This window comes from Pseudophryne corroboree, chromosome 11, assembly GCF_028390025.1.
Source record: "Pseudophryne corroboree isolate aPseCor3 chromosome 11, aPseCor3.hap2, whole genome shotgun sequence".
In the NCBI taxonomy this organism is placed as follows: Eukaryota; Metazoa; Chordata; class Amphibia; order Anura; family Myobatrachidae; genus Pseudophryne; species Pseudophryne corroboree.
Window position 1 is genome coordinate 29,929,583 of NC_086454.1, and position 144,179 is coordinate 30,073,761.

The following is a 144,179-nucleotide window of genomic DNA, read 5'->3' on the forward strand; positions in this document are numbered from 1 at the left end:
AAATAATAACTGCCCGAAGGCGTGACCACGACAACTTGGATAAAAGTCAATGATGTTTATTATGACAACTCCGCAACACAGCAGCAGTAAAAGAAAACGTAAAAGTCAGCAAAGAATAAATACAGTTCCTGGGTACTACAGGATGGCAGGAGCCACAGGGCACTGGTAGTGTGAGATAGTTCTTATGATCTTCTAGATGGAAAGTCCTTACCAGGCCCGACTGTAGCAATGGAGATAACCCAGGATTGTGCCAGCTGGTGTTCCAGGAAAAGCTGGGTTGCTGAAGATAAAACAGCTGCTGTGGATACTGGCTGGAACCAGACTGTTGTTAGCACGGAGTGGATACTGGCTGGAACCAGTTAAATAATAAATGAACTTGGGAGCGATGAAATATGAACTGAAATGTAGAACTTGAGAGCGGAGAAATAATAATACCGGTGGAGAGTGGTAAAGTGTAGAAAGGACACCGGCCCTTTAAGGGAAGCTGTACTCTGCTGGAAGCTGAGCTGGAAGCAGGTAATGTTGTAGCTGGAAACAGATGAATCCACAATGGATTGGAGAGTCAGGCTACACCGCAGGTGGAATGCTGGTGCGGGTCTCTATGGTGGAAGTCTTGAGACAGGAGCTGGAACCTGGAAGACAATCACAGGAGAGAGACAAACAGGAACTAGGTTTGACAACCAAAGCACTGACGCCTTCCTTGCTCAGGCACAGTGTATTTATACCTGCAGCAAGGAAGGGATTGGCTAGGCAATTATGCAGATTATCAATACTGAGAACAGATTGGTGGAAATGATCAGCTGACAGAATCCAAGATGGCTGCGCCCATGCAGACACTTGGAGGGAAGTTTGGTTTGTAATCCATGTGGTAATGAAAACAGTAATGGCGGCGCCGGCCACCGGAGACAGGAGGCGCCAGGCTGACAGATGCACATCCAACCACGCGGACACAGCGGAGGCCGCGGCTGACGTAATCGCCACTCAGACACTCTGCATGCAGAAGTTCAGGGACGGCGGCGGAGGCCGCGGGAGACGCCATGCCAGGTGTAATATGGCGTTTACTGCGACAGCGTCCCAGAGTGACAGGAGAGGATACAGGAATGTACACATCAGGATAACAGATGGAATCCGGTCCTGGAGCGCTGAGCCAGCCTTAGGAGGCATCTGATGGGTAAGAAATGGCGTCCAGATACCCGGATCGTGACAGCACCCCCCCCTTTAGGAGTGGCCCCAGGACACTTCTTTGGCTTTTGAGGAAACTTGGAATGGAATCTCCGGACCAAGGCAGGAGCATGGACATCAGAAGCATTGGTCCATGAACGTTCCTCAGGACCATAACCTTTCCAGTCAATAAGATATTGTAGTTGACCGTAACGGTGACGTGAGTCCAGGATCTTGGCCACTTCATACTCAACGCCTCGTTGAGTTTGGACTTTCGGAGTTGGAGGAAGTGAGGAATGAAACCGATTCAAGATCAGCGGTTTCAACAGGGAAACATGGAATGTCCTGGGTATTTTTAAGAAGGGAGGCAACTGGAGTCTGTAAGCAACAGGATTGATGACTTGTTCAATCTTGAAAGGACCGATATAGCGAGGTGCAAACTTCATACTGGGAACTCTTAACCTCAAATTCTTCGTGGATAACCATACCCGATCACCCACCTTGAGAGCAGGAACTGCTCGACGCTTCTTATCCGCAAACTTCTTGTACCTGAACGATGCCTTGAGCAGAGCTGATCGTACGCTCTTCCAGATATTGGCAAACTGATGCAAGGTGATATCCACTGCGGGAACAGAAGTTGCTGGAAGCGGTTGGAACTCAGGGACTTTAGGGTGGAATCCAAAGTTAGTGAAGAATGGTGTTGAAGCAGATGAAGAATGATACTGGTTGTTATGACAGAACTCGGCCCAGGGAAGTAATTGAACCCAGTCATCTTGAGAGGAGGACACATAGATGCGGAGGAAGGCCTCCAAGTCCTGATTCACCCTCTCGGTTTGACCATTGGTCTGAGGATGGTAAGCCGTGGAAAACTTTAGCTTGACTTGGAGGACTTGACATAAACTTCGCCAGAATTTGGCTGTGAATTGAACTCCTCGATCTGAGATAATTTCTTCAGGAAGACCGTGGAGTCGGAAGATCTCTTGTATGAATACTTGAGCCAACTTGGAAGCTGACGGAAGACCGGTGAGAGGAATGAAGTGTGCCATCTTGGTGAACCGGTCAACTACCACCCAGATGGTATTGAACTTGTTGCACATGGGTAAGTCTGTAATGAAATCCATCGACAAGTGGGTCCATGGTCGACGGGGAACGGATAGTGGAACCAGTTGCCCCGCAGGCGACTGGCGGGATACTTTATGTTGGGCACACTTTGGGCAAGATGCAATAAACTCCAAGACGTCCTTTTTCAGAGTTGGCCACCAATAGGACCTAGAGATAAACTCCAGGGTTTTTTGGATACCTGTATGTCCGGCAAAACGGGAAGCATGGGCCCAATGCATGAGCTTCTTCCTTAGCATCGGCTTCACAAAACTTTTCCCTGATGGGGGCGTAGAGTCCATCCCTACCGTGGAGAATGCCAACGGATTTATAATAGGATGCTTGTCTGAAGACTCTGACTCATTTTCTTGCTCCCATGAGCGGGAAAGGGCATCGGCCTTGCGATTCTGAGAGCCCGGACAGAACTGGAGTTTAAAGTCGAACCTGGAAAAGAAAAGTGCCCATCTGGCCTGACGAGGGTTGAGACATTGTGCGCCCTTCAGGTATAAAAGGTTCTTGTGGTCTGTAAGTATGGTGATTGAATGAGAAGCTCCCTCCAACAGATACCTCCACTCTTCTAGAGCGAGCTTGATGGCTAGCAACTCCTGGTCGCCAATGGCATAGTTGCGCTCAGCTGGGGAGAACTTCCGGGAGAAGAAACTGCAAGGGTGTAAATGGCCATCTTTAGCCCTCTGAGATAACACCGCTCCTACTCCAACGGAGGAGGCATCCACCTCTAAGATGAAAGGAGAGTCGATGTCAGGCTGTTTCAGAACAGGCGCAGAGATGAACCTTTGTTTTAAAAGATGAAATGCTTGCATGGCTTCTTCAGACCACTTGGACGGGTTAGCACCCTTCTTAGTGAAAGCAGTAATAGGCGCCACAATGGTGGAAAAGTCTCGTATAAACTTTCGGTAATAGTTGGCGAACCCTAAGAACCTCTGGACCCCTTTGAGGGTTAAGGGTACCGGCCAATTTTGGATTGCTTGTAGTTTCTCAGGATCCATCTCTAGTCCGGAACCGGACACAATGTACCCTAGAAACGGAATGGACTTGACTTCAAAGACGCATTTTTCTAATTTGCAATAGAGATGATTGACACGGAGACGGGACAGAACCTCTTTAACCCAAAAACGATGTTCCTCTAAATCGTTGGCAAAAATGAGGATATCGTCTAGATAGACCACGACATGACGGTATAGAATGTCTCTGAAGATCTCATTGACAAAATGCTGGAAGACAGCTGGAGCATTGCTCAATCCGAAGGGCATGACGAGGTACTCATAATGTCCGTCACGGGTGTTAAAGGCGGTCTTCCACTCGTCACCCTCACGGATCCGGATGAGATTGTATGCACCTCGCAAGTCCAGCTTTGTAAAGATGGTAGCTCCGCTAACTCTGTCAAAGAGCTCAGTAATCAGGGGTAAAGGATAACGGTTCTTGATGGTAATGTCGTTCAAACCTCTGTAGTCGATGCACGGCCGCAGACCACCATCTTTCTTTTTTACAAAAAAGAAGCCTGCGCCGGCTGGAGAAGAAGAAGGTCGAATGAACCCCTTTGCTAGGTTCTCTTTAATATATTCCTCCATAGAATGCGTCTCAGGCAGAGACAACGGATAAGTTCGGCCTCGAGGTGGAACCTTCCCTGGAACGAGATCAATCGGACAGTCCCATTCTCTATGAGGAGGAAGGATATCAGCAGAAGCTTTACTGAACACATCCGTGAAATCTTGATATGGAGGAGGTGGAACATCAGACGACCTGGGGGAGGAAGAACAGACAGGCAATACTTTAAACAAACATGTCTCAGCACAGGAGGAACCCCATGCCAGGATTTGCGTAGTCGTCCAATCAATTGTAGGATTGTGAAGACGGAGCCATGGAAGGCCCAGGACCACAGGATGTGTGGCTCTTGGAATCACTAAAAAAGAAATAAGTTCGGAATGAAGAACTCCCACTCTCAGACGAACTGGTAGAGTCCTTAAAGAAATAACTGCATCAAAAATTTTGCTGCCATCCACGGCAGTTAAAGAAATGGACGAAGGAAGTCTCTCGGTGGGTAGGGACCACCGTTTAACATAGGCTTCGGTAATAAAGTTCCCAGCCGCTCCGGAATCAAGGAGGGCAATGACGTTCCGATAACGTTGAGCAACTTGAAGCGAGACTGGGAGATTACAATCTTGAGGAGATGGAGAGGAGATCATTACTCCTAGCCGGCCCTCTCCTTGGCGAGCTAGGATTTGGAGTTTCCCGGCCGTTTGGGACAGGCATTAATGGTGTGAGACGGAGCTGCACAATAGAGACAGAGAAACTCGGAGAGACGTCTTCGGCGCTCAGCAGGAGTTAAACGGGAACGGCCAAGTTGCATGGGCTCATCTTTAGATGGTGACAGTTGACGAGGAGGAGGAGCAGAAGATTTTGGAGCAGATGATCTTCCACGCTCAGTTGCTCTCTCTCTGAAACGTAAATCAACTTTCGTGCAGAGTGAGATTAGCTCATCTAACTTAGAAGGTAAGTCTCTGGTAGCTAACTCATCTTTAATACGCTCAGATAAGCCATGCCAGAATGCAGCATACAGGGCCTCGTCGTTCCATGCCAGTTCGGATGCCAGGATCTGGAACTGTATCAGATATTGTCCTACAGTACGTGACCCCTGGCGTAAACGGAGAATCTCGGATGAAGCTGAGGTTACCCGGCCTGGCTCGTCGAAGATGCGCCTGAATGTTGACACGAAGGCAGTGTAGGAAGATAGCAGGGTGTCGGACCTCTCCCATAACGGTGATGCCCAATCAAGGGCTGAGCCACTGAGAAGAGAAATAATGTAGGCAATTTTTGTACGGTCACTGGGAAAATTGCCAGGTTGTAGCTCAAACTGAATCTCACACTGGTTGAGAAATCCCCTGCAGAATCTTGGAGATCCGTCAAATTTTGCTGGCGTTGGAAGATGAAGACGTGGAGCAGAAATGGGTAAGGTGGGTGGGGTTATAGCTGGAGTCACTGTGGTTGACGCACCAGACGCGCCTGATCCACGGAGAGTTGTCTGAATCCCATCCAGCCGAGTAGAGAGATCCTGGAGACAGCGGATGATGTGGCCCTGTGCAGCCTCCTGATGTTCTAGTCGGGCTGCCAGTTCTTGCATCGGCCTGGCCGCTTGATCCTGGTCTCCGGCTGGATTCATTAGGTCAGTGCTTACTGTCACAACTGAGGGCCTGAGCTGACGGGAGGCAGCCTCAGTTGTAGGGGCTGAGATGTACCGGAACCTGGGAGGTTGTATCAGACCCCTGGACATGTAAGTAACATGAATAATAACTGCCCGAAGGCGTGACCACGACAACTTGGATAAAAGTCAATGATGTTTATTATGACAACTCCGCAACACAGCAGCAGTAAAAGAAAACGTAAAAGTCAGCAAAGAATAAATACAGTTCCTGGGTACTACAGGATGGCAGGAGCCACAGGGCACTGGTAGTGTGAGATAGTTCTTATGATCTTCTAGATGGAAAGTCCTTACCAGGCCCGACTGTAGCAATGGAGATAACCCAGGATTGTGCCAGCTGGTGTTCCAGGAAAAGCCGGGTTGCTGAAGATAAAACAGCTGCTGTGGATACTGGCTGGAACCCAGGGACGTGCAGTCAGGGGAGGCAGGGGAGGCAGTGCCTCCCCTGTCATTATGATTAAAATAATAGAAAGAAGATACATAAGACACATATTCTGTGTCATATGTATTGTACCCTCTTTATATTAATTTAATCATTTTAGCCCATCTAATACGTTTGGGAGGCACTGACAGCTAGTGCCTCCGGTAGCTAGTGATAACGGGACAAGGCGGGGGGGGGGGGGGGGGGGGGGGGCATGCGCTGGGCTGGAAAAGCCCATTACAAAAAGTCTAGAATGCGGCACTTATACAAGTGCCTCGCTGGCAGGGAAAGCACGCCCCTGCTAGCGAGGCACCTGTGATTGGACAGCGGATCCAGTGCTGGATCCGCTGGTCCAATCACATAGACGCGGCCGGGAGAAGCGGCGCCGGGACCATTCATACTGCTCCAGCTGCGGCGGCGCCGGGATGCTCAGGAGTCCATGCGGGGCTGACTTCATTAAGAGCAGCTCCCCCTCCCTGCCTCCTTACTCACAGTGTCCTTGCTGTTGCTGCCGCTGCTGGTCCGGCGCCTGTCACACACAGGCAGAGCCTGAAGGCAGTGAGTGCAGCAGCAGCGGTACAGGGAGGAGGGGGAGAGCGGAACGGAAGATCTTCCTACTGTAATCTAGGTAAAGTGTTTTCCGTGTCCCCCCCTCCCCCTACAAGCTAATGTGTGTGTTCCATGTCCCCCCCTCCCCCTACTAGCTAATGTGTGTGTGCCATGTCCCCTCTCCCCCTACTAGCTAATGTGTGTGTTCCATGTCCCCCCCTCCCCCTACTAGCTAATGTGTGTGTGCCATGTCCCCTCTCCCCCTACTAGCTAATGTGTGTGTTCCATGTCCCCCCCTCCCCCTACTAGCTAATGTGTGTGTGGCATGTCCCCCCCCCCTCCCCCTACTAGCTAATGTGTGTGTGCCATGTCCCCCCTCCCCCTACTAGCTAATGTGTGTGTGCCATGTCCCCCCTCCCCCTACTAGCTAATGTGTGTGTGCCATGTCCCCCCTCCCCCTACTAGCTAATGTGTGTGTTCCATGTCCCCCCCTCCCCCTACTAGCTAATGTGTGTGTGCCATGTCTCCCCTCCTCCTACTAGCTAATGTGTGTGTTCCATGTCCCCCCCTCCCCCTACTAGCTAATGTGTGTGTGGCATGTCCCCCCCCTCCCCCTACTAGCTAATGTGTGTGTGCCATGTCCCCCCCCCTCCCCCTACTAGCTAATGTGTGTGTGCCATGTCCCCCCTCCCCCTACTAGCTAATGTGTGTGTGCCATGTCCCCCCTCCCCCTACTAGCTAATGTGTGTGTTCCATGTCCCCCCCTACTAGCTAATGTGTGTGTGCCATGTACCCCCCTCCCCCTACTAGCTAAAGAGTGTTCCATGTCCACCGCTGGCCCAAACGCTGGCTAATGTGCACGGCGACAGCGGCGGGAAGCCACAGACCCAGCGTGAATTGAGCGGCGCCCGGTGCTCTCCTCCTCCGCCCTCTCTCAGACAGAAGCCCCTGCTTGACGGCCGGCGGCTGTGTAGAGCGCACAGCCGTTCACCGCCGCTAGCCGCCCACCGCCGCCAGCCACTCACCGCCACCAGCCGCAACAAATGAGTCAGGTAATGTTCACCTGCTGTCACCCTCTTTCCCTGTCGTTTCTGTCCCTGTCCCTACTGTCACACTTTCTCTCCCTGTCGTCAATCTCTCTCCCTGCTGTCACTATTGTCACTCTCTCTCTCTCCCTGCTGTCACTGTCGTCTCTCTCCCTGCTGTCACTATCGTCACTCTCTCTCTCCCTGCTGTCACTCTCTCTCCCTGCTGTCACTGTCGTCACTCTCTCTCCCTGCTGTCACTATCGTCACTCTCTCTCCCTGCTGTCACTCTCTCTACCTGCTGTCACTGTCGTCACTCTCTCTCCCTGTCGTCACTCTGGCTTTCCCTGCTATCACAATTTCAGCTCATTCAATGTGCTACAATGTGAATTTTGGCTCATTCAGTGTGCTACAATGTGAATTTTGGCACATTCAGTGTGCTACAATGTGAATTTCGGCTCATTCAGTGTGCTACAATGTGACTTTCGGCTCATTCAGTGTGCTACAATGTGACTTTCGGCTCATTCAGTGTGCTACAATGTGAATTTCGGCTCATTCAGTGTGCTATAATGTGAATGTCGGCTCATTCAGTGTGCTACAGTGTGAATTTGGGCTCATTCAGTGTGCTACAATGTGAATTTCGGCTCATTCAGTGTGCTACAATGTGAATTTTGGCTCATTCAGTGTGCTACAATGTGAATTTCGGCTCATTCAGTGTGCTACAATGTGACTTTCGGCTCATTCAGTGTGCTACAATGTGACTTTCGGCTCATTCAGTGTGCTACAATGTGAATTTCGGCTCATTCAGTGTGCTACAATGTGAATTTCGGCTCATTCAGTGTGCTACAATGTGAATGTCGGCTCATTCAGTGTGCTACAATGTGAATTTCGTCTCATTCAGTGTGCTACAGTGTGAATGTCGGCTCATTCAGTGTGCTACAATGTGACTTTCGGCTCATTCAGTGTGCTACAATGTGACTTTCGGCTCATTCAGTGTGCTACAGTGTGAATGTCGGCTCATTCAGTGTGTTACAATGTGAATTTCGGCTCATTCAGTGTGCTATAATGTGAATGTCGGCTCATTCAGTGTGCTACAGTGTGAATTTGGGCTCATTCAGTGTGCTACAGTGTGAATGTCGGCTCATTCAGTGTGTTACAATGTGAATTTCGGCTCATTCAGTGTGCTATAATGTGAATGTCGGCTCATTCAGTGTGCTACAGTGTGAATTTGGGCTCATTCAGTGTGCTACAATGTGAATTTCGGCTCATTCAGTGTGCTACAATGTGAATTTTGGCTCATTCAGTGTGCTACAATGTGAATTTTGGCTCATTTAGTGTGCTACAATGTGAATTTCGGCTCTGATAAAGCTGAATATTTATCGTATATAAAACACTTTAAGAGGTCTAAGAACACTGTACGCTATCTACGTTAGAAGTACCGTAAGGGTACGCAAGTTGTGTAGCGATCGCTCAACCGTAGTCGAGACGCTCAAGCGTCACGTTCGCTTACGGCCCAGTGATCACAGGCAGGCACGCTATTGGCTGCCGACTAACGTAATGATTCGCTATAGCGTAGCGTACGCTCGGGACCACGAGGAGATCACCAGCGGTGCAGACGCTTACAACGTTGAAACCTTTATCTCTATACCTTTAACAATGAGATACACAGTATACCTTAGTGTAGAGACAGAGTGTAAGTGCAACCTGGTGTAACCTGATTAACTACAAAGCTGCTTGAGCGTCACCGACGCTCAGAGAATACTTAACCCTATAAAGAATACACAGATACCTGGGCTTAGGGTCCAAAACCTATTATATGTATTATAACTATTATACTTGCAAAAAGGAATCACAGTACAAATGATACACTACAATATAACATAAACCAACTAACCAGATAACTACACGGGAAATACAATATAATTAAATTAAAGGAAAATACGAGAGAAAGAGTAGGGAGAGAGAGAGAGAGAAATGGCTCACAGTAAGACAATATGATTACGGAGAAAACTTACGCACAAAGGGAAACGATCGCATGCGCCTCGATATCCAGCTCCCGATTATCAGCAATGAGAACCGTTGAAGAGAGTGAAGTTGGATATGGTCGGCTCGCCTATTTATGCCCCACACACAATACAATTCAATGGTCCCTACAATCTCATTGTTCATTGGACACAGGAATTCGGCTTCGCATTATAACAAAAGGTCATAGGTTGATTCATACAGGTGGGCTGTGACTATTTCCAACAGCTCAGGTGGGAGGGAAACTGGGTTTCCCGCCGCATGGGTAATAAAGTGCAAATAAAGTAAATGTTCATAAACTTCTTATGACCATAACTATTCGCACGAGCGATTGATCTGCTTCAAACCAACACCGGAATATTTCTAATTAAATATTCTTCCGATGGATACTAAACACCACTGTATTACTCCTGTCTGACCCTTCGTATCAAACAAAGAGGGATTTCTCTGTTCATGAACATTCTATATTAACCAAACTTCCAGAATCTATCAAAGGGACCATGATCTATAAAATACATTATTACTGAAAATATGTTACGATTGAGTCGCACGCTACAACCACATAAACTCTACCGTAAATACGCATACCGTGCGCCTGCGGGTGCCCGCGACTGTGAGTATGCGCACGTACGGGAGAGCGTACGCATGCGCAGCACGGACCTGTGTGAGGTGCAAATATGGTAGTGTGCATAGAGATTTTTTCTGACTTTGACAGTCCACCCTTTGGCAGTCAATAATAACTGCCACCTTAAAACATTTCAAAAGGAGAAAAATATATGTCAGGGGTTAATTCATTTCCATGGTTGGGTAAGGGAGGAGAGAGGAGTAGGTGTGAAGAGGGTATGACCTAGTGAGATAGCAGAAGCATGTGTGTATGAATCCGTGTTTGGGGGGTCATGTATCATCGTGCCGTACGTGTTGTAAATTAAGCTTCGAGGTATTGCGAAGTATACATTTGAATTCCTTCTTATCCCGTGGTACGGGTCTGTGGATGGGCTGTCAAACTTTACCGAGCTCTTTTCGGGTTTTGAACAAAATGGGGAGCACATTTTAGTTGATGATACATGAATGGGGGAATATGTGATTGCTGATATCTGTGCCTGTATTCCCTATACTATGTGTGTCATTACCTGAGGGTTGTAGAAATGAAGAAAAGACATAATTACGGTAAATGCGGTGGTATTCTATGTCAGGTTAATGTACATCTGTCGGTTGAAGTTTTGTTCGGTATCAGTTGAAAGTCGTCTTCTTTGCGCTGTGTTGCCCATTAGGTGTGAGCAAAAAGCTTTGTCAATGCCATTAGATTTACAAAAAATGTTGGGCTAGCGTAAGTTTAAGAATTCTAGGGAAACTGGGGATCCATGGCAAAGTTCATCAAATGTCCGTATCTCAAGTGGTCAAAACTTCTTCTTTGGTCTATCCGTTGTCTGTATAGCGTCTCGTCAACTTCCTCGTCCAAGTGGGTCTTTTTATCTTGGAGAAAAACCAGAAAAACAGGTGAAAGAAACGGACCGTATAATCGCATTTTCATTACATCATTATTTCTATCATTGGGTCATAAATCAAATCCAGGTTAATTACAGTTTCTTCACTCCTCAAACTCATTACCCTGGTACGATGTTTGCACTTCATTAAAGCCTGACCGCATCTAAATATCAAGCCAATTGATATGACAACACCTAAGATACATAGGAGAAACTTCCCAACATCCATTATGACTCCTTGAGCCCAGTCTCCCAAACCGGAGAACCAATTTCGCGGGTTCAACCATGACACCTAACCAGTCAGCTCATTACCTACAGCAGCAAGAGTGAGATTGTGTTTTCGGCGAAATTCCCACTTCAATTGGAGAATATCGTCCATCTTTTGGTCTATGACCTCGACCGGATCCTCGGTGCTATTCGTGATATACGTGCAACACTTCACGCCGTACTGTGTTGCCAATGTAACACAATATCCGCCTGTCACTGCTGTGAGGTAATTAAGAACCATTCTATGCTGCACCAGTTCTGTTTTATAAGCTTGAAGTTCCCTTCCAGTATATCTAAACGTGTCATCATACATTTCAGTGATATTATCTAACAAATTTGCGAGCGCCGATATGTATTTATAATTTAGCACTCCTCTAGCGGTGCGGGTGAAATCTAACGCGATTAAGAATTGAATCCCGGTGGATTCACTTATCAGATCAAAGGCCGGATGCTCTGTCTTCTCTATCAGGTGCCTTTTAACAACGTGCTCGTAATGGGTGTGAGTATAAGGAGCTTGGGCACCACTATGTATGTCTTTCATTTTATCATGTGTTACAGTCATTACTTCAGGCAATACTTTTCCAATATAACACAATCCTTCAGAGTTTGGGGCAAGCCACTTGTACGCCTTTCTCCCGCATATGAAATATGCATCATCGGGGAGAACATATGGGACGGAGAAGGACATAACCATATTACACACCTTCCAGGTGAAATCTCCTAACCCTAATTCTTCCGTCTGCTTAATACACGTATCAGGTTGTACGATATGTGCACAGTATCCTGGTGATACTTCTCCAACTCTCGTAATCCTATTTCCTAAGGTGTACCTATACCGGAAAGATTTTCCTCTACTGGCTATGTGGCGTACAAGCTCTGTATCTGTGGGCATTCTATCTGCTCTATGCGAAAAGGTCATGGTGTGGTTACTCCATGACACTTCCCAATTTCCCGGTTTTCTGGGATTGGAGATGTTGAAACATAATAGGGACCTATCCACATGGTATTGGTGGAGCTTCAAACTAGGAGGGCTGGAGATATTAAACCTCCTGTCCACCGGTCTCCCACCATTTAACTCAAGTACCTCCCCTATCGTTAAAGGAAATGGTACTAGCCCTGATTTGCTATGACCTTGAGGTACTTGAGAGCATACCCAACAATCTGTTTTGTTTAACACATTACCCACTAAGGAGTGATAGTCACTCAATGGATGCCGGTCCATATGGATATTAAAACTGGATTGGCATTTCTTAATGCACCCATCTTCAATGACATTGTTACAGAGCCTACAGATACAGTTTTCCTCAGCTAACAATCCGTCACAATTCCTTCTATGGTCAATGCTATCGGATCGTTTTCTGATACTCGCCTTTGCTTGTTGGTTAAGTTGTTCTTGGAAAACTACGCCTCCATCTTTATCATCAGAACCCATTCCAGAACCTCTATCGACCTCCATGGTACTCTCGCCGGAACAGACTGCTCTGGTCAACATCATGGTCAACAGGAAAATCCGGATCACAGTCTCTTGGGGCAAGTCCATCTTATAGGAGGAAACGGAGAAGAATGAGAAGGAGGAAAAAGAAATTTGAGGGAGAGGGGATGGGAAGTGGAGGAAAACAATAAAAGGGAGTGGGGAGTCGACAACAGCTCTCGGTCTTCAAGGCTCAGGTGCCGCCTCAGTCCTCCTGGAACAGACACTCCAGTGATACAACCTCTACCGTCTGTTCCTTATCACGGGACTTCCCTGGATCAGCAACCTTCTTGCAGTGGGATGAATGGACCCAAGTCTCTCTCTCAGCAACCTTCAATGCTGTAGTGCTAGTCAATAAGACCTGGTATGGTCCTTCCCATCTGTCAATAAGGCAACCTGAGCGTAGAAAATTCCGTATCATTACATAATCCCCAGGTTCAATGTCATGACAATTACTATCAGGTAGATCAGGAATCACCAACTTCAGATTATCATTTTGATTCCTTAACTGTTTACTCATGTTAATCAAGTACTTTACAGTTACTTCATTGTTACATTTCAAATCATCCTGAGGGTTAATCATGACATGCGGTTGTCGACCAAACAAGATTTCAAAGGGAGACAGATTAAGAGGGGACCTGGGAGTGGTTCTGATACTGTACAATACAATGGGTAAAGCTTCTGGCCATGTCAATCCTGTCTCTGCCATCACTTTACTCAATTTATTTTTAATAGTGCTGTTCACTCTTTCGACCTTCGCACTCGCCTGTGGACGGTACGGAGTGTGCAGCTTGCTATCAATTCCCATCAACTTACACATTCCTTGAAAGACATCACCTGTAAAATGGGTACCCCTATCACTTTCGATTATTCTAGGGATACCATATCTACATACAAATTCCTGCACAATTTTCTTAGCAGTAAACATAGCGGTATTTGTAGCCGCAGGAAATGCTTCGACCCAATTTGAGAAAACATCTATACAAACAAGTACATATTTCAAATTCCGACAAGGGGGTAATTGTATAAAGTCAATTTGTATTACCTGGAAAGGGCCGCCGGCAGGTGGGATATGGGATGGTTCTGTAGGTATTGCCTTTCCAATATTCTTTCTCAAACAGGTAAGGCATGACATTGCTCTTTTACTCGCATGAGAGGAGAATCCTGGGGCGCACCAATATGCTCTCACCAATTTGCACATCCCTTCCTTGCCTAGATGAGTCAGCCCGTGAGCTGCTTCAGCCAGACATGGAAGATATGCTCTGGGGGCCACTGGTTTACCATGTCCATCCGTCCAGAGTCCTGAGGACTCCTGGCCATATCCCTTTGCCTTCCAGACTGCCTTCTCCTGTGTGGAACACAAATTCTGCATTTCACACAACTTCTGTGTGTTGATGGTATTAAATACCATCAATTGTGTGGTGTCTGTCTGTATGGGGGTAGCAGCTGCTAACTTAGCAGCTTCGTCTGCTCGGCTGTTACCAAGTGATACCGGGTCTTGGCTATATGTATGTGCTTTACATTTGATAACAGCCACTTTGTCGGGTTCCTGTATCGCTGTTAGAAGCCTTTTTATGTGAGCTGCATGCGCTACCAGTGTACCAGCTGCCGTCATGAAATTTCGGAGGCGCCATAGGGCTCCGAAATCATGGACTACCCCGAATGCGTATCTAGAATCGGTGTAGATATTGGCTGATTTGCCCTTAGCCAATTCACATGCTCTGGTTAGGGCGACCAGTTCAGCAACCTGGGCTGAGTGAGGTGGGCCTAGCGGTTCCGCTTCTATGGTGTCTTGGTCATCTACGACTGCGTATCCAGTACACAAGTCTCCCGAGTCTGACTGTCTATGACAACTACCGTCCGTGTAGAACGTAAGTTCTGCATCTTCCAGTGGGTTGTCACTGATGTCAGGCCTTGCGGTAAAATTTTGGGTCAAATATTCCATACAATCATGTGTATCTTCCTTTGTATTAAATCCTCCTTCCCCATCACTCTCACCTTCCACCCTTTGTGCCTGACCAGGCACACCTGGGAGATACGTTGCAGGATTTAATGCACTGCATCTCCTTATGGTGATGTTTACGGGGGCCATTAGTGCCAATTCCCATCTTGTAAACCTCGCTGATGAGACGTGTCTGGTTTGGGCAGAATTCAATAAGGCTGATACTGCATGTGGCGTATGGATTGTGAGGTTGTGGCCTAGCACGACGTCTTCGCTTTTTGTCACTAGCAATGCTATCGCAGCAACGCTTCGCAAGCATGTGGGGAGGGATCGCGCTACCGTGTCTAGTTGAGCGCTGTAGTATGCAACTGGCCTGCTGGCATCACCGTGTTTTTGGGTTAGTACACCTGCCGCGCAACCAGCACTTTCTGTTCCGTATAGTTCAAAGGGTTTCCCATAGTCTGGCATACCTAGTGCTGGTGCCTGCGTTAGGCACTGTTTGAGTCTCTCAAATGCTGTTTCGGACTCGTCTGTATGCGAAATCCTATCAGGTTTGTTTGAGGAGACCATTTCCTGCAAAGGTAACGCCAAAATGGAAAACCCTGGGATCCAATTACGGCAATACCCACACATTCCTAAAAACGTTCTGATCTGTTGCTGGGTTTGTGGCAGAGTCATGTCTCTAATTGCTTGGATTCTATCAGTGGTCAGGTGTCTCAGTCCTTGTGTTAGACAGTGTCCCAAATATTTTACCTTAGTTTGGCATAATTGTAACTTGTCTTTGGACACCTTGTGTCCAGTGTCTGAAAGATGAAACAGGAGCTGTTTCGTATCCTTCAGAGATGCTTCCAGTGAATCTGAACACAGTAGTAAATCGTCCACATACTGTATCAATACTGATCCACTGTCTGGTTGGAAAGACTGTAAACAATCATGCAAAGCCTGAGAAAATATACTTGGACTATCTATGAAACCTTGGGGTAATCGAGTCCACGTGTATTGGACTCCTCTGTATGTAAATGCAAACAAATATTGGCTGTCAGGGTGCAGAGGTACCGAAAAGAAAGCGGAGCAGAGGTCAATAACAGTGAAAAATTTGGCAGTGGGAGGGATTTGCATTAGGATGACAGCTGGATTTGGCACTACGGGGAACTGACTCTCAACTATTTTGTTAATCCCCCTTAGATCCTGCACTAGTCTGTAACCCCTCCCCCCACTCTTTTTAACAGGGAAGATGGGACTATTGGCAGTGCTGGACGTTCTTACCAGAATGCCCTGTTGTAGCAAGCGCTCTATTACTGGGTAAACTCCTAACTCCACCTCTGGCTTCAGAGGGTACTGTGGGATTTTTGGAGCTATCCTACCATCTTTTACTTGTACAACTACTGGAGCTACGTTTGCCATTAATCCAGTGTCTTGTCCGTCTTTTGTCCAAAGTGACTCTGGTATCTGAGATGTCATCTCTTCTATTTGGGATGGATTCCTATTTGTCATAATGGTATGTGACATTAATTTTGATGGGGAGTCTAACATGTCTCGCACTTCCTGAGCGTGTTTCTCAGGTATGTCCAAGAATACACCTTCAGGAGTACAATAAATGACGCACCCCATTTTACACAGTAAGTCTCTTCCCAGGAGATTGGTTGGTGCCGATGCAGCCAGCAAAAAGGAATGCTTGGTATGCAAAGGCCCTATTGTAATCTCGGCTGGTTTGCTAACAGGGTAGTGCTGGACTACTCCTGTTACTCCCATGGCTGGAATTGTCCTTCCAGTGGTTCTCATGCCCACTGTCGAATTTATCACTGACTTGGCCGCCCCTGTGTCTACAAGAAAGTTTAAAGTTTTACCAGCTACATTAATTGCGATCTCGGGTTCACTTCCAAGGTTGGCAATTAATTTTACTGGCTGCAGATTACAGGTATGGCCACACCCCTATTGGGTATGGTGACCTTCCTGAATCCCGCTGGCAGCAACTACTTGTGAGGGAGTTAGCTGGGAACTACCAGAGGCATGCCAGTCTCTGTTCGGGGGATATCTTTTTGTTTCCCCTGTATGTGGCTCATAACTCCGTTTCTGTGGACCCCGATCCCAATGTCGTGTGTCGTGTCGTTGTCTAGGGGGTTGGTATGAGTTTCGTGGATTCTTTACTCTACAATCTCGTGCCATGTGTCCCTGTTTGTGACAAGAATAACAGTAACCATACTTGACTTACCCACAGGATTTGGTGATACAAACAAAGGCTGCCTTGTGGTCAGAGCCTGTATACTTACTGACATTAATTTATCACCTTGTTGTTCCCTGTGTCTGGTGATGTTTCTATCGTGATCAATAGCAGCCTCTCTCAAAGTAGCCACAGACAGACCTCGCCAACATGGTTGTGTGGTCTGTACCCTAGTCTTCAATGACTCTTTTAAACCATCCATCAGTACCGATACTGCTACTTCCCGATGGTTTGTGTCTGTTTTAATGTCCTCTATGCCTGTGTATTTTGCCATTTCTAATAATGCTCTGTGAAAATACTCTGCAGCTGTCTCTGACTCCTTCTGTTTAATGGAGAATATCTTATTCCATTTAGCTACTGCTGGGAAATACTCTTTTAACTGCAAGTTTATTCTTTTCACATTATCTTGGTTGTACACATCTGTAAGAGGTACATCATGATCTAGTCCGCAATCAGCTAAAAATTGAGTTGCGTCGACATTTGAGGGTAAACATGCTCTCAGCAATATCTGCCAGTCTTTATTGTTGGGCTCTACAGTGTTACCTAAGTCTCTGATGTATTTTTGACTGGCAACTAAGTCTTTTCTAGGGTCAGGAAATTCAGACACTATGGTCCTTAGTTCCATTCGGGAAAATGGGGTGTACATGGCAATGTTCCTAATGGGAGTGGCTCCTGATGTGTCTGTTTTCCCATTTGGCACTGCTATTACTCTAACAGGTGTAATTCTAACAACCTCATTCTGTGTAGATTCTACAGGCTGTGGTGAAATAGTTTCAGCATAATGCATGGTGCCGTACTTACCAGTTGATACGACCTCACCTATCCCTCCGCTAGGGGCCTTTACTAATCTCGTGGGTGGAGCTGTGCCTACTGTGGTCTCTGCTATGGTGGCTGCTAGAGAGAGCGCTGAAATCGTTGCCGATTCGTCCTCTTGATCATACTCCTGAGGAAAGTTCAAAACAGGGTACAACTTGCACGGGTTAATACTTGCATGGGTTAATGGTTTAACATTATCATTAACATTTACACAGTTACTAAGTGATTTTGTGTTACACCTTAGTGCGTCTTTCTCCGCAATCAACTTCTCTCCTGATATATATGGTGGCGGTGGGGCCGTGGCAATCAGTTTTCTGTTAGAGCCAGATCCCGCCGCCTGAGCCAAACCTCTCTGTATCTCACCTTCCTGTTGCCACAACTGTAAATAATCATAATGCTGGATTCGTCTCTTTGTTGATTTTATGAGACATATCCTCCTCCTTAAATTTTGTAACACTTCTGAGCTGAAGCTCCCTACTCTTGGGAATTTCTCCCCGTCATGTACAGTCATTCTCTCCCATTCATCACATAAAGTTTCTGTGTGACTTCCATATTTCTCACACATTATATACCTGGCCGACCCAATTGGTCGGACCACTGAATCAACCCGAACCGAGGTTGATCGCCCCCTACCTGAACAAGTGGCCCCCATAGTTCGAAAGTGTTGCTTTATTTAGCCAACCCTTACGCAAAACCAAATGTCCAAAATAGGCTGACGGTGGCGGTTTACCGAGTACCCCACTCACTCGCCCACGCCGACCAATACGACCTGATCACACCGATATGGTGCTGGCGTACTCGACCTAGGGCCCCTGCGACCTGAACCTCTATTTACTGGAACCTGCGAGGGTTATCCGAAGAACACTTACTCTTTCCAGTAACTATTGGTTGCTGGATAGTTCCTGAGTGAGCAGCAAACTTCCCTTAAAATAAAAAAATTACACAAATCACGTTAGAGTGTACAAATAGCGTTTGTGACCCCTTTACTCTAATGGTATTAGGTCAGATTACTAACTACTGCACACACTTACGTGCGGTCCAGTCGTTCAGTACACAAACAACTAAGCTTATGTACGGAAAGACCAATGGAATCGAAACTTACGACTGCGAATTCCTTCAGCCAGAGCTTATATGGCCTATATGGGTGTTGCACCAACCCTTTTCGGTGTTGTGCCTGTGAACTGTATAGCGGACTTCCTTGTCGGCTGTACCTGGACCTCCTGGTCTGTTATGACCTCCTGGTCTTGTTACAGTATGACCTCCTGGTCTTGTTACAGTATGACCTCCTGGTCTGCTATACTCTAATGCTCAAAATTGTATATTTAACCAGAGATGCCTCCCTAGCCACCGTGCACGTCACTTACACGCATGTACCTCACGAGTACTCGACTTTTCTTGTGGTTCAACCTTTAAAATTGTAAAGACACTCACTCATCACATGTACACTTTTGTTTCTATTTCTATTTCTGCGCAGAAATTTTTCTTTAGATCAGGTGTGTTACCAATTAGGAGAAGGATCTGTTAATTAAATTTCGGACACCCAAAAATAGACTTGCGTTATTTCTCGCCTCGCGTTATTTATCGCTTTGCGTTATTTATCGCTTTGCGTTATTTATCAACTTATCGTGACTTGAGCTACGTGGGCGTAACCGGACGCTCCATTGCGTAACGTACGCTGCGTGCATCGGCCTTTGGATTGCGTACGCAAGTCTTTGTTAGAGACACGTATACGCAAAGCAAAGATCCACCGTAACACAATTTATACTTTTATCAATGTAGATGATCCTTGATCATCTACCACACAACACACTGACTTCGCCTTATCTCCCAGGCAAAACTGTGTGTTTGTCTATCTTTTAACTATATTACCTTTACTCTTAAACTATGAAATAACGGCAAATCTCTTTTAGCACTTCTATCAACTATAAAACTGGCAGACAGGAGAGTGATATACGAAAATGAAAAAGAAAAAAGAAATGCAGATATATATATGTGTGCGTGCGTGTGTACGCAAAACAGAAAAATAAACAGTTTTAAAAGGCACTAGCGTTTTGTTCTTACCTCCGGTTCCCGGATTCCTTCAGCACTCTTTACCTAAGCGAAGCAGACGCTTATCCTGTCAGCACTACGAGGGATACAACCTCCCGCCCTTTGCTGAGGGATAATGTCTGCTGATCTACCTAGTGCAGATATGTGAAGGACGGGCGAGCCGCCAATTGATAAAGCTGAATATTTATCGTATATAAAACACTTTAAGAGGTCTAAGAACACTGTACGCTATCTACGTTAGAAGTACCGTAAGGGTACGCAAGTTGTGTAGCGATCGCTCAACCGTAGTCGAGACGCTCAAGCGTCACGTTCGCTTACGGCCCAGTGATCACAGGCAGGCACGCTATTGGCTGCCGACTAACGTAATGATTCGCTATAGCGTAGCGTACGCTCGGGACCACGAGGAGATCACCAGCGGTGCAGACGCTTACAACGTTGAAACCTTTATCTCTATACCTTTAACAATGAGATACACAGTATACCTTAGTGTAGAGACAGAGTGTAAGTGCAACCTGGTGTAACCTGATTAACTACAAAGCTGCTTGAGCGTCACCGACGCTCAGAGAATACTTAACCCTATAAAGAATACACAGATACCTGGGCTTAGGGTCCAAAACCTATTATATGTATTATAACTATTATACTTGCAAAAAGGAATCACAGTACAAATGATACACTACAATATAACATAAACCAACTAACCAGATAACTACACGGGAAATACAATACAATTAAATTAAAGGAAAATACGAGAGAAAGAGTAGGGAGAGAGAGAGAGAGAAATGGCTCACAGTAAGACAATATGATTACGGAGAAAACTTACGCACAAAGGGAAACGATCGCATGCGCCTCGATATCCAGCTCCCGATTATCAGCAATGAGAACCGTTGAAGAGAGTGAAGTTGGATATGGTCGGCTCGCCTATTTATGCCCCACACACAATACAATTCAATGGTCCCTACAATCTCATTGTTCATTGGACACAGGAATTCGGCTTCGCATTATAACAAAAGGTCATAGGTTGATTCATACAGGTGGGCTGTGACTATTTCCAACAGCTCAGGTGGGAGGGAAACTGGGTTTCCCGCCGCATGGGTAATAAAGTGCAAATAAAGTAAATGTCCATAAACTTCTTATGACCATAACTATTCGCACGAGCGATTGATCTGCTTCAAACCAACACCGGAATATTTCTAATTAAATATTCTTCCGATGGATACTAAACACCACTGTATTACTCCTGTCTGACCCTTCGTATCAAACAAAGAGGGATTTCTCTGTTCATGAACATTCTATATTAACCAAACTTCCAGAATCTATCAAAGGGACCATGATCTATAAAATACATTATTACTGAAAATATGTTACGATTGAGTCGCACGCTACAACCACATAAACTCTACCGTAAATACGCATACCGTGCGCCTGCGGGTGCCCGCGACTGTGAGTATGCGCACGTACGGGAGAGCGTACGCATGCGCAGCACGGACCTGTGTGAGGTGCAAATATGGTAGTGTGCATAGAGATATTTTTCTGACTTTGACAGCTCATTCAGTGTGCTACAATGTGACTTTCGGCTCATTCAGTGTGCTACAATGTGACTTTCGGCTCATTCAGTGTGCTACAATGTGAATTTCGGCTCATTCAGTGTGCTACAATGTGAATGTCGGCTCATTCAGTGTGCTACAATGTGACTTTCGGCTCATTCAGTGTGCTACAATGTGACTTTCGGCTCATTCAGTGTGCTACAATGTGAATTTCGGCTCATTCAGTGTGCTATAATGTGAATTTCAGCTCATTCAGTGTGCTACAATGTGAATGTCGGCTCATTCAGTGTGCTACAATGTGAATTTCGGCTCGTACCATGTGCTATAATGTGAATTTCGGCTCCTACCGTGTGCTACAAGGTAAAAGGGGCACCAGTACTAGATAGTATAAGGGGTTCTACTACACTGGACACGCCACCTATTGGGTGACCACGCCCCCTTTTCTGGAGCGTGCGCGCCTTTGGCGCGCACATACTTGCATCCTTAACTGTTGCATACCCCCACTTCAAAATTTCCACTTCAAACACTATATATATATATATAAAAATAGCAGTGCCTCCCCAGCCAATGACCTCACCGCACGTCACTGCTGGAACCAGACTGTTGTTAGCACGGAGTGGATACTGGCTGGAACCAGTTAAATAATAAATGAACTTGGGAGCGATGAAATATGAACTGAAATGTAGAACTTGAGAGCGGAGAAATAATAATACCGGTGGAGAGTGGTAAAGTGTAGAAAGGACACCGGCCCTTTAAGGGAAGCTGTACTCTGCTGGAAGCTGAGCTGGAAGCAGGTAATGTTGTAGCTGGAAACAGATGAATCCACAATGGATTGGAGAGTCAGGCTACACCGCAGGTGGAATGCTGGTGCGGGTCTCTATGGTGGAAGTCTTGAGACAGGAGCTGGAACCTGGAAGACAATCACAGGAGAGAGACAAACAGGAACTAGGTTTGACAACCAAAGCACTGACGCCTTCCTTGCTCAGGCACAGTGTATTTATACCTGCAGCAAGGAAGGGATTGGCTAGGCAATTATGCAGATTATCAATACTGAGAACAGATTGGTGGAAATGATCAGCTGACAGAATCCAAGATGGCTGCGCCCATGCAGACACTTGGAGGGAAGTTTGGTTTGTAATCCATGTGGTAATGAAAACAGTAATGGCGGCGCCGGCCACCGGAGACAGGAGGCGCCAGGCTGACAGATGCACATCCAACCACGCGGACACAGCGGAGGCCGCGGCTGACGTAATCGCCACTCAGACACTCTGCATGCAGAAGTTCAGGGACGGCGGCGGAGGCCGCGGGAGACGCCATGCCAGGTGTAATATGGCGTTTACTGTGACAGCGTCCCAGAGTGACAGGAGAGGATACAGGAATGTACACATCAGGATAACAGATGGAATCCGGTCCTGGAGCGCTGAGCCAGCCTTAGGAGGCATCTGATGGGTAAGAAATGGCGTCCAGATACCCGGATCGTGACAGTGGCACTGTACAACATGACTAAAAACGGGGTTATGACACAAGGTCATACTCCTACAAATGTCATACCGAAAAGGTGCGCACACAAAAATGGGGTTTGGCTTTGTGAAAACTAGGCCACGCCCCCATTTTTGCGCGCGCATGATAGTGGCTCTTTCCCTTTACTAGGAATCTTTTCTGGCTCTTTGCCTCTGACTGGTTGGCCACCCCAGCTATAGATGGTCTATAGCAGGCATTCCCAACCACGGTCCTCAAGGCACACCAACAGTGCAGGTTTTAGTGATATCCAGGCTTCAGCACAGATGGTTAAATCAAAATCACTGAGCTACTAATTAAGTCACCTGTGTTAAAGCCTGGATATCACTAAAACCAGGACTGTTAGTGTGCCTTGAGGACCGAGGTTGGGAAACACTGGTCTATAGCATAGGCTGTATCAAACATAATTAACGAAAATAAATAACATACTGTAGGTGGTCAGGAAAAGGTTAAACATTCCATAATATATTAATACACAAACATACTAGAACCAGTAGGAGACAGAACTGCACTTTCTAAGCTCACATTCTCCCACCTCATGGTAAGGCCCCTGTCTCTTCTTCATGGTAGCGGCACTCAGCTGATTGAGTTCTCAGATCCATACTCACAGTAAACTTGGTAGAAGAAGCCGGCCATGTGCTGCAGCTCCACTCTGTTCATTACACTGCGGGTTATGGGAGCAGCTCTAGTAATCGCATTAAATACTATTGCAATTGCGGTCATAATTTGTGCCCCTGGCCAAGAGCAGGTTTTTTTTTTGTCAACCGGAAACAGTCCCTGCGTTTGACTATGACACTAGAGCGCACTTGTTTCTCATTCTGATATTATATATATAGATAGATATAGATAGATATAGATAGATATAGATATTTGCAAGAAAAAGTATGTGAACCCTTTGGAATTTCCTGGATTTGTGCATAAATTGGTCATAAAATGTGTTCTGATCTTCATCTAAGTCACAACAATAGACAAACACAGTCTGCTGAAACTAATACCACACAATTATATGTTCTCATGTTGTTATTAAACACCCCATGTAAACATTCACAGTGCAGGGTGGACAAAGTATATGAACCCCTAGGCTAATGACTTCTCCAAGAGCTAATTTGAGTGAGGAGTCAGCCAACCTGGAGTCCAATCAATGAGATGAGATTGGAGGTGTTCGTTAAAGCTGCCCTGCCCTATAAAAAACACACACACCAGTTTTGAGTTTGCAATTCTCAAGAAGCATTGCCTGATGTGAACCATGCCTCGCAGAAAAGAGCTCTCAGAAGACCTACGATTAAGAATTGTTGACTTGCATAAAGTTGGAAAGGGTTACAAAAGTATCTCCAAAAGCCTTGATGTTCACCTGTCCACGGTAAGACAAATTGTCTATAAATGGAGAAAGTTCAGCACTGTTGCTACTCTCCCTAGGAGTGGGCGTCCTGTAAAGATGACTGCAAGAGCACAGCGCAGAATGCTCAATAAGGTGAAGAAGAATCCTAGAGTGTCAGCTAAAGACTTACAGAAATCTCTGGCACATGCTAACATCTCTGTTGACGAATCTACCATGTGTAAAACACTGAACAAGAATGGAGTACATGAGAGGATACCCCGAAATCCGAAAGAGCTGATTCGTTTACCAAGAGATGAGGTATAGATTAAGAACAGCAGAGGACCCAAGCCTGAGCCTTGTGGTACTCCAACTGATAGAGGTAGAGAAGAAGCGGTAGAATCAGAGAAGTGAACACTGGAAGAGCGATTGGATAGGTAGGATGAGAACCAAGTAAGGGCTGTGTCCTGAATACCCAGGGATTGTAGTGTCTGTATGAGAAGAGAGTGGTCAACAGTCTCAAAAGCATCAGAGAGCTCTAGAAGAATAAGTAGTGAGTAATGGCCTATCGACCTAGCAGTGACTAGATCATTCACTACTTTGGTCAGTGCTGTCTCTGTGGAGTGTTGGGCACGAAAGCCTGACTGAAGTGGGTCTAATAAGTTGTGGGAGTTCAGAAAGTGTGTAAAGCGAGTGTAGGCAAGTCTCTCAAGTAGCTTGGAGGGACATGGTAGCTGAGAAATGGGACAGAGAGTGTGTTTGGGTCAGAGTTTTGTTTTTTTAGAATGGGAATAATCAGTGCATGCTTAAACAGAGAAGAAAAGATACCAGTAGAGAGAGAGATTACAGATTTTAGTTACGGTTGGGATAAGCACAGGAGACAGAGTTTTATTTATTTGTGAGGGTACAGGATCAAGACGAGAGGTAGTGGAGTAGGAGGATGAAAAGAGTGTTGAAATATATCTATGTATCTATCTATCTATGTATCTATCTATGTATCTATGTATCTATCTATCTATCTATCTATCTATCTATCTATCTATCTATAGACACAAATACACTGACACACACACACACACACACACACACACACACACACACACACACACACACACACACACACACACACACGCGTTGAAATTAAATCATCCATACTTCTAGCACTCTGTAGCGAGTTCAAATGTAAAGTGAGAAATTTAGCTAACTGATGCTTCACAGGCTATATTGTTCATGTAGTAAAATATATATGGTTAGTTACACATTCTGTCACCAGGTGGCAGTGTGGTGCTGCAGCTGCTAAGGTAACAGTTTCTAGAAGAAAAACCAGTCACTACTTTCAGATAGCTCGGCCAGCCCAATCTCTGGACATCACCCCATGCTGCTTTTGGTTGTGAAGCTTATTTAAGAACCAGGTGTACCAGGAAGGATGTCATACCCTGTCAGATATGAAGGACATTAGATGTCATGTCATGTGCTGGCTATTCCAACTGACATGTTACATTCTGCTATAGAGAACGCTGTTCTGCTATTGGAAACTGTTGTTACATAGACGTAAATTCAGACCTGATCGCTAGGGTGCGTTTTTTGCATCCCTGCGATCAGGTAGTTGCCACCTACAGGATGAGGGGTAATTTGCAGTTTGTGCAGTCTCGCGCAGCCCAGAACTTACTCAGCCGCAGCGATTATCGGGGCCGAAGCTGACGTTACAAATCCTCCCACAAAACGTCAGGTCCCTCCAGCATTTTTCCGGACACTCCCTAGAAATGGTCAGTTGCCACCCACAAACGCCCTCTTCCTGTCAATCTTCTTGCGATTGCCGGTGCGATCGGATTTTTCACACCATCCCGTTGCTGCCCGGCGCTCCCTGTCGCTGTGGACCATCGCACCTGTGCATTGCGGTGCGTGCGCAGTTCAGACCTGATCGCCCGCTGTGCAAAAACAGTGCACAGCAGTGATCAGGTCTGACTTACCCCCATAGTTACATAGTTGATAAGGGTTGAAAAAAGACAAAATGTCCATCAACTTCAACCTGTATTATAACATTTTTATATAATTTAAATGCTGTATCCTTGGATATTTCCTTGAGTTAGGAATTTATCTAATCCATTTTTAAACTTATTGATTGAATCCACCATTACTACCTTCTCTGGTAGAGAATTCCAAATCCTTACTGCTCTTACTGTGAGGAACCCTTTCCTCAATTGTGCATGATTTTTTTTTTCTTCTAACCTCAGGGGGTATCCTCGTGTCCTGTGTAGTGCTTTTTTGATAAACAGATCATCTGCTAAATCCTTGTATTGTCCCTTTATGTATTTATAAATATTAATAATGTCCCCTTTCAGCCGCCTCGTTGTTGACCGCAATATTGAACAAATATAGCACTGTTAAGTGATTTGTATTGCCACATCTCCATCCAGTGCCAAAATATGTAACTATTGTAGAGCTGCATTACATAACTGAAACTCCTGAAGTGTTTGTATGTACTCAGCTATGCCTAACTCTCTTAGGGGCACATATGCATCATCACTTAAATTCTACAAAAGTTTTTTCACCATCTTTTGTAAAAATTACATTTTGTGCCCATTCTTCTGCTTACCTTTCACTCCCAAGTTGGCCTAGCAACCCCATACACTAGTATGAGGTCCTGCTTTATCAAGCTCCAAAAATACTATATTTTTGGATCTTGACTGCGAAAACATTTGCCATCTACAGATGGCAACTGTTCTCTCACACACGCTGCTTACCTATGGGAAGCAGGTCCGGCTTGCGATCAGGGATCCTCCTGGATCCCTCGCCGCTGGCCTTCTTCCGCCGGACGCTGTGGGCTAGTGCACCTGCGTGAACCCTGCACAGGCGCACTATTGCTGTCACTGACAGATTTTTTTTTTCTCTGCTATTAATTCAGTAGTGAAAAGATTCATGGAGACAACTGATTTTTGCATCAGCTGTCTCCGCGCCAGAGCAATTCATCATCGCGGCAAGTCAGAATGTTGATTATTGGGTGCCGCTGAGCAGTGCCATTTGTAGCGGTGGGTGAGCCGTGCAATTGTAAGGGGCGGATGCCCGCTTTGTGTACCCTATCCTGCGCCCTCTCCTCACTCTTACACAGTACTCCGCTCGGGGGAGGGGGGGGGGCAGAGTTTTGCAGAACGATGTGGTTGCGTTGTGTTGTGATGTCATGACGCAACCGCATCATTTCGCAAAACTCTGCCTCCCGAGTGGAATACTATAACTGGGAGGAGGGGGAGCACCCGTCAGTGCGTATAAACCCCTAGGCTACGAGCATTATCCTTAACAATGAGCATTACCCTTGGCAACGAGCATGGATCCCAGAGCCTGAAACCCCTAGCAGCGAGCATGACACCCAGCGCATTAAAACCCTGGCAACTAGCATGACACACAGCGCATGAAACCCCTGGCAACGAGCATGACACCCAGCGCATGAAACCCCTGGCAACGAGCATGACACCCAGCACATGAAACTCCTGGCAACGAGCATGACACCAGCGCATGAAAACCCTGGCAACTAGCATGACACACAGCGCATGAAACCCCTGGCAACGAGCGTGACATCCAGTGCATGAAACCCCTGGCAACGAGCATGACACCCAGCACATGAAAGTATACAAAACAAGATGTGACACTGCGGTCTAGTGCGCTATAATATCAATGTGCAGCCAAATTGGTGAATACCCAAAAAGGAGGATTCCTCCAACCTCCACCACAACATGCAGAAGAAAAAAGAGATAGGTATCACTTATCCGGCGCTGTTGTTTACAGGATGGTCTACAGAGATAATTCTGGTCTGGCTCTCTCTTGGGGCGATTGGCAGTTGCACCCAGATTATGTATGCATGTGAGAGAAAGGGTTCATATAGTGAAGTACAGTAAAGACCCCAGCGCATGAAACCCTGGCAACGAGCATGACACCCAGCCCATGAAAACCCTGGCAACGAGCATGACACCCAGCGCATGAAAACCCTGGCAACGAGCATGACACCTAGCCCATGAAAACCCTGGCAACGAGCATGACACCCAGCACATGAAACCCCTGGCAACGAGCATGACACTCAGTGCATGAAACCCCTGGCAACGAGCATGACACCCAGTGCATGAAACCCCTGGCAACGAGCATGACACCCAGCGCATGAAACACCTGGCAATGAGCAGGTAATTTAAAAGTAAATAGAAGCTTTACTGCAGGGCATAATATGGTGCAGGGGGAATTACTGTGTGGTGCTTAATATTGTGGAATTTATTTATTTTTAACTTGTGGCCGAGGTCTGTTGTTGCAGGGCCAAAAACTGGGGTGTAAGGTAGTCTTTTCCTGCAAGGTCACACCCACTTTAGCAAGCCCATGCCCATTTTAGGAAGGCCATGCCCCTCGTCGGGAGCGCACGCCGCAAAATAGTTTTCTTTTTAATGTCTATTGGGGGTTGGGCGCATTTTTGAATGTCTGTAGGTGGGGGAAGGAGGGTGGGGGGTGGCGCACTGGGAGCCAAATTGTCTAGAAACAGCCTTGCCCCCTGGCCCCTTTAATTAACATGATGAATATGCCCCTTATCCCTTTGTTTTTCACCTGGATCATGGGGGTCATTCCGAGTTGAACGTTAGCTGCATTTGTTCGCAGCGCAGTGATCAGGCTAAAAAATGGCACGCGCGTCGTACGGGCACAACGAACGATGTCGTTTTGCACAGGGTCTAGCGATGCATTTCAGTCGCACTGCTGGCCGCAGAGTGATTGACAGGAAAAGGGGCGTTTCTGGGTGTCAACTGACCGTTTTCAGGGAGTGTGCGGAAAAACGCAGGCGTGCCAGGAAAAACGCAGGCGTGGCTGGAAAAATGCAGGCGTGGCTGGGTGAACGCTGGGCAGGTGTGTGACGTCAAATCCGGAACTGAATAGTCTGAAGTGATCGCAAGCGCTGAGCAGGTTTTGAGCTGCTCTGAAACTACACAAAAAAATGTTGTAGCCGCTCTGCGATACAACCGTTCGCACTTCTGCTAAGCTAAAATACACTCCCAGTGGGCGGCGGCATAGCGTTTGCACGGCTGCTAAAAACTAGCTAGCGAGCGACAGTGGCGGTTCTTGCCACGGGCAAGCAGGACTTTTGCCCGGGGCGCCGCCTTCCGGAGGGCGCTGGCGCCATCCGGAGGGCGCCGCACCGTGGCAAGATCCGCCACTGCTGCCCGCTGTGTCCCCCGTCCGCCTCCGCTGCCCGCTGCCGTCCCCGTCCTCGGCGCCTCCTGTGAAGGGAACTAGACGCATAGCGTCTAGTTTCTCTTCGTGGAGAGGACCTTTTGCTGTGCGGTGCGCGATGACGTCATCGCGCACCGCTCAGCATTCAAGCGGCGCTTTCAATGTACAGGGGGCGTGACTCACCACGCCCCCTGTATTAGGCCACGCCCCTTTCCTGCCCGGGGCGCTCTGCGCCCTTGAACCGGCCCTGGCGAGCGATCAACTCGGAATGACACCTCATATCCCATAAAAAAAATGAAAGTTTAATAATGTCTTAATTCAAAATAACCTTCAAGGTTTGCAATTTGGGGGTTAGTGGTCCTTTAAGAGATTCCACAGTTTAGGCACTGTTCCCATTTAAACAGTCTCCTTGAGAATGTCATTCTACATTGAACAAACACTTTTACGCCTCTGAAATGAGTGAGAATGGAAGGGCGGCAGAGAACGCGTTACCTGCGTGCGTATGGTAATAAAGCAGTGTTTGATCAGAGCGTACTTACATTTCTGCTCCGCATTCTCTTTCTTTATTTAATGAAAAAAATTAGTCTTTATCTTCATAAGAGATTGAAATTCTAATTAGGCTGTTTCATTATTTCACAGCCATTACCTGACGCGTCCCCGGACGCTCTCCTTTTATCATGCTCATTACCCAGTCATTTTTGCTTTTCAAAATATCAAGTGGCACTTTATGCGGCAGAGTTGGGTGTACGTATTCCCTGGCGCTACGGAGGAGTGAGATCTCCCCCAAGAAGTGAAATGCCAGCCTGTTCTTACCTGCGCCTCTCCCCGGCGTGAGGTCCGAGTCATTCACAAGGTGGAAATCTACTGCAAATACCAAGCAGAGAAATCAATGGGCAGCGTTTACAAAGTCCAGACACACCGCTGTACAGAATATCAGACGTAACAGAAGCGCTCTCGTACATAACAACAGACATGCATCTTATAAATAACACTGCTTGCCCGCTGTGGTGCAAATACAGATGGAGCCCTTCTCATCTATCCCTTCACTAGGATTACCTGAGCCCGGGCAGTCAGACTTAGGAGGTCATTCCGAGTTGTTCGCTCGCAAGCGGATTTTAGCAGATTTGCTCACGCTAAGCCGCCGCCTACTGGGAGTGAATCTTAGCATCTTAAAATTGCGAACGATGTATTCGCAATATTGCGATTACACACCTCGTAGCAGTTTCTGAGTAGCTTCAGACTTACTCGGCATCTGCGATCAGTTCAGTGCTTGTCGTTCCTGGTTTGACGTCACAAACACACCCAGCGTTCGGCCAGACACTCCTCCGTTTCTCCGGCCACTCCCGCGTTTTTCCCAGAAACGGTAGCGTTTTTTCCCACACGCCCATAAAACGGCCTGTTTCCGCCCAGTAACACCCATTTCCTGTCAATCACATTACGATCGCCAGACCGATGAAAAAGCCGTGAGTAAAATTCCTAAGTGCATAGCAAATTTACTTGGCGCAGTCGCAGTGCGGACATTGCGCATGCGCATTAAGCGGAAAATCGCTGCGATGCGAAGATTTTTACCGAGCGAACAACTCGGAATGAGGGCCTTAATCCCCTGCTGCAATGACTTAATCCCCTGCTGTAATGACTTAATCCCCTGCTGTATTGTTCTCTCTGTATTGTATTGCAGCTGAGAACAATAGATGAAAGTCTTATTCTAATACGCCTTGGTGCACCTAGGTGCAGCAGAGAAGCCTAGATGAGCTGGCTCCATCTGTATCACCATACAATAATGTCTTTAGAAATGTTCAAGTGGGGGGAAATCATGATAATAAAAATATCTGCAGGACATTTGTTGTCTATAAGGCACCGCCGTAGGACTGAGCACTTATAGGTGGTCATTCCGAGTTGATCGCTAGCTGCATTTGTTCGCAGCGCAGCAATCAGGCTAAAAAAATGGCAGTTCTGCGCACGCGTATGTGGCGCAATGCGCACGCACGACTTACGGGCGCAACGACGATGCAGTTTTGCACAGGGTCTAGCGATGCATTTCATTCGCACTGGTGGCTGTGGAGTGATTGACATAAAGGGGGAGTTCCTGGGTGGCAACCGACCGTTTTCAGGGAGTGTTCGAAAAAAAGCAGACGTGCCAGGGAAAACGCAGGCATGGCTGGGCGAACGCAGGGCGTGTTCGTGACATCAAAACAGGAACTAAATAGTCTGAAGTGATCGCAAGCGCTGAGTAGGTTTTGAGCTGCTCTGAAACTACACAAAAATGTTTTGCAAACGCTCTGCGATACAACCGTTCGCACTTCTGCTAAGCTAAAATACACTCCCAGTGGGAGGCGGCATAGCGTTTGCACGGCTGCTAAAAACTACTAGCGAGCGATCAACTCGGAATGACCCCCTTAGTCATAATTGTTAATTCTATATCTGTGTTTGTGTCACCCCCATAGTCTCCAGGGCCCTACACACATGCCTATGGCTCTGGAGACTATGGGGGTCATTCCGATCTGATCGCTGCTGTGCGTTCGCACACTTGCAAAGCACACATACACTCCCGTATAGGCGGCGACTATCTGATCGCAGCGCTGCAAAAAATAGCTAGCGAGCTATCAACTCGGAATGACCCCCATGATCCCATATTATGTTGCAAAATATTTACATACAACTTGTTATTCTAAATGTATTCACTGGCAGTGGTGGCACCCTAACACTAGAGATGAGCGCGGGTTTGGTTCCCTGAGAACCGAACCCCCCCTGAACTTCACGCTCCGAGTCCGGCTCGGATTTTCCTGCCAGACTCTGAAACCAGAATGAGGCAAAAAGTCATCATCCCGCTGTCAGATTCTCGCAGGTTTTGGATTCCATATAAGGAGCCGCCGTCGCTGCTATTTTCACTCCAGTCCTGGAGAGTGTAGCGAGAGAACGTGTCTCCTCATTGTCTGTGCGGGAAAGTGGCGTGGCGCGTGGGGTGGCGACCTGCTCTTTTGTATCATTACTGTGGTGCTGTCTTGTTCTGCATCAGTCCAGTGGTGCTGTCTTGTTCTGCATCAGTCCAGTGGTGCTGTCTTGTTCTGCATCAGTCCAGTGGTGCTGTCTTGTTCTGCATCAGTCCAGTGGTGGTGTCCTGTGCTGCCATAAGTCCAGTGGTGGTGTCTTGTTCTGCATCAGTCCAGTGGTGCTGTCTTGTTCTGCATCAGTCCAGTGGTGGTGTCCTGTGCTGCCATAAGTCCAGTGGTGGTGTCTTGTTCTGCATCAGTCCAGTGGTGGTGTCTTGTGCTGCATCAGTCCAGTCACTCCAGTGGTGGTGTCCTGTGCTGCCATAAGTCCAGTGCTGCTGTATAAGTCCAGTCCAGTGGTGGTGTCCTGTGCTGCCATAAGTCCAGTGCTGCTGTATAAGTCCAGTCCAGTGGTGCTGTCTTGTGCTGCATCAGTGCAGTGGTGGTGTCCTGTGCTGCCATAAGTCCAGTGGTGCTGTTGTATAAGTCCAGTCCAGTGGTGCTTTCTTGTGCTGCATCAGTGCAGTGGTGGTGTCCTGTGCTGCCATAAGTCCAGTGGTGCTGCTGTATAAGTCCAGTCCAGTGGTGCTGCCATATAAATCCAGTCCAGTGGTGCTGCCGTATAAGTCCAGCGGTACTGCATATAAGTCCAGTGGTACTGCTGTATAAGTCCAGTCCAGTGGTGCAGCCGTATAAGTCCAGGGGTACTGCAGTATAAGTACAGGGGTACTGCATATAAGTCCAGCTGTACTGCTATAAAAGTCCAGTCCAGCGGTGCTGCTGTATAAGTCCATGGGTACTGCCGTATAAGTCCAGCGGTACTGCTGTATAAGTCCAGGGGTACTGCCGTATAAGTCCAGCGTTACTGCCGTATAAGTCCAGGGGTACTGCCGTATAAGTCCAGTGGTGCTGTCCTGTGCTGTATATTATTTACTCCAAATAAAGGGGTTATTAATATTTAATCCAAATCATTTTTGTAGGGTTTGCCCTGTGTGGTGTAGGGGTACGCTCTCCTGTGCTGCCTATAATTATAATAGCTCCAAATAAAAGGGTTATTATCCAAATAATGTTTATAGGCTTTGCTGTGTGTGTGTGGTTTAGGGATACGCTCTCCTGTGCTGCATATTATTATAATAACTCCAAATAAAAGGGTTTTTATCCAAATAATTTTTTACAGGGTTTGTCCTGTGTGGTGTAGGGGTACGCTGTCCTGTGCCGCATATTATAATACAACTCCAGAAAAATAATGGAGAAAAAACATTTTGAGGATAAAATAGGGAAAGATCAAGAACCACTTCCTCCTAGTGCTGAAGCTGCTGCCACTAGCCATGACATAGACAATGAAATGCCATCAACGTCGTCTGCCAAGGCCGATGCCCAGTGTCATAGTAGAGGGCATGTAAAATCCAAAAAGCCAAAGTTCAGTAAAATGACCCCAAAAACTTAATTTCAATCGTCTGAGGAGAAACGTAAACTTGACAATATGCCATTTACGACACGGAGTGGCAAGGAACGGCTAATGCCCTGGCCTATATTCATGACTAGTGGTTCAGCTTCACGTGACGATGGAAGCCCTCATCCTCCCACTAGAAAAATGAAAAGAGTTAAACTGGAAAGAGCACAACAAAGAACTGTGCGCTCTGGGATGGTATCACAAATCCCCAAGGAGAGTCCAAGTGCGTCAGCGGTTGTGATGCCTGACCTTCCCAACACTGGACGGGAAGAGGTGGCACCTTCCACCATTTGCATGCCACCTGCAAGTGCTGGAAGGAGCACCCACAGTCCAGTTCCTGATATTCAAATTGAAGATGTCACTGTTGAAGTACACCAGGATGAGGATATGGGTGTTGCTGGTGCTGAGGAGGAAGTTGACGAGGAGGATTCTGATGGTGAGGTGGTTTGTTTAAATCAGGCACAGGAGGAGACACCTGTTGGCCATGGGATGAATAAGCCCATTGTCATGCCTGGGCAAAATACCAAAAAAGTCACCTCTTCGGTGTGTAATTATTTCTCGACAAATCCGGACAACAGGTGTCAAGCCATCTGTTGCCTTTGCCAATCCATAATAAGTATGGGTAAGGGTGTTAACCACCTAGGAACATCCTTCCTTATACGTCACCTGCAGCGCATTCATCAGAAGTCAGTGTCAAGTTCAGAAACTTTGAGTAATAGCGTAAGCAGTCCACTGACACCTAAATGATGTGGTTTTGTTTGTTTGAATATTATTTCTCTGTGAGGATGAGGATGTAAACACTGAAGGGGAGGGGGAACTCTGAGGATGAGGACGACATCTTGCCACTGTAGAGCCAGTTTGTATAAGGAGAGATTAATTGCTTCTTTTTTGGTGGGGGCCCAAGCAAATCAATCATTTCAGCCACAGTCGTGTCGCTGAAATAATTGATTTGTTAAAGTGTGCATGTCCTGTTTATACAACATAAGGGTGGGTGGGAGGGCCCAAGGACAATTCCATCTTGCACCTCTTTTTCATCTTTGCATCATGTGCTGTTTGGGGCCTAGTTTTTAAAAGTGCCATCCTGTCTGACACTGCAGTGCCACTCCTAGATGGGCCAGGTGTTTGTGCCGCACACTTGTGTCGCTTAGCTTAGTCACACAGCGACCTCGGTGCAACCTTTTGGCCTAAAAACAATACTGTGAGATGTTCAGAATAGACTGGAAATGAGTGGAAATTAATGTTATTGAGGTTAATAATACCATAGAATCAAAATGACCACCAAATTCTGTGATTTTAGTGTTTTTCATGTTTTTTTCAAAAATCATCCAGATCCAAAACCAAAACCCGAAAGGGTAGTTTTGGCAAAACCAATTCAGATTAAAAACACGAGCGGGAATCCAGATCCAAAACCAAAACACGAAAAGTGCCCGCCGCACATCTCTAATCTCCTATATAATAGCGCAGATCTGTGACTCTGTGCCCGTGTGTATAACGCTGGGCGTGGCTAGGAGCTCTCATTGGGTTAGCAGCAGGTCTATAACAACCAGTCCACTGCTGATTGGGTGAGAAACGCCCTCCCACACAGGTTACATCCAATGGGAGGCTCTGCCCTTTGGCTGCTGTGCTGTGTTTTCCCAGAGAAGGATTAACAATGGGGCTGATGGTGCTGCAGCTCCAGGTCCACACCCCAAAATAGGCCCCACTGCATCTGCAGCAACACACCCTCCAACAATTGAAAAGGGGGCTTTTCACTGCAGCATCCTATGTCCTGCTGCCAGTCCGCCTGCCCCCTCCTGCATCAACAATCCCCACTCCCTAGTCGCAGCGCAGGTGGAACAAAAGCTGCTGGGCACTACTAAAAGGGGGCACTGCTACAGGGGGAACAGCTACTGGGGGAAAATTAACTGGGGGCACAGCTGCTGGGAGTACAGCTACTGGGGGCACAACTACTGGGGGCACAGCTACAGCAGGGCACAAGTACAGAGGGATAACTGGGCACGCCGCTTCCCTATGAAGAAGCCACGCCCCTTCCCTATGAAGAAGCCACGCCCCTGTTTTGGGGAGCGCGCCCTCGACGTGCACCAACTGTATTTTACCTGGAGGGGGGGCACCACAGGAAACTTTCGCCCTGGGCGCCACAAGGTCTAGAACCGGCCCTGAGTGGGTGATATCGCGTAGGGTAATGTCTGGACGTTGAATCAATGTAAAAGGTGACAGTGCTGTGCAGTGCAGTGGGGGTGCAGTCAGGGCCAGTGCTAGGGTGTTCGGCGCCCCCCTGGAAACTATAAATTTGCACCCTCGCATACTTTACAAAGGGACAGCGCACATAATACCCCCTGTAGTAGAGACACTTACACATATAACGCCCCCTGTACCAGAGTCGCTTACACACGTAACGCCCCCCTGTACCAGTGACGCTTACACAAGTAACACCCCATGTAGCAGTGATGCTTCCACACGTAACACCTCCTGTACCAGTGACGCTTACACACGTAACGCCCCCTGTACCAGTGACGCTTACACACGTAACGCCCCCTGTACCAGTGACGATTACACACGTAACGCCTCCTGTACCAGTGCCGCTTACACACGTAACGCCTCCTGTAGCAGTGCCGCTTACACACGTAATGCCTCCTGTACCAGTGACGCTTACACATGTAATGCCCCCCTGTACCAGTGACGCTTACACATATTATGCCGCAGTCACACATACACAAAAATACACACATAACATACTTATATATGCCCCGTGTACCACTGACGGTTACACACGTAATGCCCCTGTACCAGTGATGCTTACACACGTAACGCCCCCTGTACCAGTGCCGCTTACACACGTAACCCCTCCTGTACCAGTGACGCTTACACATATTATGCCGCAGTCACACATACACACAAATACACACATAACATACACATATATCGCCCCCTGTACCAGTGCCGCTTACACACGTAACACCCCCTGTACCAGTGCCGCTTACACACGTATACCCCCTGTACCAGTGCCGCATACACACGTAACTCCCCCTGTACCAGTGCCGCTTACACATGTAACGCCCCCTGTACCAGTGCCGCTTACACACGTAACGCCTCCTGTACCAGTGACGCTTACACACATTATGCCGCAGTCACACATACACACAAATACACACACATGCACACATTATATATATATATATATATACTAGGTGATTCATCGCGCCCTACGGGCGCTCTTCACACCGTCGTTAGGGGCTACTGCAGGCCTTTGAACATACGCAGGCCGGTAGATAACAGAATCAGAAACGCAGGGCAGTATAGAGGGCATACAGAAATGGTGTCTGGTTGAGAAAAGATAGAGAGGCATGGGGGGGGGAATGTACAGAAACGCTGTGCGATCGGTAAAGGATAGGGAGAGGTAAGGTGGTAGGGAGAGGATAAAGAGAGGGAAGGTGTTAGAGAGAAAATACCGTTACAAGAGGCTACGACCCGTTAACCCCTGCACGGGCTTCAGCTGTGCTATAATTGTTATTATATGGAGTATTACCTGTAAAAATTTTTTATGGCAGTGGGTAAATATTGCAAGGGGGAAGGGCGTGCGATTGTCAAGGGGGGGCGTAGCCCTTTGTGAGGGCGTGCAGAGTGGCCGCAGGGCACAATGAATAACATAGTGTAGTATATACTGCTAGTGTCTGCATCATAACGTACCAGATGATTAACAGCAATGCACTGTAGATAAGACACCAAAGTGCTGTGGCCACAGGTAGCAGAGCTGATTATACACACAATACCCACAGGTAGCAGAGCCGCTTATACATACAATACCCACAGGTAGCAGATGCGCTTATACACACAGTGCCCACAGGCAGCAGAGGCGCTTATACACACAGTGCCCACAGGTAGCAGAGCCGCTTATACACACAATGGCCACAGGTAGCAGAGCCGTGTATACACACAATACCCACAGGTAGCAGAGCCGCGTATACACACAGTGCCCACAGGTAGCAGAGTTGCTTATACACACAATACTCACAGGTAGCAGAGCCGCTTATACACAAAATACCCACAGGTAGCAGAGGCACTTATACACACAGTGCCCACAGGCAGCAGAGTTGTTTAAACACACATTACCCGCAGGTAGCAGAGGCGCTTATACACACAATGGCAACAGGTAGCAGAGTCGCTTATACACACAATACCCACAGGTAGCAGAGCCGCTTATACCCACAATACCCACAGGTAGCAGAGGCGCTTATACACACAGTGCCCACAGGTAGCAGAGCCGCTTAGGGTGCCACGGTTGCGGGTGCGGGTGGGGATGCTGCAGGTAGGGGAGAGGTGGGTGTGCGGTAGCAGGGGTGATGCAGGTGTGGGAGGGGTGGGGGAGCTGGGGGAGAAGCTGGTATGGGAGTGCCGTGGGTGGGGGAGGGAGGGGTGCTGCAGGTGGGGGCGTGGTGCCATGGGTGGGGGGATAGGTGCGGGGAGGCAGGGGTGGGTGCAGTGGTGCTGCGGTTTGGGGTGGGAGGCGGCTGCGGGGGTTCCAAGGGTTGGGGGGGCGGGAGCAGGGGTGCTGCGGATGGGGGAGGGGCGGGTGCAGGAGGGGCAGATGCGGTGGTGGTGTAGGTGGGTTGGAGGGTGCAGGGATGTAGCGGGGGGAGAGGTGGGTATGGGGGTGGGGTGGGGAGATAGATCGCTACGATTATTGCAAAGGGATTCCAGGTGGATTCACGAACTATTGACATTGGCCCCCAGGGGGTTGAATGAAACCCTGGGATTACACTGTTTTTTATGAATTCTATAAGTATCTTATGATATCTCTGATAAATGGTTAGCAGATGTTGATTTTGCTTTATATGATTTTGTGTCTCATGAAATTCTTTTCAACAAATATTTGTACAATGTGCTATTTATTAATTCATACTTATGCATTATGTAAATTAGATTACTGTATATTGGGGGTCATTCCGAGTTGTTCGCTCGGTAAATTTCTTCGCATCGCAGCGATTTTCCGCTTAGTGCGCATGCGCAATGTTCACACTGCGACTGCGCCAAGTAAATTTGCTATGCAGTTAGGAATTTTACTTACGGTTTTTTCTTCGTTCTGGTGATCGTACTGTGATTGACAGGAAGTGGGTGTTTCTGGGCGGAAACTGGCAGTTTTATGGGAGTGTGTGAAAAAACGCTACCGTTTCTGGGAAAAACGCGGGAGTGGCTGGAGAAACGGAGGAGTGTCTGGCCGAACGCTGGGTGTGTTTGTGACGTCAAACCAGGAACGACAAGCACTGAACTGATCGCAGATGCCGAGTAAGTTTCAAGTTACTCAGAAACTGCACAGAGATGTCTTATCGCAACATTGCGAATCTTTCGTTCGCAATTTTAAGAAGCTAAGATTCACTCCCAGTAGACGGCGGCTTAGCGTGTGCAAAGCTGCTAAAAGCAGCTTGCGAGCGAACAACTCGGAATGTCCCCCATTGTTCAGATATTAGTATAGTGGAGGTTATCATGTGTTTCTAACTTTCTAGTTCACCACATTGTTTTTAATGGGATTGTTTTTGTTTAGAGCATTGCTATGGCGATGTAAGGAAGGGAACGGACGTCATCAGTAGGCGCCTGAGTCCCGGAGTTGCACGCTGAGTGACACACGTGGTGGGGATCCTATTTAAGGTATGTGTTTGTATCACTTATTTTACCTGATGACGGAGGAATATTAAAGCTCCGAAACGTTGTAATCTACTCTGTTGTACCAGTTAATTTTTCCGAGTGCCGCCGTACATTGCTTCTATATATATATATATGTATATATGGGTTAGGTATATATATATATACAGTATATATACGGGCGTTCTTCACTCCATCGTAGGGGGCTACGCTCCCTTAACCCTTGCACACCCCTGTGGCGTGCAATATTATTATTATTTAGTTTAGTTCAAGTGACACATTAACCTCTGATAACTGAGACACTATCCTCTCCTGACTGGAAGTAGGTTGGTTAAGTACTTATATCTAATATATATATATATATATATATATATATATGGCAAATACCACTGAGTCATCACAGAATCTCCCGAACCATGAGCCGGCACTTCCTTGACAGTGGCAGTTTTAGAGCAGTCCATTATTCAAACAGGGGAGCCACACTCAGCAATGTTTGACAGTGTTTAGGGGTGGCAGTTAATGTGGCTCCTCTACTTGAATAATGGGGTGCTCAGCAACTGCCACTGCAAGGAAGTCCAGGAACAGAGAGAGCATTGTGTCCTCCCCCCTCCATTACTTGGTATCACCAGCACCATGCATTCTTTATAGCCACAGCTGGGTGGGCTGTCTTAACTCTCCTCAGTGGGGGGTGGGGGGAATATCTCAACCCTTATAAGCCCTTTGTGGGTGGAATTTTGACAGGCTTTGCCGTGTGTGTGTGGTTTAGGGTTGTTATTATTATCCAAATAATTTTTACAGGGTTTGCCCTGTGTGGTTTCGGTGTACGCTCTCCTGCGCTGCATATTATTATAATAACTCCAAATAAAAGAGTTATTATCCAAATAATTGTTACAGGGTTTGCCCTGTGTGGTGTAGGGGTACACTCTCCTGTGCTGCATATTATTATATAACTCCAGAAAAATAATGGAGAACAAGAATGTGGAGGATAAAATAGGGAAAGATCAAGAACCCCTTCCTCCTAGTTCTGAAGCTGCTGCCACTAGCCATGACATAGACGATGAAATGCCATCAACGTCGTCTGCCAAGGCCGATGCCCAAATGTCATAGTAGAGGGCATGTAAAATCCAAAAAGCCAAAGTTCATTGAAATGACCCAAAACAATAAATTTAAAACGTCTGAGGAGAAACGTAAACTTGCCAATATGCCATTTACAACACGGAGTGGCAAGGAACGGCTAATGCCCTGGCCTATGTTTATGACTAGGGGTTCACCTTCACATGACGATGGAAGCCCTCATCCTCCCGCTAGAAATATGAAAAGAGTTAAGCTGGCAAAAGCACAGCAAAGAACTGTGCGTTCTAAGATGGTATCACAAATCCCCAAGGAGAGTCCAAGTGTGTTGGCGGTTGCTATGCCTGACCTGGATGGGAAGAGGTGACTCTTTCCACCATTTGCATTTAAGCTGTCACTGTTGAAGTACACCAGGATGAAGATATGGGTGTTGCTGGCAGAGCTGTAACTAGGTGTGGGCGGGCGGGGCGTTGCACACAGCGCAATAGCCGTGTGGGCGCAACTGCCCGCTATCCGGAGCATGATGGAGAAGAGAGTGGTGGTGCCCTGCTTCAAAGTTTCCTCCTTGATGCGGTACCTGAGACCTGCCCACCCGCCGCTGCTGCTAAGTCTGTCCCGCTGTCCATCATGTTGCAGTGAGCTGGCTCAAACCACACAATGCCGCCACCGCTGTCCAGCCTTTGTGACGGTAAGCAGACCCGGGCTGCCGGCAGCAAGAGGGACAGGCAGAGAATGCCGGCAGCTGCCAGAGCCCGCTGCTGCCTTAGCATCCTCAATGCTGCGATGTTACCGGGCGACCATGCTGATCCCCGGCTGTGGCTGACTGGGAGGAATTGTGTGTAAGTTTTACCGTGGGGCTGCCAGAGCTGTACACAAGGGATACCATAAAAAATAGAAACAAAACCGGACATACATTTCTACCCTAGAGAAAAACTTTATTTATAAGGAAATTGTTGCTGACTGGCACAGGTGATACAGGTATATTGGAGTGCGCTATGTTTGTGTAAAATGTGGTCTCCTCTGCCGTAATGTGTAAAAAGGGGACTCTGCTGCCGTAATGCGTAAAAAGGGGACTCTGCCTGCCGTAATGTGTTAAAAGAGGGGCTCTGCCTGCCGTAATGTGTAAAACGGGGACTCTGCCTGCAACAATGACTAAAATTGGGACTCTGCCTGCAACAATGTGTAAAAAGGGGACTCTGCCTGACGCAATGTGTAAAAGGGGGACTCTGCTGCCGTAATGTGTAACAGGGTAATTTGAATAATGGAGACTACTGTATGAATTGATATTATTTTGTGGCCATGTCCCTTTCCCATGAAGCCCCGCCCCTATATTGTTGTTGCGCGCCTGAGCCTATATTAAATATAGGGGGGGGGGCGCCGATGCTGTTTCTTGTACACAGCGCTAAAATGTCTAGTTACGGCACTGGTTGCTGGTGCTGAGGAGGAAGTTGACTAGGAGGATTCTGATGGTGATGTGGTTTGTTAAAATCAGGCACCGGGGGAGACAGTTGTCCGTGGGATGAAAAAGCCCATTGTCATGCCTGGGCAAAATACCAAAAAAGCCACCTCTTCAGTGTGGAATTATTTCTCCACAAATCCGGACAACAAGTGTCAAGCCATCTGTTGCCTTTGTCAATCCATAATAAGTTATATGTCACCTGCAGCACATTCATCAGAAGTCATTGTCAAGTTCAGAAACTTTGGGTAAGAGCGTAACTGACACCTAAATCCCAGTAGCAGCATCTCACAAACGCCAGCTCGTTCCTAGGCAGGCTACGCTGTGTATCACCGGTTTCCGTAAGAGGCACACTGCTGACAACCTCTTATGAAAACTGAGGGACATCATTGCACAATGGCGTATCCCACTTAGACTCTCCTGGGGATTTGTGATATCGGACAATGCCACCAATATTGTGCGTGCATTACATCTGGGCAAATTCCAGCACGTCCCATGTTTTGCACATACAATTAATTTGGCAGTGCAGATTTTTTTTTTTTTTAATGACAGGGGCGTGCAGGAGATGCTGTTCGTGGCTCGAAAAATTGTGGGTCACTTTCGACATTTAGCCACTGCGTGCCGAAGGCTGGAGCACCAGCAAACACTCCTGAACCTGCCCTGCCATCACCTGAAGCAAGAGGTGGTAACGAGGTGGAATTCAACACTCTATATGCTTCAGAGGATGGAGGAGCAGCAAAAATAAGAATTTACTTACCGATAATTCTATTTCTCGGAGTCCGTAGTGGATGCTGGGGTTCCTGAAAGGACCATGGGGAATAGCGGCTCCGCAGGAGACAGGGCACAAAAAAGTAAAGCTTTACTAGGTCAGGTGGTGTGCACTGGCTCCTCCCCCTATGACCCTCCTCCAGACTCCAGTTAGGTACTGTGCCCGGACGAGCATACACAATAAGGGAGGCATTTTGAATCCCGGGTAAGACTCATACCAGCCACACCAATCACACCGTACAACTTGTGATCTAAACCCAGTTAACAGTATGACAACAGAAAGGGCCTCTTAAAGATGGCTCCTTAACAATAACCCGAATTAGTTAACAATAACTATGTACAAGTATTGCAGATAATCCGCACTTGGGATGGGCGCCCAGCATCCACTACGGACTCCGAGAAATAGAATTATCGGTAAGTAAATTCTTATTTTCTCTATCGTCCTAAGTGGATGCTGGGGTTCCTGAAAGGACCATGGGGATTATACCAAAGCTCCCAAACGGGCGGGAGAGTGCGGATGACTCTGCAGCACCGAATGAGAGAACTCCAGGTCCTCCTTTGCCAGGGTATCAAATTTGTAAAATTTTACAAACGTGTTCTCCCCCGACCACGTAGCTGCTCGGCAGAGTTGTAATGCCGAGACCCCTCGGGCAGCCGCCCAAGATGAGCCCACCTTCCTTGTGGAGTGGGCTTTTACAGTTTTAGGCTGTGGCAGGCCTGCCACAGAATGTGCAAGTTGAATTGTGTTACAAATCCAACGAGCAATCGACTGCTTAGAAGCAGGTGCGCCCAACTTGTTGGGTGCATACAATATAAACAGCGAGTCAGATTTTCTGACTCCAGCCGTCCTTGCAATGTATATTTTTAAGGCTCTGACAACGTCCAACAACTTGGAGTCCTCCAAGTCGCTAGTGGCCGCAGGCACCACAATAGGTTGGTTCAGATGAAATGCTGATACCACTTTAGGGAGAAAATGCGGACGAGTCCGCAGTTCTGCCCTATCCGAATGGAAGATTAGATAAGGACTTTTATAAGATAAAGCCGCCAATTCAGATACTCTCCTGGCAGAGGCCAGGGCTAGTAACATAGTCACTTTCAATGTGAGATATTTCAAATCCACCTTTTTCAATGGTTCAAACCAATGGGATTTGAGGAAATCTAAAACTACATTTAGATCCCACGGTGCCACCGGAGGCACCACAGGAGGCTGTATATGCAGTACTCCCTTGACAAAAGTCTGGACCTCAGGGACAGAGGCCAATTCTTTTTGGAAGAATATTGACAGGGCCGAAATTTGAACCTTAATGGATCCCAATTTGAGACCCATAGATAATCCTGATTGCAGGAAATGTAGGAAACGACCCAGTTGGAATTCCTCCGTCGGAACCCTCCGATCCTCGCACCACGCTACATATTTTCGCCAAATGCGGTGATAATGTTTCACGGTGACTTCCTTCCGTGCCTTAATCAAGGTAGGAATGACTTCTTCTGGAATGCCTTTCCCTTTTAGGATCTGGCGTTCAACCGCCATGCCGTCAAACGCAGCCGCGGTAAGTCTTGAAAAAGACAGGGACCCTGCTGTAGCAGGTCCCTTCTCAGAGGTAGAGGCCACGGTTCGTCCGTGAGCATCTCTTGAAGTTCCGGATACCAAGTCCTTCTCGGCCAATCCGGAACCACTAGTATTGTTCTTACTCTTCTTTGCCGTATGATCTTCAATACCTTTGGTATGAGCGGCAGAGGAGGAAACACATACACTGACTGGTACACCCAAGGAGTTACCAGTGCGTCCACAGCTATTGCCTGTGGATCTCTTGACCTGGCGCAATATTTGTCCAGTTTCTTGTTGAGGCGAGACGCCATCATGTCTACAATTGGTCTTTCCCAACGGTCTATTAACATGTTGAAGACTTCTGGATGTAGACCCCACTCTCCCGGATGAAGATCGTGTCTGCTGAGGAAGTCTGCTTCCCAGTTGTCTGCTCCCCAGCCTCTCAGGCTGGCGTCCGTGGTCACCAGGATCCAATCCTGAATGCCGAATCTGCGGCCTTCTAATAGGTGAGCCTTCTGCAACCACCACAGAAGTGACACCCTTGTCTTTGGTGACAGGGTTATTCGCAGGTGCATCTGCAGATGCGACCCTGACCATTTGTCCAACAGATCCCTTTGGAATATTCTTGCATGGAATCTGCCGAATGGAATTGCTTCGTAAGAAGCCACCATTTTTCCCAGGACTCTTGTGCATTGATGTACTGACACTTTTCCTGGTTTTAGGAGGTTCCTGACCAGATCGGATAACTCCTTGGCTTTTTCCTCTGGAAGGAAAACCTTTTTCTGAACCGTGTCCAGAATCATTCCTAGGAACAGCAGACGAGTTGTCGGGATTAAATGGGATTTTGGAATATTCAGAATCCACCCGTGTTGTCTTAGCACCTCTTGAGATAGTGCTAAAGCTGTCTCCAGCTGTTCTCTGGACCTTGCCCTTATTAGGAGATCGTCCAAGTATGGGATAACTAATACGCCTTTTCTTCGAAGAAGAATCATCATCTCGGCCATTACCTTGGTAAAGACCCGAGGCGCCGTGGACAATCCGAACGGCAGCGTCTGAAACTGATAGTGACAGTTTTGAACAATGAACCTGAGGTACCCCTGGTGTGCGGGGTAAATCGGAACGTGTAGATACGCATCCTTGATGTCCAAGGATACCATAAAGTCCCCTTCTTCCAGGTTCGCTATCACTGCTCTGAGTGACTCCATCTTGAACTTGAACTTTTTTATGTAGAGGTTCAAGGACTTCAGATTTAGAATAGGCCTTACCGAGCCATCCGGCTTCGGTACCACAAATAGAGTGGAATAATACCCCTTTCCTTGTTGTAATAGGGGTACTTTGACTATCACCTGCTGAGCGTACAGCTTGTGAATGGCTTCCAACACCCTCTCCCTTTCGGAAGAGACGGTTGGTAAGGCAGACTTCAGGAAACGATGAGGAGGATCCGTCTCTAATTCCAACCTGTACCCCTGAGATATTATCTGCAGGATCCAGGGGTCTACCTGCGAGTGAGCCCACTGCGCGCTGTAATTTTTGAGACGGCCCCCCACTGTCCCCGAGTCCGCTTGAGAGGCCCCAGCGTCATGCTGAGGTTTTTGCAGGAGCCGGGGAGGGCTTCTGTTCCTGGGAAGGAGCTGCCTGTTGGTGTCTCTTCCCTCTTCCTCTGCCTCGTGGCAGGTACGACAAGCCCTTTGCTCTCTTATTTTTGTAGGAGCGAAAAGGCTGCGGTTGAAAGGTCGGTGCCTTTCTCTGTTGGGGAGTGACTTGAGGTAAAAAAGTGGATTTCCCGGCAGTAGCCGTGGCCACCAAGTCTGATAGACCAACTCCAAATAACTCCTCCCCTTTATACGGCAAAACCTCCATGTGACGTTTTGAATCCGCATCGCCTGTCCACTGTCGTGTCCATAAGGCTCTTCTGGCTGAAATGGACATAGCACTCACCCGAGATGCCAGTGTGCAAATATCCCTCTGTGCATCACGCATATAGATAAATGCATCCTTTATTTGTTCTAACGACAGTAAAACATTGTCCCTATCTAGGGTATCAATATTTTCAATCAGGGATTCTGACCAAACTACTCCAGCACTGCACATCCAGGCAGTTGCTATAGCTGGTCGTAGTATAACACCTGCATGTGTGTATATATTCTTTTGAATAACTTCCATCTTTCTATCTGATGGATCCTTAAGTGCGGCCGTCTCAGGAGAGGGTAACGCCACTTGTTTGGATAAGCGTGTGAGCGCCTTGTCCACCTTAGGGGGTGTTTCCCAGCGCGCCCTAACCTCTGGCGGGAAAGGGTATAATGCCAATAACTTTTTTGAAATTATCAACTTTTTATCAGGAGCAACCCACGCTTCATCACACACGTCATTTAATTCTTCTGATTCAGGAAAAACTGTTTGTAGTTTTTTCACACCATACATAATACCCTGTTTTACGGTATCTGTAGTATCAGCTAAATGTAACGTCTCCTTCATTGCCAAAATCATATAACGTGTGGCCCTACTGGAAAATACGTTTGAATTTCTACCGTCGTCACTGGAATCAGTGCCCGTGTCTGGGTCTGTGTCGACCGACTGAGGCAAAGGGCGTTTTACAGCCCCTGACGGTGTTTGAGGCGCCTGGACAGGCATTAATTGATTGTCCGGCCGCCTCATGTCCTCAACTGACTGTTTAAGGGAAGATAAACCATCACGTAATTCCACAAATAAAGGCATCCATTCTGGTGTCGACCCCCTGGGGGGTGACATCTGCATATTTGGCAATTGCTCCGCCTCCACACCAATATCGTCCTCATACATGTCGACACCACGTACCGACACACACCGCAAACTCACAGGGAATGCTCTAATGAAGACAGGACCCACTAGCCCTTTTGGGGAGACAGAGGGAGAGTCTGCCAGCACACACCACAAAGCGCTATATATACAAGGGATATCCTTATATTAAGTGCTCCCTTATAGCTGCTTTAATATATATATATATAGCCATTAATGTGCCCCCCCTCTCTGTTTTACCCTGTTTCTGTAGTGCAGTGCAGGGGAGAGACCTGGGAGCCGTTCTGACCAGCGGAGCTGTGACAGAAAATGGCGCCGTGTGCTGAGGAGATAGGCCCCGCCCCTTTTTCGGCGGGTTCTTCTCCCGCTATTTTTCCAGTCAGGCAGGGGTTAAATATCTCCATATAGCCCCTATGGGCTATATGTGAGGTATTTTTAGCCTTGTATAAGGTTTATATTTGCCTCTCAGAGCGCCCCCCCCCAGCGCTCTGCACCCTCAGTGACTGCCCAGTGAAGTGTGCTGAGAGGAAAATGGCGCACAGCTGCAGTGCTGTGCGCTACCTTATGAAGACTGAGGAGTCTTCAGCCGCCGGTTTCCGGACCTCTTCACGCTTCAGCATCTGCAAGGGGGTCGGCGGCGCGGCTCCGGGACCGGACTCCACGGCTGGGCCTGTGTTCGATCCCTCTGGAGCTAATGGTGTCCAGTAGCCAAGCAGCAAATCCACTCTGCATGCAGGTGAGTTTACTACTTTCCCCCTAAGTCCCACGTTGCAGTGATCCTGTTGCCAGCAGGACTCACTGTAAAGAAAAAAACCTAAACTAAACTTTCTCTAAGCAGCTCTTTAGGAGAGCCACCTAGATTGCACCCTTCTCGTTCGGGCACAAAATCTAACTGGAGTCTGGAGGAGGGTCATAGGGGGAGGAGCCAGTGCACACCACCTGACCTAGTAAAGCTTTACTTTTTTGTGCCCTGTCTCCTGCGGAGCCGCTATTCCCCATGGTCCTTTCAGGAACCCCAGCATCCACTTAGGACGATAGAGAAAGGCCATTCAAGCCTATGCATCCACCTACGATATAGACAAAGGAGGGGTAATGCACCTGACTCAAGTGCAGTGGAGAATGATTTCCGTGTCGTGCAATGTTCTCTAACCCTTCGAACTTGCCACGTGTGAGGTCAGTTCAGACACTGCCAGCTTGAGTCAGGTCATTGCCCTCATCAGGCTTTTACAGAAGCAGCTGGAGAAATTGAAGGAGGAGCTAAGATGGAGCGATTCCGCTAAGTATGTGGAACTTGTGGATGAAGCCCTTCATTCACTTTGCCAGGATTCAAGGGTGGTCAAACTGTTGAACTCAGAGCACTACATTTTGGCTACCGTGCTCAATCCTAGGTTAAAAGCCTACGTTGTATCTCTCTTTCCGGCAGACAGAAGTCTGCAGAGGTGCAAAGACCTGCTGGTGAGAAAATTGTCAACTCTAGCGGAACGTGACCCATCAACAGCTCCTCCTTAATTTTCTCTCGCAACTGGGGCTGCAAGGAAAAGGATACAATTTCCTAGCCCACCCGCTGGCGGTGATGCAGGGCAGTCAGGAGCAAGTGTTGACATCTGGTCCGGACTGAAGGATCTGCCAACGATTACTGACATGTCTACTGTCACTGCATTTGATTCTGTCACCATTGAAAGAATGGTGGAGGATTATATCGGTGATAGCATCCAAGTAGGCATGTCAGATAGTCCTTATGTATACTGGCAGGATAAAGAGGCAATTTGGAGGCCCTTGCACAAACTGGCTTTATTTTAGCTAAGTTGACCCCCCTCCAGTATGTACTCTGAAACAGTGTTTAGTGCAGCCGCTCACCTTGTCAGCGATCGGCATAGGAGGTTACTTCCACAAAATGTGGAGAAGATGATGTTCATCAAAATTAATTATAAATTCCTCCAGGAGGACATTTACCAGCAATTGCCTCCAGAAAGTACACAGGGACCTGTGATGGTGGATTCCAGTGGGAACAAATTAATACTCTATGAGGAGGAGGATGTATACACTGAAAGGGGTGAGGAATCAGATGATGAGGATGAGGACGACATCTTGCCTCTGTAGAGCCAGTTTGTGCAAGGAGAGATTAATTGCTTCTTTTTTGGTGGGTGGGGGGGGGATTAATTGCTTCTTTTTTTGTGGGGGCCCAAACAAACCAATCATTTCAGTCACAGTCGTGTGGCAGACCCTGACACTGAAATCATTGGTTTGTTAAAGTGTGCATGTCCTTTTTATACACCATATAGTAAGTGTGGGTGGGAGGGCCCAAGGTCAATTCCATCTTGCACCTTTTATTTTTCATCTTTGCATCATGTGCTCTTTGGGGCCTAGTTTTTAAAAGTGCCATCCTGTCTGACACTGCAGTGCCACTCCTAGATGGACCAGGTGTTTGTGCCGCCCACTTGGGTCGCTTAGCTTAGTCATCCAGCGACCTTGGTGCAACCTTTTTGCCTAAAAAACAATATTGTGAGGTGTTCGGTGTTCAGAATAGACTGGAAATGAGTGGAAATGAATGTTATTGAGGTTAGTAATACCGTAGGATCATAATGACCCCCAAATTCTGTGATTTTAGAGGTTTTTGTGTTTTTTTCCCAAAATCATCCAGATCCAAAACCAAAACCCGAAAGGGTGGTTTTGGCAAAACCAATCCAGATCCAAAATACGAGCGGTGATCCAGATCCAAAACCAAAACACGAGAAGTGCCCCCCACACATCTCTACCTAACATGGTGGTGGCACCCTAACATGGTGGTGGCACCCTAACACACAGCAATCGTCTCTGCCAGGCCTACCTACTGCTGCCGGTTACTTATCTCCAGTATACTGATAGCGTGCATACCTCCAATCAGCTGTTCAGGATCATATACAGGAGGGGAACCGACCAGATCTAACCGAGAGCCCCTACTGTATAACAATATAGGGAGAGCCTGACGTACATTCCCAGTTACCCAACTGGCCAACGTAGCTCTCAATTCTTCAACATATCTTATAATACCTTCCACAATCTCCAAGCACATAGTACACCCCCAGATGGTCCAGCATATGACAGGAAGGAAGGAAAGAAAGAAAGAAAGAAAGAAAGAAAGAAAGAAAGAAAGAAAGAAAGAAAGAAAGAAAGAAAGAAAGAAAGAAAGAAAGAAAGAAAGAAAGAAAGAAGATAGTTATGAGATAGATAGATAGATAGATAGATATGAGATAGATAGTTATGAGATAGATAGATAGATAGATAGTTATGAGATAGATAGATAGATAGATATGAGATAGATAGTTATGAGATAGATAGATAGATAGATAGATAGATAGATAGATAGATAGATAGATAGATAGTTATGAGATAGATAGATAGATAGATAGATAGATAGATAGATAGATAGATAGATATGAGATAGATAGTTATGAGATAGATAGATAGATAGATAGATAGACAGATAGATATGAGATAGATAGATAGATAGTTATGAGATAGATAGATAGATAGATATAGATAGATATGAGATAGATAGATAGATAGATAGATAGTTATGAGATAGATAGTTATGAGATAGATAGATAGATAGATATGAGATAGATAGATAGATAGATATGAGATAGATAGAAAGATAGATATGAGATAGATAGATAGATAGTTATGAGATAGATAGATAGATAGATAGATAGATAGATAGATAGATAGTTATGAGATAGATAGATAGATATGAGATAGATAGATAGATAGATAGATAGATAGATAGATATGAGATAGATAGATAGATAGATAGATAGATAGATAGATAGATAGATAGATAGATAGATAGATAGATATGAGATAGATAGATAGACAGATATGAGATAGATAGATAGATATGAGATAGATAGATAGATAGATAGAAAGATAGATATGAGATAGATAGATAGATAGATATGAGATAGATAGATATGAGATAGATAGATAGATAGATAGATAGATAGATAGATAGATAGTTTTGAGATAGATAGATAGATAGATAGACAGACAGATAGATATGAGATAGATAGATATGAGATAGATAGATAGATAGAAAGATAGATATGAGATAGATAGATAGATATGAGATAGATAGATAGATAGATAGATAGATAGATAGATAGATAGATATGAGATAGATAGATAGATAGATAGAAAGATAGATATGAGATAGATAGATAGATAGATAGATATGAGATAGATAGATAGATAGATAGATAGTTATGAGATAGATAGATAGATAGATAGATATGAGATAGATAGATAGATAGATAGATAGATAGATAGATAGTTATGAGATAGATAGATAGTTATGAGATAGATAGATAGATAGATAGATAGATAGAAAGATAGATAGACAGATAGATATGAGATAGATAGATATGAGATAGATAGATATGAGATAGATAGATAGATATGAGATAGATAGATAGATAGATAGATAGATAGATAGATAGATAGATAGATAGATAGATAGATAGATATGAGATAGATAGATAGATAGATAGATAGACAGACAGATAGATAGATATGAGATAGATAGATAGATATGAGATAGATAGATAGAAAGATAGATATGAGATAGATAGATAGATAGATAGATATGAGATAGATAGATAGTTATGAGATAGATAGATAGATAGACAGACAGATAGATACGAGATAGATAGATAGATAGATATGAGATAGATAGATAGATAGTTATGAGATAGATAGATAGTTATGAGATAGATAGATAGATAGATAGATAGATAGATAGATAGATATGAGATAGATAGATAGATAGATATGAGATAGATAGATAGAAAGATAGATATGAGATAGATAGATAGATAGATAGATAGATAGATAGATAGATAGATAGATAGATAGATCTCTGTCATCGGTAGGTGGTGTTGTGGCGGGTAAGTTCAGCTGCCCTTGAGGGGAAACATTCAGCGATTTGGGTGCACCAAAATTAAATTACTGTATATTTTAGCCCCTCCACCCAACACCCCAACCAAAAAGGTTGTGGTGCCCCTGCCACACATATATATTTGGGCAGATGAATGTGGGTGTAATTTTATGTAGAGGTACTGGGAGGGTATAGATGTATTAGGTAGAAGCATTTCCTAGGGGTCCTAGTAAATCTGCTCCGGCCCTGGCTGCAGTCTGTGGTAAAAACAGGGACTGTAACATATGTTAAGCTGAGCTCTGACAAGTACATACTGTGTGAGGGTCATGGACCCGCTGAAAGCCGGGACTCTGTACAGATGTATCCGAAGTGAGCCGTGTCCTTGCTGCAAAGCCTTCGCACTACTGTCTATTGAGCCGATTCAGACCTGATTGCTGATGTGCGTTTTCGCACAGCGGGCGATCAGGTCTGAACTGCGCATGTGTATGCACCGTAATGTGCAGGCGCGACGGGCTGCAGTGAGGTGGATCGGCGGGCAGCGACGGGATGGTGCGAGAAAAGCGATCGCACAGGCGATCGCAAGGTGACTGACAGAAAGAGGCCGTTTGTGGGTGGCAGCTGACTGTTTTAGAGGGGTGTCCGGAAAAACGCAGGAGGGACCAGGCGTTTGAAGGGTAGGGTTTCTGACGTCAGCTCCGGCCCTGATCATCGAACTGGAAGAGTAAGTCCTGGTCTGCGCAGAGACTGCACAAACTTCTGTTCATGCAGCTCTCCTGCACATGCGATCGCACCCCTGCACAGCGATTTCCCCCTCCCCCCTATAGGCGCGACTACCTGATCGCAGGGATGCAAAAAACGCACCCTAGCATCAGGTCTGAATTAGCTCCTAGGTCTCTGTTGTACTGATGGATGTCTGCCCAGTCTGAGGCTAATTTAAAGGCACAGTTGGTGCAATAGTTAGTACTGCCTCACACCACTGATGTCTTGGGTTTTGATTCCCAGCACAGTCCTGTGTGGAGTTTGTATGTCCTCCCCGTGTTGCTGTGGGTTTCCTTTGTGTGCTCCGGTTTACTTCCACACTCCAAGCGCAGTAAATTAACTGGATTCTAGCAAGAAAAAAATTAACTCTTGTGTGATCGGAGAACCTCGCCCTGCCAGGCGATCACAGATTTATGTCACTGAAAGAATCAATGATGGTTACTCATCCCTAAGTAATCAGCTAGTCAGTAGTCCAGTGAGTGGAGGTGTAAGGACTGGCGGAGGCGGCTGGTGGCGGCTAGGGAGTCCACGGAGCAGGGCTGGTTATTGTGGCTCTGGGACTCCGAGGAACGGGCCAGTGACTAGCGGCTGGGCGATCCACCAGTCAGCATTCTGACAGCCATTCACTGTCTGGCTGCAGGCTGGGAGGCATGTAGAGAATGCTTCCCGACCGTTTTGAGTGTGTGACCACCACCTGCCCCTAGAATTGTGGGGCCCTGCGCAGCTGCCTAGTCTGCCTATACGTTAAAATGCCCATGATTGACAGTCGCCTGTGTGCGAGTTTATGCAAATCCGCTACAAAGCCCTTCCCTCTGCGTCTCAATTGCGTCTCAATTGCATTGGCAGCGCTATCGTTACGCACTGATTATAAGGATATAAATGACAGGCACTGCTACATATATTAATCTCCCAAAATATTTTAAAAAATCAGATTCTCGGCTCATCTTCCCCGATTGCAGTATTTGTTCTGTTTGAACAGAGTCTGCTTCCACCTGGATAAATCTGCGCTGGTGTTTTATGTGGCCAATAATTACACCGGATACTTTGATACCCGCATTCTCCGCGACGGCGCAGACTAATCTCAAATTATAACCCCTGTCCTATAGCAGGGACTCAGCACCAATGAATCATCCAGTTTCCTCCTGAATTTCTCCGGGGAGTTTAATGTGTTCATTCCCTTGTTACAGAGCCCCCATTACCGCAGGCGCTTGTGATAGATGGGCCCTGTTCCGTGGTTCTTTTCTCCGCTACATATGAGAGGTGTAATAGGGAAACAGATTTATATCAGCAGTAAAAGGCGCGTCGGGTACAATGGCTGCCAACGAGCAGCGTTATACCTTGCACACCGCCTGCGTGCTGCCCAAGACGGAGCCTCTGATTTACTGACTGCGGGAATATGTACGGATGCATTAGACAATTAACTTTTATGCATGCTAATTATGACGAGCTAAAAGTTAATGGGATTTTCATAAAAAGGCAGTATACATTACTGGCCTCACTTACACAGCAGCCCCGTCTCCTGAGAGGTGTCCAGGTTCTGCACTGTACGATCCATTAGAATCCTGCAGAGACGGAGACGGGATCAGAGAGAGAGAGGGGAGATCCCGGCTCACTTCCATCATAAGGCCCCCCAACAGGTCATGTTTTCCAGGTCACCCAGCAGGTTCACAGGTGAATTTATTAATCACTGACACATTTTAAAAGATTCACAGGTGAAGCTAATTATTCCACTTGTGATTCTGTGAGGAAACCTGGAAAACACGAGTTATTGGGGGTCCTTGAGGACTTATGGGGATATGTACTAAGAAGTAAAAAGAGTGGAGAAGTGAGCCAGTGGAAAAGTTGCCCATGGCAACCAATCAACTGCTCTGTATAATTTTATAGTATGCAAATTATAAATGTTACTTCAATGCTGATTGGTTGCCAAGGGCAACTTTTCCACACTTTTCACTGCTTAGTACATCTCCCCCTTAGGTTGAGATGTACTAATAAGGAGTATAAAGAGTGGTGAAGTGAGCCAGTGGAGAAGTTGCTTTATGGCAACCAATCAGCCTTGATGTAACATTTATATTTTGCATACTATTTATTTATACATAGCATCTAATTGGTTCCCATGGGCAACTTCTCCACTGGCTCACTTCTCCACTCTTTTCACTGCTTAGTACATTTCTCCCTGAGTTTGGGAACCACTGATCTGGCCATACTGTGAGTGTCCCATGCCAGGTTACCCATCCCAACTGTTGCTTTGGCAGATTCTCTTAGGGATGGTAGAAACAATCGATGGTTTGCCAGCTTTTGCTGATGGTTTTGCAACTGATGGCTATCGATGGCAGAGATGTGTCGATTTTTGTGATTTCGGCTCACGGGTATTGTCCCAGCTCTCTGTTGTCCTATTAGTCCCACCCCCTTTCCTAATTGGCTCGTCACATTCCTGTGACCCACAGCGGTGAGCAGAGCCGGCCATAAGCATAGGCAAACTAGGCAATTGCCTAGGGCATTTGATGTGCCTAGGGGCATCAGCAGCTTCTGCTGATTAAAATGATATGCGGCATGCCTATATTCTGTGTGTAGCATTTCATATGCAGATACAGCCACAGTCTCGCACAGTATAGAGGCATGCTGCATATCATTTTAATCAGCAGAAGCTGCTTGTGCATCCTAGCCACATAGCAATGCAAATAAGACGCATTTTCATTAAAAAAATGTGCCCGACCTTTGCAATGAGGCAATATTTATGAGGACACCAAGCAGAGGCAGAGGTCACAGTGTTAGTGGCAGTGTGAGTGCTGTGTGCATGTGAGTGGGTTGGTTGTGCAGTAGTGTTCGGAATATGTGTAAGGATCATTATGTGTGTTATGTAAAAGTGCATTAATAATGTGCAACATATGTGTAAGGAGCACTATGTGTGTCATTATGTGTATAAGGGCATTAATAATGTGCGGCATATGTGTAACAGGGTATTACTGTATGTGTCGTTATGTGTATAGGGGCACTAATAATGTGCAGCAAATGTGTAGGGGGCACTATGTGTATCATGTGTATAAGGGCATTAATAATGTGCGGCATATGTGTAAGGGACATTATGTGTAAAAGGGCATTAATAAAGGTTGTCATAATGTGTAAGGCACATTATGTTTATAAGGACATTAATAATGTGTCTCATATGTGTTAGGGGAATTACTGTGTGGAATTATGTGTATAAATGCATTACTAATGTGTTTACTAATGTGTGGCATTATGTGTTTAAGGTGCTCTACTATGTGGCGTTGCATATAGAAAGGGCACTACTGTGTCGTCTAATGTGAATAAAGAGCAATAGGATGTGGTGTAATGTGAATAAGGAGCAATTCAGTGTGATGCAATGTGAATAAGGGGTAATACTGTGAGGAGTAACGTTTATAAGGTAAAGTGATACTACTGTGGGATGTAATATGAATTATGGACACTATCACATGATCAAATGTGAATAAAGTTGCAGTACTGTGTGGTGTAATTGGAATTGGGGTTACCATTGTGTGGCCATGCCCCTTGCCAGCAAAAACACACCCCTTTTTGGGCTGTGCACCAAATGTGCGAACTGTTCCTATTTAAAATATAGGGGGTACAAACACCAAAATAAGGAATGCTATGGATATGGGGTGATGGTGCTGGGAAAGAAGTGAAAGCTCAGAGGCAGAACCAGCGGTGGTGCTAGGGGTCACCAGCCAAAATCTTGCCTAGGGCATCATATTGGTTAGGGCCGGCTCTGGCGGTGAGGCTCATTGTTTTCTGTCGATGGCTTTCTGCCAGCAATGTTAAGTACCGATGCCATCATTAAAGGAGACCACCGATGGCGAACCAGCCAATGGCCATCCATAGATTCTCTCTATGCTCTCTCTATACATATATGAGGCACTGTTAGCTTTTGCAATCTTAGGGCCCGAGTCAGACCTGATCGTAGATGTGCGTAAAAAAGGCACATCTACGATCAAAAACTCTGACACGCGGGGGGGGGGGGGGGGGGGGGGGGCCCAGCACAGGGCTAGTCCGCCCCGCATGCCAGGCCCTACCCACCCCCCACGCACAGCGAGTAGCTCCCTGCCTACACAGCCTAGCTGCGTTGACAGGCGGATACCCGCCATGTTTTTGGTGCGGCAGTTGATTGTGACTTCACACAGTCGCAGCGACCCGCACCAGCACAATGGTCTGGACTCGCCTGCGTTGTCCGGACCACACACCCCCAACGCCGTTCGAACACCGCCGACACGCCCACTCTCACTATGTGTGCACGCGCAGTGCGGCTGCTGCATGTGCGCACACCACATAAGGCTTCAGCCTGCAATTGCTGCTGTTGCAGGGACCAGGTCTGAATTAGGCTTTTAGGGGTACATTTACTAAGCAGTGATAAGAGTGGAGAAGTGAGCCAGTGGAGAAGTTGCCCATGGCAACCAATCAGCACTGAAGTAACATCTTTAATTTGCATACTATAAAATGATACAGAGCTGCTGATTGGTTGATGGGGAAATTTCTCCACTGGCTCACTTCTCCGTTCTTATCACTGCTTAGTAAATGTTCCCCTTAATCTTATTGCGGATGATGGGAAAGGGACCACAGAAGCCCACTACCCGGCAGGCTACCTTATTACCTCCCCATGCTACAACTGCAAACTCAGTCAGGACTAGAGGTGCCCATACACTAGTGCGATTTTGTCCGATTTCATCCGATTGTGACGTTTCGAGCCGATAAATCGGATGAAAACGGGCAAACAGCATGTGTTTTACCTCCGATCCGATGCGCGGCCCCACGAGCCACCCAGGATGCTGCTGGGGCAGTTCAAGGGAAAACTTATGCGATTTCTCCCTTTTCAGAAGTCGCATAAGTGTATGGGCACCTTAAGGGGCAGATTTACTATCCGTCGGGTTTACCAAGGCCCCAAACATCAGTGGCTTTGACCGATGGATTTCAAAGGATTATAGTAACTAATGCTGAAATCTAACATTAATCACTGTAGCACTTTCAAATCCATTGAGCAAAGCTGATGAGCCTCAGCGGCTCTGTAAACCCAATGGACAGTAAATCTGCCCTAAATCTAACACTTACCAGTACCAATACTTAAGGGGGAGATGTACTAAACAGTGATAAAAGTGGAAAAGTGAGCCAGTGGAGAAGTTGCCTATGGCAACCAATCAGCATTGACGTAACATTTATAATTTGCATACTATCAAAATATACAGAGCAACTGATTGGTTGATTTTTCCACTGGCTCATTTCCCCACTTTTATCACTGTGTTACATTCTCTGTACTTGGTACTCCGGAGACTGGGCGGATGAGCCCACGGCAGCCGCGTGTGAAGGGCGGATTAGGTCTGCCCGAACTCCGATGCCCCCCGGTCTTAGTTTGAGACAAGACGTAAACCGAGACATGGCGAGAACAAGGGGAACCTCTAACTAAACGGAAACACAGGAGGTAGGGGAAGGCTACTGAAAACTACCACAAAGGTATGTGCGGCGCGGCCGCCAAAACAAACAGTAACAAAGGTATGTGCGGCTCGGCCGCCAAGACAAATAGTAACAAAGGCGACGCGGTCCTGACGCCAAACACGACACCTGTCGTATCTCGTCGAGGACAGCGCAAAGCGGAAACCTCCACAGAAAAAGGTCAAAGTAAAACTAAGAGAGTGATCCGCTACTCACAACACCAATGCAGGTGCACGCAGGTGAACAGGAACCCCCCAGCTGCAGACTCAGGCACACAGGACTGGATGGCTGGATGGTCACCAATAACAGACTCCGTACACCAGGACTCAGGACAACAGGATCACAGGGAAACAGGATCACTCCAAGACAGGAAGCAGCTCAACAAGAAGCTATCACCGGCGGGGCTGTGCTAATCTGGCTCCCATAAAAAGCCCCTGTGGCCCAATCAGCAGGCAGCCAAGCCCCTGATCCAAATTAGCCAGCTGTTACCTGGCACGCAGCGTGCGGCGTCCCGGCTGCTTAGTAACAGCCGGGACTGCAGGGCCGAGCGGCCGCCCAGCGTCTTTGGTTGCCTAGCAACGTCCGGGAGCTGGCGCGACCCGCCGCTAACACACTGCTTAGTACATCTCCCCCTTAGTCTAATACTAACCAGTCTCAGACTAATACTAACAAGTGATAACTGCTGCTGCAGGCCCTCTTTACTCTTGCAGCGTCAATCCCTATAGCTGTTTATAGGAACATGCTCCGAAAAGTAGCAAAAAAGTAAAGTGATCACAGGCTGTCATCAGCGCCCGTGTCCCGGCGCCCCATCAATATATGCGGCAGAAAGGAATGATCATTTTAAGGACATTAACACATAAATGAATAATTATGCCCCTAAGACTTGTATGTGCACAGAACAGCCGTCAAAGTACATGTTCTATAAGTGGAAATAAGCCCTTACATATCTGGAAGTGTTACAGGGGAAAGTGAGCCGTCCTTGAAGGGTCAAAGCTGCTGTTTATTCAACGATGCATCCAATGTTGCTTAGCGCACATTACCATATATCTATGTAAGCGTGGATAATTCAATAGAAAACTTTCATACCGTATTGGGGTAATGTAATAAGAGGATTGAGAAAGTTTGCCGTAGGTCAAATTCCATAACCCCTTTAGTTGGCGCTAGCAGTAGCAGATGTCGTGGTTTAAAGGGCGAGGATTCTTGTGTGTGCCACCAGAAAATATCTTCAGTTCCCAAAAGCAGTGTGAATTTTGTCAACTGAAATTTAGACTAAAAGTATTCGTCAATTACATTTTATTTCAGGATTAAAATTAGACTAAAATGAAAACTGAGAACTACCTACTAAATCTTAACCAAGAAAAAAAAAAAAAAAGAGTGATTTAGGGGTCTATTTATTAACATTATTTTTACTAAAATAATGTGAAAAAGGGTGTTTTCTGTTTTCACACCCTTTTCACATTGGGGGTCATTCCGAGTTGTTCGCTCTGTAAATTTCTTTGCATCGCAGCGATTTTCCGCTTAATGCGCATGCGCAATGTTCGCACTGCGACTGCGCAAAGTAAAATTGCTATGCAGTTAGGAATTTTACTCACGTTTTTTTCTTCGTTCTGGTGATCGTAATGTGATTGACAGGAAGTGGGTGTTTCTGGGCGGAAACTGGCCGTTTTATGGGTGTGTGTGAAAAAACGCTACCGTTTCTGGGAAAAACGCGGGAGTGGCTGGAGAAACGGAGGAGTGTCTGGGCGAACGCTGGGTGTGTTTGTGACGTCAAACCAGGAATGACAAGCACTGAACTGATCGCACTGGCAGAGTAAGTCTGGAGCTACTCAGAAACTGCACAGAGAAGTCTTTTCGCAATATTGCGAATCTTTCGTTCGCAATTTTAAGATGCTAAGATTCACTCCCAGTAGGCGGCAGCTTAGCGTGTGCAAAGCTGCTAAAAACAGCTTGCGAGCGAACAACTCGGAATGACCCCCATTATTTTAGTATCACCTGAATGTATAAAGGGCATTTGGAGCAGTTTTCATGAAAAACTGCTCCAAACCCTTTTTTCACTTTTTTTTTAGTAAGCCACATCGCATTCCCCCCATACTTATAATGGGAAATGTGATGTGGCCACATTTACTAAAAAAAAAAAATGTGGAAAAATACCGCAGTGTGCCCTGTGATAATCTTGCCAGTTCAGGCTGGCGAGATCACAGGGCAGCACTGCGATAATGTGCCATTTGCCCACCTTTCTCTGCCCCTGGCAGAGAGCTGAGTGGGGACCCGGCAGAGTGATCAGCTATGTGTCTCCGATGGACAAGCTGATCACAGTGTAAAAAGTAAAAAAAACATACTCACCTGTCCAGGGAGCCGGTGTCCACTGCTCCGGTGAGCGCTGCCGGGCGCCGGATCCCCCATATGCTGCAATGTGACCTCGGTGCAGTAAAGTGACGCTGCAAAATGGCAGAGCACTTTACTGCACCGGGTGTCACAGCGCAGGAGAAGGACCCAGCGCCCAGCAGCCTCCTGAAGCAGTACGGACCGGCTCCCTGGACAGGTGAGAATATTGATCTTCTGGGGGAGGGGACCGCGGCGCGTGGGTGTAGTCGCGACGGGGGGGTCAACCGGGAGGCGGCGGTAGCAGCGTTGTCGGCGGGGTTGCACATTCGCAGCAGGACATCAGGGTATTTTTTACCAAAAACCCCAATGATGCTACCAAGAGGCATCGCAGGGACAGAGCTGGGCCGCAAGCTCTGTCCCTGCATGCGATAATTGATACATCCCTGCATTGTAATCAGTGCTGTTTCTAGCCAATTTGGCTCCCAGTGCGAAATTTAAAAATGTGCCCCCCTATGACATAAAAAAAAATGTGCCCCCCACACCTAGATAAAAAAAAAAAACTTGTGCGCGTACCCGGCAAGGGGGCGTGGCCTCATCTAAATGGATGTGGCCTCGTCTGAAAAGACTACCTCACAATCCAGTTTTTGACCCTGTTCCAACCGATCACGACCGGAAAAAAAAATTCTACCATATTAAGCCCCACACAGTAATGCCCTCTGCACCATATTATGCCACACACCGCAATGCCCTTGATGCATTAAATCCCACACTACGGCAGGCAAGAGTTCCCATTTCACACATTATGGCAGGTGTCCCCATTTTACAGAGAGAGAGAATACTTACAGAGGCGATTACCGCTCTTCGGCTCGCCTCACCAGTCGCTCCTCGCGCCGGCCTTTCCCTCTTCCTAACTTGGATCCCCCTCTGTACTCCGCTCGGGGGGGGGGGGGGGTTTTCGCGGAGTGACGGGGTTGCATTGAGACGTAACGACGCAACCCCGTCATTCCGTGAAACTCCGCCCCCCGAGCGGGTTACTTGGGGAGAAATAGGAGGGGGGAGCAGGAAGCCACAGTTAGTGCCACGGCGGGCGCCCAGTGCGGTTGCACTGCTCGCCTGCCCCAAGAAACGGCCCTGATTGTAATCAATTATCGCAGTGCGAGTTGGAGGGATTTTATCACCTGTCATCCGCATCCTGGACGCGGGTGGTGATAAATAGACCCCTAAGACTAAAACTAAATTTAAAATCCTTGTTAAGGGCTTATTTATTAACATTTTTACCCAAAAAATGTGAAAAGGGCTGTTTCACACCCTTTTCGCATTATTTCAGAATCATTTAAATGTATTAAAGGGCTCATAGCCAGATTAAGGAAGGGGGGGGGGGGGGATGCTGAGCATACTGTATCCTGGGCCCCACATTGTCAGGGACCCCCCCCCCCTCCCGCCCTGGCCAGAGCACACTGACGTCACTAGCTTTCCCTCTTAAGCAGCAGCAGAACCAGCAGCCAGAATGCGAGCAGGACAGTATGCAGTGCAGGCAGAGACACAGGAATATCATGTTTCATGAGCTACTGACAGAGATTACTGACCAGAGGAGAGAAAAGAGGGTGGAGAGAGCTGTAAGTGACACAGGCATCCCAGCTTCTCCTACTTCCCGCCTGGTTGTCTGAGTCCTGTGTAAACTGTTATGCAACTAAACCATTTGGGTCTAGAGATAGAGACACACACGAAGAATCCTCCTGAGTCCTGTCCCAGTGTGTAAGTAGTGCAGAGGCTGCTGCTATTCTTGCATGTGACAGGATAAATTATTTTTCTATGTGTATTTTAAGGTTAAGTTGTCTTAGTTCCACTGCAAGAAAAGTTTATAAAATAGTTGTCTTTCAATTATGTGGAGCTATAACCAGTACCCAGGTATTATTAAACTATTAGTTAAAACTAATAGAAACCATTGGTTTAAATTTAATATACACAATCTATACATCCCACCGTGACCCATTCCAGGAGGGACAACATGCTCTTGACCTGGACTTCCTTCTTAATTTATGATTGCAATCACCTGTGTTGAAGTACCTTTCTTATGAATTAAATAGTTCAACACAGGTGATGCCAATATAATATTAAGAGGGAAGTCAAGGTAGAGAGCACCTTGTCCCTCCTGGAATGGGACATGTTGGGAGGTATGCAAAATTTAATATATATCCCCCACCTTCCATCTGGCCCCCCTGACTTAAGTGCCCCGGGCACCCCCAAGGCGTAATCCGGCCCTGAATGGGCTTTTGGAGCAGTTTTCGTTGGGGGGGATCCCAGCGGTGGCGGTAGCAAAGGGCAGCGGCGCATGCGCAGCAGGACATTGGGGTATTTTTTACAAAAATTTCCCCTGATGATGCTACGGAGAGGCATCGCAGAGACAGAACTTTTTCGCAAGCTCCGTCCCTGCATGCGACGATTGATATACCTGTGCAATGCAATGAATTATCACATTGCGAGTTTGGCCGATATTATCACTTGTCATCCGCATCGTCAGATGCGGACGGTGATAAATCGGCCCCTAAAACTAAATTTTAAATCCTTGACAAAATTACCACTGGATTTAGGGTTTTATATTTTTAAAGAACAATTTTGTGTTCTAGATATTTACAGAAAATAACTCTGCCTGTTGTGAAGGAAATATGATTGTGTATTGCACTTGTTTGTTCTAACAAACTTAAGCATTCATTTGTATATTGGAGGTTACCATATATTGGAGCTTACCATATACAAACTTAAGCATTCATTTGTATATGGTAAGCCAGACTCAGTATGGAACACATTCTCACCCTACTGTGCCTAGATTACTGAACACATACAGTAGTTAAAGGTAGGCAAACTTCTCAAGGGATTTTTAGAGAAATGTTTCTCCAGCAAAAGAAATGTTCTTCAGCAAAATCCATTACAGTATCATTAAACTATTTGCAAAAGTTAGGACTAAAACATTGCAGGGGGGGGGCAGATATAACATGTGCAGAGAGAGTTAGATTTGGGTGGGGTGTGTTCAAACTGAAATCTTAATTGCAGTGTAAAAATAAAGCAGCCAGTATTTACCCTGCACAGAAACAAAATAACCCACCCAAATCTAACTCTCTCTGCACATGTTACATCTGCCCCACCTGCAGTGCACATGGGGGGTCATTCCGAGTTGATTGCACGTAGCAACTTTTTGCTGCTGGTGTGATCAACTTGACGGCGCCTATGGGGGAGTGTATTTTAGCATAGCAGGGCTGCGATCGCTTGTGCAGCCCTGCTATGCTAAAAAAGTGTTGTGCAGAACAAGACCAGCCCTGCACCTACTTACCCTGTGCGACGGATCCATTGATGAAGGTCCCGGCTGTGACGTCAGACATCCGCCCTCCAAACGCCTGGACATGCTTGCGTTCGCCTTACCACGCCCGGGAAATAGTGAGTAGACGCCCCGATCCTACTTCCCGCTGTCAATCTTCTTGCAATCGGGCCTGCGATCACTTTCTTCAGTACTGGCGTCATTGCCCGGCGACTGCCGTTGCTGGGCAACGACGCGCGTGCGCAGTGCAAGTGCCGCGCAGCCGCAGTTCTGACCTGTTTGCATTGCAGCGAAAAACCGCTGCGTGTGAACCATACTTGCCTACCCTCCCGGAATGGCCGGGAGGCTCCCAAAAAACGGGTGACCCTCCTGGCCCCCCGGAAGAGCAGGCAAGTCTCCCGATATCCGCGGGTCACCCCCTGCCCACCGCCCACTTAACGAGTAAAGTGGGCGGTCTGGGCAGGCGATGACGCGATTCTTGTTGAATCGCGTCATCGTAACCACGCACCCTGCTGTATAATGCCGGTAATCGCGGCATTACACAGTGGGGGGCGTGGCTTAAATGATGCGGTCCAGAAGCCACGCCCCATTCTGCCTCTGGCCCGCCTCCGTTCCGCCCCCCTGTCACGTCACCTCACTGCCCGCCCCCCCCTGCTGATCCGACGGGCTGCTCTCTCCCGGAGAGAGCAGCCCAGAAGTCGGCAACTATGGTGTGAACAGGTCGGAATGACCCCCATGGTTGTGGCCAACTGCTAACAAATTTGCTGCTGCGATCAACTCTGAATTACCCCCATTGACTAAAATTAGACTAAAATGAGAACGGAGATTCACTGACTAAATCATGTCTAATACAAAGCAAAAGAAAAAGACTAAAATGTGACTTTAAACCAACTACAATTTTAAGTAAGTGAATGAGACTAAAACTAAATTAAAAATCCTTGTAATAATGAACACTGCTGAGAAGAACCTGAATACTGTAGATGACATACACAGTAAAAGCCTTCTTTTATATCTCCTGATTTTATATTTTCACTGACTTTATATATTTTCCCCAGACCCTCCCCATAGCCTAATGCATTTCTTGAGTGCCAGTGCCCTGCTTGATCACGATTAGCATTGTGGCACAGTGTTGAGTATTGCCGTAGTTTGTCTGCTCAACCTATTTTGCTCTGGTTACCTTCCTCGCTGCCATGGACCTTGACTCGATCTGTTGTGCTCTAGTCTTCACTCCTACTGCTGCAGCTTACGTCCCTCTGCCCCGGACTTCAATCCTGTTGCAGTCACTAATCTCCTTCTTCTCAATTCCTCACAGGAACTCTCCGTGGATTGCCACCATTAATTGAGGCCACAGTTCTGCCCTAGTCATACTTTTCTCCCTGTTACTCCATCTGGTACCATCTACTCCAGATTCCTCCTCATGAATCTCCTTTTTTCTCTACTCCCCTGTCCTTCACTTCTCCCTGTACACCCTCAAAATCTTAGTATGTAAGCTGTCTGGGGAAGAAGCCTTCCTTCCCCAGCACTATCCTATCTTCCTATTCTCCTTGTCATAAGTCTCCAGGTCCCATTTAGCAACTCTATGTGCTCATTCCCCTGTATTGGGTACAGGCTCATAAGTGCAATCCACTCAGCTCCGTGTCCTAATTAGTAACTCAGGAAGTTCCCCAACCCTTACTCCTTGTCATTGTCCTACATAGTTACTCAGGGAGTATTCCAACTTTAAAACAGTGGTCCCCATCCGAGCCTGTTAATTGCTTTTCCCAGCCAGATATCTTGGGTTCTGTCTGACTCTGAGCATATATTCCAAAAGCTGTGACTCCCCCCTTTCTGTGGACACTGGAAGCTTGTCTCTACTATGTCAAGAACCAGAGATATCGGCCTACTAGCAGCTGGTCCCCGCTAAAGCTCCACATGCCTCGTATGCAGTTTTATATATTCTGTGGATTGCTCTAGGTCCTGAACTCTGATCCCCAAGTCCCCAGTACCCTCTGAAAGGTGGGACTCTCTAATTTTTATAACATTGAAAACTAAGAAATCTATTTCAAGGAACTGGAGATATCAGCAATCAAGCAAGCTGCCCTCCCACCGGAAAATGATGAATATTAAGCCCACTCCACTATCTACACCTCCCCTGTGCAGTGGCGTAACTACTGCCCCCGCAGCCCTCGCGGTGGCTTGGGGGCAAGGGGCTGCGGGGGCGCCACTGATTTAGCACAGATTGACATGCGGACGAGCGTCCGCATGTCAATCTGCTCCTACTAACCCTCCCTGCCGTGTTGGAGGGACACGGAGGGCACAGCGCGCGCCTCTCCTGTGTCCCTCCTGCATCATCTCCGGCGGCCGCGGGTCTAATAGAAGAAGTGCCGGTTCGTGAGCCAATCAGAGCTCACGAACGGCACTTCGTTTATTAGACCCGCGGCCGCCGGAGATGATGCAGGAGGGACACAGGAGAGGCGCGCGCTGTGCCCTCCGTGTCCCTCCAACACAAACCAGCGGGGGAGCAGCGGCGGCGGGGGAGGGGGCATATATGGCACTGGGGGGGAATATCTGGCACTGGGGGCATATGTGGCACTGGGGGTTGGGGGAATCTGGCACTGGGAGCATATCTGGCACTGGGGGGGAATATCTGGCACTGGGGGCATATGTGGCACTGGGGGGGGGGATATCTGGCACTGGGGGCATATGTGGCACTGAGGGGGAATATGTGGCACTGGGGGCATATGTGGCACTGGGGGGGTATATGTGTACCTGGCACATAGGGGGGGGGGGGCTATATTGTGCACTGGGGTCATGTGAGTACCTGGCACCGTGGGGTAATATCTGGCACTGGGGACATATGTGGCACTGGGAGCACAGCCCTAGCAACAAGCACTACCCCCTAGCAACGAGCATGACACCCAGTGCATGAAACCCCTGGCAACGAGCATGACACCCAGTGCATGAAACACCTGGCAACGAGCATGACACCCAGTGCATGATACCCCTGGCAACGAGCATGACACCCTGAGCATGAAAACCCCTGGCAACGAGCAGGTAATTTAAAAGTAATTAGAAGCCTTACTGTAGGACTTAATGTGTAATGGGCATTACGGTGTGTGGCATAATGTATCACGGACATTGCGGTGTGTGTCATAATGTGTCACAGGCATTACGGTGTGTGGCATACTGTATCACGGGCATTGTGGTATGTAGTATAATGTCTCAGGGTCATTGCAGTGTGGCATAATGTATAACGGGCATTGCGGTGTGTAGCATAGGGTATAACGGGCATTGCGGTATGTGTCAGGCATTACGGTGTGTTGCATACTATATCACGGGCATTGTGGTATGTGGTATAATGTATCAGGGGCATTGCAGTGTGTAGCATAATGTATAACGGGCATTGCGATTCCTGTCATAATGTGTCAGGCATTACGGTGTGTTGTATACTATATCACGGGCATTGTGGTATGTGGTATAATGTATCAGGGGCATTGCAGTGTGTAGCATAATGTATAACGGGCATTGCGATTCCTGTCATAATGTGTCGGGGGCATTACGGTGTGTGGCATTATGTGTCGGGGGCATTATGGTGTGTGCATATTGTGTCATGTGCATTATTGTGTGTGGCATAATGTCTAAGGGCCATTGCAGTATGTGGCATAATGTATACTGGGCATTACTATAAGGAGGAAAAATTACAAATAATGTAAGGGGCATGAATCAGGATTATTTTTCTTTCCAGTGGTGGCTAACGTCTGGGCGTGCAGGTTGGAAAACTGGGGTATAACGTAGTCTTTTCCTGCAATGCCATGTCCCTTTATGTGAAGCCACGCCCATCCCAACGAAGCCACACCCCCTATTTTAATAGTGGCAATTATGGGGGATGGGGGGGGGTGCTGAAGAATTTTTTGGCTTGGGGGAGAGAAATTTCTAGTTACGCCACTGCCCCTGTGTATAATAAACCACCAACCACCCTGGAAGTCATGTACCGGGGACCCTTCATTCAGCCCAATGCCCCCTTCTACAGTTTAGTGTTCTCCTTCCCACCCCATCCTCCACTATCTGTGCAGTAAAGGAGTAATTAGCAGAAATTACTGCTCCAGGTCCTACATGCAGAGCGGAAGATAGAACACCCCCTACCGTCCGCGGGACATCAAAGCTGCCACTAATAGCACCCCCACCCCTACTGCTGGAAGATGGTTGGAGACCCCAGTGCTTTGCCCAGGAGCCTACACTGCTGTTAAGACAACCCTACAACCCTCTCCCCCTGGTCACTTCCTACCTAGTGACTCTAGTGAGTTCCCCAGCCCTTGCCACTTCTCTGCATCCTACTTAGTAACTCAAGTGAATTCCCCAACCCTTGACCCATGTCCACATCCTATCTAAGAACTTAAGGAAGTTTACCAGCCCTTGCACCTTTTCTGCATCCCACCCAGTAACTCAGGAAGTTCCCCAATGCTTGCCCCTTTTCCACGTCCTACCTAGTAACTCAAGTGAGTTTCCCAACCCTTGCCCCTTGCCTGGGTCCTGCCTAATAACTCAGGGAGTTTCCCAAACCTTACCCCTTGTCTGCATCCTACCTAGTAACTCAGGGAGTTTACCAACCCTTGCCCCGTCTTTGTGTCCTATCTAGTAACTCACGTGAGTTTCTTAACCCTCCCCCCATGTTCACATCCTACTTAGTAACTCAATTGAGTTCCTCAACCCTCACTCCTTGTCCACGTCCTACCTAGTAGGTTAAGTGAGTTCCCCAACAATTGCCCCTTGTTTGCATCCCACCTAGTAACTCAAGGAGTTCTAAAATGCTCACCCCTTGTTCACGTCCTACCTAGTAACTCAAGTGAGGCCCCATCCTTCACCCCTTGCAAACTTCCTACCTAGTTATACCCCTTTCAGACCGCGTATGGCAGGTCTCACCCGGGAGCCTGATACGTGAGCTCTCAGGGTGCGACCCGCCTCAGGCACCCGGCACCCGCTGCACGTCACCCGTGATGTGGTGGTGGTGATGGTGTGCTTGGAGATTACATGATCTCCAAGAGAGTGATCAGGAAATGGGTTGCATCGAGTCGGCTCCCGTTCAAACTGCAAAGTGAGCTGGGCTGAACACGAGTTCAACCCTGCTTGCGACCAGGGTTGATAAACCGGGTCACTTGACCCCGTATTTCAACACTGGCACCTTTCAGACCGCACCTGAACACGGCTTATGCACGTTCATGTGCCAATAACCCATGTTAATAGGTAGCAGTCTGAAAGGGGTATAACTCAAGTGAGTTCCCCAACACTCGCCCCTTGTCCACATCCTACCAAGTAACTCAAGTGAGTTCCCCAACCCTTGCCCATTTTCTGCGTCCTATCTACTAACTCAAGTGAGTTCCCTAACCATCATCCCTTGTTCACTTTCTACCTAGTAACTCAAGTGAGTTCCTCAACCCTCGCCCTTTGTCCATGTCCTACCTAGTAAATCAAGTGAGTGCCACATCCCTCTCCCCTTATCTGCGTCCTACCTAGTAAGTGGAGTGAGTTCCATAACATCACTGCTTGTTTATGTCCTTCCTAGTTTATTTACTTTTTTCCCTAAGATATGAAAAATTGCAATTACTGTAGCTACGATACGTCACGTTTCACTGTCAATTTGTGTTGTATGGTGCTGCAGAAACTATGTGGTGCCTAAAAAACTAATATTTATTATTGATGATGATGATAATAATAGTAATAATAATAATAATAATAATAATAATAAAAATAATAAAATAATAAAAATAATAATAATAATTATAATAATAATAATAATAATTATTATTATTATTATTATAATAATATTATAATACTATGGGGGTATTCAATGGTGCGGATGACCATTGCCATGGCTTTTAAATGGCAGTAACGGCACTCTGTCTCGCACCCTTCGCCCGGCTGGGGTAGTGAACACTTTTGCGTGAGATTCCGCTGCCGCAAATAGTGGCGGGTGAAGCACAGATTCGGCCAGGTGAACAGTTCGCTGGCAATTGAATTCCCCCCTACAGTATGTGACTGTGCTTGCCACAGTAGTCCATGACACTATGCAAAACTAGAAGTAATTGTCAGTGTGAAGAAACAAACCAAGGAAAAATATTAATGACCAATAGTCTTCTTACAGCCTGCCACAATGATTAATGTTAAAAAAGAAGAAGTCATTTTTCATGGGATCGGCTTTGATACAGCTCTATGTAACACAAATGTTCTGTAGCCACAATCTCTCTCATACCCGTCCAGGTGCACAGCTCATACACTGATTTATAATTTTTGTTAAATTGCATTTCTGAGAAAGCAATTACTCCGGAGACTGGTTTGTCAGCTGTGTAAATTATGCCTGAGACATTGATCAGTGTCTACAATGAGAACAGTCTCTGCTCACGTCCTATCTCACAGCGTCCCACAACAGCTAGAATAACACACACAGCGCTATTCAATAATTGCAAATGGTGCGATAAAACGCACAGTATTTCACAAGCAGTACCATGAAAGTGAAGGGGATTTTGCATGGGGAGTGGCAAAGACTGCAAGCACAGCCAATAGGAATAGTGCATCATTTTACATGTCTCTTCCTCATTGGCTGCCAACCACCAATCACTCCCAGAGTAGGTTTGTACACTGATGGTTGAGCGCATGTAAAGACTGCGTCTGTCATTGCCATCGTGACTCCACCCCCAATGTGCACCAATGGTGGCCTCCCATACAGTGTCGGACTGGGGCATGTAAAGCCCACCGGGGGGATGCAGTGGTAGGGGCCCATGTTTAGGGGTGTGGTCAGTTTGCTGAGGGGGTGTGGCCTGCCACCTCATTGGTTTGACTAACCATTAGAGAGTGCAAGGATTGGGCCCCTTCATAAATATATACAGTAAATTCAGCTGCTGCATACATGATAATGTACCAGATTAATAACAGCAATGCACTATAGAAAATACACCATAGTCCAGTATAAGGTAACATATGTATAATGTATAATTCAAGTGCACAGTCTGGAACCTGATCCTTAGAGCAGGAGGTGGGCCCCCAGGCAGTGGGGCCCACCGGTGGTTTCCCCTGTACCCCTGTGGACCAGTCCAAGCCTGCTCCCATATAGTACTTGCACATAGTACTTTTCTGTTAGATGAATATAATCTGGCTCTTCCACCAACAGCCAGTAGGGGCGCCACTTACACTTCTACTTGCCCATAACATTAATCACCACTATTACTTCAGAGTAAGCCATACTGCGTCATGTCAACTTTTTGAACTTGTTCACCTTTTGTACCTGTCGACCTTAAGCATTGTCGACCTTTCATCTGTTGACCTTTTGTCAATCAATACATTGTCGATTTATCAGCCAGATACCAAGTTGGCCTTTCAGGCTGTAATGAGGCAGTGCCCCCTAGTGGCTAGTAGGTTATCATGGCCTAGAAAAGTTCTCAAAGTATTGTACCGTATGCAGAAAATGTACAGGCCAGTAGAGAGCCTAGCTGGGCCCAGGTACTTTTCAGAGGGTGTGGTCTAATCACAGGAGGCGTGGCCATGCACCCTTAGAAAAAAACTCATCAGTCACCATCAAAGCCAATCTTTCAGTATGATTGGTGTGACTCAGGAATGTCATGCATAGACATAGATAGTGGCAACACAAATATTGGGGGTGCTTGAGCACCCACAGAGCGGGATCCTATGCCCTCTATACGGAGCAGCACCTACATTCCACCCTGTGAAGTATGTGCTACATAGATGTGTAGATAAGAGTGGGCTTAAGAATTTCCGGGTGGTGTGCTTACAGGTACCAATGATCTAAATCGATCTCTGGTTGTATTATAAAAAATATTATGTGCCGTAGGTAACAGTGGAAGTCCTTAAATAAAATGTAAGAAGGTAATATAATTAATAATATGCACAAATAACTTTACTGGAAGAGCGTCATAGGAATACTGACAAATTAGCTATTACTATAGAATATACAATGAGGCTGAACAAATTCCACTATCTACCGATTGCTCAGAGATGAGCGGTCTGTTTATTAGGAAATGTAATACTCAATGGGAGTTATTAGGACGCAACAATGCAGTAAGAATCTAAAATGACAAAAGTCAAATAAACATAAAACAACCACAGCGGCTCATCACAAAACCGCATGACATTTATTAAAAATAATTCCTCTCAGTCCACTTCCCTGCAGAAGCGTTTCCAGGATGCCAATGAGCAGATTTCAAATTACATTTGGCTTCTTTCACTCTTGATATTTCACAATGAAGCTTGAGGATGGACAGTCGATTAATTAAACGCCCCCATTCTTGAAGCGAGACTCTTTCATGCTCTGATGTACCCTTTATCCATAAAAGAGTCATTAATTCACTGACAGCTTTAGGATCTCAGCTGAGGACTCGTGTTTTTCCCTTCACCCTATAAAGTGACATCTCTGAACAATGCCAGGAAGTGTCTCGGTGCTCACGCGTTTCGCTCTCTGGAATGCATTATATTATTTAGCCAGTTTCGCATGTTGATTGAGAAGCTCCTCGTAGAGATTGCATTTCCATATCATCACCGTCACTGTGCTGCATTTAGACTTTTAAAGTAGATATTATGTCTATAAAAGTCTAAATCTCTGCTCCTGGCTTGTTTAACCATCTAGGTACCAGTTTAACACACACATCTGTTATTTGTTGCAGATTATGTGTCAATTCGTTTGCATATGATAATTTTAATTTTACCATCTGTACAGATCTTAAATTTGAGAAAGACAAACTCTCCCAATTATACATGCAAATAAATGGTAAATATGCATTTAAATGACACAGAACATCAGGCATGTAAATCTGTTTTCCTAGGATTTTGTCATTTTTGAAGGAACTCAAAATAGTGGAAAAGCAAACGGCTGTGTGAACCTTTGGATACTCGGATGCCTCCTCAGACATATACCACCACAATCCTTGTTACATAAACGTCTATTGCTGGGGTCTCCCTTTCATGTATAGGGAGATATTAAAGTCCGGATCGCTGCCTAATTTGCTGGTAATTGAGCTTTCTGTTCTTTAAATATAAAGCTTTGTCTCTATTACCTAAGGAACTGCTAGAATTAACATTGGGTTAGCTTTCGTTGTGTTACGTCCTTCTCCCCAGCATACTTCCCATACAGTGACTGACATTTGAGAGCGGCTTAGAGTGACGCAGTTTTGCATTTCGTTAGGAGCAGAAAAGAGGGGGATTCCAATTGCCAGTGAGATCCGGCTCTAACAAAGGAAAGTTATTTGTAACTGAAACAGAATGTTTATGAGTTTCAGAGTCTACAAATCTGACCAGAAAACTGGCAAATGACACATACAATGTATATTTCCTCTGCCAGGAATGTTACACTCACTTTATATGATTGTAATCAGCAAACTGACCTCAATAACAGAAGCAGCTTTAGAAAATCACTGTTTGATTCTGCAGTTATTCTCCTGGCATCTCTTCAGTTTGTCTACATCCACTGGCTACAAGCAGAGTGTGGCAGCTGAACACAAAATCAATTTATACAAGTCAATTCCCATTAAAACCATTTCTGGCTTAGACCCAAGATAAATGAGGGCTCCACAGTGACTTTATATGATGGACAGATAAGACAACCCCCGGTACTGTGTGGCCGCCTAAGGCTGTAGTGAGGGTCTCAGTGACATGCACAGCTATAGGAGGGGAGGGAAGGGCGTGGGGGGGGGGGGAGGGAGGGAAAAGGCGGGCATGCATGTTTTTTCTGCAGAAGTATAGCAATAGCTACAGGCTGAGTGCAACTTTTACTTCAAAGCTACACTGGAGGGCCAGCAGGTGGTGCTGTGTCATAAGTTATCGCTATGTAGTATCTCTGTGGTGACAGAGCAGTCTCTCATTCCTTCTATGCTCTGGTCATAGTCATGTTTATCCCACAAGCTTCCTTGCACGTTCAATGCTGGAACAGAGAAGCAAAATCTGTACGACATTCAGCCTGAGGATTTACTGGAAAGTTTCTTTACAAGTTGATAGATATTGGTGTATAAACTGTGCAACAGTGTACCCAAATAGGTACGGGCGTATTAAGAGAGGAGGGGGCCTGTGTACTGTCTCGGGCCCCTCCTCTCTAGCTGGCAGTGCACGAGAGTAGACTTCTATGTGCCAAAGCTTATTGCGCATGTGCAGGTCTCTGGGAAAATGGCGCAGTAATTTTTTTTACTGAGCATGCGCAAACCTCTGGCAAAATGGCCGCTGCTCCATTTTCCTGGTGATCTGTGCAGTGCTGTTGCTGTTGGACTCCGGGGAGGTGAGTATTGAAGGAAATGGGTGCAAGGTGTACAGAACGGCCCCCCCTGGATTTTGCAACCCATGCGCAGATGAGAAGTTAAGTATGTCTCAGTATGTCTGTCCTCTATACTGGATCAAACTGAACTTTGCCAGATGTGTGTCTCTGTGAAATTGGGCGTCTGCGGGTGGGTATTGGGAGGGCTACAGTATGAGCGCATGGAACCACCCTGGCTTGTGGGAGTATTGTGGGGAATTCATGGGCGTGTGGCCTGAGCCAGCATAAGCCAAGGGAACGCCTGCATCCAGCATAGGTTAGGTGTAAGTGCTGAGCCAACACTATGGGGGCAGTGTGTGTTATGGGGTAATGTATGTGTGAGGCTGTGGGGGCAGTGTGTGTGCAGATACGGGGGCAGTGTGTGTGTGTGTGTGTGTGTGTGTGTGGTTATGGGGGTAATGTATGTGTGAGGCTGTGGGGGGCAGTGTGTGTGCAGTTACGGGGGCAGTGTGTGTGTGTGTGTGTGTGTGTGTGTGGTTATGGGGGTAATGTATGTGTGAGGCTGTGGGGGGCAGTGTGTGTGCAGTTACGGGGGCAGTGTGTGTGTGTGTGTGTGTGTGGTTATGGGGGTAATGTATGTGTGAGGCTGTGGGGGGCAGTGTGTGTGCAGTTACAGGGGTAATGTATGTGTGAGGCTGTGGGGGCAGTGTGTGTGCGGGTACGGGGGCAGTGTGTGTGTGTGTGGTTATGGGGCTAATGTATGTGTGAGGCTGTGGGGGCAGTGTGTGTGGTTATGGGGGTAATGTATGTGTGAGGCTGTGGGGGCAGTGTGTGTGGTTATGGGGGTAATGTATGTGTGAGGCTATGGGGGCAGTGTGTGTGTGTGTGTGTGCGTGTGTGGTTATGGGGGTAATGTATGTGTGAGGCTGTGGGGGCAGTGTGTGTGGTTATGGGGGTAATGTATGTGTGAGGCTATGGGGGCAGTGTGTGTGTGTGTGTGCGTGTGTGGTTATGGGGTAATGTATGTGTGAGGCTGTGGGGGCAGTGTGTGTGTGTGTGTGTGGTTACGGTGGTAATGTATGTGTGAGGCTATGGGGGCAGTGTGTGTGCGGTTACGGGGGTAATGCATGTGTGAGGCTATGGGGGCAGTGTGTGCGGTTACGGGGGTAATGCATGTGTGAGGCTATGGGGGCAGTGTGTGTGCGGTTACGGGGGTAATGCATGTGTGAGGCTATGGGGGCTGTGTGTGTGCGGTTACGGGGTAATGCATGTGTGAGGCTATGGGGGCAGTGTGTGTGCTGTTACGGGGGCAATGTGTGTGTGTGTGTGTGTGCGGTTACGGGGTAATGCATGTGTGAGGCTATGGGGGCAGTGTGTGTGCGGTTACGGGGGCAGTGTGTGTGTGTGTGTGTGTGTGTGTGTGCGGTTACGGGGGTAATGTATGTGTGAGGCTGTGCGGGCAATGTGCATGTATGTAGGTAGGTGTGTGTGTGTGTTGGGGGGGGGGGACTATTTTGTCAGTCCCGGGCCCCACAATTTCTGATGGCAGCCCTGTGCATACCTGTTACATTAGCCACATTAATGAATAAGACCAGTACCAGTATTAGTGTAATGACTATCTGTTATACTGTGTATTATATTTAGTTAATAGAATTATATCCGGTTAGGTGGAGTGAGCGGAGAGGACACAAATCATTCCATGAGAAGTTAATTAACAATAACAAACAAACAGAGATGATATATGCAGAGGCAATTGTCTGTGTAGAGCATACAGGCGTGCAGCTGACAGGTGAATGGATGGTGTGTGTGTGTGTGTGTGTGTGTGTGTGTGTGTGTGTGTGTGTTTGTGTGGTGCAGGGAACCCAGGCCTAATCCCTCCCGTCACTCATCTGCCATGTGGGCAATGCTCAGTGTATGCAGTGCAATGTTCTGCTGGCAGGTGACACTGGAAGCAGGAGAAGAGAAGGAGGAGGAGGACAGACAGAATCAGAGCCACAGTATGGATAAGGTTCTCCAGATTATTAAATGGGTATCTAGGTATCTGCAGTATGGGCAGTCAGGGGGCTAAAATGGTAAAATGTGCCCGTAGAACAGGTTGTCGTTTTATGCAGGGCTGGACTATCCATGAGAATCCATATGAGCAGGGGGCCCCCATTACCATAGTCTATATATGCATTGCACATGTATATTATAGATAAAGTAATACAAAAATACAAAGTACTATTATGAGCTTCCTGCATTATAAAAATATCTCCCAGAATCTGTAGTAGAGCTTTAATAAATAATACCCGGCCAGGTCAATGGTCTGTCTTCGTACTGACACTTGTTGGACATGACTGGTACTGTAGTAGTTTTGCTACCGGCTTGCCTGAAGGAAAACCAATGGAAAGAAGGCATCCTGTCCCCTTACTGTAACGTTTGGCGTGGGTAGCTGCAGTCCTACACTGATTGTATTCCTAATTCCTCCTGCAGCCAATTACCCTCCAATCCTACCGCCTCATATCCCCCGGAGCTGCTGCCTCATATCCCTCTGCCCTGCCGCCTCATAGTCACCTGCCCTGCCGCCTCATAGTCACCTACCCTGCCGCCTCATATCCCCCTGTCCTGCTGCCTCATAGTCACCTGCCCTGCTGCCTCATGACCACCCACCCTGCCGCCTCATATCCCCCTGTCCTGCTGCCTCATAGTCACCTGCCCTGCCGCCTCATGGCCACCTACCCTGTCGCCTCATATCCCCCTGTCCTGCTGCCTCATGACCACCCACCCTGCCGCCTCATATTCCCCTGTCCTGCTGCCTCATAGTCACCTGCCCTGCTGCCTCATGGCCACCTACCCTGTCGCCTCATATCCCGTCCTGCTGCCTCATAGTCACCTGCCCTGCTGCCTCATGACCACCCACCCTGCTGCCTCATATCCCATGTCCTGCTGCCTCATAGTCACCTGCCCTGCTGCCTCATGGCCACCTACCCTGTCGCCTCATATCCCCTGTCCTGCTGCCTCATAGTCACCTGCCCTGCTGCCTCATGACCACCCACCCTGCCGCCTCATATCCCCTGTCCTGCTGCCTCATAGTCACCTGCCCTGCTGCCTCATGGCCACCTACCCTGTCGCCTCATATCCCCCTGTCCTGCTGCCTCATAGTCACCTGCCCTGCTGCCTCATGACCACCCACCCTGCCGCCTCATATCCCTGTCCTGCTGCCTCATAGTCATCTGCCCTGCTGCCTCATGGCCACCTACCCTGCCGCCTCATATCCCCTGTCCTGCTGCCTCATAGTCACCTGCCCTGCTGCCTCATGACCACCTACCCTGCCGCCTCATATCCCCTGTCTTGCTGCCTCATAGTCACCTGCCCTGCCGCCTCATATCCCCCTGTCCTGCTGCCTCATAGTCACCTGCCCTGCTGCCTCATGACCACCTACCCTGCCGCCTCATATCCCCTGTCCTGCTGCCTCATAGTCACCTGCCCTGCTGCCTCATGACCACCCACCCTGCCGCCTCATATCCCCCTGTCCTGCTGCCTCATAGTCACCTGCCCTGCTGCCTCATGGCCACCTACCCTGTCGCCTCATATCCCGTCCTGCTGCCTCATAGTCGCCTGCCCTGCTGCCTCATGACCACCCACCCTGCCGCCTCATATCCCCTGTCCTGCTGCCTCATAGTCACCTGCCCTGCTGCCTCATGGCCACCTACCCTGCTGCCTCATGACCACCCACCCTGCTGCCTCATATCCCCCTGCCCTGCTGCCTCATGGCCACCTACCCTGTCGCCTCATATCCCCCTGCCCTGCTGCCTCATAGTCACCTGCCCTGCTGCCTCATGACCACCCACCCTGCCGCCTCATATCCCCTGTCCTGCTGCCTCATAGTCACCTGCCCTGCTGCCTCATGGCCACCTACCCTGCCGCCTCATATCCCCTGTCCTGCTGCCTCATAGTCACCTGCCCTGCTGCCTCATGACCACCTACCTTGCCGCCTCATATCCCCTGTCCTGCTGCCTCATAGTCACCTGCCCTGCCGCCTCATATCCCCCTGTCCTGCTGCCTCATAGTCACCTGCCCTGCTGCCTCATGACCACCTACCCTGCCGCCTCATATCCCCTGTCCTGCTGCCTCATAGTCACCTGCCCTGCTGCCTCATGACCACCTACCCTGCCGCCTCATATCCCCAGTCCTGCTGCCTCATAGTCACCTGCCCTGCCGCTTCATATCCCCCTGTCCTGCTGCCTCATAGTCACCTGCCCTGCTGCCTCATGACCACCTACCCTGCCGCCTCATATCCCCTGTCCTGCTGCCTCCTAGTCACCCACCCTGCTGCCTCATAGTCACCTGCCCTGCCACCTCATCCCCTGCCCTGCCGCCTCATATCCCCTGTCCTGCTGCCTCATAGTCACCTGCCCTGCCGCCTCATCCCCTGCCCTGCCGCCTCATATCCCATGTCCTGCTGCCTCATAGTCACCTGCCCTGCCGCCTCATCCCCTGCCCTGCCGCCTCATATTCCCTGTCCTGCTGCCTCATAGTCACCTGCCCTGCCGCCTCATATTCCCTGCCCTGCTGCCTCATAGTCACTTGCCCTGCCGCCTCATCCCCTGCCCTGCCGCCTCATATCCCCCTGTCCTGCTGCCTCATAGTCACCTGCCCTGCTGCCTCATGACCACCCACCCTGCCGCCTCATATCCCCCTGTCCTGCTGCCTCATAGTCACCTGCCCTGCCGCCTCATGGCCACCTACCCTGTCGCCTCATATCCCCCTGTCCTGCTGCCTCATAGTCACCTGACCTGCTGCCTCATGGCCACCTACCCTGCCGCCTCATATCCCCTGTCCTGCTGCCTCATAGTCACCTGCCCTGCTGCCTCATGACCACCCACCCTGCCGCCTCATATCCCCCTGTCCTGCTGCCTCATAGTCACCTGACCTGCTGCCTCATGGCCACCTACCCTGTCGCCTCATATCCCGTCCTGCTGCCTCATAGTCACCTGCCCTGCTGCCTCATGACCACCCACCCTGCCGCCTCATATCCCCTGTCCTGCTGCCTCATAGTCACCTGCCCTGCTGCCTCATGGCCACCTACCCTGTCGCCTCATAGTCACCTGCCCTGCTGCCTCATGGCCACCTACCCTGCCGCCTCATATCCCCTGTCCTGCTGCCTCATAGTCACCTGCCCTGCTGCCTCATGACCACCTACCCTGCCGCCTCATATCCCCTGTCCTGCTGCCTCATAGTCACCTGCCCTGCCGACTCATATCCCCCTGTCCTGCTGCCTCATAGTCACCTGCCCTGCTGCCTCATGACCACCCACCCTGCCGCCTCATATCCCCTGTCCTGCTGCCTCATAGTCACCTGCCCTGCTGCCTCATGGCCACCTACCCTGTCGCCTCATATCCCCTGTCCTGCTGCCTCATAGTCACCTGCCCTGCTGCCTCATGACCACCCACCCTGCCGCCTCATATCCCCTGTCCTGCTGCCTCATAGTCACCTGCCCTGCTGCCTCATGGCCACCTACCCTGCCGCCTCATATCCCCTGTCCTGCTGCCTCATAGTCACCTGCCCTGCTGCCTCATGACCACCTACCCTGCCGCCTCATAACCCCTGTCCTGCTGCCTCATAGTCACCTGCCCTGCCGCCTCATATCCCCCTGTCCTGCTGCCTCATAGTCACCTGCCCTGCCGCCTCATCCCCTGCCCTGCCGCCTCATATTCCCTGTCCTGCTGCCTCATAGTCACCTGCCCTGCCGCCTCATATTCCCTGCCCTGCCACCTCATATCCCCTGCCCTGCTGCCTTATAGTCACCTGCCCTGCTGCCTCATGACCACCTACCCTGCCACCTCATATTTCCTGCCCTGCCATCTCATATTCCCTGTCCTGCTGCCTCATAGTCACCTGCCCTGCCGCCTCATCCCCTGCACTGCCGCCTCATATTCCCTGCCCTGCCGCCTCATATCCCCTGCCCTGCTGCCTTATAGTCACCTGCCCTGCTGCCTCATGACCACCCACCCTGCTGCCTCATATCCCTTGTCCTGCTGCCTCATAGTCACCTGCCCTGCCGCCTCATCCCCTGCCCTGCCGCCTCATATTCCCTGCCCTGCCGCCTCATATCCCCTGCCCTGCTGCCTTATAGTCACCTGCCCTGCTGCCTCATGACCACCCACCCTGCCGCCTCATATCCCCTGCCCTGCTGCCTCATAGTCACCTGTCCTGCTGCCTCATGACCACCCACCCTGCCGCCTCATATCCCCCTGCCCTGCTGCCTTATAGTCACCCACCCTGCCGCCTCATATCCCCCTGTCCTGCTGCCTCATGAGAGAGGGAGAGGAAGAGCAGCATAGCAGGCGCCCGCAATTATACACCCCCTAGCAATCAGCATCACCCTTGGCAATGAGCAGGAATCCCAGAGATTGAAACTCCTAGCAATATGCATTACCTTTGGCAACGAGCAGGAATCCCAGGGCATGAAACCCCTAGCAACAAGCATTACCCTTGGCAACAAGCATGGAACCCAGAGCATAAAACCCCTGGCAATGAACATGTAATTTAAAAGTAATTAGAAGCTCTACTGTAGGGCATAATGTATCATGGGCATTGCGGTGTATGGCATAATATGGTGCAGGGGGCATATTAAGGTGTAAGGGGCATTACTGTGTGGGGCTTAATATGGTGGAATGTATTTTTTTCCTTTGGTAGCCGAGGTCTGTTGTTGCAGGGTCAAAAAACTGGAGTATAAGGTAGTCTTTTCCTGCAAGGCCACACCTATTTTAGTTAGGCCACACCCCTTCTCCATAATTTTTTTTTTTTAATTGCTCAAATTGGAAGCCAAATTATATAGAAACAGCCCTGACACCAAGCTCCGGAATGCAATACGTTCCATAGCTTGGAGTTACCAAATATACAGTCAGCCTTTTGTCTTCTCTTAGCAATTCCCCCTGAGAGGGAGCCAATCGGATTTCTCTTAGCACCCCCTTCGGTCCTAAACCCAGGGTCCTTCTATCACAAATGTACCTAGAATTGGGGGCTGGTATCTACCTCCCGACAAAAGCTGTACTTTGCGATAGAAAATCTGGGTTTAGGACCCGGGAGTTCTTCTGCACGGGTGCAGTTCCACACAGCTGCGGTGCCACAGACTGCCTACCCCTGGTTTATAAGCACCTAATTATTCTTTTGCTTTTCCTAAAGACTGAGAAGATAGCATTTTATCGGCCGCTGTGAGTAAACAGTGGATAATGGACCAGCAAGGAGCTGGTAATATCTGACCTTTATTTACAGTTAGCTGATGTACAAGAGGGAAAGACAACCCCTTTTTATGGGGCACTCTTATTAATAATCTAAAACGTAACTTTTATTGAAATCGGACTCACATTGACATACGACATAAAACACTTATTTTATAAGGATATTTTATGGTATAACTGGCTGTGCCTCTCTCCTTAACTCCATATGTCATATTTCTAATTAATAGGTATATTTATCCCCTTTGGTAATTTAATGCTCCCTTGGTATGACAAACCACACACCACCGTACCCCTAGTCAGAGTACATGATGTGGTAATAGTTCAAGGTCAATGGATGGTGTGTGTCCAGTATATAACTGAACTAAATTAGAAATATATGTAGAATATTTTTTGCATATCTAAGAGGGAGAGTAGGAAGACTCTCAGATTCTTGCTACAGTCTCCATGTTTACTATGCATATGTCTCGCTACCGGAGAAAGTTTTTTCATCTTGTTTAGGTCAGAGGTTATGTTCCTTATATTGCCAATATGTTCCAAGACTCTCTGCTTAAGTGCTCTTGATGTCATTCCAACATACTTCATTCCACATTCACATTGTAAGCAGTATATGACTCCCATGGCATTACAATTGATGAAAGATCTAATTTCCACCTTATTCCCTTGCCTGTCATAGGTATATTTCGTCTTGGCCATATACTGGCATGCCTTACAACTTCCACATGGGAAGGACCCGTTGATTATAGGTGTTTTTCTTGATGTTCTTTCGAAATGGCTATCTACCAGAATATCTCTCAAATTTTGAGACCTCCTCCAGCTCATAACTGGTTTTGAGGTAAGTTTTTTACTCAGGTCTCTATCAGTGTGTAGAACTGACCAATGTTGTTGTGTGATATTCGCTATCTCTTGCCATTCGTGGCAAAAGTCACCCACAAATCAAACCTGATTTGTTGTACTAGGTTTAGCTTTATTCTTGGGGAAGATTAGCTCCTCTCTTGGGATTTTAGAAGTTATATATATTGCCTTTTTTATACTTCTGTTGCTGTATCCCCTTTCTCTTAGGTGCATACCCAGTTCTTTGCTCCTACTCTTAAATGTTTCCATACTAGAACAATTACGGCGTAGCCTAAAAAATTCTCCTTTCGGTAGATTTTTAATCGTTGGTGGAAAATGACTACTATTCCTATGAAGAACACTATTTGTTGCTGTGGTCTTTCTATAAAGATCCGTAGTCAATTCTCCTTCTTCATTTCTGTTAATCTTTAAATCCAAAAATGTGATTGAATCCTTGCTGATATCCGATGTTAGTCTCAGGTTCAACTGGTTATTGTTGAGATGTCCAATGAATTCTCTCAACAATACCTCTGTATTATTCCAAATCATCAGGACATCATCAATGTACCTGAGCCAGACTATAATGAATTGCGTGTACTTTTCATTATTTTCTGTGAACACGACCTCACGTTCCCACCATCCTAAATAGATGTTCGCATACGTGGGTGCGCAAGCCGCACCCATCGCAGTTCCACGAGTTTGTAAATAAAAGGCATCTGCGAAGGTAAAGTAGTTTTTTGTAAGGACGAATCTCAGCAGGTCAATCAGAAAAGTATTGAAGTCCTCCGTATCCTTCATCTCTAGAAAATATTGTACTGCCGCCAAGCCGTCCTGATGGCTAATACTCGTATATAACGACTCTACATCGAGGGAAACTAGGAGGTGTCCCTGTTCCACTCTAATGCCTTGTATCTTACGTAGGACATCCGATGTATCTTGAACATAGGATGGTAGACTTACCACGTGTTCTCTCAGATGGAGATCCAAAAAGACACTGGCTTGTTCACCCAGTCCGCCTATCCCAGATACTATAGGTCGACCTGATGGAAGGTCCCTGTTCTTATGGATCTTAGGGAGCATATAAAATGTTGGAACTTTTGGGTTTTCAACAGTTAAGAAGATATGTTCTTGTTTAGTAATGGTGCCTTCTTTTAAAGCTTTTTCAATCATTCTCTTGTAGAAGTAGAGATAGTTATCAGTGGGATTGAAAGTAAGACGCGTATAGCATGAGGTATCCTGTAGTTGTCTCAGGGCCTCTTTGATATATTCTTACCCATATGGTTTATGTGTTATTAATCTTTACCTGCTGGGTTTGTGATTGGAAGCTAATTTACGAGTAAGAGTTATATTAAGTGCTCTGTGAGCAAAAACATTTGTATACTACAGAAATGAGTACATTCAGCTTGAAGAATGAACTGGTCAACAAACGGAGGACAAATGAGGACTATAGTAATATCTTTCCCAATACAATCTCCGACGTTACGGGGCTAACTAGTTGGGAAAAAGATTTTACTAGCCTCAAAAAATTGTTACAAAAACAGAAAAGAACAACATGGGATCAAACGACAATTGAACAGTATATAAAACATAAAATTTCCCCTAGAGGACTTAGACCAAGGATCTTTCCAACTTTTGAACTGGCCACACCCACTTTAAAATCTGAGTGGGAACAAACATTACACAAATGCTCTACAGAACTCCTTCACATTTTACTAAAACACGACCTTCTAATCCTGGAAGAGATTGATAAGGAAATTGATGCCTTAGGTAAGAACTTGGAAGTATGGGAAAAAGATGTGCATTTCCAGCAATGTTTTGAGAAAAATAAAAAGGATCTTGAGAGCTATGAACAAATGATAATGGATAGAAAAAAGAACAAATTCATTAGGGACAAGAGGGACTATGCTACAGGCAACATCTTTAAATGGAAAAAGCCATACCCAAAGGAACATCAGAGGGCAGGTAGCTATCAATACTCTTCATCTGAAGCAGACTCTTCTGGTACAGAGGAGTATTCAGAGCGTTATCAGAAAACAGGAACCCCCTATTCCCAGATGAATGTCTCAGAAGCGCATTTTTTAGAATTTCCAAGGACGGAAAGGGGTCGGTACAAAAAACAAGGAGGAGGACGAGGAGAAGTAAAAAGAAGAGGAAGAAACCAAGACAACTGGGGAACACCACTCCCACAGAGACAATCCCCGAGATTCAGGAAATAATTCCCTATAGTGCTTGTGACTCTCTCCAAGTCATAAATTTGACTGATAGGATTTTAACTGAAGATCACAAGTCAGTCCTGAGTAAAGGACTCTCCTTCTCCCCTGTGTCCAGAATGAATAGATTCAAATGGGAAAAGGATCTTAATCTGTTCTGTAGAAAGCTTTTATTAATTAAGTTTCATGAACAGAGAAAAAACTCAGACCAGGAGATGTTATCTCCGGCCACGGGGGAAGAAGATTTGTGTGAATGGACTGACTTGGAATTGAGGGCATTGTCAGATCTGGAGGAACTGCCCGATCCTGTGGACCAGATGCTGGCGGATGATGCGCAGGAAGGTAGCAAAAGTCGCCCGACCTGTAAAAAGAAATCGACCTTTTACCCACAAGAGATCTTATGCCCAGCCGTCAAGATCTTCAGAGAAATGGTATCTAAGGATTTGGATGACTTGGAATTGTCACAGAAAACAAGACCCATGCTGGGGGATAATCTTACTAGAAGAGAGAAAGAAGCGCTTAGGGACATACGAACTTGGGATGATACGATAATAAAACAATCTGATAAGGGAGGAAACGTAGTTCTCTGGTCTAAGGATAAATATATCAAAGAGGCCCTGAGACAACTACAGGATACCTCATGCTATACGCGTCTTACTTTCAATCCCACTGATAACTATCTCTACTTCTACAAGAGAATGATTGAAAAAGCTTTAAAAGAAGGCACCATTACTAAACAAGAACATATCTTCTTAACTGTTGAAAACCCAAAAGTTCCAACATTTTATATGCTCCCTAAGATCCATAAGAACAGGGACCTTCCATCAGGTCGACCTATAGTATCTGGGATAGGCGGACTGGGTGAACAAGCCAGTGTCTTTTTGGATCTCCATCTAAGAGAACACGTGGTAAGTCTACCATCCTATGTTCAAGATACATCGGATGTCCTACGTAAGATACAAGGCATTAGAGTGGAACAGGGACACCTCCTAGTTTCCCTCGATGTAGAGTCGTTATATACGAGTATTAACCATCAGGACGGCTTGGCGGCAGTACAATATTTTCTAGAGATGAAGGATACGGAGGACTTCAATACTTTTCTGATTGACCTGCTGAGATTCGTCCTTACAAAAAACTACTTTACCTTCGCAGATGCCTTTTATTTACAAACTCGTGGAACTGCGATGGGTGCGGCTTGCGCACCCACGTATGCGAACATCTATTTAGGATGGTGGGAACGTGAGGTCGTGTTCACAGAAAATAATGAAAAGTACACGCAATTCATTATAGTCTGGCTCAGGTACATTGATGATGTCCTGATGATTTGGAATAATACAGAGGTATTGTTGAGAGAATTCATTGGACATCTCAACAATAACCAGTTGAACCTGAGACTAACATCGGATATCAGCAAGGATTCAATCACATTTTTGGATTTAAAGATTAACAGAAATGAAGAAGGAGAATTGACTACGGATCTTTATAGAAAGACCACAGCAACAAATAGTGTTCTTCATAGGAATAGTAGTCATTTTCCACCAACGATTAAAAATCTACCGAAAGGAGAATTTTTGAGGCTACGCCGTAATTGTTCTAGTATGGAAACATTTAAGAGTAGGAGCAAAGAACTGGGTATGCGCCTAAGAGAAAGGGGATACAGCAACAGAAGTATAAAAAAGGCAATATATATAACTTCTAAAATCCCAAGAGAGGAGCTAATCTTCCCCAAGAATAAAGCTAAACCTAGTACAACAAATCAGGTTTGATTTGTGGGTGACTTTTGCCACGAATGGCAAGAGATAGCGAATATCACACAACAACATTGGTCAGTTCTACACACTGATAGAGACCTGAGTAAAAAACTTACCTCAAAACCAGTTATGAGCTGGAGGAGGTCTCAAAATTTGAGAGATATTCTGGTAGATAGCCATTTCGAAAGAACATCAAGAAAAACACCTATAATCAACGGGTCCTTCCCATGTGGAAGTTGTAAGGCATGCCAGTATATGGCCAAGACGAAATATACCTATGACAGGCAAGGGAATAAGGTGGAAATTAGATCTTTCATCAATTGTAATGCCATGGGAGTCATATACTGCTTACAATGTGAATGTGGAATGAAGTATGTTGGAATGACATCAAGAGCACTTAAGCAGAGAGTCTTGGAACATATTGGCAATATAAGGAACATAACCTCTGACCTAAACAAGATGAAAAAACTTTCTCCGGTAGCGAGACATATGCATAGTAAACATGGAGACTGTAGCAAGAATCTGAAAGTCTTCCTACTCTCCCTCTTAGATATGCAAAAAATATTCTACATATATTTCTAATTTAGTTCAGTTATATACTGGACACACACCATCCATTGACCTTGAACTATTACCACATCATGTACTCTGACTAGGGGTACGGTGGTGTGTGGTTTGTCATACCAATGGAGCATTAAATTACCAAAGGGGATAAATATACCTATTAATTAGAAATATAACATATGGAGTTAAGGAGAGAGGCACAGCCAGTTATACCATAAAATATCCTTATAAAATAAGTGTTTTATGTCGTATGTCAATGTGAGTCCGATTTCAATAAAAGTTACGTTTTAGATTATTAATAAGAGTGCCCCATAAAAAGGAGTTGTCTTTCCCTCTTGTACATCAGCTGACTTGTTTTTCACAACTCAAGGGAGCACCGCCGGGTGTTTGTTAATTTGATAAGTTAAAACTTTATTAGGTAATGGGTAACATCGAATATTATTAAAAAAAGAAAAAAATATTTTGTATTCCGGTTTCTGTACTTGATATACCAATAGACAGGTAGCTCAGTGCGCTATTTCCCCCACAACAAATCCAGTCCCCCTTTATTTACAGTTAATCAGCAACATTATTTAGGGGCCTACTTAGCAATATTTACATATAGTTAATTAGCATTCCTCATCGCTGCATATAATTATTTAGTACCTATTTATCAAAGATCTGTTGCCGGGACAGCAGCTCCTATAATAAACGACTCCAGCGCAGAAGCTTGGGAATAAAGTCATAGCTGTGACTTTCGTTGTATTTTATAACTTTACGCATTATCATTTGTTGATATAGGCCAGCGAAGAAGATCCTGCGAGGATGTACAGCGCATTGTTAGGCCTTGTAAATGAGTGCTCCTTTAAAAAATGTCCAATTCGGCCGTCATCCCGCACGTTGGGCGAATTCGGACTTTATTAAATCCCGCCCTACAACAGACTCGGCATATACTGGGTCACCTCAGTCTTTGCCCCCACCCCATTGGACCCGCCCCCTCTGAAACTATTCACTTTGTGACAAAAGGCGGGGAAATTAATTTATACTGAATGGTACTTGGTCACCCCTGTGTAAACGCCCATTACTGTCACTTCAGAAGTCCTAAGGGATAGGGGGAAATGAGACCTACAATAATTACAGACATGGGAGAAATTCAATTGCTGTATCTCACCCAGCGTCTATTCACTAGAGACGGAAGGGACAGGGGGCATGCCAGCAGCTCACAGAGCGCCGGCCATGCCCCCATAGTGACGGAAAATGGGGGCGTGGCTCGCGACCATGGCACTCCTGTGAAGCCACGCCCCTTTTCTATTGTCCACGCCCCCCTTTTCGGGCGGGCAAAGCTTTGCTGTGCCATAGTGTCCCTCTTCCTCTTCTCTCAATGTTGGGAGGTATGACTCTAAAGTGACGAGAGATCGTGGGGCAATATTCAATTGATCTATTTTATTGCACCCATATCAGTCAGGTTTAGCTGCGTAAAGCGGCTAAACCGACTAAACTAATGGGCATGACACAAAAAAGTCCAGTTCGGGTGCCCAAACAGGTCACTTTTCGTGCATTTCAGCTCACCACCCCTGGGGGAAGCAAACTGAAATTATGTTATTGCGCCCGACGGCAGGAACAATTGAATAGCTACAAGCAGGTGCGAGCAGGTGAGGGGGGAGGGGGGGGGATTGGATATCGCCATAGACACTTTTATGTACATGTAGAAGGGACGTCCAGAATTCATGTGCCCATGTTGGTGAATTGCACCTACTCTGGTAATGTAAATTCTGGTAATGTAAATCCATGTCTGTATACATCCTGTATACCTCATTAGCGCTTGTTACAAATAAACACTTCACGTTTTTCGCAATCAGTTCATTGCCATAAGTAAATATATAAATGAATATATGAAATATATGTAACTTGCAGATTGTAAGTACCCCGAATGTGGACGCTGTGGGCCTTTAAATTCTCCGACAATGGAATTATCACCACAATGTATTAGACAGGTGGGATGTCCTGATGAAGAGCCCATTACCCTCATTGATTTCCTGTTGTCTGACACCTTGACACGGTCCCTGGTTGTACTGTGATCACTGATGTTGATCCCCTAGAGAGCACTGAGGTGTACGGCCCCTAACTAATTATCCCTGCGCTCTCACCAATCGCTGGTGGGGCTCTGCAATCAGTCAGTGTCCTGCGATGTGAACCCTCTGGCCTCTCTGCTGATGTTCTCAATTCATCTACTGTAGACGTGTAGTCACTGTATGGATAACCGAAGACCTTACACCGAGAGACTGCCATTCTTCATCCCCGGCAGTCCTGCCAGTGCCAATACGCACTCCAGAGACATATTATATCATAAATTGCTTAGCATGAATGTTGTTTTCGTGCTGTATATTTATTTAACACCCTGTAATCAAATGCCTGTGCATGTATGCCCACTATGCCGCCACGCTGTGTGTAATGTTCAGGCAGAGTCGTTCGAGGGGGGCGTCCGGCGTTCGGGAGAATGGGGGGAGTGTCGTCCCCATTTTCTGGGAGTGGTGAGTCCAAGGACTCCGTCGTGAGACGCAGTTACTTTGGCCACAAAAGGCAGAAACTGAAGCTTACTCAGCCTGCCGTCGTAGATAGGATAACATCGCAAATGCAGGGAGGAGGTGGTATGCATAGCAAAGGACTGCAAATGCAAAACTGTTGCGAGCAGCTTTGCATTTGCAATCCTTAATGAATCAGGCCCATAGACCTAGAGCCGGCCCTAACCAATATGATGCCCTAGGCAAGATTTTGGCTGGTGCCCCCTAGCACCGCCGCTAGTTCTGCAGGAGATGCCTGGCATGAGTCAGCTGGCAGGTCTGCTAACGTCGGGCGCCTTTTGGTTATGTAAATGCATCTTATTTGCATTACTATGTGTCTAGGATGCACAAGCAGCTTCTGCTGATTAAAATGATATGCAGCATGCCTATATTCTGTGTGAGACTGTGGCTGTATCTGCATACGAAATGCTACATTACAGTGATTTCCAGGAATACACTGCAACGTAGCATTTCGTATGCAGATACAGCCGCAGTCACACACAGAATATAGGCATGCCGCATATCATTTTAATCAGCAGAAGCTGCTGGTGCCCCTAAGCATACCAAATGCCCTAGGGGCATTTGCCTAGTTTGCCTATGTCTAAGGCCGGCTCTGCATAGACCCCTTATTTTGGACTTTGCTGTAGACTTGTGATGCCGGTGATTTTACTCCTTGAGGCAACAGAAGCGTTCACCTCCCGGCGCCAGACCCCTAGGCAGGGGGAGAACCCCGGTGCAGAATATAGGACACTGTCGCAGATGGCATCAGGTCTTGGACCGACATCTCTGGAGTCTGGGCTATTTACGAGCTAGAGGTGGGGAATACTAACTTCCCAATTTCATGTGGCTCTCCCAGACTCCAGGAAGTGTAGGTACATCTCCCGCAAGCCTCTTACTCCCACCCGCTGCTGCCCAATTCCCAAATGGATTCTGAGCGTCCTGACAATGTGATTTGCACTGAATTGCATCACCTTGGCCCTTGGAGAGTGAGAAAATGGCGGGTGATAAACTACCAGCCAACCAGCTCCTGTCATTTTTCAAACAGGGCATGTGACATGACAGTTGGGAGCTGATTGGCTGGCTCTCTCCATTTTATCATCCACCAAGCGATGATGCATCTAGCACTATGTGATTTGTATACCTGGGGCAATTGATTACCCTAACAAATCTTTTGGATACAGTAGTTAGTTACCTGCGCACCAGCTCTTCAGTATCAGCAGCAAGCAGAGGGGTTGTCTGAAACATAAAAGTCATGATAGAGTTCAAACTATCACAGAGGTAAACATAGGATGCCACATGGCCCACATCCCACATACAATAAACTTTCTGTTCACATGAATACATGAAACATATAATTAAACCTTCCCGTGGATTTAATTAAAGGAATCTGGAGGTATCTGATGGTTGTAAGTGCCGTGTGGAACTTGGAACAATTAATATACTCAGCTGTACAGATAATTCCTGAAGTGCAAATGGGGCCTATTTTGCGTGATGCCACCTTCCTACAGGAGGTTCACAGTCCAGTGCATACATATGGAGACAGCCGAAGGCGACGATGGGTCTGCTCGGAGGACCTGTTGCAGGCACCTGTATTTTTAAAGCAAAATGTAGGTAAATTCTAGGGCCTCATATTCCACCTCCATGCACCAATGAGATTTCGTGCTGCTGGGTGAGATATTTAAATAACGGATGGGGGGGGGGGGGGGGGGGGGTATGTCGGCATGCCCAGGTGATTTCTTCGATCTCCCCCAGAGGTGGCCGACCTGGAAGAGCATTTACATCTTTATAGGAGAAATTCTATGTTTCTGTTCTCAAATCTGAATGCAATAAAACAAATTAAATTCTAGAAATAAAATGCATGGTACCCAGACCGTTGCAGTTTCCCCTCACTGTTATTATTTATTTAAGACATAATTGACCCCCGAAGGAGCATATTCAGCTTTTGAGTATTTTAGAAGAACAATATAAAAGTTGACGTTAATTAAGGTGGTGTGGAATAGCGATAGACTTCTGGCCTTGGGCGTGAATGTGTTACTTTCCACCATCTGGGACTGTAGTCCTGTAATAATTATGCAGAGAAACTTCTGAAACGGAACCTCGTTATATGCCAGGAGGAAAATATAGCAAGATGTCATTCCCTTCACATCTACAAACTCTTATCGGTAAATAAGCCTCAGCATCTTATATATGAAGGCGTAAATGTCCCCTCCCCATAGGGAACAGAAGAAACACCCCAAATAGGGGAACTATAAAGCACTACTGTATATAATTTATGAACTAATATAGGAACTGCACAGTTGTGTAATTATCAGACCTGTTATGACGGCCGGCTTGAGGCCCGTTCAAGTGGAGTGTCCTCATGAGGGTGCCACCCCATACAAGGTGCAGTCCAACCTCTGGACTTCTGACCAGGGCTGCGCTTGGGTCTTCCATCTCATGGAAGCATGGGCCATCTTTGATGTGACTTTGTGATGCTATGCTTATTTTCGCAGATCTGCTTTATCCAAAGGAGCAGTTTAAAACACCCTCTGTTCTGGACCACACGTTTCTGACCCGGCTTGTGTCCTGACCATTCTGCTGTATTACCATCTTGGCTTTGGCATTACCTGACCCAACTCGATGACTACTCTAAGCTAATATGTTAGGACCCACCTTAAGTGGCCAAGATCTGCACACTTTGCACTGCGAAGCACAAGCCTCCTCATGGCGACCACTTGTGCAAACCACCAGCATGTTAGACTCCGCACCCCTGCTGATGAATTGGCCTCATATGATTTATAAGCCACTCTGGGTGATGCGGTGTCATGGTGTAACACAGCTGACCTTTGGTCCAGGGAGAGATCCCAGGAAAAAGAACATTCACACAGGACCAGTTTTAGGTTAGCTCTTCGCTTCAGTATACCAGATACATGCCTAGAAGAACCCATGCAAGTGGGAGGTTTCCCCATGTCTCCTGAGGAATGAGAGAGGCGATACAGGAATAACTTATACTTGTATAGTGGTGAGCCTGGGCACCTCACTGCTTCTTGCCCCAAATGTTCAGAACCTTTTGGAAAATGGGAAATCCTAACTGGTGCTGGGGAGGACATATTAAGTATATTCCAAACTCCCCATCTGAAGTCTTCTATTCGATTCACCACTAAAGTGTTACTCTGGGGGTCATTCCGAGTTGTTCGCTCGCAAGCTGCTTTTAGCAGCTTTGCACACGCTAAGCCGCCGCCTACTGGGAGTGAATCTTAGCTTAGCAAAATTGCGAACGAAAGATTAGCAGAATTGCGAATAGACACTTCTTAGCAGTTTCTGAGTAGCTCCAGACTTACTCAGCATCTGCGATCGGTTCAGTCAGTTTCGTTCCTGGTTTGACGTCACAAACACACCCAGCGTTCGCCCAGACACTCCTCCGTTTCTCCAGCCACTCCCGCGTTTTTCCCAGAAACGGTAGCGTTTTTTCGCACACACCCATAAAACGGCCAGTTTCCGCCCAGAAACACCCACTTCCTGTCAATCACACTCCGATCAGCAGAACGAAGAAAAAACCTCGTAATGCCGTGAGTAAAATACCTAACTGCATAGCAAATTTACTTGGCGCAGTCGCACTGCGGACATTGCGCATGCGCATTAGCGACTAATCGCTCCGTTGCGAGAAAAAAATAACGAGAGAGCAACTCGCAAATGACCCCCCCTGTGCGGCCCAATGGTCTTTTCAATGAAAGCTTATACTGACTCTGGAGCTGTCAGGACTCTGGAGCTCATTATGGAGCTGACTCAGGAGCTGTCAGGACTCTAGAGCTCATTCTGGAAATGACTCTGGAGCTGTCAGGGCTTTGGAACTAATTCTGGAGCTGTCTCAACCTCAATCTTGTAAGAAAAAAAGGCATTTGTTTCCCCCAGCACCTCAATCATGTCCAAGTTATAGCTGCCCACCAAGCCTTTACTGGTCCCTCTCTCCCTCACCATTTATAATGGGGTAAGACACCTCGCTCCACTATACAATTCTCCATGGAATTACTAGAACATCACATTGGAGCATTACATAGGGAAATATAACATCTCTAGTGATTCCCACAGCTATTCGTCCAATTATCTGGTGGCTGAGTGGGCTACACGTACATACTCCTTCGCTTGATTGGTTTAGTGGAGAGATGCTGTCCTAAGGTTAATTTGGTGAATTCAATGGACTCTCCTCCATACTCCTACACAGGAACACATGTGTCACCTCTTCCAAATCCAAACTACCCCTACAATAGAACACACACAGAGATATATAACTTATAGCTGATCCCAAAACAATTCTGGACCCAACATCTGTCAACCAGTTACCAGAATGTTCCAGTAGGTAATACCATTTGCCTCTCTTGTGTCTCCAGTGCGAATATGTGTCCCAATTATCAGGTCATACTAGAGTTCATTCTTTGGTCATATTGGTGGCCCTATGTACAGGCCTATGTACAGGCCCAGCGTACTAATGGCCGCCCTATGATCGCAAATTAATTGCGATCGCATTGCAGACCAGACAAAATAGAGTTAGCGCCCTGCATATGCAGCCAGGCTGCCATTTTTAGTTTTGCAGCAGAGGTGTGTGACATCACGCAGCCACCCCGAAAAACGGCCCAGACCCCCCTGCGTTTCCGTCGCCATGCCCTCACAATGCCACATCACCACGCCTGACCTCGCCCGCGAATGCCTTTGTCTGTCCATCGGACAGAGGCGTTCGTATCACTGAGATGCGATTGCATCTCCTAGGCCACGCACGTGCAGAAGGGGCCCTGCGCGTGCACACTGGCCCGGTAGATGGGAAAATTTGATTAGCGATGCTTACTAAATAAGGCCCACAGTCTGTAAAATGTAAGGCAGATGCTGACTGGCTGGTACTTTATCTCTCACAATTTTATCTCTTTTCCGAGCGTTGATAAATACCCCCCCTTATAAATAAATATCAAAAATCGTCTGAGAGTAAATGTGTGTTTTCACCAAGAAAACACAACATCGATTTACATCGCTTTTCATCGGTTTGAAATCGCTTAATTTTTGTTTTTGTTTAAGTAATCGATAAAAATCGACCTTTAGTAAATATACCCCTATTATCTTAATGAATTAATTGACTCACGTGCGAACCTCAGCTAGACTGGTGACAATTTACTTTTGCCAACGTGAATTTATGCCCCAGATCCAGCAATCACAATATAATCAACTAGCAGTTCTATCCGTTCTTCGCACGGGAGTTCCTGATTTTCACAGCTGTAAATATAAATGAGTGTTACTAATTTGGTCAGTCTACAGAGATGGAAATTTGAGACGTGTTAATGTAAGTAAATATTAATCCATGGTTCTTGGCGTTACCCGGAGAGCACCCGTATCAGATACGGTAAAAAGTGACGGGAGCAGTTTTGTAGTTTATTAAATTCTACACACTGGAGTTGCAATCCAAATTTTTATCCAATTGTCCATTTGGGTGTTATCGTTCATGCAACGCAAGCTACGCATCGGTAATGATGTCATTATGTCAACCCCCTTTTCATCCCCTTAGGGGGGGGGGGGGGTTATTAAAATTCTAATTACGTAGTTTTCCTGTTTCCCACCTGCAGAATACCTATGTTAAATTTCAGCTTCCTAACGTATCGGGAAATAAGAGAATTAGTGGTCTATTTACTAAGCAGTGATAAGAGTGGAGAAGTGAGCCAGTGGAGAAGTTGCCTATGGCAACCAATCAGCACTGAAGTAACATCTATAATTTGCATACTATAAAATTATACAGAGCTGCTGATTGGTTAATGGGGCCACTTCTCCACTGGCTCACTTCTCCGCTCTTATCACTGCTTAGTAAATGTCCCCCAAAGTCCCAGCCATTCAGCTCCTAACTACCATGTCACAGGCTGTGTTTAAAAAAATGACAGGAGCTGGTTGGTTGGGACTTTATCTCCGTCCACTTTATCTCCATCCAAGGCTTTAGTAAATAGACCCCTTAGGGGAAGATGTACTAAGCCGTGATAAACGTTGAAAAGTGAGTCAGTGGAGAAGTTGCCTATTGCAACCAATCAGCATTGACGTAACATTAAAAGTAAAAGTATACAGAGCAGCTGATTGGGTGCCATGGGCAACTTCTCCACAGGCTCACTTCTCCACTTTTATCACTGCTTAGTACATATCCCCCTTAGTGATGAGTCAATGAGTGAGTGAGTGAGTGAGTGAGTGATGACTTTCGCAAATAAATATATATATATATATATATATATATAGATATAAAGCAGAATTTCGCCATTAGAAACCTATACAATAGCTGGAAAATGGGCTTATTTACACAAAGACCAAACCTTCTTCTCTCCCCGCTGTTGTACTGTCAACTGCAGAATTCGCTCCATACTTTTATGTGCAGAACACGGTGGGATTACTGTATTACTATGTGCAATGTAACAGCTTAAATTGCGCTGCGTAATGGGTTATAAAATAAATGTATCGTTCTCATAACGTCCTTTAGAAAAATAACAAGTAGCTATAAAATGCATCTGCTATCTCTATTATATCTATTATTCGCCCGTCCTTTTACCCTCTCCTTAAGAACCGCTTGGATTTAACATCCGTTTATGCTCAGCTCACGGCGGTGATGATGTCTCCCCTCAGAGTAATGAAATTCAGGCACAGTCGCTGCGTAGAGAGAGAGAGGAGAGTATCAGTGAGTCCTGTAATGTGAGAGGTTGAATACACAGAATCTATGTGGGATCTACTGTTCTTTGGGGGTCATTCCGAGTTGATGGCTCACTCGCTAGTTTTAGCAACCGTGCAAACGCTATACCGCCGCCCACTGGGGAGTGTATTTTAGCTTAGCAGAACTGCGAACGCATGTGCAGCCGAGCTCTGCAAAACCTGTTTGCGCAGTTTCAGAGTAGCTCTGAACCTACTCAGCGCTTGCGATCACTTCAGCCTATTCATGTCCAGGTTTGACGTCATACACCCGCCCAGCGAACGCCCAGCCACGCCTGCGTTTTTTCAGACGCGCCTGCGTTTTTGCAAACACTCCCTGAAAACGGTCAGTTGACACCCAGAAACGCCCCCTTCCTGTCAATCTTTTTGCGGCCGTCAGTGCCACTGAAAATGTCACTACAACCTGTGCACAACCACAATGGGCTTTGTACCCGTATGACGCGCGTGCGCAATTGCGGCCCATACACATGTGCAGAAATGCAGATTTTTCACCTGATCGCTGCGCTGCGAAAATCGGCAGCGAACGATCAACTCGGAATGACCCCCTTTGTGTCAAGAGTTGTTGTGGAAGCCAGAGGAACTGGGGGAAGCCAAAATTATGCCCCATGGTAAGACTTCACCATGTGAAACGGAACCAATGTGTATGTATTTATATATGTAAGCAGTGTACGTGTATATAGCTCACAGCAAAGGCTTGAAAATGTTTGTTTCTGCAGAGATGCAACGTAATGTCTTCAGCTGCAAACATTCCCTGCAATATCCTGTATTCCCAGGAGAATGGCCTCCCAGCCGCAATACTGAAAAACAGCACAGATGTCCTTCTGCAGTACAAAGTCCATATTAATACACTCCCTACCAGGCTGTGTCCCCATCACTCTGCCAAGGCCAGAAGGGCAGCAGCACCCGCAATTAATTTATATCTGGAGCTGTGATGTATACAAGACAGCAAGATATTCAACATCAAATAGGAACATATATAAGTCATTGTCATCTTTGCCATGGAATGAGAAATATTTTTGTGAAGTAAACTATAGGAATATTTTTGATGATGATGATAATAAGCATGCAATTTTAACGATATTTTGCAAAATGATCATCAGGTTTTACCTGTGGAGACCAATGTGTATTTATGTTTTCATGTGGGTACCAATTTGTGTCACTTTTTTCCTGAGGGGTTGTGCGTTTTATTTTTTTCCTGTGGGGGCTAATGTGTTGTTGTTTTTTTTGCGTGAGTATCAATTTGTTTTTGTTTTTTCCTGTGGGGCCAATGTACAATTTATTTATTTTTACAGTGGGAGCCAATGTAATTGTGTTTTTTATTTCCTGTGGAATCCAATGTGTATTTAATTTTTTTCATGTGGGGGTCAATGTCTGTTTTGTTTCTGTGGAGACCAGTGTGTGTTTTATCTTTCCTGTGGGAGGCAATATATGTTTTATTATTTTCCTTTGGTGGAGGGGGGGCATGTATTTTTTCCTGTGGGGACCAATGTGTGTTTTTTTCACTGAAGCCCAATGTGTGTGTTTTTTTTCCTATGAGGCCAATGTATGTGCTTTTTTCCTGTATGGGACAATGTTTGTGTGTTTTTTTTCCTGTGGAGGCTAGTGTGTATTTTATTTTGCTTCTGTGGGACCAATGTGTGTATTTTTTCCCCCTGTGGGGACAATATGTGTTTTTCTGTGGGGGACATTGCTTCCCTTCTGTGGAATAATCTGTTTACTTAAAAACTAGGAAATATTTTTTGGGTTAATAAAAGTTTTAATTACAAAATGGATAAGTGCTCCAAATTTACTTGCACATGGTGCCCTTAGACGTGTGGTTGGTCCTGATCTTCATAGTATCCAAATAGTACATGTCACTTGTATAATATATCATTGAAGTTTAATTACATTCTGTGGTTATGCATTTTTGCAGTGTGTTTATAAAAACGGAAGCGTTAAACCTTCTGCCGGAAGATTGGCAGTCTGAGGGTCACTTAATCCTGCATGGCGATGATGAGAGAGGTTCCTGGGCCAACAGTCAATCACTGGGTGACTTGCGTCCTGCTCATAGATTATTAGAAACCAGACCGGCTCAACATGTTCCGCTGTCACTCTGGATTCCAATCTAAAGCGTGAGTCACTGGGACCTAAGAAAATCGTCAAGGGCACAGAAGATAAGGGGAAACAATCCCATAATCCACGGAATACAGAACAGCTCTACATCTATTACTTTAGCTGGAGAAATCCTGTTTCTTTCATTCATCAAAATGACCTCGATTTGTCTGGATATTAGCAAGGTCTAGCATCTAAAAAAAGAAAAATCATTTGTAAAATACCAACGACTGAGACATACTGTAGAATTACTCACATATGGGGGTTTGGGAGATTTTATAAGGCTATCACACATGTTGGTGGTGCTCTAAAAAGGCACCATTCATAATCCCCATTGGTCTGCAGTTCAAACCCAATTTACAAATGAGTGTTATAGCTTTTTATTTATAAAGTGCTGACCTATTACGCCGCACCGGACACCGAGGAAACACTGTACAATGATACCAAACAGGAGACAAAGATGGTCCTGCCACAAGAGCTTACAATCTAAACTCATTTTTCCCAAGATATAGTACACTAAAATGAAATACTAGTTTTAATATATGAAGAGAGTAGTATAAAATGCAATAGCAGATTTATTTTAGCCCCTTACTGACTGGATCTATCTTGTACACTAACAACTTACATGGATTTCACAATGACATGCTACAGTATGTGATCGCTGGGAGCAACTTTAGATTTTTATAGTCTATGCAAGTAAATGTTATATTTCTTCCTGTGTTTGCAGTTATTTCAGGGGTGTGGGGGGCAAAGACCAAATATAAAAGTTCTCAGATTCCTTGTTGGACGGCAGACAGTGGCATTACTATGCACACAAGTCTCTCCCCCTCCAAATGGTGTGGTCCAAGGCAGTTCCAATTCCCAGGTTTGACACAGACACCTTCAGGATGACACTCACAGTGTAACTCTGCTGTAACCCGCTGCTTTATGGGTGTGGTATAGAAGGTAGATAGGTCGACAGTGTCTAGGTCGACCACTATTGGTCAACAGTAATTAGGTCAACAGGGATGCTAGGTCGACAGGGTCTCTCTATGTTGACAGGTCAAAAGGTCGAAGTGATTTTTTTAATGTTTTTTTGTGTGTGTCGTTTTCTTCGTAGAGAGACCGGGAACCCCAATTAGTCCACCGTGTTCCCTGGCACTTCGGGAAAGGTGCCTTGCTCCGCTACTGCTGCGCTCGGCCCAGGTTACCGTTCCCAATTGTAGTCCACGTGGATCGTTAAGTATGAAAAGGTTCAAAAAAATAAAAAATTTGTGAAAAACTCGTGTTGACCTTTTGACCTGTCGACCTAGAAAGTAACCCTGACGACCTAGTGACTGTCGACCAATAGTGGTCGACCTAGATAGTGTCGACCTAGTTACTGTCGACCTAGAGACCGGATCCCCTGCTTTATTTGACCAGATCGGCCAGTTGCTCTAGCATCAATCACTGCACCCACAGGGACCAGAACCTTTTAAAGGCTAAGCTCCATCCAAGCTGTAATCTAATTGGTGGCCATTAGACCCCTGTTTTTCTTTCCCTGAGGCTATCAGTCCCCAGCTCCCCAATATAAAGTTGTTATTTTTTTTGTCAGCCACACCCTGCAGCCAGGTAACAGCAATAAAATCTAAATCTTCTCCAAAAGCACATGGTAAGTCACTCACTATGCCACCACACAAGTTACAGTCTCTGAGGTGGGACCACCTAGAATTGCTACATGGCTGTGGATGTAAGTAAAAAACAAAAAGGTCCAATGCGGACAACCTGATTAAAATAAACCACTGGCTGAGAAGCAATATATTATAAAGATTGTCCTAGAGACTCTGCAGCTTCTGGACCCTCTTGTCTGAAGAGACGACCCAGATCTGGACAAGGTCATCATTATCAGTTGCTGCTGAGTCCCTCATCCCATCACCAGAAATTGTTGCTTTTATCTAAAACACCATTTCTTTATTTTCCTACTGTATCATTTCCGTTGTCAGCTATATATTATGTACAGCATCTCTCTGCAGAGTGTTCTCAGCTAGAATAAGTGAAGTCTATAAATGATATGGGTCTGTGCGGATTCCAACCCAGAGCCTTCTCCATGATCCCCTCCATCCCTACTTTCTAATGACCTCTTTGCTGTACTGGTGGAGAGCTCAGCAGACTTTACCGGTATCTTGTGTGCTGTTCCTCCATCTCCCCGCACAGACGTGATTTGTCTCCTTCCATGAAGACCGGCTCGGATGTAAAGCTCATCTTATCTCCACTATGTGAAATTATTTACTGAAGAGAAAAGTTTGACTTCTTTAGAGAGATCTTTCAGAAATAAATAAAGAGAACCAGGGTAAGGAAAACTAATGTAACTATAAAGAGATGAATGCGGACCCTAGTGTTTTTTGTTTTTTTAATCAGTTTTGACAAAACCACCCTCAAGTGTCTCCCGTATCTGCGCCTTGATGTCACTTGGTTCCCTTCTGGGCCCCGATCTTACCTGGCTCAAATGTTTGGTCCCCAAACTTACCTGGTTCCCATGTCTGTACACTAATCTCATCTGGCTCCCGTGTCTGGGCCATGATCTCACCTGGCTTCTGTGTCTGTGCCCTGATCTTACCTGGTTCCCATGTATGTGCCCTGATCTCACCTGGCTTCTGTGTCTGTGCCCTGATCTTACCTGGTTCCCATGTATGTGCCCTGATCTCACCTGGCTTCTGTGTCTGTGCCCTGATCTTACCTGGCTTCTGTGTCTGTGCACCAATCTCACCTGGATTCTGTGTATGTGCCCTGATCTCACCTGGCTTCTGTGTCTGTGCACTGATCTTACCTGGTTCCCATGTCTGTGCCCTGATCTCACCTGATTCCCATGTCTGGACCCTGATCTCATCTAGCTTCTGTGTCTGTGCCATGATCTCACCCAGTTCCCCTTTCAGGACCCTAATCTCACCTGGCTTCTGTGTCTGTGTACCAATCTCACCTGGATTCCGTGTCTTTGCCATGGTCTCACCTGGCTTCTATGTCTGTGCACTGATCTTACCTGGTTCCCATGTCTGTGCCCTGATCTCGCCTGGTTCTCGTGTCTGGATCCTGATCTCACCTGGCTCCCGTATCTGTGCACCGATCTCACCTGGACTCCATGTCTGGGCCATGACCTCACCTGGCTCCCATGTCTGTGCCCTGATTTCACCTGGCTCCTGTATCTGTGTCCCGCTCTCACCTGGCTCCTGTGTCTGTGCCCCAACTTCACCAAGCTCCTGTGTCTGTGCTCCGATCTCACCGGGATTCAGCGTCTGGGCCATGATCTCACCTGGCTCCCATGTCTGTACCCTGATTTCACCTGGCTCCCGCATCTGTGTCCCGCTCTCCCCTGGCTCCTGTGTCTGTGCCCCAATTTCACCAGGCTCCTGTGTCTGTGCCCCAATTTCACCAGGCTCCTGTGTCTGTGCTCCGATCTCACCTGGCTCCCTTGTCTGTGCTCTGATCTCACCTGGCTCTTGTGTATGTGTCCCGCTCTCACCTGGCTCCTGTGTCTGTGCCCCGATTACACCTGTCTCCCATATCTGTGTCCCGCTCTCACCTGTCTCCTGTGTCTGTGCCCCGATTTCACCTGGCTCCCATGTGTGTGCCCCTATCTCACCTGGCTCTGATTATTGATGAAGGCAACGGTGCACCATCCACAAAGATGAAAAACCTTGTACTGTATTTCTTCTCTTGGTCTTCTCAACATTCCTGATTGCGACACCCAGACAGATAAGAACATCCCCAGTCATCCCATACCACTCAATGGTCAGCTGAATCCACCATACTAAGCCCATCTGGGAGACATTTGGATTATGCCTCCTTCACCACAGGCCACCCCTCCGCAGCAGGAAAGTGGGACTGCCCTGTGGAAATAGGCACTGTATGGTAATATATTCTGTAGGCAAACAGAGATCATTTGTTGTATCAAAAAATAAGGCAGCCCCGTGCCTGCTGGGACATTCAGGAGCCGGGTTCATCCTCGCCGGCGTTCTGTTATTCCACCCAGTGGCGCACACAGGGGGGGTTTCCAAGCACCCAGAACCCCCACACACCACCAAAAAAAAAAATAATTCTGCATTTTGCGAGCCGAGTATTATTAATGGCTGTCTAGTGTCCTCTGCAGCCTGCTGTCTTCCTGGTGGCATTTGTAAGTGCAAAATACAAGGTAACTTTATTTTTATTATAGTACATATATATACATGTGCATACAGATATACATACACATGTATATACATACATATAAACACACACATATGATATATATACATGTGTGTATATATATATATATATATATATATATATATGTGTACTGTATGTATATATACAGTGTATATATATATATGTATGTATGTATGTTTAATATGCTATGTGTGTATATATATATATATATATATGTGTGTGTATATACGGTATATATATATGTGTAGATATGTATATGTGTGTGTATTATATATATATATACACACACACACACACACACACACACACACACACACACACACACACACACACACACACACACACACACACTAGTTTTACAGACCCAGCATATACTGGGTCACCTCAGTCCCCACCCCTGTGCTTGGAAACCGCCCCCCATTCAAATCCTGCGTTTTCCACTGATTCCAGCATAAATATCATCCCATGGATGTACAGAGTTTGATATAAAAGGCTTTCTACACTGCCTGTACTGCCTGCACTGTGGGTCAGACAAGCAATAATATGGGTTTATATTGGCTGTACATGAACACATAACCATTAGCAGCCCAGCCCTGATAATTTCAGCTATATAACGGATGCATAGCGAGATTCACTTTCAGCAACAGGACAGTTTTACTTAACGTTCTCTTCTGAAATTCATCCCTCTGAATATCTGCAGCTGAGCATAGACATGTTAATAACAGAGTCAATAGACAGCTAAATCCTCCTGCATCTCAGTACAACCCTGAATATGCAGACGCTGGGTCATTACTCGCCCCTATGTGCCGTAATAAAGAATATTGTGTGAAGTGAAGGCAAATATTATTACAAAACAAATGAACCTTATTTAAAGCACAGCCCAGCACCCAACTAATGCTGGCTTGTATGTGGTGGATTAAGTAATTGGTTTTTAATTACTCAATTTTAATTAGCTAAGGCAGCATTGTATGAGCATTAATACTGCTGATTCGGCCCTTTCTGGTTCCCCTGAGTTTACTCCTTATTAGTGTTGCTCTGGCGATGGGGAGGGGAGACTGCGATGAGGACACAGGAAAAATACTGGATATAGTAATGGCTATTATACAGTCATATAGTATAACTGAGGCTGCATAATGAAATACTGCTGAGGATACTGAGCTATGGGACCAGGGGCGGAGCCAGAACTTTGTGGGCCCCATTACAATATTTTGAAGGGACCCCCAGAGAGACACCTCTCCTCATCAGTTGTATTTTTATGCCCCATACTAGTACCCTAGTTCATATTATGTCACATTGTGGGGCTGTCATTATGCAACACAGTAATCCCAATTCACATTATGGCATACAGTGTTTCCAGTTCATATTATGCCACATAACAGTGCACCGGTTCATATTATGCCATATCACAGTGCCCCAATGTCATATTATGCCACATTACCGTGCCCCAGTTCATATTATGCCACATAACAGTGCACCAGTTCATATTATGCCAGATTAGAGTGCCCCAGTTCATATTATGCCATATCACAGTACCCAAAGTTCATATGCCACATTACAGTGCCCCAGTTCATATTAGGCCACATTACCGTGCCCCAGTTCATATTATGCCAGATTAGAGTGCCCCATTTCATATTATGCCATATCACAGTACCCAAAGTTCATATTATGCCACATTACAGTGCCCCAGTTCATATTAGGCCACATTACCGTGCCCCAGTTCATATTAGGCCACATTACCGTGCCCCAGTTCATATTATACCACATTACCGTGCCCCAGTTCATATTATACCACATTAGAGTGCCCCAGTTCATATTAGGCCACATTACCGTGCTCCAGTTCATATTATGCCACATTAGAGTGCCCCAGTTCATATTATGCCATATCACAGTACCCAAAGTTCATATTATGCCACATTACAGTGCCCCAGTTCATATTAGGCCACATTACCGTGCCCCAGTTCATATTATGCCACATTAGAGTGCCCCAGTTCATATTATGCCACATTACAGTGCCCCAGTTCATATTAGGCCACATTACCGTGCCCCAGTTCATATTATGCCACATTAGAGTGCCCCAGTTCATATTATGCCACATTACAGTGCCCCAGTTCATATTAGGCCACATTACCGTGCCCCAGTTCATATTATACCACATTACCGTGCCCCAGTTCATATTATACCACATTAGAGTGCCCCAGTTCATATTAGGCCACATTACCGTGCTCCAGTTCATATTATGCCACATTAGAGTGCCCCAGTTCATATTATGCCATATCACAGTACCCAAAGTTCATATTATGCCACATTACAGTGCCCCAGTTCATATTAGGCCACATTACCGTGCCCCAGTTCATATTATGCCACATTAGAGTGCCCCAGTTCATATTATGCCACATTACAGTGCCCCAGTTCATATTATGCCACATTACCGTGCCCCAGTTCATATTATACCACATTAGAGTGCCCCAGTTCATATTATGCCACATTGCAGTGCTCCAGTTCATATTATACCACATTACCGTGCCCCAGTTCATATTATACCACATTACCGTGCCCCAGTTCATATTATACCACATTAGAGTGCCCCAGTTCATATTATGCCATATCACAGTACCCAAAGTTCATATTATAGCACATTACAGTGCACCGGTTCATATTAGGCCACATTACAGTGCACAGGTTCATATTAGGCCACATTACCGTGCCCCAGTTCATATTATGCCACATTAGAGTGCCCCAGTTCATTTTATACCACATTAGAGTGCCCCAGTTCATATTATGCCACATTACAGTGCCCACACTTTATGCTATGCCACACTATAGTGCCTTCACTTCATATTATGCCACATTACAGTGCCCCAGTTCATTTTATACCACATAACAATGACATGCCCTCCAACATGACCCGCCCCACTAGGTACAAAATGCTCTGTTTCTGGACTTCCCTCTTAATTTATTATTGCCATCACCTGTGAAGAAGCAGCTTTCTTATCATTTAACTAGTTCAACACAGGTGATGGAAATCATAAATTAAGAGGGAAGTCCAGAAACAGAGCATTTTGTACCTAGTGGGGCGGGTCATGTTGGATGGTCTGCGATGAGCGGGGGTATAGCTCTATATATATATTGTAGGCCCCAAGGCCATACTTGCCTACCTGACCCTCTCCATGAGGGAGAAAATGCTCTGTTCCTGGACTTTCCTGGTAATGTATGATTGCCATCACCTGTGGTGAAACACCTTTCTTATCAATTAACTTGCTCACCACAGGTGATGGCAATCATACATTACCAGGAAAGTCCAGGAACAGAGCATTTTTTCCCTCATGGAGAGGGTCAGGTAGGCAAGTATGCCCAAGGCAAACATTTATAATGGCCCCCATGTATCTACTAATGGTGAAAAAATGTATATAACACATGTAACTGTGACAGGGAAGGTGGCCCCTCTCAGCTCTGGGCCCCATAGCAGCTGCACTGCCTGCACCTATGGTAGCTACACCCTGTATATAACACATGTAACTGTGACAGGGAAGGTGGCCCCTCTCAGCTCTGGGCCCCATAGCAGCTACACTCCCTGCACCTATGGTAGCTATGTCCCTGTATATTATGCATGTAACTGTGACAGGGAAGGTGGCCCCTCTCAGCTCTGGGCCCCATAGCAGCTGCACTCCCTGCACCTATGGTAGCTACGCCCTGTATATAACACATGTAATTGTGACAGGGAAGGTGGCCCCTCTCAGCTCTGGGCCCCATAGCAGCTACACTCCCTGCACCTATGGTAGCTATGTCCCTGTATATTATGCATGTAACTGTGACAGGGAAGGTGGCCCCTCTCAGCTCTGGGCCCCATAGCAGCTGCACTGCCTGCACCTATGGTAGCTACACCCTGTATATAACACATGTAATTGTGACAGGGAAGGTGGCCCTCTCAACCCTGGGCACCATAGCAGCTGCACCCCCTGCACCAATGGTAGCTACGCCCTGTATATAACACATGTAATTGTGACAGGGAAGGTGGCCCTCTCAACCCTGGGCACCATAGCAGCTGCACTCCCTGCACCTATGGTAGCTACACCCTGTATATAACACATGTATCTGTGACAGGGAAGGTGGCCCCTCTCAGCTCTGGGCCCCATAGCAGCTGCACTCCCTGCATATTTGGTAGCTTTGTCCCTGTATATTACGCATGTAACTGTGACAGGGATGGTGGCTGTTATATGCATTATTTTAAAAAAAAAGTTTAAAAAAATTATAGAGAGCGTTTTTTTCCAGCAAAATAAGTGCTAAAATTAAACTCGGGGTACATAAAAATGGGTATAATTATATATTTGGGTCATTTTAGGGGACTTTTAAAAAAAGTGTAAACAGACTGATTACTCCCATCTGCAAGTCTAAAAACACTTGTCCCACTCATAATGCCCTCAATATACCTGCCCCATATCATGTACCCCAATTTCCATCAATTTGTACTTTTTCACTCCAAAAATGACATGTCATTATTGGCCAATTAAAAATAATCAAAAACTTCTAAGTGCCTAATTAGTCATTCAGGGTGTTGTCCCGGGGGTTCAGAACCAAATCCCGGCATTTTTAACTTAAAATAGGGATTCTCCCCAAGTTTATCACCTGCTCAGAGCTAGCGAATTGAAATTCACGGTAAAATTACAGCAAAAACTTTTCCGCAGACAATTGAATAGGCGTTTGGCAAGTTTACCGTGATTGTCTGTAATTTTTGCATCTTTTTACAGCGATTCACGATAATTTTGAGTTTTTTTACTGAGAAACCGCATTTTCACCGGTAACTGAATTCCCCCATAGTAATAGAATGACAGGCCCTCTCCTAGGAGCCACGTGCCAGCCTATTAGCATGGTGAATCATATACAACAATATTGAATAATCTTCTAGTGCGCAAAGATATCAAAATTTGCAACATATCGAAAATCCCCACGTGGAAAACACAGACAAATGTGGAGCGCCACCAAGCCAGGTACAAAAATTGGTGGATAAAACAGTCTCCTAAGACGGGTACACACTGGGCGATAATGAAATGCCGGCGATGAGCGACTATATCGTTGAACGATATAGCGTTCAACGATATAGCACGTACATACTGAATGTTCAATGATAACGATCAGTGACATCACCAACGGCGTTCCCGGACATGCAGCTCAGCCCGACATTGACGGGTTGAGCTACATAGAAAAAAAGGCATTTGTTTCCCCCAGCACCCTGAATGATATCACTAAGCTAATTGAGCATCTACCAATATATATGTGGGTTGAGCTACATGTCAGCTCAATATTGGTGACAGCGGAAAGACGTGCAGAAGCGCGTATAGACAATATAAGTGGAATGGCCGGGAGGCTCCCAAAACTCGGGTGACACTTTCGGCCACCAAGAAATGTGGGCAAGTCTCCCACAGCATGCTCCCACTCCCCAGAATTCCCCCACTCACCCCTGACTCACCTCACAACCAACCGCTATCAGTGGAATAGTGGACGGGGTGTTGACGCAAATCGCGCTGCATGGCTGTATTGTAGCCCCGGCCCCTGCTCCACTCCCCTGAACCTCCCCCTATTACAGAGCTATCGCTGCAGTGTGAGTTACAGAGCTCCTCCCCTCAGTGTGAGTTATAGAGCTCCTCTCCGCAGTGTGAGTTACAGAGCCCCTCTCCGCAGTGTGAGTTACAGAGCCCCTCCCCGCAGTGTGAGTTACAGAGCTCCTCTCCGCAGTGTGAGTTACAGAGCCCCTCTCCGCAGTGTGAGTTACAGAGCCCCTCTCCGCAGTGTGAGTTACAGAGCCCCTCCCTGCAGTGTGAGTTACAGAGCCCCTCTCCGCAGTGTGAGTTACAGAGCTCCTCCCCTCAGTGTGAGTTACAGAGCTCCTCTCCGCAGTGTGAGTTACAGAGCCCCTCCCCGCAGTGTGAGTTACAGAGCTCCTCTCCGCAGTGTGAGTTACAGAGCCCCTCTCCGCAGTGTGAGTTACAGAGCCCCTCTCCGCAGTGTGAGTTACAGAGCCCCTCCCTGCAGTGTGAGTTACAGAGCCCCTCCCCGCAGTGTGAGTTACAGTGCTCCTCTCCGCAGTGTGAGTTACAGAGCCCCTCCCCGCAGTGTGAGTTACAGAGCTCCTCTCCGCAGTGTGAGTTACAGAGCCCCTCTCCGCAGTGTGAGTTACAGAGCCCCTCTCCGCAGTGTGAGTTACAGAGCCCCTCCCTGCAGTGTGAGTTACAGAGCCCCTCTCCGCAGTGTGAGTTACAGAGCTCCTCCCCGCAGTGTGAGTTACAGAGCCCCTCCCCGCAGTGTGAGTTACAGAGCTCCTCCCCGCAGTGTGAGTTACAGAGCTCCTCCCCGCAGTGTGAGTTACAGAGCTCCTTGCCGCAGTGTGAGTTACAGAGCTCCTCCCCGCAGTGTGAGTTACAGAGCTCCTCCCCGCAGTGTGAGTTACAGAGCTCCTCCCCGCAGTGTGAGTTACAGAGCTCCTCTCCGCAGTGTGAGTTACAGAGCTCCTCCCCGCAGTGTGAGTTACAGAGCCCCTCCCCGCAGTGTGAGTTACAGAGCCCCTCCCTGCAGTGTGAGTTACAGAGCTCCTCTCCGCAGTGTGAGTTACAGAGCTCCTTGCCGCAGTGTGAGTTACAGAGCTCCTCCCCGCAGTGTGAGTTACAGTGCTCCTCTCCGCAGTGTGAGTTACAGAGCCCCTCCCTGCAGTGTGAGTTACAGAGCTCCTCTCCGCAGTGTGAGTTACAGAGCCCCTCCCCGCAGTGTGAGTTACAGAGCCCCTCTCCGCAGTGTGAGTTACAGAGCTCCTCCCCGCAGTGTGAGTTACAGAGCTCCTCCCCACAGTGTGAGTTACAGAGCTCCTCCCCTCAGTGTGAGTTATAGAGCTCCTCTCCGCAGTGTGAGTTACAGAGCTCCTCGCCGCAGTGTGAGTTACAGAGCTCCTCTCCGCAGTGTGAGTTACAGAGCCCCTCCCCGCAGTGTGAGTTACAGAGCCCCTCTCCGCAGTGTGAGTTACAGAGCTCCTCCCCGCAGTGTGAGTTACAGAGCTCCTCCCCACAGTGTGAGTTACAGAGCTCCTCCCCTCAGTGTGAGTTATAGAGCTCCTCTCCGCAGTGTGAGTTACAGAGCCCCTCCCTGCAGTGTGAGTTACAGAGCTCCTCTCCGCAGTGTGAGTTACAGAGCCCCTCCCCGCAGTGTGAGTTACAGAGCCCCTCTCCGCAGTGTGAGTTACAGAGCTCCTCCCCGCAGTGTGAGTTACAGAGCCCCTCCCTGCAGTGTGAGTTACAGAGCCCCTCCCTGCAGTGTGAGTTACAGAGCTCCTCCCCGCAGTGTGAGTTACAGAGCTCCTCCCCGCAGTGTGAGTTACAGAGCTCCTCCCCGCAGTGTGAGTTACAGAGCTCCTCCCCGCAGTGTGAGTTACAGAGCCCCTCCCTGCAGTGTGAGTTACAGAGCCCCTCCCTGCAGTGTGAGTTACAGAGCTCCTCCCCGCAGTGTGAGTTACAGAGCTCCTCCCCGCAGTGTGAGTTACAGAGCTCCTCCCCGCAGTGTGAGTTACAGAGCTCCTCCCCGCAGTGTGAGTTACAGAGCTCCTCTCCGCAGTGTGAGTTACAGAGCTCATCGCTGCAGTGTGAGTTACAGAGCTCCTCCCCGCAGTGTGAGTTACAGAGCTCCTCCCCGCAGTGTGGGTTACAGAGCTCATCGCCGCAGTGTGAGTTACAGAGCCCCTCGCCGCAGTGTGAGTTACAGAGCTCCTCTCCGCAGTGTGAGTTACAAAGCCCCTCCCCTCAGTGTGAGTTACAGAGCCCCTCGCCGCAGTGTGGGTTACAGAGCCCCTCCCCGCAGTGTGGGTTACAGAGCTCCTCCCCGCAGTGTGGGTTACAGAGCCCCTCCCCGCAGTGTGGGTTACAGAGCTCCTCCCCGCAGTGTGGGTTACAGAGCCCCTCCCCGCAGTGTGAGTTACAGAGCCCCTCCCCGCAGTGTGGGTTACAGAGCTCCTCCCCGCAGTGTGGGTTACAGAGCCCCTCCCCGCAGTGTGGGTTACAGAGCTCCTCCCCGCAGTGTGGGTTACAGAGCCCCTCGCTGCAGTGTGAGTAACAGAGCTCCTCCCCGCAGTGTGAGTTTTAGAGCTCCTCCCCGCAGTGTGAGTTACAGAGCTCCTCGCCTCAGTGTGAGTTTTAGAGCCCCTCGCCGCAGTGTGAGTTACAAAGCCCCCCGTCGCAGTGTGTTACAGAGCCCCTCGCCGCAGTGTGAGTTACGAACGAAGCCCCTCGCCGCAGTGTGAGTTACGGAGCCCCTCGCTGCAGTGTGAGTTACGGAGCCCCCCGTCGCAGTGTGAGTTACAGAGCCCCTCCCCACAGTGTGAGTTACGAAGCCCCTCGCCGCAGTGTGAGTTACAGAGCCCCCCCGTCGCAGTGTGAGTTACAGAGCATCTCGCCGCTGTGTGAGTTACGGAGCCCCGCGTTGCAGTGTGAGTTACGGAGCCCCTCGTTGCAGTGTGAGTTACGAAGCCCCTCGCCGCAGTGTGAGTTACAGAGCCCCCCCGTCGCAGTGTGAGTTACAGAGCATCTCGCCGCTGTGTGAGTTACGGAGCCCCGCGTTGCAGTGTGAGTTACGGAGCCCCTCGTTGCAGTGTGAGTTACGGAGCCCCTCGTTGCAGTGTGAGTTACAGAGCCCCTCCCCACAGTGTGAGTTACAGAGCCGCTTGCCAAAGTGTGAGTTACAGAGCCCCTCCCCACAGTGTGAGTTACAGAGCCGCTTGCCAAAGTGTGAGTTACGGAGCCCCTCGCCGCAGTGTGAGCTACAGAGCCACTAGCTGCAGTGTGAGTTACGGAGCCCCTTGCAACAGTGTGAGAAACGGAGCCCCTCGTCGCAGTGAGTTACAGAGCCTCTCGCTGCAGTGTGAGTTATAGAGCTCCTCACTGCAGTGTGAGTTACAGAGCTCCTCGTCACAGTGTGAGTTACAGAGCCCATCGCCGCAGTGTGAGTTACGAACTAAGCTCCTCGCCGTAGTGTGAGTTACGGAGCCCCTCGCTGCAGTGTGAGTTACGGAGCCCCCCGTCGCAGTGTGAGTTACAGAGCCCCTCCCCGCAGTGTGAGTTACAGAGCCCCTCGCTGCAGAGTGAGTTACAGAGCCTCTCGCTGCAGTGTGAGTTATAGAGCTCCTCGTCACAGTGTGAGTTACAGAGCCCCTCGCCACAGTGTGAGTTATGGAGCCCCTCACAACAGTGTGAGAAACGGAGCCCCTCGTCGCAGTGAGTTACAGAGCCTCTCGCTGCAGTGTGAGTTACAGAGCCCCTCGCCACAGTGTGAGTTATGGAGCCCCTCGCCACAGTGTAAGTTACGGAGCCCCTCGCTGCAGTGTGAGTAACAGAGCCCCTCGCCACAGTGTGAGTTATGGAGCCCCTCTCCGCAGTGTGAGTTATAGAGCCCCTCGCCGCAGTGTGAGTTATAGAGCCCCTCGTCGCAGTGTGAGTTACAGAGCTCCTCCCCGCAGTGTGAGTTACAGAGCTCCTCCCCGCAGTGTGAGTCACAGAGCCCCTCGCCACAGTGTGAGTTATGGAGCCCCTCGCCACAGTGTAAGTTACGGAGCCCCTCGCTGCAGTGTGAGTAACAGAGCCCCTCGCCACAGTGTGAGTTATGGAGCCCCTCTCCGCAGTGTGAGTTATAGAGCCCCTCGCCGCAGTGTGAGTTATAGAGCCCCTCGTCGCAGTGTGAGTTACAGAGCTCCTCCCCGCAGTGTGAGTTACAGAGCTCCTCCCCGCAGTGTGAGTTACAGAGCTCCTCGCCACAGTGTGAGTTACAGAGCCCCTCCCCTCAGTGTGAGTTACAGAGCCCCTCCCCTCAGTGTGAGTTACAGAGCTCCTCCCCGCAGTGTGAGTTACAGAGCCCCTCTCCGCAGTGTGAGTTACAGAGCTCCTCCCCGCAGTGTGAGTTACAGAGCCCCTCCCCTCAGTGTGAGTTACAGAGCCCCTCCCCTCAGTGTGAGTTACAGAGCCCCTCCCCTCAGTGTGAGTTACAGAGCTCCTCCCCGCAGTGTGAGTTACAGAGCCCCTCTCCGCAGTGTGAGTTACAGAGCTCCTCCCCGCAGTGTGAGTTACAGAGCCCCTCCCCTCAGTGTGAGTTACAGAGCTCCTCTCCGCAGTGTGAGTTATAGAGCTCCTCCCCTCAGTGTGAGTTACAGAGCCCCTCCCCTCAGTGTGAGTTACAGAGCTCCTCCCCGCAGTGTGAGTTACAGAGCCCCTCTCCGCAGTGTGAGTTACAGAGCTCCTCCCCGCAGTGTGAGTTACAGAGCCCCTCCCCTCAGTGTGAGTTACAGAGCCCCTCCCCTCAGTGTGAGTTACAGAGCCCCTCCCCGCAGTGTGAGTTACAGAGCCCCTCCCCTCAGTGTGAGTTACAGAGCTCCTCCCTGCAGTGTGAGTTACAGAGCCCCTCCCCTCAGTGTGAGTTACAGAGCTCCTCCCTGCAGTGTGAGTTACAGAGCTCCTCTCCGCAGTGTGGGTTACAGAGCTCCTCTCCGCAGTGTGAGTTACAGAGCTCCTCCCCGCAGTGTGAGTTACAGAGCTCCTCTCCGCAGTGTGAGTTACAGAGCTCCTCCCCGCAGTGTGAGTTACAGAGCCCCTCCCCTCAGTGTGAGTTACAGAGCTCCTCCCTGCAGTGTGAGTTACAGAGCTCCTCTCCGCAGTGTGGGTTACAGAGCTCCTCTCCGCAGTGTGAGTTACAGAGCTCCTCCCCGCAGTGTGAGTTACAGAGCTCCTCCCCGCAGTGTGAGTTACAGAGCTCCTCCCCGCAGTGTGAGTTACAGAGCTCCTCGCCGCAGTGTGATATGCAGAATTTAGGGCGGGATGTACTATCCTTCGCCCCCGCGTTAAGTGCCATTTTCTCTCCATTTACACTCACCGCTCCGCTGCCCGCCGCTTCCCCTTAGCTCCCCCGTCTGCTTTCTCATTTCCCTCTTCCTCCTCTTCACCGCCGCGGCCACTGAGTTCTCCTCTCGCAGCGCTCCCCATGGCCGTTGGCTCATGCGCACCACTCACTGTGTTTTCCGGGCATGTGCACACAGCCTTCCTGGACGGATCCTGGAGGCTTCCTGCGCCTCAATTGCAGCTTCCGGCCTTGGCCATGCGCAACGGCCATGGGGAGCGCTGCGAGAGGAGAACTCAGTGGCCGCGGCGGTGAAGAGGAGGGAGAGGGAAATGAGAAAGCAGACGGGGGAGCTAAGGGGAAGCGGCGGGCAGCGGAGCGGTGAGTGTGAACGGAGAGAAAACGGCACTTAACGCGGGGGCGAAGGATAGTACATCCCGCCCTTAGAGGGTTATTTTATGAACTATCCCCCTTAAATAGAACTTTCCTCTGGTTGCATGTCCTCTTCCATCCGCCACTGTCAGATATTCTTTCCCCTGACTAGGGAGGTCATTCCGAGTTGATCGCACGTAGCAACTTTTTGCTGCTCGTGCGATCAACTAGACGCCGCCTATGGGGGAGTGTATTTTAGCATAGCAGGGTGCGATCGCTTGTGCACCCTGCTATGCTGAAATAGTTTCCAGCAAAACAAGACCATGGTCAGACCTACTTACCCTGTGCGACGGATCCAGCGACGAAGGTCCCGGGATTTACGTCAGATATCCGCCCTCCAAACGCCTGGACACGCCTGCTTTCGGATCTCCACGCCTGGAAAACAGCGAGTAGACACCCCGGAACGCCTCCTCCCTGTCAATCTTCTTGCGATCGCGCTAACGATCACTTTTTCTTCTTTGGTCTGGCTGCTGTCCGGCGACAGCCGTCGCCGAGCAACGACACGCGTGTGCCATGCAGCCGCCGCGCATGCGCTGTTCCGACCCATTTGCACTGCAGCGAAGAACCGCTGCGTGCGAACGGGTCGGAATGACCCCCTAAAGACGTTGTGTGCAGAATAATCACAGTTACAGTCAGATCTGAGGTAAACATGAAATCGGTGTTTCTTATACGTCTGCAATAAACATAAAAATCTGCTAAATAAATCTGCCTGTGGCGTGTACTCAGCCGACAGTAATGGGGCCGTTGCGCCGCGCTCTCCGGAGTCTCCGCACAGGGAACGGGCGCCAAATCCACATCCTGAGTGTCCAGCCTGCTTAATATGGAAATGAAGTGATGGGAGTGATAGATTTATACAGGGGGAATAGGCTTACATATGTCTACTTATCTTGTTTATCAGCCTTTTCCCACATGATGAAATAGGTCATGCTCAGATTTTATGTCTCTTTCTGGGCACATTAAACAGTGATTTGTCTCTGGTCTTCAAATGGCTGATGCGCCTCTGTGAGACGTTTATTTTGTGAGGCTGTAACACTTTGTGTATCTCACCTGCATGATAAATCCTCACACGTAGAGCTGAGCCAGCTCACATGGTATCCGGTTGTTTTGTTCATACGTTTGTAAATCCAGTCATCAGGACACAGAGACATGTGAGTTCACTGCTGTGCTGTTTATTCCCTCACCAACTCCAGGCACTCCGCACACTGGACCACCCACTTCCCAGCATCCCCCTGGTCCCAGGGACCATCACTGAAGATTCAGGCTTACACAGATTAGTAAGGGAGTGTCTACAAATATTAAGCATTCTAAAGGTGTGTACACACGGTGAGATTTTTTCTTGAGATTTTGACTATATAGTCAAAATCGCAAGAAAAGTTAGTGCAAATCGCAAGGTGAAAGTCACCTTGCGATCCCGATGCGCGGCCCCGCCAGGTCGGCATCGCAAGAAAAGATAGACTGTGCAGGCAAGTCAATCCTTGCTAGATCGGTGTACTATCTAGTTCATCTCACATGTCAATGACATCTCACATAAGCCAAAATCTCACATTTGCCAAAATCGTAAACACACATAGTCCATATCTCAAGAAAAGTTAGTCAAAATCTGTCCTATCTGGGCTCCGGGGAGTTCAAGGGAAATCGCAAGTAAAAATCGAACATAGCAAGGATCTCACCGTGTGTACACACCCTTATACACTAACATCACATCCTCTTTTCTTTAAAGATAAGCCCTATACGCTTCAATGCAACAATTAACAACGTCATATTAAGAACATCATCTAATACTTTTCAATGAGTCTCTCAGGTCTGCGTATTTCCCTTTTGGGTCTTTCATACACAGTCTGTGTTTAATCGACCATGTTGGACCTTTCTAGAATCGTGGCTTGTTCACCATTATCAGGATCATCATACATGTCAGATGAAGGGTATTCTTCAGTCATGTTGTCTTCATTATGGTTAGGTTGAGATCTTAAATCCACCCAATTTCTTCTTACTTCCGTTCCATGCTCTGTATGTATAGTATAAGATCTTGGTGCTACTTGTGCTTGCACAATACCTTTCTGCACCCAAATACCTTTCTCGTGATCTCTGAGACGGACTTGGTCACCCGATTTTAGATCAGATAAGCTTTTTGCTCTCCTGTCATGGAACAGTTTCTGTTTCGCCTGTTGACGTTCCTTACTCAGTCTGACCAACGCTGAGTTATGTGTATTAAGCAGTTCATCATGTGTCGAGAGATTTGCTCTAATCCTCCTTCCCATCAGCATTTGTGCAGGAGAAAGTCTATTCTGTAAAGGTGTACTGCGGTAGATTAAAAGACTTTTGTAGAAATCTTCTTTACCTTCTTGAGCTTTTTCATGAGACTCTTTACAGTTTTTACTGAACTTTCCACCAACCCATTTGAGCGTGGATAGTGGGGACTTGACGTAGTATGGACAAATTCCCACTCATCAGCAAATTGTCTAAATTCAGCACTGGAAAACTGAGGACCATTGTCAGTGAACACTTCCATAGGAACACCATGCCTTGCAAAGATTGACTTCATGCAATTGATTACGGCTTTACTAGTAGTTGTATGTAGTGTCTTCACCTCAGAGTAGTTAGAGTAATAATCAGTCACGACAATGTACGTTTTCCCATTACAATCAAACAAATCTGCGCCAACTTTCTGGTGCGGGTTCTCTGGCACTGCGTGAGGACTCAGTGGCTCGACTTGTTGTTTCGGTCTATACGTAAGACATAATTCACATGTAGCTGTAGTCTGTGCTATGTCTTGGTTCATTCTTGGCCAATACATAACTTCATGCGCTCTCCGCTTACATTTTTCTTCTCCTTAGTGGCCTTCATGTATCTTGCACAGCATAGTTTTTCTTAGTAGTACAGGTATGACAAACCTATTGCCTTTGTAAATAATACCATCGACAACTGTAAGGTCACTGCGGTACATCCAATAATCATGGATAGACAGCGGGCACGCATGTTTTTCTGCTGGCCAACCTTTCAGAATGATATCTTTCAACACTTTCATTGTGTCATCTGTCTCAGATTCTTTCCTAATCTGTTCTTGTCTTGCAAGAGACACTGGTAGAGAAGCTATGATCAAATTAACATAGGCTTCTATCTCTTCATCCATCAGACTTTTGGAACCTTCACTTTTGTCCACAGCACGAGAAAGTGTATCAGCAAAGTACATGTATTTGCCGGGACAGTACAGCAAGTGTACATCATATTTCTGTAGTCTGATAAGCATTCGTTGAATTCTCATGGGATAGTCATGAAATGATTTAGTCATGATAGCTATCAATGGCTTGTGGTCAGTTTCCACTGTAAATGTTTGACCATACACAAACTGAGGAAATCGCTCACATGCATATGTGATCGCTAGAAGTTCTCCTATCTGAGCATACCTTGTTTCAGCACTTGTCAGTGCTCTTGATGCATAGATTACTGGTTGCCATGTATCCTCATGTTCTTGTAACAGCACTGAGCCTAGGCCAAATTACAAAGCATCTGCTGAAATTCTTATTCTTTTCGCAGGATCAAAGAATTTTAGCACTGGTTGCTCTGTAATGATCTGTTTCAAGTTTTGCCAACTTTCTTCTTGTTCATGTGACCACATCCACTCGTTATCTTTGTCCAACAACCATCTAAGAGAGGCTGTTCGTTCAGAGAGTTGAGAAATAAACTTTCCTAAGTAAGTAATCATTCCTAGGAATCTTCTGACGTCGTCTTTGTTGTTAGGACGTTCCATGTTCACTATGGCTGATATTTTCCTTGGGTCTGGTTTTACACCTTGATCCGAGACCACGCCGCCCATAAAGGTAAATGTATTCACGCCAAATTCACATTTGTCCTTGTTTAGCTTTAGATTCACTTTCTTTACAAGTTCCATTACATGTCTCAATCTAGAATCATGTTCTTCCTTTGTAGATCCCCAGACAATAATGTCATCCATCATTGTTTCAACACCTGGAATATGTTCAAAAATCATGTGTATCTTTTTGTGATAAACTTCTGGAGCAGACAATATTCCATATGGTAGTCGAAGAAATCTGTATCGACCTTCTGGTGTATTAAATGTACAAAGCTTTGAGCTGGCCTCATTTAGCTTCATTTGCCAGAATCCTGAAGATGCATCCAATTTACTGAACCATTTTGCTCCCACAAATTGCGACATGATTTCATCTCTGGTTGGTAGTTTGAAATGTTCTCGTTTAATAGCTTTGTTTAAATCACTGGGGTCTAGACATATTCTGAGTTGTCCATTTTTCTTTTCAACAATTACTAAGGAGCTTACCCATTCAGTAGGCTCATCAACGTTCTGTATCATACCCAAGGCTTCCATGCGATTTAACTCTTGTTTCAGTTTTTCTCTCAGCGCAAACAGCACTTTTCTACAGGGGTGTATCACCGATGAAAATTGCATGTCTATATTTATTTTATGCTCTCCAGGCAAACAACCTAGACCTTCAAACAAATCTCTGTATTCTGTAAACATCGATTTGCAGTCATCTTCTACTTGTGATGTCACCATAAAAACTTTCTTTAGCAAGCTTAGTTTCTCACAGGAACTTAATCCTAGAATCGGTTGCACATTTTTATCCACACTCAGTAGAGATGTTTTAAACTGTTGTCCCTTATATTTCAATGTCACTAAGCATGTACCTTTCACAGGAATTTCCTCCCCAGTATACCCTGTAACTTTCACTTTGGCTGGATGAATTTTAGGTTTTACTCTAAAAGTCTTATAGTCTTGAAATTATATTAAATTCACCTGCGCACCAGTATCAAGCTTAAAGGGAATGACAATCTCGTTCACAGTTAAAGGGACAATCCATTCTTTCTTATCTGCACTGCAAAGTTCAATGCAATCCACAAATAATTCATCTGTTTGTTTAACAGCATGCACTTTGGTTGTTTTACTTTTAATTTTACAACATTTGGCAAAGTGATTAAGTCTACCACATTTCATGCAGGTTTTACCATAAGCAGGGCACATTTTAGGATTGTGAGCATTTCCACATCTACTACACATTTCCTTATTAGACTGTGGCTTAGACTGCTTCATTCTTGAGAATGGAGGTTTGCATGGCTCTATTTTCTGCACTACATGCACATCAGCTTCCTTGTGTAATTTTTTGGCTTGAAATCTAGTTATTTCTGCAGATCTACACATAGTCACTGCCTTTTCTAGTGTTAGGTCTTGCTCTCTCAGCAATCTCTCTCTGAGTCCATTATCAGGTATTCCACAGACAATACGATCTCTAATCAGTGAATCCTTTAAATCACCAAACTCACAGGTTTTACTGAGTGATTGCAGCTCTGTAACATACTGATCAAACCCATCTACAGACTTCTGATCACATGTGAAAAACATATCTTTCATATGTCACATTTTTCCTTGGCACAAAGTAATTTTCAAACTTTTGCATTATAGAAGATAGCACCATATTCTGCCCCTCATCAAACTGAAAACTATTATAAATGTCCAGCACATCCTTTCCTATCACATGGAGGAAAATGGATGCCTTCGTTTTGTCAGCCTCTGAATCAGCTCCACATGCAGCAAGATATATATTAAACCTTTGCTTAAATCTTTTCCAGTTTTCAGACAAGTTACCAGTCATCAGTATGCTGGTTGGAGGAGCCAGTTTATCCATGGTTACTCACTGTTTGAAGATAAGAGCACACGGCAGGCTTTGCAGACACAGAGTATCACAGCCACAGACTTCTGCAAGATTCTTTCACACTCTGAGAGCACTAGCAGTCCAAGTTAAACTTCTTCTGACACCATGTTTTGTTCATACGTTTGTAAATCCAGTCATCAGGACACAGAGACATGTGAGTTCACTGCTGTGCTGTTTATTCCCTCACCAACTCCAGGCACACTGCACACTGGACCACCCACTTCCCAGCATCCCCCTGGTCCCAGGGACCATCACTGAAGATTCAGGCTTACACAGATTAGTAAGGGAGTGTCTACAAATATTAAGCATTCTAATACACTAACATCACACCGGTCTCGAGGTCAACCACTATTGGTCAACAGTAACTAGGTCGACAGGGTTTCTTGGTCAACATGTTCTAAGTCGACAGGTCAAAAGGTCAACGTGAGTTTTTCACATTTTTCTTTTTTTTTTGAACTTTTTTATACTTAACGATCACTGTGGACTATGATTTGGAATAGTAACTTTGCCCAAAGCATGGCGAGGGAACACGGTGCACTAATTGGGGTTCCCGGTCACCGTACGGAAAAAACGACACAATTAAAAAAAACACATCTCATTTCGACCTTTTGACCTGTCCACCTAGCACAAGTCGACCTAGTTACTGTCGACCAATAATGGTCGACCTACACACTGTCGACCTAAGTGTGGTCTACCTTCCATACCCCACACGTTCACATCCTCCTCTCTTAGATCTGGTCCAAATTCACATCCTCCTCTCATAGTTTTGACCCAAATTCATATCCCCCTCTCATAGACCTGACCCCTCGTATTCACATCCCCCCTTTCTCATAGATCTGACCCAAATTCACATCCCCTCTCATAGATCTGACCCAAATTCACATCCCCTCTCCTAGATCTGACCCCTCGTATTCACATCCCCCCTTTCTCATAGATCTGACCCAAATTCACATCCCCTCTCATAGATCTGACCCAAATTCACATCCCCTCTCCTAGATCTGACCCCTCGTATTCACATCCCCCCTTCTCATAGTTGACCCAAATTCACATCCCCTCTCATAGATCTGACCCAAATTCACATCCCCCTCTCATAGATCTGACCCAAATTCACATCCCCCTCTCATAGATCTGACCCAAATTCACATCCCCCTCTCATAGATCTGACCCAAATTCACATCCCCTCTCATAGATCTGACCCAAATTCACACCCCCCTCTCATAGATCTGACCCAAATTTACATCCCCCTCATAGATCTGACCCAAATTCACATCCCCCCTCTCATAGATCTGACCCAAATCAGAATCAGAATCAGTTTATTGGCAAGTATATCTGTATATAATACACAAGGAATTTGTTTCCGATAACCACAACTCCCAGAATGAATATGACATTCGACAAAAAACATAGAGGAAGGAGAACACATGAAGGATAATTTGGGTACATGAATTGAGTACAGAGCGAATTTGTGAATATAACGAAGCGTTTGCTGAATTAACCAAGTTACAGTAGTTCCCTGAGGAAAGAAGCTTTTTCTATGCCTGGCTGTTCTCACGAACCTCGAGCTGTACCATCTGTCCAACGGCAGCATCCGGAACAGGTCATGGGCAGGGTGGGAGTGGTCACCGATGATTCTCCCCGCTCGCTTCTTGACCCTTGCCCGATACATATCCACGACTGCCGGGAGATTTGTCCCTATGATTTTTTCTGCTGCCCTTACAACTCGTTGTAGCCTGTTTCTGTCGTGAGTTGAGGCAGAGCCAAACCACACTATTATTGAGGTGCAGAGAACAGATTGTATGATTGCAGAGTAGAAGAGCATCAGAAGGTCCTGCGGCAGTTTAAACTTCCTAAGTTGGCGTAAGAAGTACAGTGTCTGCTGAGCTTTCCCCACAATTCCATCTATATTAGAGTTCCACCTCAGATCCTGAGAGATCGAGGAGCCCTGGAATCTGAAGGATTCCATACACAGTTACAACATTGTCCGCAATTATGAGTGGGGGGAGTGCATGGGGGGTGCTTCCTAAAATCAACAATCATCTCAACTGTTTTTAGTGTGTTTAGCTCTAGATTGTTTGCTTTGCACCAGTTGGCCGGCCGCTCAACCTCCTACCTGTAAGCAGACTCATCAGAATCCCTGATGAGTCCAATGAGCATAGTGTCATCCGCAAATTTAAGGAGTTTCACAGATCTGACATCAGAAGTGCAGTCGTTGGTGTACAGCAGGGATGGCCAAACCGGTCCTCGAGATCTACCAACAGTTCATGTTTTCCAGGCCTCCTGGAGATCTGTAGAATTGTCAGTTAGGAATGAATGCAGCACATCTTAATTAGTAATGACTACACCTGTGCTCTAGCTAGGTGGGCTGGAAAATGTGAACCGTTGGTAGATCTCGAGGACTGGTTTGGCCAGCCCTGGTGTACAGTGAGGAGAGGAAGGGTGAAAGAACACAACCCTGCGGTGCGCCCATGCTTCTCTATCTGTTAGAAAATTCTTTCTCCACCCAGGCACACAACGTTTCTGAAGAATACCAAGAATAGTGGTGTTGAATGCAGAGCTGAAGTCCACAAACAGGACCCTTGCATAGACGCCTGGCGTATCCAAATGCTGCACAATGAAGTACAGACCCAGAGTCACTGCATCCTCTGCTGATCCGTTCGCCCTATAAGCGAACTGGAGAGGTTCTAGGAGGATACCTGCTGTGGACCGCAGCTGAGTCAGTACCAGACGCTCCATCGTCTTCATCACCACCGATGTTAGCGCTACTGGTCTGTAATTATTCAAGTTACCGGAAGAGGAAGATTTCTTCGGCACTGGAATAATGAGCGAGCGCTTGAAGCAAGCTGGGACCACACAATTTTCAAGCGACTTGTTGAAAATGGCTGTGAAGACCGGGGCCAGCTGTTCGGCACATGTTTTAAGGGCAGACGGAGACACACCATCTGGCCCTGATGCCTTCCTGGGCTTCAACCTTCTAAATAGCTTTGCAACCTCAGCTGCCTCCACCTAAAGAGTGGACATGGTACCCTGTGGGCTAGGCGGGGCATCCGCTGTAGCAACCAACACTTCATCAGAATGAGCCGAAGTGTCGCTTGCATCAAGGGACTTTTCAAATCTGCAGTAGAAAATGTTCGGTTCCTCTGCCAGCTGTTGGCTAGCGCCAGAGCAGGAAGTGGGGCCCTTGTAGTTGGTGGCAGCCTTCAGGCCCTTCCACACCGACCGAGAGTCGTTGGTTGAGAATTTGGTCTCAAGCTTGTCGGCGTAGTGTTTTTATGCCGCCCTGACCTCCCTAGATAGAGTATTCCTGGCCTGTCTATACCTGATTTTATCCCCACTCCTGTGCGCCTCTTTCTTAGCAAGGCGTAACTACTTAAGTTGACCAACCAAGGTTTGTTGTTAGCATAGATGCGGATAGTTTTTGACGGTACACATAAATCCTCACAAAAGTTAACATATGAAGTAACAGTGTCTGTAAAATCGTTAAGGTCATTGGTGGCCGACTCAAAAACATTCCAGTCAGTGCAGTCAAAGCATGCCTGCAGTTTCAGTTTGGCCTCGCTGGGCCACCTCCTTACAGACTTAACCACTGGCTTAGCGGATCCCACTCTTTGCTTATAGGTGGGAAGCAAGTGGACCAGGCAGTGGTCAGAAAGCCCCAGAGCCGCCCGGGAAACAGGGTGGTAGGCATCCTTAATGGTCGTGTAGCAATGGTCCAGGATATTTCGTCCGCGCGTGGGGCATTTAACATGCTGACGCTATTTGGGTAATTACTTGCTCAGGTTGGCCTTGTTGAAGTCTCCCAGTATGATAAGCAGAGAGTCAGGGTGTGTACGCTCCATATCATATATGCACATTGAAAGTTGTGGCAACGCTGCCTTAACACAAGCAGCGTTGCAACAACTTTCAATGTGCATAAATTCACATCCCCCTCTCATAGATCTGACCCCCTCATATTCACATCATCCCTGTCATAGATCTGACCCAAATTCAAACCTACACTCTTTTATAGATCTGTTCCAAATTCACATCCCCCTCTCATAGATCCGACCCAAATTCACATCCCCCCTCTCATAGATCTGACCCAAATTCACATCCCCCTCTCATAGATCTGACCCAAATTCACATCCCCCTCTCATAGATCTAACCCACATTCACATCCCCCTCTCTCTCTTATAAATCTGACCCAAATTTACATCCTTCCTTTCATAGATCTGACCCCTCGTATTCACATCATCCCTGTCATAGATCTGACCCAAATTCATATCCTTCCCTCTCATAGATCTGACCCCTCGTATTTACATCCCCCTTTCATAGTTCTGACCCAAATTCACATTCTGCTCTTATAGATCTGACCCCTCGTATTCACATCCCCCTCTCACAGATCTGACCCAAATCCCCCCCCCCCCCCCCCCCGTTTTATCCACTGTATGATAATGGTAGTCATGTACCCCTATAAAACTGTATGTACGCTATGTAGACAGAAGTGATTGGACACTGACAGCAAACAGATCAGCGAGATGTTACTGACGTCAGTACTTTGTAGGTCCACCACGTGCAGTGACTACTGCAGACACCCTTCTTGGCAAACAGTCCACAAGATCCTGGACAACAGCAGGCGGTATGTTTTGTCATTCCGTCTTAAGTACAGTGACCAACTGCGACACTAAAGAAGATGGAGTCGGTCTAGAACGTACCCGTCGCTCCAATTCATCCCAGAGGTTCTCAATGGGGTTAAGATCTGGACTCTGAGCTGGCCAGTCCACCCAAGTTATCAAATTTTCTTTATACCATTCCAGCGTGGCATGACAGGTGGCATCGTCTTCCTGAAAAATACATTTGCTGTTTCCGTAGAACTGCTACAATATAGTGAGCACAGAGTTACCGAGAACATCTCTATACTCAGAGTTAACTCTATAACTCAGAGTTAATTTGACCATGCAACTAGTGCAGGAGCACAATATTTTTGCTTACGCAGGGGGGTGTCCAAACACTTTTGGCTACATAGTGTATTTATATAAATAAATATATAAATATAGTGACAAGATCACTGAGAGCTTTTGGTAAGATCCGGATAAGGGTATTGGGGCTGGATGTGAGAAAAAAGGGCGGGTTCTCCACCCATTTAGGCCCAGTTCGGGTCTTTGGTATTTCAGCCTCCCTAAAGTAGGCTAATTAGGACTTTCAACTGTATGGGTGTGTTAAAATGGTTGTCAACCTGATCATTGCTCTCTCACACTGCCTGGGGAAAAGGAGAGACTATGGGGTATATGCAATTCACGGCGAATCGCGGCAAATTATCGCCGTTTTTTAATTCGACACAATTCGACAGGTGAATTCCGGCAGGTGGCTGCCGGAATTCACCATATTCAATGAAAAACGGATTCGACAGTCCCGCGGGCGAAAAACGGACGATTTGCCGGAATTTGCCGCAAATTAAAAAAACGGGAAAAAACGGGAAAACCCCGGAAAAAAATGGCGTGGGGTCCCCCCTCCAAAGCATAACCAGCCTCGGGCTCTTCAGGCTGGTCCTGGTTCTAAAAATGCGGGGTAAAAATTGACAGGGGATCCCCCGTATTTTTAAAACCAGCACCGGGCTCTGCACCTGATGCTGGTGCAAAAAATACGGGGGACAAAAAGAGTAGGGGTCCCCCGTATTTTATACACCAGCATCGGGCTCCACTAGCTGGACAGATAATGCCACAGCCGGGGGTCACTTTTATACAGCGCCCTGCGGCCGTGGCATTAAATATCCAACTAGTCACCCCTGGCCGGGGTACCCTGGGGGAGTGGGGACCCCTTCAATCAAGGGGTCCCCCCCCCCCAGCCACCCAAGGGCCAGGGGTGAAGCCCGAGGCTGTCCCCCCCATCCAAAGGCTGCGGATGGGAGGCTGATAGCCTTGAGTAAAATGACAAGAATTTTGTTTTCCCCAGCAGTACTACAAGTCCCAGCAAGCCTCCCCCGCAAGCTGGTACTTGGCGAACCACAAGTACCAGCATGCGGGAGAAAACCGGGCCCGCTGGTACCTGTAGTTCTACTGGAAAAAAAATACCCAAATAAAAACAGGACACACACCGTGACAAGTAAAACTTTATTACACACTGCCGACACACACATACTTACCTATGTTGACACGCCGACTGCCACGGTCTCCGACGATCCGAGGGTACCTGTGAAAACAATTATACTCACCTTCCAGCGTCCAGAGGTACATCCACGTCCAGAGATAATCCACGAACTTGTTAAAAAAAGAAAACGAACACCCGTTCCATGCCGGACTGAAAGGGGTGCCATGCTTTCACATGAGACTCCTTTCCACGAATGCCGGGACATCACGTGACTCCTGTCACTGAAGTCCCTTCAGCCAATCAGGAACCGCTACTTCCGTGGCGCTCACCTGATTGGCTGTGCGCTGTCTGAGCTGTCAGACAGCGCATCGCAAAGCCGCTCCATTAGTTTCAATGGTGGGAACTTTGCCGTCAGCGGTGGGGTTACCCGCGGTCAGCCGCTGACCGGCGGGTGACCTCACCGCTAGCCGCTAAGTTCCCACCATTGAATATAATGGATGGAGCTGTGCGATGCGCTGTCACAGCACAGACAGCGCACAGCCAATCAGGTGAGCGCCACGGAAGTAGCGCTTCCTGATTGGCTGAAGGGACTTCAGTGACAGGAGTCACGTGGTGTCCCGGCATTCGGGGTAAGGGGTCTCATGTGTCAGCATGGGACCCCTTTCAGTCCGGTATGGAACGTGTGTCCGGTTTCTTTTTTTGCCAAGTACGTGGATGTATCTCTGGACGTGGATGTACCTCTGGACGCTGGAAGGTGAGTATAATTGTTTTCACAGGTACCCTCGGATCGTCGGAGACCGTGGCAGTCGGCGTGTCAACATAGGTAAGTATGTGTGTGTCGGCAGTGTGTAATAAAGTTTTACTGTCACGGTGTCTGTGTCCTGTTTTTATTTCGGTATTTTTTTCCCAGTAGAACTACAGGTACCAGCGGGCCCATTTTTCTCCCGCATGCTGGTACTTGTGGTTCTCCAAGTACCAGCTTGCGGGGGAGGCTTGCTGGGACTTGTAGTTCTTCTGGAAAAAAACAATATTCTTGTCATTTTACTCTAGGCTATCAGCCTCCCATCCGCAGCCATTGGATGGGGGGGGCAGCCTCGGGCTTCACCCCTGGCCCTTGGGTGGCTGGGGGGGACGACCCCTTGATTGAAGGGGTCCCCACTCCCCCAGGGTACCCCGGCCAGGGGTGACTAGTTGGATATTTAATGCCACGGCCGCAGGGCACTGCATAAAAGTGACCCCCGGCTGTGGCATTATCTGTCCAGCTAGTGGAGCCCGATGCTGGTGTATAAAATACGGGGGACCCCTACTCTTTTTGTCCCCCGTATTTTTTGCACCAGCATCAGGCGCAGAGCCCGGTGCTGGTTTTAAAAATACGGGGGATCCCTGCCCAATTTTCCCCCGCATTTTTAGAACCAGGACCAGCTCGAAGAGCCCGAGGCTGGTTATGCTTTGGAGGGGGGACCCCACGCCATTTTTTTAAAAAATTTTCCCGTTCCAGCACTAAAAAAATAAAATAAAATAAAAAATAATAATATTTTAAAAAATATATAAATAATACTTGTGCCTCCAAAAAAAAAAAAAAAGTACCTAATCCCTTCTAATATAAATAGATATGCTATTCCCAAAAAAAACACACCAAAAAAAACATGTTTAAATTTTTTTTTATTGTTTTCACCCTCCAAAGTGTGGCGGAATGAAAATGACGAATTTACTGTCTAAAAGCACTGCTGTCGAATTTCCAAACTTGAATTGAATATGCTTTTGTCGAATTGCAGCACTTGTATCATTGCAGAAAAGTCGAATTTGCAAAAAGTCGAATTTCAAAAAGTCGAATTTTGAAAGTCCGTTTTTTTGACGGAAAGCACTGAATTGCATTGACGATTTTTTTTTTTTGGCGAAAATGACCCGAAATTCGACAATTTCGGGAATTCGACCGCAATTGCATATACCCCTATGGCGTCTCTGTGTGAGAGCAACCTGCAGTTAAAAAACAGTAAGCTGTGCCTGGTAAATTTCTCCTTGTATTTATTTTTTATTTTTAGCAAGTTAAGATTATCCTGTGTATCGTTAGTGCCAGCCGGCAAGGTATTTTATTTTTTATGTTTATTTCTGATTTGCTGCACAATAAAAACTGCTTGAGGCCAGTTGCCCCAAACCCACAGATTTGTGTGATCTCTCAGCTGCTGCACGCTGCCATCTATCCCAGGAGATGAGGAGATGGTGGTATCTGTTCCCCTGACCCTGTTACAATATATATATTAATATAAAACACATTCACAGCAGGAATCCGGTAGTGTTTTCATTAGATTCTATGAATTTACTTGTAGATTACAAATGCCCCCGACCTTTATACCCGGCCTCAGAAATCTCAGCATACCTAACTGTATTTTCCAAAATATGTCTGGTGTAAGGCAGCATCTATAAATAAATACCCCCGTTGCATGTGCATCTGCCAAATTCTTCCCCAAACCCGGCAGACCAAGCGGATTTTCCTGCTTAATGGACTTATCGATCTCTGAGGTAATATACAGTACACTGAGCTTTGTGTGCAGCAAAATAACTGGGAGGATGAAATGCTCCTTGCGGCCCACAGACGTCCATCCATGGATTAATGGGACCTCAGGGTGAGATATGCCACCTGGGCTGTATTCTCCTAAACAAAAATACCTTAGTGCAAGAACAATACTTTCTAGCATAAAAAGCCAACCGCATCTCTAGGACTACAACATAGAGGATGTGTATTACTGTATGTTTATATGGTATATAATAAAATACAGGAAAGAGGTTATAAATGCATGTAGGCTGGGGTAGGGAGCATGGGTAATGTGCAAAGTATTCAGTTACTTCCGAGTCCATACTTTGGGGGTAATTCCAAGTTGATCGCAGCAGGAATTTGGTTAGCAGTTGGGCAAAACCATGTGCACTGCAGGGGAGGCAGATATAGCATGTGCAGAGAGAGTTAGATTTGGGTGTGGTGTGTTCAATCTGAAATCTAAATTGCAGTGTAAAAATAAAGCAGCCAGTATTTACCCTGCACAGAAACAAAATAACCCACCCAAATCTAACTCTCTCTGCACATGTTATATCTGCCTCCCCTGCAGTGCACATGGTTTTGCCCAACTGCTAAAAAATTTCCTGCTGCAATCAACTTGGAATTACCCCCTTTGTGTAATGGTCAGGGATGCCATCAGAAATTGTGGGGCCCAGGACTGACAAAATAGGCAACCCCCCTTCCTGAAAAAAAAGGAAATACTTATTTTTGTATATATATATATATATATATATATATATACACATATTTAAAAAAAAAAGACAGGACTATGCACATACGGAGCAGCACCGTATTATGCCCCTTGCACCATATTAAGTCCCCACAGTAATGCCCCTTACACCATTTTATGCCCCCACATTAATGCTGCCAGTACCTGCTCATTGTCAGGGGTTCTGCTCGTTGTTAGGGGTTCTGCCTGTTGTCAGAGGATTTCCCTACCAGGCCACTGCTGCTGGTCCAGCTTCTGCATGCTTCTATTGAAAACGTCCCTCCCAAAATGGCCACCGCCTCAGAGGAGACAGTTATTAAAAATACTAGAGGAGGCTCCTCTAGTATCTTTAATAATTGTCTACTCTGAGGAGGCAGCCATTTTGGGAGGAACGTTTTCAGTAAGGGTGGCGGTGTGCGGACGGACGGGGAAGAACAGGGATGGACGGCAGCGTGCAGACGGCGGTATGAGCGGCCTGGGCCGTTCCTTCTCTGTCAGAGAAGCCGTGCTCAGGACAGCTATGCCCCCAGTACTCACCTGATGGCGGCCCTGGTAATGGTTGTGTGGTGTCAGTATCATACAGAGGCTGTATTTATGCAGACATAATTATTTTACAAATAACAATTTTTGTATTGTTTATGATTTATATATATATAAAATCTTATATGGTAATACGGGGAATAAACTGAACCAGCTGTGTGCAGAAATATATGGAATAATGCACTCCATGCTGTAAATGGCTTACTATGTTGGTGGTCAGAATGTCAACATTTCCAGGAGGGTTAAGATTAGCACTAGGGTTAGAGTTAGTGCTAGGGATAGAGTTAGTGCCAAGGTTAAGGTTAGTGCTAAGGTTAGTGCTACAGTTAATGCTGTGGTTAAGGTTAGCGCTAAGATTAGTGCTACAGTACAGGGAGTACAAGGGTTAAGGTTAGCGCTAAGGTTAGTGCTAGGGTTAAGGTTAGCACTAGGGTTACTGCTAGGGTAAGGGTTAGCGCTAGGGTTAAAGTTAGTGCTAGGGTTATGGTTAGCCTTAAGGTTAGAGTTAGTGTTAAGGTTAGAGTTAGTGCTAGGGATAAGGTTAGAGCTAAGGTTAAAGTTAGAGCTTGGGTTAGAATTAGAGCTAGGGTTAAGGTTAGCTCTAGGGACAGGGTTAAGGTTAGCAGCACTAGGGCTAGAGTTAGTTCTAGGGTTAAGGTTAGCGCTAGGGACGGGGTTAAGGTTAGTACTAGGGTTAGAGTTAGTTCTAGGGTTAAGGTTAGCGCTAGGGTTAGAGTTAGTTCTAGGGTTAAGGTTAGCGCTAGGGTTAGAGTTAGTTCTAGGGTTAAGGTTAGCACTACGGATGGTGTTAAGGTTAGCACTAGGGTTAGAGTTAGTTCTAGGGTTAAGGTTAGCGCTAGGGACAGGGTTAAGGTTAGCAGCACTAGGGCTAGAGTTAGTTCTAGGGTTAAGGTTAGCGCTAGGGACGGGGTTAAGGTTAGTACTAGGGTTAGAGTTAGTTCTAGGGTTAAGGTTAGCGCTAGGGTTAGAGTTAGTTCTAGGGTTAAGGTTAGCGCTAGGGTTAGAGTTAGTTCTAGGGTTAAGGTTAGCACTACGGATGGTGTTAAGGTTAGCACTAGGGTTAGAGTTAGTTCTAGGGTTAAGGTTAGCGCTAGGGACGGGGTTAAGGTTAGTACTAGGGTTAGAGTTAGTTCTAGGGTTAAGGTTAGCGCTAGGGTTAGAGTTAGTTCTAGGGTTAAGGTTAGCGCTAGGGTTAGAGTTAGTTCTAGGGTTAAGGTTAGCACTACGGATGGTGTTAAGGTTAGCACTAGGGTTAGAGTTAGTTCTAGGGTTAAGGTTAGCGCTAGGGACAGGGTTAAGGTTAGTACTACGGTTAGAGTTAGTTCTAGGGTTAAGGTTAGCGCTAGGGTTAGAGTTAGTTCTAGGGTTAAGGTTAGCGCTAGGGTTAGAGTTAGTTCTAGGGTTAAGGTTAGCGCTAGGGACAGGGTTAAGGTTAGCAGCACTAGGGCTAGAGTTAGTTCTAGGGTTAAGGTTAGCGCTAGGGACGGGGTTAAGGTTAGTACTAGGGTTAGAGTTAGTTCTAGGGTTAAGGTTAGCGCTAGGGTTAGAGTTAGTTCTAGGGTTAAGGTTAGCACTACGGATGGTGTTAAGGTTAGCACTAGGGTTAGAGTTAGTTCTAGGGTTAAGGTTAGCGCTAGGGACGGGGTTAAGGTTAGTACTACGGTTAGAGTTAGTTCTAGGGTTAAGGTTAGCGCTAGGGTTAGAGTTAGTTCTAGGGTTAATGTTAGCGCTAGGGTTAGAGTTAGTTCTAGGGTTAAGGTTAGCACTACGGATGGTGTTAAGGTTAGCGCTAGGGTTAGAGTTAGTTCTAGGGTTAAGGTTAGCACTACAGATGGTGTTAAGGTTAGCACTAGGGTTAGTTAGTTCTAGGGTTAAGGTTAGCGCTAGGGACGGGGTTAAGGTTAGTACTAGGGTTAGAGTTAGTTCTAGAGTTAAGGTTAGCGCTAGGGTTAGAGTTAGTTCTAGGATTAAGGTTAGCACTAGGGTTAGAGTTAGTTCTAGGGTTAAGGTTAGCGCTAGGGACGGGGTTAAGGTTAGCACTAGGGTTAGAGTTAGTTTTAGGGTTAAGGTTAGCGCTAGGGTTAGAGTTAGTTCTAGGGTTAAGGTTAGCACTACGGATGGTGTTAAGGTTAGCACTAGGGTTAGAGTTAGTTCTAGGGTTAAGGTTAGCGCTAGGGACGGGGTTAAGGTTAGTACTAGGGCTAGAGTTAGTTCTAGGGTTAAGGTTAGCGCTAGGGTTAGAGTTAGTTCTAGGGTTAAGGTTAGCGCTAGGGTTAGTGCTAAGGTTAGAGTTAGTGCTAGATTAAAGGACAGTGCTAGGGTTAGTGCAGGCTGCTCCATGGGTGTCACACTCGGAGGGGGTGACACCAAAATGCCAGCTACCCCACAGTAACATGGCATGGGTGCTGCAGTGTGACATTATCCTGTCACTGAGAAGGAGCCCGCATTGCAGGGACTCGTTTTTGGGGACAAGCCAGCATCTCCAGGGATGATGGGCACAGCCCCAGAGTGATGCTCCGCTGAGGCCACGCAACATTCTTCAGGTGCAACTGATGATGGGACGTAAGGATGCACCAATCAGTTATACAGCATGCATGGGTGTTAAACATGGGCGTCTGAGTCCTTGCATATTTGGCCTCACCATGGGAGGAGTTTGCAGGCCACATGCATAAACTGGCAGATGGACGACCGCTAAACCCACGCTGCTGCGTGCAGGTCAGATTCGGGCTCATGGCCGCCACAAATGATAACTCTTCCTAGGGTCTGGGACTAGATGACATTGTCAGTGACGGTCATGTAAATGATGGGCGCAGAATTACACGTAGACTGACAGCAGCACAATTGTGTGAGGGAGTGTCCTGCGATCTGCGTGAGATTCCTCGGTGTTCCGGCGGCAGTGGGAAGATTACTCCGGTGGGAATCAGACTACATTCAGCGCTGACTTCAGGCACGCCATTGAACTCCCATCATAAGCTAGTGATTTCCAGTCACTTTCGCTCTCAGATGGGTATGAACCAACCTCTCTGCAAGATCTTAATTTCAATACTAATCAAAAATATAAAAAAGCTTCAGAGTGTGGAAGCGACAGCTTGGGAGAATTAAAATAACTTTCAAATGCGTTTGTAGGCTTTCAGCTTGAAGTGACAGTGATTGAGGCTGGTAGAACGCTTTCATTTACACTATAAAAGCATCACACTACGATATACAAAGTCCGGCTCTCTATTGTACTATTCAGCACGGAAAGCTACCCTGACTTTATCCTAATAGGATACCGTTACCATTATTACTTCTATCCTCAACAGCGGCGGCTGCAGTACTGACTACCTTGTGCAGAGGGGGGACCACTAAGCACATATATGAACATACATGTGGAGATGTATGTAATATATGGCATGTGCCTGGGATCAGCAGCAGCGCTGTATATAACAGCCCCTGGGGCGAACCCCCTGGAATTAGGATTCCCTCTCCTAAGACCACCCTGTGACACTAGCCAATGAGAGTCTCCACATGTATGTTTGTATGTGCTTAGATCCCCCCCCCCCCCCCATCCTTACACACAGCAGCCGCCGCTGATCCTTAGTTGTCTATTTACTAAGCCTTGGATGGAGATAAAGTGGACGGAGATAAAGTACCAGCTAATCAGCTCCTAACTGTCATGTTACAGACTGTGTTTGAAAAAAATAGGATTTTAATTACCTACCGGTAAATCCTTTTCTTGTAGTCCGTAGAGGATACTGGGGACCACATTAGTACCTTGGGGTATAGACGGGTCCACTAGGAGCCTTGGACACTTTAAGAAATTAATAGTGTGGGCTGGCTCCTCCCTCTATGCCCCTCCTACCAGACTCAGTCTAGAAACTGTGCCCGAGGAGACGGACTTACTTTGAAAGAATGATTTAAAACAGGGGAGGGCAGACTTTTGGAGTCGGTGATCTACTTTGAAAGCTGAAAAGCTTTTGTGATCTACCTAGGTGGGATACAGGGGAGTGGCATAACAAAAAGTGGGCATGGCATAACAAAAAAAGGGACGTAGCCTTGCTGCACAGGGTGTAATGACTGTCTCGCACGAAATAACACATTGGCCCCCACAGGTAAAAACCTCAAACACATATGTCCCCACAGTGCCAGATACACATATGCCCCACAGTGCTAGATATGCCCCCCACAGTGCAAGTTATGCCCCCACAGTGCCACATACACATATGCCCCCACAGTGCCATGTGCCCAGTGCTAGATATGCACCCACAGTGCCACATATGACCCTACAGTGCCAGATACAGATATGACCCACAGTGCCACATATGACCCCACAGTGCCAGATACAGATATGCCCCCAGAGTGCCATGTGCCCACAGTGCCAGATATGCTCCCATAGTGCCAGATATGCCCCCACAGTGCCATGTGCCCACAGTGCCAGATATGCACCCACAGTGCCACATATGACCCCACAGTGCCAGATATAGATATGCGCCCACAGTGCCAGATATACACCCACAGTGCCATGTGCCCACAGTGCCAGATATGCCCCCACAGTGCTGCTCACCATTTTTCTGCTGTGTGGAGAGCGCAGCGCGCGCCTCTCCTGCCTGCCACCTGCCCCTCAGTCTGGCATTGCTGGTGACCCTTCCCCCTGCCTCCTGCCCTGCATTGCTCATGCCACTGCCCCCTCCACCCCCAGTCTGGCATTGCTGGAGCCCCCACCCCCTGTCTGGCATTGCTGGGGCCACTGCCCCCTGCCCGGCATTACTGGTGCCACCACCCCCTCTGCCCCCAGGCCCAACATTGCTGGTGCCTTCACCCCCTACCCCCTGCCTGGCACTGCCCCCGACCCCTGTCCTGCATTGCTGATGCCTCCAGCACCGCCACCAGCCCCCACCCGTATTGCTGGTGCCACCACCCCATTTGTCCCTCACTTGGCATTGCTGGTTATATAACTTACTGTGATTGGTGTTAGGACATTTACTGTATTGCAGGTTCTAATAGCTGCTGAAAGTTATCTCAAAATCAAGCTGGGACTGTCCTGTTATACAGGGGGAGAAGTATCAAGCTTTGGAGAGAGTGGAGAAGGTTCTGTCATTTATCTAGCACAGTCTTTGAAGTGACAGAAGCTGTTTGTTGCATTGGGCAACTGCTCTACTTTCTCTCTCTCCAAGGCTTGATACATCCCACCCACTGTAGTGGCCAGTAGAATAGTGTTATCTATAACATATTGCTGCAAGGACTGTGCCTAGCAGCTGCACATTACTTAGGTGAAGAGAGGCTCCGCCCCCTCCTGCCCCTCAGCCTCAGCCCCTCAGCTCTCACTAGCTGCTTGACAAGACACAGCCTCACTTTTTCCGCCCCCTCTCGCTCAACACAGCTCTCACTGGCTGCTTGACAAGATGCAGCATCACTTTTTCCGTCCCCTCTCGCTCAACCCACTTCTCACTGGCCACTTGACAGGACACTGCCTCACTTTCTCTGTCCTCTCCCGCCCAACACAGCTCTCACTGGTTGCTTGACAGGACACAGCCTCACTTTCTCTGCCCACTCCCGCCCAACACAGCTCTCACTGGCTGCTTGATAAGACACAGCCTCACTTTTTCCACCCCCTCCTTCTCAACACAGCTCTGACTGGCTGCTGGACAGGACACAACCGCACTTTTTCTGCCCCCTCCCACCCAACACAACTCTCATTGGCTGCTTGATAAGACACAGCCTCACTCCCCCCCCCCCCCCCCCCTCCTGCTCAACACAGCTCTCACTGGCTGCTGGACAGGAAACAACCTCACTTTTTCTGCCCCCTCCCACCCAACACAACTCTCACTGATTGCTGGACAGGACACAGCCTCACTTTCTCTGCCCTCTCCTGCCCAACACAGCTCTCACTGGCTGCTGGACAGGACACAACCTCACTTTTTCCGCCCCCTCCTGCCCAACACAACTCTCACTGGCTGCTGGACAGGACACAGCCTCACTTTCTCTGCCCTCTCCCCACCCAACACAGCTCTCACTGGCTACTGGACAGGACACAACCTCACTTTTTCCGCCCCCTCCTGCCCAACACAACTCTCACTGGCTGCTGGACAGGACACAACCTCACTTTTTCCATCCCCTCCCGCCCAACACAACTCTCACTGGCTGCTGGACAGGATACATCCCACCCACTGTAGTGGCCAGTAGAATAGTGTTATCTATAACATATTGCTGCAAGGACTGTGCCTAGCAGCTGCACATTACTTAGGTGAAGAGAGGCTCCGCCCCCTCCTGCCCCTCAGCCTCAGCCCCTCAGCTCTCACTGGCTGCTGGACAGGACACAACCTCACTTTTTCCACCCCCTCCTGCCCAACACAGCTCTCACTGGCTGCTTGACAAGTTGCAGCCTCACTTTTTCCGCCCCCTCTCGCTCAACCCACTTCTCACTGGCCACTTGACAGGACACAGCCTCACTTTCTTTGTCCTCTCCCGCCCAACACAGCTCTCACTGGTTGCTTGACAGGACACAGCCTCACTTTCTCTGCCCTCTCCAGCCCAACACAGATCTCACTGGCTGCTTGATAAGACACAGCCTCACTTTTTCCACCCCCTCCTGCTCAACACAGATCTCACTGGCTGCTGGACAGGACACAACCTCACTTTTTCCGCCCCCTCCCACACAACACAACTCTCACTGGCTGCTGGACAGGAAACAGCCTCACTTTCTCTGCCCTCTCCCGCCCAACACAGCTCTCACTGATTGCTGGACAGGACACAGCCTCACTTTCTCTACTCTCTCCCGCCCAACACAGCTCTCACTGATTGCTGGACAGGACACAGCCTCACTTTCTCTGCCCTCTCCCGCCCAACACAGCTCTTACTGGCTGCTGGACAGGACACAACCTCACTTTTTCCGCCCCCTCCTGCCCAACACAACTCTCACTGGCTGCTGGACAGGACACAACCTCACTTTTTCCATCCCCTCCCGCCCAACACAACTCTCACTGGCTGCTGGACAGGACACAACTTCACTTTTTCCGCCCCCTCCCGCCCAACACAACTCTCACTGGCTGCTGGACAGGACACAACTTCACTTTTTCCGCCCCCCTCCCGCCCAACACAGCTCTCACTGGCTGCTTGACAGGACACAGCCTCATTTTCTTTGCCCTCTCCCGCCCAAAACAGCTCTCACTGATTGCTGGACAGGACACAGCCTCACTTCTTCCACCCCCTCCCACCCAACACAGTTCTCACTATCTGGTTGAAAGGATACAGCCTCACTTCTCCAGCTATTACAGAGGGGTACGTATGTCCAATGTGTAAAAACTATAAACAAGCCAACAAGTTGTCTTTTAAAGACGTGAGGAATCTGGTCAGCGCTTAACACAGTGAAAAGCATAATAGTTCAGTTTAGTGGGTCCTCCCCAAGATTCTGCTAAGAATGGGAAACCTGATGCTTCCATCCACAGGATTTTAGTTCCATAGAGACATTTGCGTTATCTGTTTATGTGGGGTGTGTCTGTGATATTAGCATTACCATGGGGCAGATGGCAGATTGTGCCAGGTGCTGATAAATAAGGAAATCATTGGAAGTTATTCAGTCTACAACAACTTTGCTTTAATGAGCAGCTGACAAATTGCTTTGGTCCCCGGGCAGCGATCATTAGCCTGACGTGCTGAGGTGTGTGACGCCTCCACTCGCAACATCCATCAGAGGCAGATTGTGTTCCTGAGACGTGTCTGCTCCGAAAAAGTTTATCCTCCCTGCCGGGATATCAGATTCATCATCTCAACAAGTAAAGAAGTGATTTATATATGTAGGACAGGTGATTTCCCCCCCCCCCCCCCCCAAAAAAAAATATTCTAAAAATTAGGGGTTCATATAGGATTGGACGTAAGTCCATGTCATACTACGCACAAAGAATGCATAAGCGAAAGTCTCCCTGCATAAGGCCATCTGCATAAGTCCCTATCATTGGTCTCTCTGGTGCATACACACTGAGCTATTTTCTCTGTGCCAGCGATGTTCACGTGGGGAGGGGGGGAACACTTTCCACAGTAGGAGACTGTGGAAAGTGCTTCACTAGGATTTTCAAAACAGCCCGACGGACGGCGGAGGCCAGTGATGATGCGGGAGTGCACATCAGCGTTCATCGCCCGGCCAAACACACTGGACGAGTTTGAGCTCAAAATCGCCCAGTGTGTATGAGCCTTAAAAGTCCCTCTGCATAAGACCCCCTGCATAAGACCCTCTGCATAAGACCCCCTGCATAAGACCCCCTGCATAAGACCCTCTGCATAAGACCCCCTGCATAAGACCCTCTGCATAAGTCCCTTTGCATAAGATTCCCTGCATAAGACCCCCTGCATAAGACCCTCTGCATAAAACCCTCTGCATAAGTCCCTCTGCATAAGACCCTCTGCATAAGTCCAACTGCATGAGACCCTCAGCATAAGTCCCTCTGCATAAGACCCCCTGCATAAGACCCCCTGCATAAGACCCCCTGCATAAGACCCTCTGCATAAGACCCCCTGCATAAGACCCTCGGCATAAGTCCCTTTGCATAAGATCCCCTGCATAAGACCCTCTGCATAAGACCCTCTGCCTAAGACCCTCTGCATAAAACCCTCTGCATAAGTCCCTCTGCATAAGACCCTCTGCATAAGTCCAACTGCATAAGATCCTCAGCATAAGTCCCTCTGCATAAGACCCCCTGCATAAGACCCCCTGCATAAGACCCCCTGCATAAGACCCTCTGCATAAGACCCTCTGCATAAGACCCACAGCATAAGTCCCTCTGCATAAGACCCTCTGCATAAGACCCCTGCATAAGTTCCTCTGCATAAGACCCCCTGCATAAGACCCTCTGCATAAGACCCCCTGCATAAGTCCCTCTGCATAAGACCCTCGGCATAATCCCTTTGCATAAGATCCCCTGCATAAGACACCCTGCATAAGACCCTCTGCATAAAACCCCTGCATAAGACCCTCTGCATAACACCCTCTGCATAAGTTCCTCTGCATAAGACCCTCTGCATAAGTCCAACTGCATAAGTCCCTCTGCATAAGACCCTCTGCATAAGTCCAACTGCATAAGTCCCTCTACATAAGACCCCCTGCATAAGACCCCCTGCATAAGACCCTCTGCATAAGACCCTCTGCATAAGACCCTCTGCATAAGACCCCTGCATAAGACCCTCTGCATAACACCCTCTGCATAAGACCCACTGCATAAGTCCAACTGCATAAGACCCTCAGCATAAGTCCCTCTGCATAAGAACCCTTGCATGAGACACCCTGCATAAGACCCTCTGCATAAGACCCCGTGCATAAGACCCCCTGGATAAGACCCCCTGCATAAGATCCCCTGCATAAGACCCTCTGCTTAAGATCCCTGCGTAAGACCCCCTGCATAAGACCCACTGCATAAGACCCCCTGCATAAGACCCCCTGCATAAGACCGCCTGCATAAGACCCCCTGCATAACACTCTCTGCATAAGTCCCTCTGCATAAGAACCCTACATAAAACCCTTTGCATAAGACCCTCAGCATAAGTCCCTCTGCATAAGACCCTCAGCATAAGTTCCTCTGCATAACACCCTCTGCATAAGTCCAACTGCATAAGACCCTCAGCATAAGACCCTCTGCATAAGTCCAACTGCATAAGACCCTCTGCATAAGACCCTCTGCATAAGACCCTCTGCATAAGTTCCTCTGCATAAGGCCCTCTGCATAAGTCCAACTGCATAAGACCCTCAGCATAAGACCCTCTGCATAAGTCCAACTGCATAAGACCCTCAGCATAAGACCCTCTGCGTAAGTCCAACTGCATAAGACCCTCAGCATAAGACCCTCTGCATAAGTCCAACTGCATAAGACCCTCTGCATAAGACCCCTGCATAAGACCCTCTGCATAAGTTCCTCTGCATAAGACCCTCTGCATAAGTCCAACTGCATAAGACCCTCAGCATAAGACCCTCTGCATAAGACCCCCTGGATAAGACCCCCTGCATAACACCCCTGCATAAAACCCTCTGCATAAGACCCACAGCATAAGTTCCTCTGCATAAGACCCTCTGCATAAGTCCAACTGCATAAGACCCTCAGCATAAGACCCTCTGCATAAGACCCCCTGGATAAGACCCCCTGCATAAAACCCTCTGCATAAGACCCCTGCGTAAGACCCCCAGCATAAGACCCCCTGCATAAGACCCCCTGCATAAGTCCCTCTGCATAACACCCTCTGCATAAGACCCTCTGCATAACACCCTCTGCATTAAAACCTCTGCATAACACCCGCTGCATAAGACCCTCTGCATAAGTCCCTCTGCATAGCACCCTCTGCATAACACCCTCTGCATAAGACCCCCTGCATAAGTCCCTCTGCATAAGACCCTCTGCATAACACCCTCTGCATAACACCCTCTGCATAAGACCCCCTGCATAAGTCTCTCTGCATAACACCCTCTGCATAAGACCCCCTGCATAACACCCTCTGCATAACACCCTCTGCATAAGACCCTCTGCATAACACCCCTGCATAACACCCTCTGCATAAGACCCCCAGCATAAGTCCAACTGCATAAGACCCTCTGCATAAGTCCCTCTGCATAACACCCGCTGCATAACACCCTCTGCATAACACCCTCTGCATAAGACCCCCTGCATAAGTCTCTCTGCATAACACCCTCTGCATAAGACCCTCTGCATAACACCCTCTGCATAACACCCGCTGCATAACACCCTCTGCATAACACCCTCTGCATAAGACCCCCTGCATAAGTCTCTCTGCATAACACCCTCTGCATAAGACCCTCTGCATAACACCCTCTGCATAACACCCTCTGCATAAGACCCTCTGCATAACACCCTCTGCATAACACCCGCTGCATAACACCCTCTGCATAACACCCTCTGCATAAGACCCCCTGCATAAGTCTCTCTGCATAACACCCTCTGCATAAGACCCTCTGCATAACACCCTCTGCATAAGACCCCCTGCATAAGTCTCTCTGCATAACACCCTCTGCATAAGACCCTCTGCATAACACCCCTGCATAACACCCTCTGCATAAGACCCTCTGCACAACACCGCTGCATAACACCCTCTGCATAAGACCCCCAGCATAAGTCCAACTGCATAAGACCCTCTGCATAAGACCCTCTGCATAAGACCCCCTGCATAAGTCTCTCTGCATAACACCCTCTGCATTAGACCCTCTGCATAACACCCTCTGCATAAGACCCTCTGCATAACACCCCTGCATAACACCCTCTGCATAAGACCCCCAGCATAAGTGCAACTGCATAAGACCTTCTGCCTAAGACCCTCTGCATAAGTCCCTCTGCATAAGACCACCTGCATAAGACCCTCTGCATAAGACCCGCTGCATAAGACCCTCTGCATAAGTCCCTCTGCATAAGACCCCCTGCATAAGACCCCAGCATAACACCCTCTGCATAAGACCCTCTGCATAACACCCTCTGCATAACACCCTCTGCATAAGACCCCCTGCATAACACCCTCTGCATAACACCCTCTGCATAACACCCTCTACATAACACTAGAGATGAGCGCCGGAAATTTTTCGAGTTTTGTGTTTTGGTTTTGTGTTCGGTTCCGCGGCCGTGTTTTGGGTTCGACCGCGTTTTGGCAAAACCTCACCGAATTTTTTTTGTCGGATTCGGGTGTGTTTTGGATTCGGGTGTTTTTTTCAAAAAACCCTAAAAAACAGCTTAAATCATAGAATTTGGGGGTCATTTTGATCCCAAAGTATTATTAACCTCAAAAACCATAATTTCCACTCATTTTCAGTCTATTCTGAATACCTCACACCTCACAATATTATTTTTAGTCCTAAAATTTGCACCGAGGTCGCTGTGTGAGTAAGATAAGCGACCCTAGTGGCCGACACAAACACCGGGCCCATCTAGGAGTGGCACTGCAGTGTCACGCAGGATGTCCCTTCCAAAAAACCCTCCCCAAACAGCACATGACGCAAAGAAAAAAAGAGGCGCAATGAGGTAGCTGACTGTGTGAGTAAGATAAGCGACCCTAGTGGCCGACACAAACACCGGGCCCATCTAGGAGTGGCACTGCAGTGTCACGCAGGATGGCCCTTCCAAAAAACCCTCCCCAAACAGCACATGACGCAAAGAAAAAAAGAGGCCCAATGAGGTAGCTGACTGTGTGAGTAAGATAAGCGACCCTAGTGGCCGACACAAACACCGGGCCCATCTAGGAGTGGCACTGCAGTGTCACGCAGGATGTCCCTTCCAAAAAACCCTCCCCAAACAGCACATGACGCAAAGAAAAAAAGAGGCGCAATGAGGTAGCTGACTGTGTGAGTAAGATAAGCGACCCTAGTGGCCGACACAAACACCGGGCCCATCTAGGAGTGTCACTGCAGTGTCACGCAGGATGGCCCTTCCAAAAAACCCTCCCCAAACAGCACATGACGCAAAGAAAAAAAGAGGCGCAATGAGGTAGCTGACTGTGTGAGTAAGATAAGCGACCCTAGTGGCCGACACAAACACCGGGCCCATCTAGGAGTGGCACTGCAGTGTCACGCAGGATGTCCCTTCCAAAAAACCCTCCCCAAACAGCACATGACGCAAAGAAAAAAAGAGGCGCAATGAGGTAGCTGACTGTGTGAGTAAGATAAGCGACCCTAGTGGCCGACACAAACACCGGGCCCATCTAGGAGTGGCACTGCAGTGTCACGCAGGATGTCCCTTCCAAAAAACCCTCCCCAAACAGCACATGACGCAAAGAAAAAAAGAGGCGCAATGAGGTAGCTGACTGTGTGAGTAAGATAAGCGACCCTAGTGGCCGACACAAACACCGGGCCCATCTAGGAGTGGCACTGCAGTGTCACGCAGGATGGCCCTTCCAAAAAACCCTCCCCAAACAGCACATGACGCAAAGAAAAATAAAAGAAAAAAGAGGTGCAAGATGGAATTGTCCTTGGGCCCTCCCACCCACCCTTATGTTGTATAAACAGGACATGCACACTTTAACTAACCCATCATTTCAGTGACAGGGTCTGCCACACGACTGTGACTGATATGACGGGTTGGTTTGGACCCCCCCCAAAAAAGAAGCAATAAATCTCTCCTTGCACAAACTGGCTCTACAGAGGCAAGATGTCCACCTCATCATCATCCTCCGATATATCACCGTGTACATCCCCCTCCTCACAGATTATCAATTCGTCCCCACTGGAATCCACCATCTCAGCTCCCTGTGTACTTTGTGGAGGCAATTGCTGCTGGTCAATGTCTCCGCGGAGGAATTGATTATAATTCATTTTAATGAACATCATCTTCTCCACATTTTCTGGATGTAACCTCGTACGCCGATTGCTGACAAGGTGAGCGGCGGCACTAAACACTCTTTCGGAGTACACACTTGTGGGAGGGCAACTTAGGTAGAATAAAGCCAGTTTGTGCAAGGGCCTCCAAATTGCCTCTTTTTCCTGCCAGTATAAGTACGGACTGTGTGACGTGCCTACTTGGATGCGGTCACTCATATAATCCTCCACCATTCTTTCAATGGTGAGAGAATCATATGCAGTGACAGTAGACGACATGTCCGTAATCGTTGTCAGGTCCTTCAGTCCGGACCAGATGTCAGCATCAGCAGTCGCTCCAGACTGCCCTGCATCACCGCCAGCGGGTGGGCTCGGAATTCTGAGCCTTTTCCTCGCACCCCCAGTTGCGGGAGAATGTGAAGGAGGAGATGTTGTTGACAGGTCGCGTTCCGCTTGACTTGACAATTTTCTCACCAGCAGGTCTTTCAACCCCAGCAGACTTGTGTCTGCCGGAAAGAGAGATCCAAGGTAGGCTTTAAATCTAGGATCGAGCACGGTGGCCAAAATGTAGTGCTCTGATTTCAACAGATTGACCACCCGTGAATCCTTGTTAAGCGAATTAAGGGCTCCATCCACAAGTCCCACATGCCTAGCGGAATCGCTCCGTGTTAGCTCCTCCTTCAATGTCTCCAGCTTCTTCTGCAAAAGCCTGATGAGGGGAATGACCTGACTCAGGCTGGCAGTGTCTGAACTGACTTCACGTGTGGCAAGTTCAAAGGGCATCAGAACCTTGCACAACGTTGAAATCATTCTCCACTGCGCTTGAGACAGGTGCATTCCACCTCCTATATCGTGCTCAATTGTATAGGCTTGAATGGCCTTTTGCTGCTCCTCCAACCTCTGAAGCATATAGAGGGTTGAATTCCACCTCGTTACCACTTCTTGCTTCAGATGATGGCAGGGCAGGTTCAGTAGTTTTTGGTGGTGCTCCAGTCTTCTGTACGTGGTGCCTGTACGCCGAAAGTGTCCCGCAATTCTTCTGGCCACCGACAGCATCTCTTGCACGCCCCTGTCGTTTTTTAAAAAATTCTGCACCACCAAATTCAAGGTATGTGCAAAACATGGGACGTGCTGGAATTTGCCCATATTTAATGCACACACAATATTGCTGGCGTTGTCCGATGCCACAAATCCACAGGAGAGTCCAATTGGGGTAAGCCATTCCGCGATGATCTTCCTCAGTTGCCGTAAGAGGTTTTCAGCTGTGTGCGTATTCTGGAAACCGGTGATACAAAGCGTAGCCTGCCTAGGAAAGAGTTGACGTTTGCGAGATGCTGCTACTGGTGCCGCCGCTGCTGTTCTTGCGGCGGGAGTCCATACATCTACCCAGTGGGCTGTCACAGTCATATAGTCCTGACCCTGCCTTGCTCCACTTGTCCACATGTCCGTGGTTAAGTGGACATTGGGTACAACTGCATTTTTTAGGACACTGGTGAGTCTTTTTCTGACGTCCGTGTACATTCTCGGTATCGCCTGCCTAGAGAAGTGGAACCTAGATGGTATTTGGTAACGGGGGCACACTGCCTCAATAAATTGTCTAGTTCCCTGTGAACTAACGGCGGATACCGGACGCACGTCTAACACCAACATAGTTGTCAAGGCCTCAGTTATCCGCTTTGCAGCAGGATGACTGCTGTGATATTTCATCTTCCTCGCAAAGGACTGTTGGACAGTCAATTGCTTACTGGAAGTAGTACAAGTGGGCTTACGACTTCCCCTCTGGGATGACCATCGACTCCCAGCAGCAACAACAGCAGCGCCAGCAGCAGTAGGCGTTACACGCAAGGATGCATTGGAGGAATCCCAGGCAGGAGAGGACTCGTCAGAATTGCCAGTGACATGGCCTGCAGGACTATTGGCATTCCTGGGGAAGGAGGAAATTGACACTGAGGGAGTTGGTGGGGTGGTTTGCGTGAGCT

The 144,179-nt window shown here is 47.3% G+C and overlaps 1 long non-coding RNA gene across 1 annotated transcript; it reads left to right on the forward strand.

The window, feature by feature from the left end:
- The first annotated feature begins 7,221 nt into the window (after positions 1-7,221).
- LOC134969872 (uncharacterized) lies at positions 7,222-97,827 on the forward strand. Its single transcript, XR_010189539.1, has 3 exons — positions 7,222-7,498; positions 39,302-39,405; positions 97,740-97,827. It is a non-coding gene; the product is annotated as an uncharacterized LOC134969872 (long non-coding RNA).
- The last annotated feature ends 46,352 nt before the right edge of the window (positions 97,828-144,179 follow it).